The following is a 121,896-nucleotide window of genomic DNA, read 5'->3' on the forward strand; positions in this document are numbered from 1 at the left end:
TTTACCTGAGACAAAAACATACTGAAATAAGAAGCTAAATATGGGCCAGTTTTAAGACCTGCAAAAAGTAACGTGCTGTTTTCCATGGAACGTGAACAATAACATGTTCCACGGTACTTTTACAGATACTGTAGGAACCGGATTTTTAAGCTTTGGTTAAAAGAAGCAACACACAGTTTTAAAAGACTGGTATTTTACATAGTATATTTGATTTTCCAACAGTGATAATATCTTATGTGAAATGCTTCTCACCAAAGCACTGAATGGCTTACTCCAGATGTACACTTGAGATGTTCTGAGACTGATTATTTTCTTACTTACATTGGAGTAAAAGAAATCTACCAAGCATATGCTCTAAGGGAAAACCAGATCCTTGGTACTTAGTACCTTGCTCTGTGTATGCAGTCTTTTATACAAGTTCAGTAGTCAAAGCAAGGTATAAGGTCAATATAGTCTGCTACTATGACTACCCTCCATAGTTCTAGTCAGTCTTGTATCAGAAACAAACTAGAAGCATGCTGTGTTACAGTATGTTGCTGGATGCAAGAGCTTCCAGGAACTCCTTCTTGTGTCCTTCTGCATCACTGGGCCAAAGCTGTCTGCCCACCTGTATGGCTTCTTTCTTATTTCCATTTTAGAATACAAGATGTGCACACCAGATAACCTATCTGCTGTTACAGGAAATGAGGCCTAATTTTCTGAAAATAAGGCACAAAAATAAAAGGCAGCCCTTGAGTGGACTGGATAAACAGTCTGTTATCATCTAGTTCAAGCAGGTTTTCAGGACTGCATTTGCATTTCATGTATATATTACATGGAAAAATTAGTAATACTGTGATGTCTATGCATGCCTGTAGCAAGTTATTGCGTAATTTGCCCATCCAGTGGTTTTGTCTGCATATGCAATCATTACAATTATATTTGCAAATTCAGTATGTATTCATGTACACGTGTGGGATAACTGTATACACAATTTTTTTACTATTTGGACTACGAATTTTTTTCAAGTGAACGTTTATCTTATTCATTTATCCACCCAATTTGCATAAGTCTTCCTTCTGGGTGAGAGCTATTGTAGCCTGCAAATTACTTTGTTCTTATCTACACTAGAAAATATGTTTGCTGGCATTTGTACAGCTCTATCTGTACACCAAGTTGTATAATCTGGTAATGTCAAAACACTCACAACTTCTCTTCATTACACTTTCTATTCCTGATGGTTAGAGTGCAAAGCCCTCCACAGCTGAGATATTCCCTCTAGCAGTTTAGCTATGGCAGCATAGTCTAATCAACCAAACATTTCCACACCTTTTGGGGTAGTTTTCTGGTTAACATTGAATTCTGTGTTACTGTAGGTGAATTTACAAAGGTTAACATTACTAGTTCAAAGCTAGCCCATTTTTCCCTGCTCTGTACTAATCATGATCCTGTAGACATACGCAAAGACAGCCAGGGAAGGAAAAAAAAGGGAGAATTTAATGCCACTGGGGGCATTAGGGGACTTGGGGTTTTTTTGGGATGTGGTGTTGTCTGGGTTTTTTTCTTTTCTTCTTTTATGAGAACTTCATTTCTTGGTATAAGATGCTGTGTCAAAGGCAAGGATAGAAGGGTAAAAATGATAGCTGAAGTGAATGTTGAAGTAAAACTAAATTGTTTTCTCTGCTGTGTTAGAATGGAAGAATCTGTTACTTGTAGATCCATTACATAGTGGCAAGTGGTGGCAGGTTGCAACTGCAGGTATGTGGCCTTAAGCCATGGAGTAAACCCCTCTGTACAGGCACCTACTGTTGATGAGTCGTGTGCCACCATAGCTCCCGTTTCCCTTACCAGCTCCTCTTAGTGTCTGTTGCATATACCTAAGCAGTCTCACTACTCAATGTTTTCTGCTCAGCAAGCAGGAGCAGACCAAGACAGGATGAAGTAGTGAGCACAAGCTCAGCAGAAAGGGAAAAGTTATTGAGGTATTTGTGTAGCAAGTAGATGACTGAGGGTTATGAGACACATCCCAGATTGGATGAAGCTAGAAAGGGACAAAAGGTTGGGAGTGTAAGAGGAGAATGACGATGAGTGGGCATGGTATTGGAGTGGGGACACTGAGGTTGCATGAAAAATGCATACGAGAAAAGAAAATTAATGTACATGCCTTTCTGTGCACTTGTGTTAACTAGTGCACTTTCAGGGATTGCAGGGGCATGACCACCACTCATAGCATATAATCAAAGTATGCTGTGGAAGGCCTGGTATAATACTCCTGGAGGTTCTTTAACTGAAAGGAATTTGGTAAAGAGCTTGGGAATTATCTGTTTACAGTAACCAAATTATCAGACAGCAGTAAATACTTCAAAGTCCCCAGCCTTTCAGAATCAGACTTGGGAAACAGGATATGGGATTTAGCGTGCTGAGTAGGGAAAAGCACTACATTTGTTTAGACAACATGAAAAATAACAGGAAAGTAAATTTCTCACAGTGCCGAGAATCCCTAAGGATTTAAAACGGGGATCATCTTTCCGCAATAACATATCTGCAGGTGCAGGTGGAAAGGTCTTTGAGTAGGAGTCACAGAGTAGATTTTTCTTAACTATGGACAATGCAAGAATATATGTTTTAAAAATCAGAGGGGCTCCCATGTGATTTTAGGGTAGTCCTGATTTGGATTAGATTGGATAGCCGGCTACCATCAATTCCTATTTTAGCAGGGTTCATTTAACTGTTTATTCCTGAAAGGTTAGACTCCAAAACTACTGCTTATGTCTCATACGGGGCTGAGGGGCTATGTGGAACACAAAATCAGCTTAACTTACCTTTGTAGATGTGTACTGATAGGTTGCAGGTCGGTGTGCTAATGATGTTTGAGCAGCGAAGGTGGCTGCTGCAAGCTGCACTTCAAGCCTAAAACTGCACAGGGCGATTATGGGAATTGGTGCTCCCCAGAGAGGAGATGCATACAGTTCACCATCTTCCCTTTTGCTGTGGAAAGAGGGGGTGCCATAGAAACTACTCTGTTGTTTCTGCTACTTTCTGTTGGTTCTTTATCTGAGCTTCAGAACAGTATTGTTCGAAGAAAAAGGTAGGGTTTAGCCCAATGTAATTCCAAAAATTTACTACGTATAGTGCCTCTCAAAAATCTTGAATATTGAGGATGTCCCTGCTCAGACTGGACTTCACAGATTTCAGAGGACTTTTCTGAAGAGGGAGATTTCCTTTTGAACCTTTGCCGTAATATTGCCTCCTATGCATTACTGCTGCCAATTCCCAAAGTAGCTGCGTTACAGTGGTCCTGTTTGCAAAATTTTAAAACTCTTTTGGGATAAAATAGCTACACCAATATTAAAATATATCTATTACAAAAAATCTGGAAATCCTACAGCTTTGTAATGGTAATAGACCCATTAAACCGGACTTTGCCTGCAGCTTCCACTGAGGAAGCAAACTAAGAAGTGTGCAGGCAGGGTGATTCAGAGAGCGGTAGTCTTTTCTGGAAGGCAGAATGGAGTTGTTACATTTGGCGAGGTTGGAGGTTCTTTGTTTTCTGACTGAAGAGTTAATCCTTGGACGACCAGAGGAGCTGGATTTAGGCTATGCATTCCTATGACAGCCTGTCTGCCAGCTTGTTTTGGAACATAGTCTCACCTTTTTTTAATTAACAAGGATTAATGAGAAAAAACAAAACTAGAGTAACAGTATCTGAGAACTCAGACATTAAAGGATCTGAAAGAAGAGAATTTATCTGGTGAGGAGATAGTGATGCTGTGGATTTCTGATGTTGTTGCATTTTTTCATCAGGCAGCTCTTCCTTCTCTTTCACCTTCATGAAGTCACATATTGTGGCTGTCTTGGAAATACAGTCCTCGTTCTGTAATGGTTGGGTTGCTTTCATGTCTTGCTTCTCTTTCATTACTCTTCTCTTTCGTGAATCACTATTACTGTAACTTTGTTCTGAGCATAACTGTGTGGGGAAAAAAAGTATTGAGGTCTAAAAATCAGGAGAATGTGGAGCTTTATATTGCCAGGTTTACTCTCTTTTATTTTAAGAGGAGAATCTGTATTTGAAATTAGATGAATGAGAGAAAATCAGGGATCTTACATTTTTAGAACTTGCTGAGGTCCCTTCATGGACAGCAAGTTAGTTTCTAGGAGACACAACTATTATTTTATTTTCAAGTTGTTATCAAGTGTATTGCAACTAATCATCCAATTTATTGTGTTTACTACAGGAAATAAATAGCCCTTCATTTGTAGCTTCAAGCTTTCCTGAAAAAGTATTGTTTGGATGAACTATAGATCAATGCAGAACCACTGTGAGCTGTTTGATGAAACATTTTAATTGGTTTCAGTGGAAGTTTAAGTGAGGCACTAAGGACAACTCCTGAAAAGTTCTTAGCATGAGTTCTATCTGATTTTCTTTCAATTTCAGAGTGCTTGCTGAATGTTCAGAACCTAAACTGATTTGGACTGTAACTCATGGTCCTGGTCATAAGAGGAGTAACATATACTCTTGCCTCTCAGTTTGCAACATTATGTTTTGAGGCATTTTTAGAAAAATAATATAGCTACATATGTCTCTCTACTTGTAGTCTAATCTGGCAGAGGAGAGTCTTTAAACCAGTGTGTAGCCTCTTTAAGCCTCTTGTAGCATCAAATTTTGAAAGAGCAAGAGCTAGCAAAGAAACATGTATTTCTAAACAGATTAACTTCAATGAGGCCAAGAAATTTAATGTGTCTTAACATATTTCATATATCCAACAAGACAATATTATAAAACCATTAAATGCCATCCTAACTGTGGAAATAGTAGTGATTATAAATGTTTTCCTTTAGCTTTTCATTTTAAAAGTTTGCTTTCACAAATCAGCACTCTACATTTTTTTTTTTTCTTTCAGAGAGAACTGCATGAATCAGGAAGTTGTATTTTAGCTTTCTAGCAGTTTGATGCCATAGGAGTACTGCTATCAGAACTTTGTCTCTGAAAGTTCACTTTCATATTTTAATTCTCTTGTAAGCCATATCTGATTTTTTTTTTTAATAACATCAGGTAATATGTTGTTACCTTGTAGTTACCTTAGTATATTTTCTATTAAAATCAAAGATAAATAGAAATATGTGAGTTAAATATTTTTATGAAAATATTTTCTGCTATTTGCTTTAGTGCAGACAATATAATTTTTCAGCATTGTGCTGAAGAATAAGAACACAAATTGAAATTGTCTGTTTTCGTTGGTCAAGATGAAAGGAAAATCGAATTACATAAATAAGAACAGTAGTTTTGTTTAAAAAAACCATCAAACTATAGAAATAACTGTTCAATTTGTCATATATGTTTTCTTTTTAATTATTAATTGTGGAAGACATTATAGCTTTTTTAGGGCTTATGAAAAAGGTATTCTTCTGCAGGCAGTCTTCTGAACATACTTGCTAAAATTAAGGGATTAAGTCATTGCTGAAATCGGTAAATCCTTTACTGAGTAACTTTAGAAGCTTCACTTACACTTTCAATTGATTTAATTATTTTTACTATTATTTAATTAACTAACCAATCCAAACAATGTCAGGTGCTGTGCAGTCACAGAGCTCAACATGATTCCAGTCCTTCAGAACTCGCAGTTTTACAGAAATACAAATTCAACAGCTGAGCCAAAATATGATGCATCTGGATCCAAATCTCACCTGGTGAGCTGAGGGGTAGTATTTAGTTTAGTAAGAATAAAGTCTGTTGGTACTGAGAAGGGAGACATTGTTTTCTTCACAGAGAGCACAAGGCAGTTTAGAAGCTCACAGAAGTTGTTGAAAGTCATTCTGCTATACTCAGGCATTGCAGCTGATCTAAAATTTCTATCATCGGATCTCTGGCTAGTGGAGTAATGTACATAAGATATAGTGCTACAATGTTGGATGCCGTGAGGGACATATTAAAGATACTAGAAGTCTTGGAGCTTGGAATTTTCATGTTTGGGGTTTTTTTTTATTTGTGTAGTTGGTAGGCCTGCTATTTTAATGTACTGTAATTCTTTAATTGTTCCTCTGCATTACTGTGCATCTGTGCAACAGCAACAAAATGCAGTTATGAATTGTGTAACATGTAAAAAATTATTCAAATATGTGCACTGATTCATAATACACAACTGTCTTTTACACATAGAAGATAAAAAAGAATATTAAAAAAAGCCAAAAATCCTCATGCATGTTCCATTACTTCTCTTTCCTGTAGAAAGTTTTATATGGATCTATTCAGACTGAGGCATTCTAAGGAACTGGGTTGTTTTGCTTTTATAGGTAAGCAGAAAGAAGTGTATTAACAACTACATTTATGATTAGAATGTTAGTGCACTTTGGTGAGTTACCCATATATCCAAATAGCATACAGATAAAGGGTTCACAATGTGATGAGCAGAAAAAACATAATGCCTTCAGTGACAAGAAATTTTGCGCTATGGAAATGAATCATTTTATCAAAAGGAACCAGCAGGAATACTAGACCTCTAAGGCTAGTCTTATTTTTAAGAGATGAAGTGTGTATATCAGTAATTTACCTCAGAGTTGCCTACAGTGATGAAATTTTGAAAGTGTTTATTATAAATTTGATGTGGAGAGACTGCAGAGGTTAAGCATGAATTAATCTAGAAGAAATGCAAATGACCTCTGTGAGCACCCTAAATTGCCTTATTGAGCAAGCTGTGATGAGGGACTGAACACTTGCTTAACACTGTTGGCGACCTAAATGAAACAGCACATATTGCTTTATCATCAACAGCAGACATGCAAGGTTTTTTCACATACTGCTGTATTTCTCTAGTACAATATGCTGTAGCAAGTTACCTACTTTCAAATCCAGTACATGCAGTAATACCTGCAGAAAAACACTGATGTGGCTCCACTGCAAAAGGAAAAAAGGCTAAAGCAGTGGAAGCAAGACTGCTTAAGTGTTTGAGTAGTGTGGATGCTAGTTTTTCAAGTTTCTTGGCAGTGTACAAGGCAAGCTACTGAGAAATATAGAGCCCAGCAGTAGTGACTACATGGTCTCATCAACGAGGACTCATTTTAAACACTGGGCGGAAATATTTTTCATAGTGCTTAATCTGCAGCTTTTACTGCTTGATGTGTTACAAGGAAGGATTCCTACCTTATATTATTGCCATCTTCTTCTGAAGAATATCCAGACTGACAGTATTAGAGAACAAATAATGTTTCTATAATATCCATGAAGAGCAAGATACCAAAACCGACACAGCATCAAGAAGAGAATTTCTTATATTGCCCTTTAATTTGGACTCTAAACTCTTTTTGCTCATGTTTGCACAGCAATATCCTCATTGAAAATTTATTTCATATCTTGGAGCTCCCAGTAGCTATAATAATGCAAGTAACAATATTATGAAGAAATATCCACAGTAATAATTCTCTAATTTGCCTTAAAAAAGGGGGAAAGGGCTCAGAGGCTATTAGACAGCTTTAGCAGACAAAATGACTTTTCTGTATGCGACTGAAAGATTTTCTCTCTTTTTCATGCTAAGTAGTACTTGTTTGTTAGTGTCATAGTTTAACCCCAGCCGGCAACCAAGCACCACACAGCCGCTTGCTCACAGCCCCCCGGTGGGATGGGGGAAAGAATCAGAAGAGTAAAAGTGAGAAAACTCATGGGTTGAGATAAAGATAGTTTAATAAGTAAAGCAAAAGTCGTGCACACAAGCAAAGCAAAATCAGGAATTCATTCACTACTTCCCATCGGCAGGCAGCCATCTCCAGGAAAGCAGGGCTCCATCACGCGTAACCGTTACTTGGGAAGACAAACACCATCACTCCAAACATCGCCCCCTTCCTTCTTCTTCCCCCAGCTTTACGTGCTGAGCATGACGTCATACGGTATGGAATATCCCTTTGGCCAGTTGGGGTCAGCTGTCCCAGCTGTGTCCCTTCCCAGCTTCTGGTGCATCCCCAGCCTACTTGCTGGTAGGGCAGTGTGAGAAGCAGAAAAGGCCTTGGCTCTGCGTAAGCACTGCTCAGCAGTAGCTAACACATCACTGTGTTATCAACACTGTTTTCAGCACAAATCCAAAACATAGCCCCATACTAGCTACTGTAAAGAAAATTAACTCTATCCCAGCCAAAACCAGCACAGTTAGTGATCATATTCAGATTTCTCTTAATAGGGAGGGTTATCCATATTAAAGAACAATATGGGATGTCAAAGACACTCAAGATATAGGAAGACTTGAGGATACTGATAGATGAAAAATTGGACATGAGTCAGCAATGTGCGCTCGCAGCCCAGAAAGCCAACTGTATCCTGGGCTACATAAAAAAGAAGCGTGGCCAGTAGGTCAAAGGGGGTGATTCTGCCCCTCTACTCCACTCTGGCGAGACCCCACTGAGAGCACTGCATCCAGCTCTGGGGTCCCCAGTACAAGAAAGACATGGACCTGTTAGAGCAGTTCCAGAGGAGTGCCACAAAAGTGATCAGCGAGATGGAACACCTCTCCTTTGAAGAAAGGCTGAAAGAGTTGGTGTTGTTCAGCCTGGAGAAGAGAAGGCTCCGGGGAGACGTTATTGCAGCCTTTCAATATATAAAGGGGGCTTATAAGAAAGGTGGAGAAAGACTTTTTACCAAGGCCTGTAGTGACAGGACAAGGGGCAATGGTTTTAAACTGAAAGAGGGTAGACTTAGACTGGATATAAGGAAGCAATTTTTTATGATAAGAGTGGTAAGACATTGGAACAGGTTGCCCAGAGAAGTTGTGGATGCCCCGTCATTGGATGTGTTCAATGTCAGGTTGGAGGGGCCTTTGAGCAACCTGATCTAGTGAAAGATATCCCTGCCCATGGCGAGGGGGTTGGACTAGATGATCTCTAATGGTCCCTTCTAACCCAAGATATTCAATAGTTCTATTCTATGATAGTTGTCTGCTTCTCAATTCACAATATTACAACCTCCTTCAGTTTTGGTTTCCTGTTTGTTCCCCCATAACTTTGGCCTGGGAAATTGATTTGACCTGAAAAGTGTCAGATGAATTACTGCTGCTGAGTAACAAGATGACTTGCCAGACCACGCTGCATAAAGGTGCTTTCCTTATTTAATTCATTGGTTGTCTGAATAATGAGAAGGCTGAAACAATCAAGTCTTTACTGAGCAGCACTGAACAATATGACCATTGAGTACATGCTTTCAATGTAAAGTATCACCTGAAGATTTCTTGCCTTTTAACAAAACTGATCACAAATCTCAAAACAAAAGAAAATGCTTATTGACCTTTTTTCTTGACCTCAGAGAATGTTGAATTGCATAGTTGAAATAAAACATGGATTTGGCTTTGTGTTTGAGATTGTACTGAAACATGACACTGCTCCAACCTTCTGCTTTTACACTTGCTGCTTACATGAGAAATGGCAGGCAAAGAAAAAATTTCCAGAAGAGTTTATTACTACATATGTAGACATGAAATGTTTGCCACATAGAGGCACTGGTATGTTTACCATAAAGGTTCATTGCATACAGTGGGAAGGACATGGATTTGCAACATGGAGAAAGCCAGCTCGCTCTGGCAGGGCCTGGAGCTTTCTAGGTGGAGAGTTTATATCATTGACCTTTATTTATGGAAAGTTTGTTATCTCGTATACTGTGTGGTGAAATGTTCAGCATTTCTTATATGAAGCCCTGCTTCAAATACTGTGTTAGAAAGAATACTTCACATAAACAGATAAATTGCACAAGCAATGTGGATTTTATTAAGCTTGAGTTTCCCACTGAAGTTGATTTCAAGTATAATTGTAGAGTTTTTTTCAGTTGGTATTAACAAAAACAAAGCATTACTAACCACCTTGTTAAATGATAAACTGAAGATTACCATAATTGAATTGTAGAGGTAATTGCATGTAGAAATAGAAGAGGAAAATATCTGGTACACTGAGGAAAACTGTATTTCTGTAGAATATCCTTGAAGATATTGTCCCGTATTTCCATGTGACTATCCCAGTAGCCTGTGAATTCAGAAAGGAGTAGTAATATGGATTATGTTTTCTTGTTGCTGTTGGGATTTCCTGGTTTTAGCCTCCTCGAGCATTTGCATTTCTGCTATAGCTGAGTGAAAGCTGTGACTAGACCAAAAGTATTAACAGTCTTGTGGATTGCCCAGTCCTGTTCTGGCTAACATAAACTGTAATTTCACATTTATTTGGGGGGTTCATAGGACACGTAAATGTAGCACTAAGTAGTTCCACCAGCTTCACAGCATTCTTGTGCCCAGACACCAGCATGAGGCTGCTCTAAAGAGCCACAGAATCAGAACTGGTTTCTTCACTTTTCTTCAGGTAAGGAATAAAATCAAGTTGTTTTAAAATAAGCAGGGAGGTACAAACTTTAGAAATCCCAAGTCCCAACCAATAAAAAACCTCACAAAACTTGCTATGATAAGCTAAGGGGCCATTTTTCAAGGTGATTCAGATGTTTCAGGGCAGGAGGGGCAGACAAAAAATTGTGTTACTCCCATTGGTTTAGGTGTGTAAATACCTTTAAAAATCTGGCCTTCAGTCATGTGTACTGTACTTAGCTATCAGAACACTTGCAGCCATTATTTTTCAATCTACATTTTTTCCTAAAGTTCTTTAGGATATATCATTGCTGTGAATCCTGTACTTACCACATTTCATATGCTTTCCTTCCCGCTGTCTTCTCCTTTTTGTTCTACATCATTTTCAGGAACTGGAGAAAGGAGTGATTTTCAACAGTATGGAAAAAAGTTGGATACTGGATTTGAAGATCTTAGCATTTGTCATTGTTTAAGAAGCTAATAAATCATCAGATATTCAAACTCATTCTACAGTAAGCCCCAGAGATTCTTCAAGCTCTATTCCAAATTCCTCTCTGTCATAGTTGTTAGCTGTTTGCAGTAGCGATAGCAATCTGTCTTCACATACTTGGTATCAAAATATTCAGTGGTAAAAAATTCAGATAAAAGGGAATTAGAACTCTTCAGATACAGCTGGTGTAAGTTTAACTTCAGAAGTTTTCTAGCAGGAACCTACTAGCATCGGTTGCAACTCCTTAACCTGATTTTTTACTTTTCTAAGAATATGAGTAACAAAGTGACTAGAGGAAAAGGGAATTTTTCACTTATGCCAAGTGAAATTAAAATCGAACAGACCTTTTTTTAAAGTTTATTTTAAAGGAAAGCATGACAGAAGATCTCTGTAGAGATCTCGGACCAGTGGGGGAGAGAGACACTAGGCTTTGTTTGATTCTGGTATCGTCTACTCAAGTTTCACTGTAGCATGAGAAGATAAAGCAACTGGAACAAACTTCAGAGTAAAGTGAAAAGAAGATGCAGCAGCTGGTAGCAGATTTTAAGTCCAAGGCTATTCTGGTTGCTAAAATCTCTTAAAAGTATTTATCAAATCTACCAAATGGCAATAACGTCAGGATAAATCTCATGGAAACTTCTGAGAACTGGAACTTTCTTAATTGAAATTACTGAGTTTACAATGTGATGTCAAATCAGCTAACGTCCACACAGTTCTCAGAAGCAAAAGGTACAATAGTATGTTTCCCAGCAATAAATAGAACTTCTTCCTGCTTTGTTATATCATTTAGAAATAGAAAACCAACAAATTTCAAACCCAAATCGGAAAATGGAGCCTTAATGATAAGTTTAATCATATAATTATCAAGGTATGAATAACCTTGGATGAGGGAGACACAGTATCGGTTAAACTGGGAAAAAAGTGGCAGTCACACTCATTAGAGAAAGCGCTGAAAAATAAACAGAAATACTAGAGTTCAAAGTTACTAAGCAACTGCATTTAAAGGAAGAAATGTCAAACTATACGTTTCTCTCTGGGAGTCCTAGTTATTGAACTGACTGCAAAATTATTGCCAAGCAATAAATAAGCCTGGGAAGTTTCTTTAGATATTATCTCAATTTTGTTGATACTGCTTTTTATTTTTGTCTGGAACACATTTCATTAACACTTAGTAAATGCTTATAACACTAAAAAAGACAATCTAGGCAAACTGTGGTGGGATAATTTCAGTCAAGTGGGTGAATTCCCTAAGGATATTAAGATTACAAAACTACATGAGAAAGCAGAAGATCCATACTTTCTGTCATGTCTGTAGTTGAAAAAGGAAATGGAAATACCAATTAATGTTCCACCTTGCTCAGACAGCATGGTGGGAGTAATCCTTGGGGAGAGAAGATTTTTTAAAAGGGAAAGAGAAATTTCAGTAGATCTGGAACCACACTGTGTCTGACCCCTGTACAGAATGCCGATGAGCTGACCAACAACAGCCTTACGAATGTTATGGGTTGGTTAGAGTTGCAGTCTAAGCACTTTCCTTCTTCTTCCTCAGATGATGATTAAATCCCACAGGCTGGGCAGAGGTATGGTCCTGACCACAGTTCATCAGCAGCTCAAGGCGGAGGAAAGGGGAGACATGTTACTCCTTGCAAAGCAAGGTCTTTTTGTATATGCCAGTGGGCTCAGGGAAGACCTTTGATTCTTATACAATCTACTGTTTAGTGGCACAGTATAAAACACACTAAAATATGAAATCATATTCATACTCTGCAATCTGTACGGATAGCTTGTATCTTCACAGATAGCAATCCTTTTTCACAACAGTTTAAATGTAGTCTTTCTGCTATCAAGATTCCAGAGGATGTCGAGTCTCTCCTACAGACTCTACAGTCTCTCCTACAGTCTCTCCTAGAGACTGATGTACAGTCTCTCCTAACTGCCACTCATGATTATATTTAAGTCTTTTTTCCAGGTCTATAGCTTCTTTAAGAACTGTAACTTATTTCATTTAATGAACCATTTAATCACAGTATGATGAAGAATGTTTAGGTCAACTTTGTATCGTTTTAGGGCATAGGAAGTGAGCTATATGAAGAAGGACATTAAGAGATATCAAACCACTGAATGGATCCTATTCATGTGACAGTTTAATTTTGTCACATGCCATGAGATGATATATCCATAATGCCCATTGGCCCCTCTGGACTTTGTGGCTGCTGATACTGTATAGAATCAAACTCGGGGTTGGTAGAAAAAATATGTAATCAATTTTCCACTAGAGAAACCTGCTGTGACAGAAACTTCTTTGTTAAACAAATCATAGCAGTTTTGATCTAATATTTTCTGTAAAAATAAAAATTGGAAAATGTTTAAAAAAATTCAAAGGCCCATTTTCATATTTTAAATGTAAGTTTTATTGATAATTTCAAAATAATTATTTGCTTTTGAAATGTCTTACAGTGTTTCAAAGTGATTTGAACTCCAAATGAAATATTTCACATTTATTAAAGTAAAATACTTATGTTGATCCAGTTTGGTCTTTCCAGACATGTGAAATTATTCATGAGCTTGAAAACGAACTTTCTGACAAGCCATAACTAAGCTTGTGATAGAAAATATGAATTCATAAACTATTATAATTAGCAAGATTTGTAATCTTGTATAAAACAGTGAGTAACTTCAGTTAGTCACAGAACAAACACCCTGTAGTCATGTAAGAATTTAGTAAATGCACAGGAAAGTAAAAGCTATTACAGAGTCAGCAAGTCTCCTTCTGGAGTGATAAAGCCTTATTTTCAAAGCCACTGTCATCAAGTTATATGCACATACTCATACTAATGAAAGACTACAAACTGCAACTTCATTTGATGGATCTTGTATTGATTTCACTGGGAGTCTTGAATAATTATGACCCAAAGTAAGTGAAATGTACAAAGCAAACAGATCTTTACATTTCTATGTACTTTACAAAGACAAGCAAGTATTAAGATTCTTATTTGGCAGATACAGCAGATTATGACTTGAGTAAGGTTACACAGGCAGACAGGCAGTTATGAAGCTGGGGAAAGAGCCTCGTTCTGACAAGCTCTGAAAGCCTTGTCTTCCATGTTTCTCAGCAGAAATTATCTAGCTGTAGGAGAGCTGAGGAACTGTGCAGAACAGCCTCTGTCTGCTTTTTGTACAGCATACCTATAAAAATCCCAAAGTGCAATATTTTAAATTTTTAGAATGACTGGATTATTGCTAGTTATCACCTAGGTCCTAAAGCAAAGAGCTTAACCATCATTGTTAAACCCTTTGACTTCAATGAGCTTTGAGTCATTTGCTTTTTTGTGTGCATACCCTTTATTGTAAGTGTTTTCTGATGCAAAACAGAGTCTAAGCTGGTTGCATTGCCTACTTGCATACAAATTCTGTAGTTGTTTTTTCTTTATGGTTAGTTACCAAATCCAGAAGCATGGGACTTGTTCAAAGTATCCAGAGCAGCATCATATCACACTACTTATTAGCTAGCATCCCATGTACACAATATAATATATGTAATGATGTGATCCTGTGAGGAATTTGGTACCCTTAAATATAACTCCTCCTTTGGAGCTAAAGACATTGAAATCTCTTTGGACCAGTTATATGAAAGAAACATCCTACTTAAATGCAAAAATGTTTATTCTGTTAAGTTCTTCCTGTGATTTAGAAACAAAATGTACGAGTTTGTGACTGTAATTGCTTCTGCAATAGAGTCTAGTGTAATATTTGCTTTATTTAAGAAAATTTCAGCAGGGTAAGCTGAAAGTTTAGTTAACATATACAGTTAAAAAACCCCACAAAATAACCCCCTCCATTTGTACAGTTCCTATAGAAAACACAAACTTCAACCAAGAAGGACATTTAGAAAGTAACTTTCAAAAGTATTTACAAGGAACTCGGCTTAAAAGTTAAGCTGAGCACTTCTGCAGGTCTACCACTATTTTATTTCACAAGCATAAATAGCTGAACACATGATATGAGGTTTTCTCTATTTAGGATAAGCAATCGTTCTGATTGCACTTGACTCTTAATCATTTAGTTCCTGTTTTATATCTCTTTGCCTCAGAAATGTTTATTGTGAGATGAGATCATCCCATATGTACAGACATGCTAATGACTGGTTTCAACACTTGAAGAAAGAAAATCTCAAATGAAAACATTGCACAAACAGAAAAGGCTTTGGCAGTAGGTCTTAACTACAGCAATGTAGCTATGAATATATTTTTGGGGAAAAAACTGCTTTTCATCAGTACTTGGCTTATGATTGGAATGTTTTTCACATTAATTTCACTCCAAGTTTTTTACAAGGGAGTGAGAGCGAGAGTGAGAATGACACTGTTTTATCAGTGACCTGGGAAATAAACTAGAGTACTCATGACAACTATTTCTCTTGAATTAAACATAATAAAAAAGCACAATTTCCCAAGATATAACCAAATAAATGGTATGCAGAGGGGATATATGGGAAAGGTAGTTGAGACTCACAAGCAAGTAAAAGAAATAGGTATGGTCTATGACTCCCCGAAACTTAGAAGCTGTTGTCTGAGTTGAAAAATGAGCATTGTCATTAATATTAAAGTTGTAAAACAGGTTGTCAGATATGTGCGAGGACTATGGAGAAAGTAAATGATTAAGCTTTTCCTAAGCCTTGAATAAAAAAATTGTTCATTTTTAGAGAATGTCACTGAAAGGATATATTTGTATAATGATGCAAATAACTTTGCACTTTACTATGCTTTGGTTCCTTCTAAAGAAAAGTATAAGTATATATCAGCTGTGAGAAAACAGAACAAAAGCAACGTAGGAAGGAAGAAGAGACCTAATAATTGCTTTGAGGTGTGTAAAATGAAGTGTTTGTATACAAAATACCAGATTCATGTTGGTGGATTTCTGCTCACCACTGATGGTATGGATTATTTTACCACATTATTTATTCATATTTATGTATTTATATTAAAGGAAATGGGGCCTGATCCTAGAACTTTTGAAACTGATGCAAAGTTTTCCCTTTTTATTTTGCATTCACTGGATCCACCTCATGGAGGACAGAAGAGCAAATACTTGTATACACGGGATATGGTAACAGTTATTGGGAGGGAGTTTTATCTGTCTTTTTTTGGTGGTGGTGGTGGTGGTCTTCAGTGTGCTGCACAGAGGACATGGGGCTTCAGAAGCAGTTCTCATAAACCTGTCTAGAACAGGGAAGGGCCCTGAAGCCTTAATTGCCCTGACCAGCCTCACCAGGCATCCAGCCTCCAAACTCTGCATCCATTGGCCCAGGAGCTCCATTTAAGCTCAGGCCCAGGTGCCCTGCTCCTTACCCGACTGGTGCTCAGGTCTTTCCTGGACTTGCCGACTGGACTTGCCAGGTTGACGTTGCCTTGCAGTTGTCTGATGATTGCTAGATTCTTGGCAGTCCCTGTTGCTGTCACTAGCTCGCCCTGCTCACCTTGCTCAGCTATGGTCAGACTGCAGCTTTTTTTGGGTGGGCACCTGTGACTCCCATCTCACTTTCTGTTGTGGAGCAGCCCCACTCTTGCTGTTCCCTGACAGGAAAGTCAGTCTGTAAATCTAGGGTGCAGGACAGTTGACTATAGATCTTTACAGCATACCTTACAGACAAACAAATAGTTATGAACATAGTAACAGTATCACCTATTTGGCAGCTGTTGTTACGTAACTTATACTGCTTTATCCATGTGCCGTTAGAAGGCTATGACAGTGAAAAGGAGACTGCAATCAGAAGTCTTCTTCACCAGAAGAAGTGGGATGAAACGTCAGGAGTCAGTCTTTGTGTCCATGTATGCCTGTTATAGCATGTGGCATACTCATGGTACGCCACACACCATGTGCTCACTCAGAAGAAAGAAGGCAGCAAAGTCTCAATGGAGATGACAATCATCTAGCTTGGAAATGGCATGGAAAAAGGGACATATTTTTGAGATGGTTTTGGTTAATTTTCTTTGGTTAAGGGAGGTGGATCTTAAATCTTTAGCCTTCATTTGAAGTTACGGGTCATGAGAGGACTACAGAAGGAGGTAGTAGCCATCTTAGATAATGGAAACAAGATAGACTTCATCTCAAAGGAGGGAAATTTCAGCTTAGTCTAAGGAAAAGATACAGAAACTGAGGTGCTAAACAGAGAAAGAACTGCAAAACAGCATTTTTAAAGGAGCGTATTGTTTTCTTCAGATCTTGCCTATCATTAAAGCTCACTGAGAAGTCTGACACAAGAGCTAGCATCTCATTTCCACGGGCATGCTGGAAATGAAAAACAGCAATAGTGGGACCTCTAATACAAACTGCCTCAGTGTATCTGAAATATAGAAAAGCAGACCTTCATATGAATTGCAGGGACAGCTGGAGAGAAAATGGGCCTTGAATACAGGCTCTCTCCCAGACCATTTCCAACTTGTTTTAGGGGCTTGCATGCTCTTCTGGATGTAAGTGTTTGCAATAATTTTCTGTGAGTGTAGTCTCCTCACTGTTGCATATACAAAAGTAGGCACCTCTTGTGGAACTGCCAATGGAATAGCCAATGCAGTAGCTTAAACCATCCATACTTTAGCCAGCTTTATTGCTGATTTTCCTTCAAGGCAATTGAAGGATGTTACAGTTTTGTTTTTAAGTCGCTGAAATAACTCAAGATGTGGATAGAAGCCTCAGTGGGACTTTCCAAAGCCGACATTTATCTCTAAATGAATTAGATGTGCAGAATTTTTTGCATGTTCTGCATAGGCATGTAATCGTTAGATACCCTAATACCTTTAAATACCAGCACCTTGATAAATATCAATATAGGCTTTCAGGGACATCCTTCCAGTAAGTAAAGCCCTCTTTATAGAACAAAACTAATTTCTTTCTGCTGTTTCTTTTATTGCACATGCTTACTATTTTAAACAACAAATAGGTCATTTCAAGCTATAGAGTGGGGAAAACAAAGAAGTTGGTATGAATGCTACAACCTCTGGCAGATTATGTAGAAAATAAAAAGTGTATGTTTCAGAGGTGGTTTAATATCTAAGTACTTAAGCATTGCTATCAAATACAAGGGATTGAAATGTGTACAGTATCATTTCTTCAAATTAAAACAATGTGGCAATATATGGAGAATATATAGAACAATATTTAAGTTTTCTTTTTTAACTCTTGCAAGAAGAAAAGCTCAGACTGACATTTTTGCCCAATATTTTTTATAACTGTAGGATGGAATGCTAACTAAATAAACAGCTCCCACAAAGTGAGAACTTTATTCCTGATTGTCGTCTTCGTGGGTCTGCAATAATCTTGCAATTCGCAGGACATCTTGTCTCTCTATAAACTTCTCCCCACACGAAGTTCAAAAAGTTACGGTTTTGCTATATTTTCTGTTTTAAACCTGCAAGTGCTAATGGAATATTAACAGCACTTGGAATGAATGGTCATTTCCCAGTTTACCCCTAATACACTTGAAATTATTTTCACTTCAGTCACTAGTGGCACGCAGTTCAATTGCACACAGCAGTCAGTAAAGACACTCCCCTTTTGGCTACATGTCTTACAAGGCAATAGGTCCCACTTCCTTCTTTTCCTTCTTTGCCCAAAACATGGGAATTTCCATGCAGCTTCCATTCTCAAGAGACCACCCACCCCCAAGTGCTGACAACAGTTACTACATACTCACTGTGCATTTCCCGATAAGGAATGAAGCCAAATTCTCTGACCTTTCATTTAGCTTTCACAGTAGTTTTGTTCCACTGACAATGCGTAGTCCTGCCTAGCTAGGTTCTGCAAGACTGGCTGTAAAACCAGTTTTAAGGGCGAACGTTTACAAGTGGCATTACTTACTCACTCACTCATTAACCTCTCAAACAGTCAGAATCCAGGAATTGAGTATCGTAGCTATGAATTTAAAAATCAACAATTGGGATTATTAGCCTGCTCCCCTCACCCCTCTCCCCTACCCCCCCGCTTTCACCAAAAGCATTGTGGTGGCACGGTGTGAAGCCAGCAGCTGCCACATGCTGAATTCTGTACATAGCTCTGAGTGCTCTGTATTGAAAAGCAGTAGGACAAGAAAAGGTTCACATAATTGAAGCAAAGCAGATGATCCACGAGCAGGAGTGGCGTGGAGGCGGGCACACGTACACTGGAGCTCCTCACTTTGGAAAAGGCTGAAAGGGACCCAGACAGTGGTCCATAAAAATCACTAGGGACAGGGAAAAGGCAAGTAAGCAATGACTGTTGATTGCCTCTTCAAATACAAGAATTAGGAAACATCTAACAAAACTATGGTCTGGCAGGTTCAGCTAAAACAAAAGGGAGGTAGGTTAGGTAACTTCTTGCCACAGGAAGCAGGGAAAGATGAAAATTTTCATGTATTCGAAAAGTGACCATACAAACTTCATGGAAGAAAAATCCAGCAAGGGCTATTAAATATACTGGAGGAGTCCTTGGAGTGGCAGTTACTGGAGGTTGTGACTTTTCTGGGAAAGTGTTATTACTAAGTGATGTTAGTGTCCTCTGTTCTTATTTTAGGCATCTGATGTTGGCGGCCATTTCCTGCATACTCTTCACTACTCCAGTTGTTTTTGTGCTTCTCTGCAGATTTTGAAAGGACAACACTGACTCTGCTTGTTGCTGTCATATTTGTTACTTTCTGCAAGTATCACCGCATCTGTCATGGTGACGGCAGCGCTCTGTCACTGAAAGTATACTAAATATCAAAGTCTTTTCCAAACAGAAGGGATTCTCAACAGGTTTGATTCAGTCTAGCCTTTTCGCAATAGCCATCCTTGTCCCTCAGGATAATTGGGAAGTCCCCATTTTTCTCCTCCATTTTGCTACACTGCAGTGATACTCTAAATTTGATTGCTTTATGCTTACCTAGCAAAATCAGCGAGGCAAGCCTTGCAGGCAAGAACTGTCAGTTACGTAATAGCTTCCCTTCACAATAAATCAAGCTGAGTTTCTTTAGCACATTTATTCTTACACATTTTAGGGACTATTTAAAAGATTCCATGCAAGTAGCCATTTCTTTGTACATATTACATAGTAGGTTTTCTCCTGTTTGCAGGTAGAGTGCACCCAGAACTTGGCTCCTTGCTTCTTGCTGGCAGCTTCCCCTCCTCATGGGCTGGAGGACTGCAGCGTGAGAGACTACCATGGAATTCAGTCCAATTAAAGTTGGTATTTATTGTGACCCTACTAATTTATTCTGCCAAGAAGGTTAAGTGAGAAGCTTTACAATGAGCTAGGAGGAGGGCTGTGTGACAGAGCAACTGTAAGCAGAAGATTCTGCATATTGCTGGTACTGACTTCAGCTGAGTGCTTACTTGGAGCCCTGGATCCAATGGAAAGAGGAAGGCCCCAAGAGTTGGATTAAATAGGGCGTCCGCTGCCAAAATAAGCAAGTCAGGTAGCTTACATGGTGGAGCCTCGAGCACTTTCCATACACACACATCAAAAACTAAAACTAGTGAGTGTAAAGCCACAGAGGAGACACACGTATTCCTTCTGAGCTTCCCTGCAAAAGGCTAAGGGGATGTTTCTGAAACTGTGTCCAAGGTGACTGGAGAGGGTCTAGGTATTTCAAGTACAATACACGCTTACCAGCATCTGTGCTATACCTGTAGTATATGCAGCATTGTAGCCTAACTATATATTGACCTGAAAATTTTCTTGCTTGAAGATCAGTGCTTTGATCTTTTGGAACAGCACTGAATCCTACATTTAACATTATGTAACTTTTGTGCAAATCCCCAGTTGCTGTTTTCCCATTTTTCAAATTTTCTTCACCATGTATGAACATGGTAATCAAACCGACCACATCGTATTTGTGCTTTTTGCATCTCCTGAGGATATGAGGAAAAAATGCACCAGCTAACTGACTTAAAAGAATGAGCCATTTACTTTACCTACCAGGGGCAAAGTCAGAAAAGCCTCCTCAAACTTTTTGTTTTTGAAAGGGATGAATTATTTTTGCCACGTTCCTGTAAGCAGAGAGTAGTAGCACTCCTCTTGCACATTTAATGAGAGGGGCACAGAGAAATTTCCAAAAGTCAGACTGAGAACAAGCTCCAGAGTTTTGACTTTGACTTGACAACCCTGCTTAAACTAACAGGAAACACTGAAAAACCTTCTCACATACACATTCTTCTGTTCCTTTGGTAAATATAAATATAAATAAATACAAATATAAAAATACAGTAAAACATCACCACCATTTATAGGTGCAGTTTTATGATTCCAAAAGTAGCTGCAAGCAGAGCCTCTAGAGCAGGAATATTCCCTACAGGACTGACGCAAAATTCCTATGGTGTGATCACAAATTATCCTGTGCCTCAGAATAACCTCCTTTACTGCAGAACTCTTTTTTTCAGCCTTGCTCCGTTGTTGAGACACCGAGTCATGGGAAATGGCGATTAAAACCCTCCTCCTAACACATTGTGGGAAGAGTCCTTTCAGTTGCTACCATGGCTACGAGATATAAGCCAAGGTCATTGTTTGTTATGATTGTAGCTGTGCTGAGCCTGTTTTTTTTACATCCACAGCTGTTGCATGTCAGTGAAATTAAATCATGTTTGAGGCAGATATAAAGGGTAGGATTTTTGTAATTCAGGTGAGTCATCCTGATATTTCTATCTTCTCTGTGGTCCAACCTCTGATCTTCATTATCACCATACTTCAAATACAGAGTAACACCTCTAATTGTCCTGCATCATTAAAAAGGATATCAGAATGTGTAACTTCATATGGATAATTTGAAATAAACTGGTAGTTATAGAAGCGAGTTAAGTCTGCATGCTTGCAAACTTTGCCGTGTTTTAGAGGTGCATTTTCTAAAACTAATGACATTGCTGGCAATCTGTACTTGTGCTTTATTTAAGTCGTATTATCCTCTGAATTAATCAGATTTATCAGATTTATTCTGGGTGGATTTGGTATCAGTCATTCACAAGCAATTTCCAAAATAAGATCAACGAAGAGACGTGGTGTAAAAAATAAGGACCCTTTTCTTTTTAACTGTAAGGTTGACTTGGCTATTTTTGTTGATATTTCTAATTTAAAGAAGTTAGTTACTTTTAACTATCTGGACTGTAAGAAAATCTGTCATGTATTTTAACTGAGGCCTCTATACTAAGAACCACTTCCATATATCTGGTTAAACCATAGCATAGGATGCAAGAAGCTGGTCCAATGCTTCCTTCTTGTTTTTCAGCACCATTCAGGCAACAACAGAGGTAAACCAAATTCCTAGGGTAAATGAAAGCAGATCCAGCATTGCTTTATTGTATATGAACTGGGATTATTTCCTCAAGTAGCTCTCAAGTGACTTAATGCTTATATTGGTTAATATTGCTGTAGCAGTCTAGCAAGGGTTTTGATACAGGACAGAAACCAAGGCAGTAAATGTGATATGGTGTGATACTGGATAAGACACTAACTTCTTTGGGGTAGTTTTCCTAAACATAACACAGAGAACTACAATATAAAAAGCACAATCAGGTAATATGTCGCATTTTATTTACTTTCTCTTTCTAAAAGCTGCTCTTCATGTGTAACTTTCCAGAATACATGCTGATAGTTCTGACAGGTATTCATCGTGAAACGAAATATTGCCAACATGTTTATTCCTCTGCAGAGAAGTTTCCATACTTCTGCATTCTCCTTTAAAAATGGTGTAAAGCAACGTACTTGGCATCTCTAGATCAAAGATGATTAGTCTCTAAACATTCACTTCCTTAAAAAAAAATTATATATATATACAGCCATATAATGAAAACTGTGCTTATCTTCCATTTCATGTGGACAGTCATGTAATACACGTTCTTAAATGCATCCATGACCTTAGTTAAACCTTACAGTGCAGGCTCTTATTTTCCATTGTTTCCTTTCTCACCATGTTGACAGTAAGCCAAGTGAGCAGAGAGAATCCCTATCTTGATATATACTGAAAGGTTCATTAAGTACATCACTTTTCCAGGACTGAATTATTCAGTTTCAGAAAAGCATATGGAATAGAATACTTCAGAAAGAATCTCTAAATATTAATTATCTTTTTACTCGCAAGCCTTAGCATATTGCAATATTTCTGAATGTAAACAGACTGAAGATTTGTTAGTAGGAAGAATACTGGATGACGAATTCTTGGGTAAAATTATTTACAGGAAGATAGGAAATGAGTCAGGAATCTCAGGAAAAAATAGCTATCTTACAGACATCTGAAAAAATGTCCAAAACTTGGGTTGGGTTTTTTTTTTTTTTCAGATGGATAAAGGAAGGGGAAATGTATCAACAGGAGTTACAAATCACAAATTCTTAACTTCCTTCTTAGCTGCATACCAGCTTTGTCTTAAACTTTTAGTGCTAGGCACCAATGGGTAAAACAGGCAAACGAGAGAAATTACTTGGCTTTATTCTGTATATTAAAGACTCCTTGATGCAGACTTGAATAGAACTTGAATAAGTAATTTGCTCTGCTTCTGAAATTCTTTGGAAATATCAATAGTACTGCACAGAAAAGGTTTCTGAAAACTGCTTCCGGAGCTTTTCATATGCTATGCAGAATGCATTTTCGTATGCTAAACAGAATAACAGAATAGTTGGTATGTAGTGACTACAGTTTTACATGCTAGGAGGAATCCAAAAGGTTCATTAAAAGAATATCTACTTATTTCTAGGTTTTATCTTGCTAAATAAAATGCAGAAAATAAGGAGAGTGAAAAGTGTAGCAGTAAGTTTGAAGACTAGAAAAAAGGCAACTTCATACTCTTCCATTTGCTCTAAGGAAGGTATCAGGGCACACAATCACTAAGTAACATATTGTTTAAACTTAGATATTTCAAAGAAATGGCTTTCTAGTTGAGGGAAAGAAGATTTCAATAGCATCATCTGGTGCATTCTTTCAGGATGACTTGCCATTCACATGTGGCAGTACATGAGATGGATGTCTTCCTGCGTTCTCAACTCTCTCTCTCTCCTCGGTATCCAAGAGATACTAAAGAGTCTGTGAGACTCTTCCTAAGATCAAGTGGGAGAAGTTGCTTTCTAGTCCGAAATTTCAGGTGGATGAAGGACAGGGGAATACTGAGGATACCTTTGATGATGCATTTTTTGTTTTGCTAAAAAAAAGTGAGAGGAACTCTCACTTGTAAGATGTAAGTTTGCAGATGACACCAAGTTGGGCAGGAGTGTTGATGTGCTTGAGGGTAGAAAGGCTCTTCAGAGGGATCTAGACAGGCCGGATCAATGGGCCCAGGCCAATTGTATGAGATTGAACAAGGCTAAGTGCTGAGTCCTGCACTTGGGCCACAACAACCTTATGCAACGCTACAGGCTTGGGGAAGAGTGGCTGGAAAGCCACCTGGTGGAAAAGGACCTGGGAGTGTTGGTCGACAGCTGGCTGAATATGAGCTGGCAGTGTGCCTGGGTGGCCAAGAAGACCAATATCATCCTGGCTTGTATCAGAAATAGTGTGGCCAGCAGGACTAGGGAAGTGATCGTCCCTCTGTACTTGGCCCTGGTGAGGCCACATCTTGAATACTGTGTTCAGTTTTGGGCCCCTCACTACAAGAAAGACATTGAGGTGCTGGAGCACATCCAAAGAAGGGCAACAAAGCTGGTGAAGGGTCTAGAGAACAAGACTTAAGAGGAGCGGCTGAGGGAGCTGGGGTTGTTTAGTCTGGAGAAGAGGAGGCTGAGGGGAGACCTTATCGCTCTCTACAACTACCTGAAAGGAGGCTGTAGGGAGGTGGGTGTCGGTCTCCTTTCCCAGGTAACAAGTGATAGGACAGGAGGAAACGGCCTCAAGTTGCGCCAGGGGAGGTTTAGATTGGATATTAGGAAAAATTTCTTCACTGAAAGGGTTGTCAAGCACTGGAACAGGCTGCCCAGGGAAGTGGTTGAGTCACCATACCTGGAGGTCTTTAAAAGACATGTAGACGTGGCACTTAGGGACATGGTTTAGTGGTGAACTTGGTAGCGTTATGTTGGACTCAATGATCTTAAGGGTCTTTTCCAACCTAGATGATTCTATGATTCTATCAATATGAACACAGAGAGAAAGGGCTTGTTTTTCCAGATAGTATAATTAAGTAAAAAAAAAAACAAAACACATCTGTTCACATGGGCAAGTTTTACTGGCATAGTGGCAGTAGAGTTGTTACTGCCCTACAGAAAAGTTGGTCAGTTCCTCCATGTAAAGGAGCTTCCATGCTGCAAAGAGCAGCTGCTTTTAAGGCCTTTTCCCAGATTTGGAAGATAGAAGGGGCATGGATCTTTTTCAATTAAACTATTGTAATTCACTTTAAAAATCAGCCCTTTAACTGTAATTAGACCCAGTCTGACATCTTTATTTCCATTTTAGCAGGTCAGCTTATAGCTCCACAGTCCACAAATCCATTCAATTAAATCAGTTGGGGAACATCTCTTTCTCTTAGCACCAAGAGAGCACTTACATCCACAGCTCTAAACCATTATTCTTGACAAAGCAAGCTCTTCGAAAAGGTGGTGATTCCCTGACCACTCCATTATCAGGAGAAATGGAGGAAGACAACCTGACTGTAATTTAATTCACACAGATTGAGAATAGATTGAGATATATTTGGAAAAAGAAGTACATGTCAATCATATATCACTTATAGAGGCCTTTTTCCCCAGAGTACCTATAACTTATTTTCATTGTAATCCTCAGGTACACTTATGTCAGCGGTAAAAAAGCCATCCCAAATGGCAGTCCAGGCTTTAAAGAACAATACATGCCTATATACTATGAAAAAGCATACACAGATAAGTAATAAAGTTTGGGGTTTTTTTTAACACGGGCCTGCTTAGGTTAAATTACTGAGATTATATTTGCTGCTGCTCCCCAAAAGCAGCATCAATAATTGAGTTACATGCATATTTAAATCCAGAGCTGCTCTTGCCTAAAAATATCTCCAACTTTGACTGTGACAGAATAACTATCTTCCACTGTGTGATGGTCCCAGATTGTGATTTGGCAAAACAAGCAGAAAATTACCTAATTGATTGTCTGTACTCTTCTTACTTTATTTCAGTCTTTCCAAAACTGCAGAAAAGTATTTTAGGTGTGTAACCTATACTTTAGATAGTCTGTGTTCCCTTAGAAATATTATTCATTGAAAATCAGTACTTAGAGTATTTTCCTATCAGAACAGCTCAATCCCTACTTTTATAGTTCCCAGAATGGGTGATGATCACAAAATAAACAGCCAGCCAGTATTGTTATGCTATCATTTGGTGTGAGACCTTGTGCATTATTTACTGCCCATCACTGAAATTATATTGTACATACAGAAAGATTAATTTCCTCCTAGATTTTCCTGTAGTAGTCTCATGATTTTAGGACTTCTTTTAACGTGATTTAATCACCTCCCAAGGTCCTGTGTCTATTTGCTTTTGCAAGTTTTTAGTATGACCATTTCATCTTTGGGTACTTAATAATGACCTGCCTCTTGGTTGTTTATAAATGTTGCTTAGTAACATCCTGTGAAGTTAGTTGGTAGTTTTCCTAATTGGGGAGGGGGAGGAGGGTAGGAAAACATGAAACTTAAGATTAATTCAAAATTGACAGCTTTATAATACTTAACAGGTAATTTTTTTCAGAATGTTTAGCATGTAATAGATCATTGAAAAGTCAAACTCTTGACTTCAACTGCAACAGTCATTGCTCAAGTCTACTGCAGATCAGACGCTACGTGTTTTAAGTTTAGCTCCCAGAATGCAAGAAATGCATAACATCTGGGAAAATGTGACTTGGCCAGCATTGCATACCATCTTATTATTCAAGGTAACATTCAAGTACCATGAATATGAAACTGTGGGTTTTTTTCCCAGAATTTTTTTTGCTTGATTTGTTACCCACCTTTGATTACATGCAGTAAGTTATACAGCAAGACTCTAGATTTCTTATAGCTTGAAAGACTAAAACACAAGTATATGATACTAGCAATGTAGTGTATGCATTATGTATTCTGGTACAGATTTACTATTTGTTGAATAAACATTTCAGATGTTGGACTTTTTAGCTTTGGATAAAATTTATAAATTAGTTCTGCTATTATGCTAGTTATTCATTATTGGAATGCATTTGAAAACTTTGACAATCCAATGACTGCCTATGGATTACTAGCAATGCATATTATTTTGATAACTGATGCTGGCATACTTACTTAAGCTGGCATCTCTAATTCTGTGATGTATGATTCCTAAATACTGAAAATGATTTAATGTATATTTGTATGTACATCGGGATGCAAATGCAATTGTATGGAGCCAAAGTCCTGCTCTCTGAAATACCTGTTTAAGCCAAGTATTTCACCAACTCTTCTCCTAAAACTCATGTAATGGATTATGCTGTTCTTTAAGCCTTGTAGCTGAAACAACAGTAGGTCTCATTAATTAATTAATGAGAAGGAAAAGAAAGAAAAGAATCAGCTTATCAACAAATACATTCAAGAGTTTAGTCATAATAAGGTGCTCTTACCACCATATGAACTTTCAGGATACAAGATTGAGCAAAACGGGTACAACTTTGATTTTAAAGGTCAGGTACTGTTGAAATTTCTCTTCCGCAGAGAAGATAATTTATTTTACCCTCTGAATTCTCACCAGGCTGAAACTTGTCAGCCAAATCCAGTTCAAATCTCTGATTTTCAGGTCCTGTTGGCCCAATATGTATGCCTTTTTAGCTGTTGATTGGTGAAAACCTACAGAGTTTCAGAATAATTTCTCTAAAGCTCCTTTGAAATTGGATAATTTCCATGTATAATCCTATTTCAGTCTTAATTGCTATAGGTGCCAGGCTTCTCATTCCAACTTTGAATCAAGAGCATGTTCTGTTTTACCAGTTTAATTCAAAAGCCAGAAAGCCGTTTAAGACAGCTGATCATCCCAACAACTGTAGACAACTTAAAGGTGGTGGTGAGGAGGGAGGGGGGAAGAGAGCTATATTGTATTTTTAATTATATAAGTAAGCACTAGTACAGTTTCTTGATTCATCTTTGATTACAGTGGTGGTTTTTTTAGTATTATAGCAGTATTTGAGGACTTCAAGCAGGACTGACTTCTTACTCTGTTATACATTCTGCAAACATAATAAGAAACATCCATTCACTGAAAAACCTCTGGTCTAACCTGAGACAATAGTAGAATCATGAAGAGAAGATAAAAAGCCATAGCAAAAATGTGATATCTAAATGTTACATAGCAGCTGTTGATTATCTTAATGTGTTTACATACTTCTGACTAGCTTAATTTTTATTTATTGCACCTTTCTGTCACTATATAATAACCATGTCTGCATGGACTTTGCCAATACGATAACACACACAGAAGCCCGGACTGCATCATCTATATTACAGAGCTGTTACAGACCTTCTCTTGTCAGCAACGACTATCAAAGAAACTAAGCTGTTTTACAGATAACTAATTAAAAGATGCTTATCCATGCTTGTTACAAAAAAGCCTGAAAATATTAAGGGCAGGTTTAAAAGCTTATCTTAATAAGAGTAGTACTGTACGAGTTCTGCAACATGTGTTAGCAGTTAACTGTCACATTACTGCAGCAGGTTGACTAGAGCATGACGGTTTCATTTCTCATATAAAGTAAACCAGGCAAATCTGTGCAGCTGGTAAAAATTATAAAAAATAGAAGAAGTGAAAATCCCTTAGGTTCTCTTTGGCCTTCTGTCCATTTAAGGAGAAAGTAAGTCTGGCAACATGAATTTTCCACAAAATTAAGACAGCAAAATAAAGAGAACCCATGATTCACAAAAGATGTAGCTTCATGTTTTATTATGCTTTCATTTTCTCTCAGGACTACAAGGCATTGTGCTTCTGGAATTAAGAGACTCTTGACTCAGAAAAGAAAATGTAATATTCTTCTTGACTCTCTGCACAGGAAGTTATCAGAATGGTATTTGTTTTCAGCGACTAAGCACTGGGTTAACCATGCCCCAGATTAGCAGAGCAAATCATCTGTTCTGGTGGAAAGTGTTTGGCTTTAGCCTGTAAATAACCATGCACATTTTCAACACACAAAAATCTTGAATTGCATTAATTAATTCATGAGACATCACAGTTGAAGAAAATGTGTCCTGTTGATTAAGTTCTTGGATGGGAATCAATGGCTTCATTGCTTGGACATATTAACTTTCTAAATATCATCACTGGGGGTTTCATTACAGAGAACACAATAGATTGCACATGGCTGAGTGAGATATACCCAGGAAGCCAGTCACTTAAGATTAATATAAGTCCTCCATAAATCAAGCTGTCCTGATGGTGTTCTGCAGAAAGGGAGAGAAGGACATACTTGAAGGCCCTGATTCACAGCCGACGTTCAATCTGACCTCTCTTTCATGTAACATGAAATGAATATGACAGGCTGGGTGTTTGTTTGGTTTTAGAATATGTGTTACTGTGATAAATTGACAGGCAAGATGATCAAACCCAGGGGAGGAAATAAGGAGGTGTGGGTTTGGTAGTTTTAGGGAAATCAGATGGTTTGACAAAAACTTTTTTCACTGACAAATGGCAGATTTTTGAAACTTAACTAGAAATGAGTTATCAGATATATTTTCCTTTTCTCTTTTCTTCTTTTTGTCTCATCCCATTATTCTTTTTCCCCACTGAAGGCAATGTAATGTAGTATTTAGGCCTTTTTTTTTTCCTGTTTCCATTTGAATCTTTTTCAAAGTGAGGAAAGTTTGGCAAAAGAAAAGCAGATCACTTGTATTTTTTCTTCCAGTTTTCATATTTTTATAGCTTGGGAGTTACCTATTCTGCCACACTCAGATGCAAAAGAGAAAGAAAAAAGGAGAAAACAAAATTTGCATTAAAATAATCATAGCGTTCAGGAATGAAAATCAGAAAATGTTTTTACAAAAAACCCTTCTCTTTCTTTTTTTTTAACCACTCCAGTTACAGGAGGTGTGGAGTTTGTAGACTATAATGTAAGTATGAACTGTGCAAAGTCTTGAGACACGCGACTCGAACTAAATGTTGCCTTCATTTACAAAGAGGAGGGCTCTTCGGTGATGTCCCTAAACATTATGATAACACTGATAGGAGTGCCTGTCAAGTGGGCTGTTGTTGTGGAATTGCAGTGTGTTTGGGATGCTCGAAAGCTACAGTCTGTTAGCATACCACGCTATCTTGTTTTGTTTTAATGAGTTTCTTTGTTTTGCTTTTCTTTTCCTACCTCTTCTGTATCAAAAACTTAATTGCCTCATGTTTTTATTCCTGTTTTAAGTGCTTTTCTTCTAAATTTTTGTTCTGTAAGGGGAAAAAAAAAATCTTTCTGAAATAAAGATGAAATTGGTCGATAGTTACCATTCAGGAAATATGCCTGACTCACTGTATAAATCACCTAAGTAGCAGCTACTGCTGTCCTATTTGGTATAAACTCGGCAACAGAAATGCTATATGTAGTTTATTCTGCCAATGGCTTCAAATGACCATGCAGAGGCCTGCAGACTTCTGAACTATTCTCCAGAATGTCCTCTCTTGGTGCACCAGTGGGTTAAAGTACAGGCTCCCCTGGAGCTGAGCAACAGCCTACCTCCTTCAGATCTTCCTTCACCCCTTGGTGGGTACAGTATGCAGTGGACCCCAAGCACTAGTACCACCTTAAAAATGTAAGCATTGCAGGCAGATTCTTTCCTCAGACACTCTGCAAGTCTAGTGTACATTTTTTACTAGTTTTTGTGTCAAGAGTAAAAATTAGAAGAGCAAAGATAACATTATATTTTTCCTTAAGTATTTAAAATTCCTCTCCAAAGACTGCCATTTCGATAGCATCCTACACAGCTTTCCATTTCCAGAGTTAGAAACAGTTCTTTTACTTGACATTATTTGGTAGCTTGAATGGACACATGGTTAAAAATATTTTTTCTGTAACTAATGGGGAGCTGGATTCCTGATGTTCAGAATATGCAGAGTGTTGAAAAGATAAATAGCACTGCTCTATTAACATCTTAATGAACTTACTGAAAAGTCCATCTGATGTCTTAAATTCACATTTCACATGTGCTGAACAGTTTTATGTTTTTTTTACATTCCTTTGAAGTTCTTACATGCAAAAGATCATCACAGAATTTTTTTTTTATCTCATATATTAAGAGCAGTTGCATGTTTGACTCAAGGCATGTTACTGACTGCTGATATATGGCATACCAGAGAAAAAACAAAGTACCAGGCATTTATCATAAATGCCACCTGTTTCAAAAACTGTCAGTCACTAGCTTTTTGAACTTCTCATTTCGTTATAGACATGACATTGAGAAAGAGGAAAGGGAACTGGGGAAGGACAGAAAGATTTCAAGGCAAAAGCTCCAAAAACAAACAGCAGTTTCCTTCCAGCCCAGGGAGTACACCAGAAACGTCCCTGCCTGAAACAAAGCGGAGGGAGGAAGGGTGAATTTTGTGTTTTAAAGCCTATCTCAATTCCACATGAGCATTTATTATAGATCAGGCCTGAAACATAGTCATGAAGCACAGATGAGACCAACTTGTTTCAACATTTGCTTCATAAAATAGTTTTGCAGTTTCAGATGGACCATTTCCACGGTCCACTTAATCTGTGAGACTTATGACAATTATGAAGGAACCCAATTTTCAATGTAAGCCCCTTTGACAGGGATTTTGGTAATACTTGAAAAGACTGAGTGGGAACTAAGTACTTACTTAACTCAAATTTTTGAAAATTCTGTCCTTACCTTGTAATTTCAGGAACTGAATTGCAAACTCCGTAACTCCATCAACTCACTGTTTAATAAAGTGAGATGAAGGCATTTAATTTTTCATGGTCATTGTTCACATAGGGTAATTATCTGTAAGATGATGTTAAAGAAATAGCTCTTCCGTGATGTCAGTGTTTGTATCACAGTGTAGAAGGCTAAGAACATTTTATGGAAATTCTATCTCATAACACCCAGTTATGGATCCTGGAAATAGTAATACTGTGGATTGACATTTTTGTTCACAGAACTTCCCATGGGTCAAGCTTGAGAGCCATAAGCAATATCATTACTTTTGATTTTTTCTGGAGCAACTTAAGTGGTGTATGTGGGTTGGAATACTTCTCAGATGGTTTTTTGCCCTCTCATTCTGGTTATATGGATGGAGAGGCATTTACTGAAAAGTTTTTTAAAAAAGGTCCTTATGAGCTGAGAGCAATCTATGCACCTTCAGAAAGCTCAATGAACTGGGGTGCTAGGATTCTGGGACAAGAAATAGGATTGATTTAATTGCTCACATTGCTGTTGTCAATGTGCAAAGAAGCTTTCTGACTGAAGACCCTCATATCAGTAAGCTGTTTAATAAAATAAGAAATAGCATCTTAAGGACACTTACGCTGCTTAAGGGAAAGTAAGTGTTGTAAGGTACATTGGAGACCTTAAAAAGCAGCATTGGCTTGTTATGATTGTAATTCATATTTACGTCACTTTGGTTGATACAGACTCAGAAAAGCCAGACAAACTGAGTCATCCTGGATAATATCCAAAGCCTCCCACATACAACCTGGAAAAAACTATCCTTTATAAATATGTATTTATATCTTAAATATCCTACCCATTTTCTGGAGTTACTGTTTGATATCCTGTTGTCTTCATGTTGTAAGAGCCTAATTATGCATGGCAAATAATATACCATTTTCTACTTTTTCTAGTAAGAGCTTAAAATCCTTAAAACAGGTAGGAGGCACCTTCCTAATAACATATACATTACTGAGAAAACTAAGAAATTCATAGGAAAGCACTGCTATTCTGGTACCTGGTGCATTACTCACATGTTTCTGTAGACTGGAATTCAACTTCTAATATAAGCCCTAAGTGAATATGAATCAAATATTCTCAAAGTACTTACTACATCCCAGAACTGCCACTGAGCTACAACTGGACCTGCTTGGCAATTTCCCATCAGTAACTCCCCGTGAAAAGTGGGGACAGTTACACAGAATCAAGCCGAACTCTGAGAACCCTACGGACATTCAGTATAAATGACTTAAAGCTGTAGCAGATGTTGAATCATACTAAAAAAGCATCATTTAGTTTTTTGGATCAAAGCTGGAGAGCCCTATGCTCTGCTACGTATTTACTGTTCTTGGGAAAGTCGCTTTAGTCGATTTTTGTAGAATCAGAAATAGATGCTTTATTTGTATGTTTCCCCTGTGCATACCATGGATGATAAACCCTTCACGAAATCACCTGATAGTTAGCTGATTTGTATAGTACCTAAGAGGGCGAGCTTTATAACTATACCACTTATTGCTCCCTCATTGAGTACTACTGACTGCTAGTCCAGCTTGTCACTAAAGGAATTTGAGTTGTTTAAATGTCATGATGTTTGGATTTGGTTTGTTGATAATCAGAGGGTATCGTGCGTTCAAATGAAATATTGGGACCTTGGTAAAATTGTCACATCTAACCTTATCACTACTGTACCAATTTTCACATGTTGTTTCTGGTCCTGAACTCTGAATAAAATGTGCTTTTATGGTATCTAACAGACAATGGAGCCTCACAGCATCTTATGAACTGCTGGATTCTTTTAAAAATTATGCTGGCAAATATTTAAGTGTGAAAAGTGCACTTTTTAGAAACTTGTTTGCCCGCCTACTAAATTCTCATAATCTCTCTTTTAATTGCTGTATATTTATTGGATTCTGACAGAAAGTTGCAAAACATGCCTCTGATGATTGCATACATTCAAACACATTTAGATAGCACTTGCCTTAAGCAATCGGTGCTGTGAAAGCAATCCTTATGTAAAAGAGGCGAAAAAAACCCTGTAAACTAAAAAAGAGGCAATGTTCTGTCATCTTCAGAAACCCACAGTCAGTCAAACACTAATGCCAAGCATGGTAAAACAGTGGAAAAAACCCAAGCATTGTACGTCAGCATTCCAGTATCTTTCACAAATGGTTCTTGCAGCTTTGGACTCATGCGACAAGAAGACACAAGACATCAGTCTTCTCCCTAACTGTAACAATAAAATCATACGCCACTTGGAACATGTAACGTATTTTCTCTGTTTTATATGCAAGATAAGTGTTTCCTCATGCATTAAAATGCTCCGAAGTATTTGTGGAGCAGTGCTGTGTCAGTGAAAAACATTATTGGAATAGTATCATAATCGTGCTGGTCTAAAGATAAGTGAGAAGTAAGGTATGTAAGGGTAGGTTTCTCTCTTATATTTTATTTAGCCAGCTGGAAAAAGAGGTGCACAGAATGTTCTATCATCTAAACAGTTGACTTGATTGGCTTAACAGGTCATCATTTCCTTTTTTCTACAAGATCATCAGCATTCACATATCACCTTGCTGTAATAATTAGTATTGGCACCTGGTTCCCCCTTACTCTCACAGTAGAAGGCATGAATGAGGTGCCAGTTATTGCCAAGAAGAAAAGATAGAGGGGAAGGAGTATAACATAAATTATAATTTTAGGGAAAAGTGGGTGGAAGTCACTGATATGATTAAAACAAGGAATTTCTTAACAAAAGAAAGTTCAGTGACCTATTTCTATTATAAGTATTAATTATGACACTGGTGTGTCTCAAACAGAGCACGTCCAGTGCACGGCAGATTCTGCTTGCAAAATCCATTAAATAACAACATGAGAAAGTGTGTGACTGGCTACCCAGTAATTTGAACATGTGTGCCTTCTCTCCGCATGCCGGCACTGCCTCTTGCTCGAATTTAGTAATGCAGAAGATTAAAGCTGTCAGTTACATACAAGGGTTAAGAACTCCAAAAGGATTTATGATCTCTGTGCAGTCTCCAGGGAGAATAAGCAGACTGTTCCCTGCCAAAACAATCCTAAGCTGCCCTGCAGTGAGGAGCGTTACAGGAAAAGTACCAGAGTTAGACAGGGGGAGGGGGAATAGCGAAGGAATAGGGAAATGCAGCTGTCAGCATCTTACCTGCTATGTCTATCCTCCATTCTTACTTCAGTGTACTTCCTCTTTTCTTTCAAGAAATGTATTGCAAAATTGACTTCAATTTAATGTAAAGTTGACTTAATTCAAGTTAGAAAGTATCAGTATCTTCTGCAGCATATAGAAACTTCCTTAGAATAATGAACTTAAAGAACTTAGAAATAATGAACTACTCAGAACAGTGAACTACTAATGAAGATTGCTCGTCTCTCAGTTTGCGTGTTCATTGCCAGGAATCTAGCCTGAGCTAATATTCATAGTTTACAAGTCCACTGATGGCTGAGACAAATTTTTGTCACTCTAGTGCTCTCCTGGAGAACAGTGCTTATCAGACTGTAATTAAAGATTACAGTCTTTCAGTGTCTGAAAATCTGGGAATACAATCTGGTTTCAGCTCCTATCATTTAGGTATTAACTAAAAGAAAAGCTTCTGGAATTATCACAGTCCAGTCTCTCATCAAAACATAATCACATCATCTGCCTCCCCCTCCACCCCAGTAACTTTTGCACAAATTTACCAGTCAGCAGAGGTCTTTCAATCACTAATTTCTCAAAGACTTTGCGAATGGGTTGTTGAGAGGACAGAAACCCCAGCTGAGGAAAAAAACCTGTGATTTGACTACAGATCTGCAGTTGAGACAGACTGCTTATGTGCCCCAGCTGTGTGAAGCCTCCAGCTGGAAGAATACATATCTTTTTAAACATCAAAATCAAGCATCAACCATAGTTCATTCATCCTATTTCTTGCTGAGCAGTTTGCTTTTCTACAGCTGCATTCAGATTGCGGCAAAGGTGAGGGTGATGACAAAGGTTTACAAGAGCTTAAGCTAACCCATACGCTTACTTGTGCGATTCACGTCATTTGGGTTAGCTCTTTAAAAACTGTCCAGTCGGCATCAAATCTGCTGCATAAGAGTATGTTCAGTAGGGGTCAACCCAACCTTGAAAGTGAAGGGGGTGTTGTTTTTCATTGCACGGCTCTTCCCCATTAGTGATGAAGAAGCAGTGTTTTGTCAGTCCCAGAAAGAAAGGAAAACAAGCCAAAGGGAGGGTTTCAATATCTGGCGCAGGGAAGGGCCATGACGACTTCACCTGAATAGCCTTTTCAAGCATAATGTTGCGTGTCCTCACTTGTGTAGCAATTTATATCTTGTTTGCATAAGGTGTGTGAATGAGATGCATCTTTCCTGTGAAACGGGAGCATTTCTGAACAGTTATGTAATAAAGGTATTAGTGTGCCTGTCTGCATGCATAATGCCGAAGGAAAAGGAGAATGGTGTCTGAAACTGCAGGAAACATGGAAAAGCTTAAAACTCCTCCATAATTCCATATTAAATTTCTGTACATCTTTGGTCAATACTGTTCCACATTATAAAACACTGGCAATAGGAAATGCAGTCTGATGCAAGTTATGCACAAACAACCTGACTGTGACTTTGAGTATGCTATACAGCCGTGAGTACTGCTAAAACTGGGTAAGCAGGGAAAGAATTCAATACCTCTGTATATTAGATTGGCTCCAAAACACACCTTTGTATATCTCTGAAGTAATTTTCTTATAATTTCTTCGGGTGTTTTAAGCAAATGAGCATCCATGTGTAACAATTCATAAACAGGGAAAAAAAAAACTGACCACAGATTACCTAGAGATTCAGTTCTACCTGAACTCTGTAATTTGGCACAGTTTGGGTTAAAGTGGCTGTCCAAATGACTCATTGAACCTGGATCATTACATTGGAAAAGAACTGTTCTGGAAGGAAATTAATGAGTTGAAGGTACAATCTAGCAAGACCCAGGATGCCAACATCGGTTCCAAGCAAAAAGGCGGTTTCTTTATGGAACACATGTATTTTTGGATAGCACTAAGACAGTGCCATAAGGAACTGTAGGAGGATAGCAGATTACAAGCCAGGATCTCAGAGAAAGTCAGAGGCAGGAAACAAGCAGAAGAAGTCGTGGGGAGTCTGTCTAGATCCAAAATCCTCTTTGGAATGCCTCTAAAGTTAGGAACTGAGAAGATACAGAAGAAGAGAGACAAGCTAATATATTTTCAAATGGTATGATACTTTTATTGTTATCCCTATCCCTTCCATGCCAGAGGTAACAGCTTCATTCTGGCTGTTTTTATCAGGAAATTAACTGAAGCAGTACTGCAGCAGCTCCTTTTTCTTTTAGTTCCAGTGCTGAGCCCAGGTGTCAGTCCTGTTGCCCTTCGACACCTGACTTGGCTCCTCTTCCAGGCAATGCAGGATTTTTAGCCTTGTCTGAATCGCTTTCCAGTATGGTTCCTTCTCCATGTGGGCCAGAAGTCCAAGGCAGATGGCTGATAGCAGTTGACTGCATTGTGTCTCTAGCCACTGACTGAATATGCATAAAATTCAAACTAAGAATAAATAGATGAAATACAGTAAAGCAATCACAAAATTATGATGAATACAGTTCCTTCCAGCACTTCACTGTTAGACACTGAAATCAGGGTATTTATTAAAGAAAGCTGGAAAAGAATCTTAATATTTCTTCTTCCCTCAAGGGTAGTCTCAGGATTTATTTTTTAATTTATTGCTTTAGTTTTCTAGTCTCATTGTCAGGTGACAGTAATTTCCCTGTATTCCCTGCCAAATTCTTGTATGGTTTTCCTGTTCTGGAGTAATGTTGTTTCTTGGGATTTCTTTCAACTAATTTTAACTGTTTGAAAGTTAGATGTCTTGTATAAATTCAGCATCTAGGTTATTTCTCTAATTCAAAGACAGGCACTTCCCATCTATCTTAGATTTCTATCTTAAAGTGGCATGAATCATCCACTGGAGGTGCTTATCTCTCTCCATTAGCGTAGTGTGAGAAGAGACAAGTAATTTAAACTTGATGTTTAAATTTCAATGGCTAAAGTTAGGGGTGCTAAATCCCACCCTTAGAGACTTTAACAGCAGCTCAAGTTACACTTCTCTCTCTCTTATTTCAAAATAAGAACAGTTTAGGAGTATTTCTAATTGCTGATGCCATACACTTCTTGCAGATGATCCCAAAGTAATCAGATGTGAAACTAGTTTATAAATATTTTTTGAGACTAGAAAAAGCAAGCCAAATTTTTTTGTTCCCTGGAAGATTTTAATGGCATTCAAAGACAGAAGGGAAATTTGTTACTGATTTGGGACAACTTCTTGTAACAGAGGAAGATACTTTAATCTTCATCAGCATTGTTTTGTAGACTGAATCTCTTAACAAAATTTAGCACACCTGCTTGCTGTGTTACAGAAGAGGCCATGTTTTCAAGCTGCAGATACTAAATCTATAGTAGCTTAGTGTTGGAGAACTATGTGTTTAGAGCTTTGGTTAGAACTCAGTTTTGCTGAAGGTAATTAAGGGACGGTGAGCTTAATTTATAAATATATTATAATATTGTATTATCAGCAATTCAAATAAATCAGTCTGTAAGTGAATAGCTTTTGTGACCTCTCAAAAAGACATTGTGGCCAAACACTGTTTCTTAAAGGTATTTATCAGTAATGACATTAATATCCAGAAGACGTTCAGAACACACTAACTGACTTGACAATTTTTTTTCTGGTCAATATTAGGACCATTCTGTCTATATCAGCAAGAGTTAGAAAGGGGAATATAACAGTTTTTTAATCAAAGCTCTGTTTAATGGTCGTGCTTAGTTTGAGATGCATGCCATTTAATTTTCCTGTGTTGAGTTCTGATACTCCTATTGAAGTGCACAGGAGCCTTGATTATCACAGGAAAAACAGTTCCTAGATATCTTTAATTGACTTTGCAGGATCACAGGATGCTTTTGAAAGCTCTGATATGAATGATTATTCAAAGTTACCCTCAAAGACAGCAGCAAATCTAGGAACAAACCCCACTTATTCTCAATCTGCTGTTTCAAATATTTTTTTTCTGGTTTCTAGGATTAGCTTTCTACCACAAAACTGAAGCAATTATAATTACAAAATATCAACATCTTGTGCCTTAGATGTAGAGTGTATTCAAGAGAGTCCTGGATGCATAGATGAGATTCCCAGAGGCATCCACAAATCAGTGTAATACTTGCTTTTGTTTACCTCCATAGTTCACACATTTTCGGTTTTTGTAAATCATTAAACTGAAAGAATTAATTTCTTACCAATAATGAAAAAAAGCAAACATTATTTGATCATGACTGACTCATGACCTTGCTCAGGCAAAAAGCAAAAGCTGAGGGCTGCATAACTAAAACATGTACATAGAAAAGAAAGCTTCACAGAGCTATCATGTCTCTTCAGAATGTGGCTGGCAGATAAAATGAATAAGGAAGAACCTCAGCAGTGAGTTCTGCAGTATGGCCTTTCAGTCCATCAAAAAGCATGTGCTTGACACAGGTTTCCCCACTTTTTATAAGGCAAGAGCAAGAGAAAGGCTGATTCCGTGAGCTTAGCTGATCCAGAGAGTGCAGCAATGTTTTTCTTGTTGCAGTTGGGAGAACGCTACCATCACTGGATCCCTAAAAGTGTACTTAGTGAGAAGCACTATAACAGTTAGGAAATGTCTTTCTTTATGAGTTTTGATTATTTGTATTACTTAGGAGCTATCTGCCATCTTGCTAAAAAGTGACTTCATGTGAGAAACTTGCAACAAGTTACAGCCAAGTGTCAAAGAATGCAAACAATAAGACAGAGAGTGTAGAAGTTTAATATTTACTTAGTGTTTTAAAATAGAACATCTATTCCAACATACGTAGGGTTTAAATGCCACAGAAAAGGGAGACCACTCGTCTGAGAATCAGTCCACTATGCAGATATTCTTACCCTGCAGCTTTCCCCCTTCTGCTTTTCAGCTTTAATGAGATTTCACAAGCAGTTGTGTTTTCAGGTTAATTTACACATTGCCTTATACTTGTCAGAGTCATTTTTTTGTCTGGAATGTTATTGAGAGGAGAGATAACTGGAGGATGTGTGTAACATCAAACACTCGCAGATTTGTATAAAGTTAAATAGTTTAAGTTTCCCATGACTGACTTACAGAATTTGGAAACGGGCCCAAATCAATACAGTTAAATATATGCATTATGTAAATATGGCCACATCCCAAAGAGAAGCATTAAGTGGGAGGGCATTGGACACTCGATGGGTTTTGCTGATGTTTTGTACAGCAGTACATCCTGTAAAAAGGAAAGATAATTATGTAAGTGGGCACTTTTATGGCTTGTTTTTCAGAAATTAGACTACTAACAGCTAGTAGGTTTCTAGTTAATCTACTTGAGTGCAGGTTTAGACCTTTGGTTTAGTCTTTTATTATTCAAAATCTTGGTCACAGATATTCAGACACTGTTTTCTAAATCCATGCCTTTATGTTCCAGGCTGCAGTTCAGAATAAGGATAGTCCAAGCCTGCACCACAAACTCCAGGCAGTCCTGCCAGCACTGGCACTTCGGCATTTCACTGGGAGTTGAGGTTCCTACACACTACTTGGGAGAGCTGGTTCTCAAAGGAATGGCCTTTCAGAAGATAAAGTGAGCACGAGCTTGAAAGAAAAGCTTAGGAGGGGAGCTTATGACTAATCTGATTCAGCCAGCTGATAGGCATGTCTCTTTCCCAAGATAATCAGCCTTCAATCCTTTCCTGGTGGTAGTAATCATTTAAGAAGCTTAGTTTGGACCTGCTAAACCCCAATACCTATCATTCGCTCATGCTGGCTTCCTCCCATGTATTCCTTAAGTTTCAAGTGTTTTCTGCATGAGTCCTCTGCTGTTTCTCACCTATTAGGGACCTATCTTCTCTCACGACACTGTTAAGTAACAGTTATTAGGCATGTTGTAAGAGTGCCAATGATAAGGAAAGGCTACCTGAGGCTCATGTTGTGAATAGTTCAACTGTGGCACCCACAGTAGTCTTTCTCACATGGCCATATATGCTAGACTGAAAGCTCCTGGGTAGTCCTAATCCTCAGCTGTGCCAGGAACTAGGTTATCGTGAGACCCAGCTGCACAGTCAGCCACATCCAGTCCAGCCAACATCCAAACTAAATCCATTGGAAGCTCCTGTCATATGCCTTTAAATTCCCAGAGCTCTTTCCTTTTGGCTCCTCCATGTGTTTTCTGGGGTCCAACCTTTGTGAACATTTTGACGGATGGTTCATAACATCAGGAAGATTGGCTTAAGGAATTGTACATTTTCAGCCTAACTAAATAATCCACTTCAGGGGCCTTGGGACTTTTTGAAGTTGGTTTCTGCATAATGATTTAGCCCTGGCGAGGCACACAGTGGTTTCTAAATATGAAAAGGCAGAAAAACAAATGGTAGCAGACAGTCATCTGAGTAATTCTGAGGTTTTGTGCTGGATCAAGATGGGAATGAAACCTGAAATTGCTATCATAACTTGCATGTCAGCCTCTCTTCATCTTTTTATTAATTGTGTTTATTCCAGAAATGACTAAAGAGTAAACACGAACAGGGCCTCACTTACCATTGTACAAAGTTAAATGTGTAGAAATGTATATTGTTGTTTTTTAGTGCTTTATATCTAAAGTACATTTGGAGGCTCTCTGAGGTACGTGTTGTCCTGCTTGCAGCCAGCCATTCAGTAAGACAAACAAGCATTCTGTGCTACGCAAAACTGCTATTCTGGTAACATTGCACCTCCAAAACATTAGGCTGAAAGCAATTTAGCAGTGTACAAACCTGCATATCCTCAAATAAGAAAGATCTTGTTAATGTGGAAGTAAAATTATATGAAGATTGGGACAAACTCTAAATTACTAGAATCATTCTCTTCAACACAGGTCAGCATAATCCAAGTAAACTTAAAGTTTAAAAATGCTCAGCAACACCTTGTGTGATGTGATTCTCCAGATCCACCTTGTTCATACTAACACTTGATTGATCCTCCTGGGAAGGGTCCCTGCAACAGGAATAAAAAACCCACTCACTTCTACTCAGGCAAATTTTCAGAATACTTGCTTCTACTTCTGCTTCATCTACTAGTTTGTGGGGCTGTCGTAAGCATTTGGGTGGCCCTGTCCATGCGCATGTAGTGAGAAGGGACTCATGGTGCTTGAAAAGCAGGCAGTTGCATAGGTACAGAAATGCTGATACTGGCAACTGGCTGCAAGGGAACCATCTGTCCAAGGGTGCAAGGCTCTAAGACCATTTCATTGTCAATATCACTATCAAAATATGAGTGTTGTTTCCAACTCCCCCACTATTGGACGTCTTCTGAATAGTTTAGTACCCTCAATATTACTACACATACAACTTCAAAAGATCTCAGCCTAAGGTACATTCTTTTGTCTCCCTCTGTAAATGTTTAATTACTGGCTTACAGCATAACATCCAGTTGACACAAGCGTGCACACATCCTGGTGTCTACATTTCCACTACCTTATAGTCACACAGTATTTTATTAATGCTGTGTTAGAAGACATTTAAACATTTTGTATCACAGGAAAATCACTGTGCAGCATACTGGGTATTTTCAAAAAGATATCAAAAATCCACAGAATTATCACAATCTCTTAGTGTCTGATAATTAAAATGTAATTTAATAAAACTATAAATATATTGATATGCATAAGAAAAATCTAAAAAATTAAACTGTCAAAATTCAGTGATCCACTTTATAGAAGTTGGACATACAGAAAATATATTCCTGCATTATAAAATATAACAGTGCATGGAAATATTTATACTGCATTTACCTTAGACAATGTAACTCTAAGCTCTGCTGAGGTACATAAGATTTTATCAAGTTATATCAAATAAATTGTTCATATTTGGATCACAGCAATACAGCAAATCTAACCCAATATTCAAAACCCAGCAGAATGCATATAAAATCTTAACAATTCTGCCTGACAGATATTTGTAAGTGGTTTGTTTGGATGTGTGATAGTTTGTTCCATTTTTAGCATTTTTAGCAGAAGACAAGTTAACTCAGCACTCCAAAGGTGAAAAGAAATGTGAAAATGCTTATCAGTTCATGAACGTGTGGAAAAGATGGCACTGTCTCTGGCTTTGTTATTATTAAAATCAGTGTTTCCATAGAGCCACTTAGCCTCCTGTGCAACAAAGTGCTTTAGCATATGCCAACATTTTAGCACCAACTAATTCTATTCCTGCTCACCAAAACATCTAGTCAGTTTTAACAGAATTTAAATATGTATAAAAATTATGTTAAATGTTTTGCTCAAAGCAACTCTTCTTCTGACACAGAATTTTACGTCAGCTGAATGGAAATGCCATAAATTAAACAGAAGCAGACTTCTTTCACTCTAGGGGTTTTTTTGATAGATCACTTTTAAATTAACTTTACTCATATAGCACTTTGTTTGATGTTGCTCTACTGAAATTAATCAGTTTTGCTATCAGTTACTCATGAGGGTTAGATTTATATTTTAAATTAAAAAAAGAATAAAAATCATATTTCAGTCCACAGTGAGTGCTACACTAAAAAACCAGGTTCTGTCTGATGCAGATTTCTAACTTTTAACAATGTAGATGATAATGTTTTAATCTAATTTCCACCAAAATTTAATAAGCAGCACATTTCAAATTCCAAGGAAAATCTTGTATTCCCCAAAGTGCAAGTTATCGAAGTACTTCATAGCCCTAACAATAGCCTTCTGGCATTAGCAACCTAAACCACAAATGACATCCGCTGGCTATTTTTTAATTACGTTTTTGAATTGCTCATGGCTACACTAGAGGATATATTCCAGGCTCTGACTTCTATTAATAGATGCCTGCTTTGGAAAGCATAAAACCCCCTCTGTCCTATCCAGCCTCTTTATACCTAAGACAGCAAGTCCCTTTCTTTTAGATCCTCTGCTCTCAATAAAATACAGCAAACTGCTGCTCTCCCATAATATATATGGAATATCCATGTGAATGCACAACGTGTAGTCCTCAAAATTTTGTGAAACCATTCGTGAGCACTCAAGAAATGTGGAAGCCTAATTAATTTGAGACAGCAGTTGTATTTAATGCTTTCATAGACTTCCATGTTCTGTAATCCTTCAGGAACAGGTTAGGTTCAGTTCAAAGAGATGTTTATCATAGCTATCTAAATGTCTTGAGATTAGACTAGACTGTAAATAACATAAAGTGAGCTTTCTTACTAGGCATCTATTAATTTCTCTTTTGATCACTCGGAAACAATTCAAGTGCAATCAGAGTCCGAGCCAAAACCTGGAACTGTGGAGCTATAACGTTTACACAATGTTTTGATAAGGAGTATTGAATTTCAGAAAGTTCTGACAAAAGCTCAGGTCTGCTTTTGTTTTACCTCTTCAGCTTTACTGAATTGACTGAATCAAAAGAAGGGCCATAGGTATGTAAGTTTTCTCCCCAGTTTTAGGACCACTAAGAATGTAACAGCTAGTTCATATTACAGGAGCTCAAATATTCTGTCCCACCATCACTGTTAAGTCTCCATCTCTTTCTATATCCGGGAGGAGGAAGAGAGACGATGAAGTACCTACTTCACCATGAGTGTTTCGAATAGAAAATGTAAGAGATATTTTGAAATGTAAGAAGATGTAAATGAGAGCAACAATGATTTAATCCTGAAAATGTTGTGGAATGATCTCTTCAGGAGATGGAATATTGTTACAATAAAACCAGATATTTTAAAAATTACAGTACTTATTCATAAACTATTATAATTATGCTGTAAGTAATACTATTAAATTAATTGCTCTTTTTGCGTAACCAGGAGATAGCGTCTTAAGAAGTCTTATCCTATTTTTCCAAAAATGTCCTTGAAAAGTATATACTCACTGCAGACACAAACATTTACATGTTGCAACTCGTGGTACAGATAAAAAAAAATTCCATAAAAACATATTACGTACGTATTGACAAGTTGGATAAGTATGTAAAGACTGATCCAGGAACATGTATCTGCTACTTTTGGCACGGAATAAGCCCGACATTACACCTGCCCTGGCTAGGTGAAAGATTGTCTAGATATGAAAAGGCAGAACAAACACTAACAATGAAGCTTTCATATGAGGAGCTGGAGAACTATGTGGTGTGAGGGTAGGGCAGATAGAAATGTCTGCTCAAATGAGCTCTCCAAGGGCAGAGCATCAAAGCTAGTTAAACACCAGAGGAGCGAGAGCCAGTGGGAAATTTACCATTGCAGGTTTTATTAGCAGGTTAGACAAACATATATCATCAACGTCATTGGTGCAGTTGATTTGTCTTACTCCAAAGCAACAATTACACACCTTCTCCAAATCTATTTTCCTTCCTCCCCACCCTGCCCATTATTGTTCTCCTGATCTTAGTCCATCGCATTTTCTTCTTGGTCAAATTTGCCTCTCTAGGTCGTCTTCAGCCATTGGAACTCAGGGCTGTAATAACTCTACTGCTTCCTTTCAAGAGAGAGAAAGAATCAAGAAGAAACCTGGACACACTGAATCCAGAAGCAAAGGTTGTATTCTCCAGTAGTAGAATCCTGTGTAAAACAGCTTTCTTCTCCCAAACCGGGTGACAAAAACCTGCCCTCTCCTATCCTTGCCTGACAGTCTCTGCAGTCCTGAGTCTTGATGCAAGCACCAACGCACCTCCTGGGTTTGTATGCCAGCTACCTAATTTTACAAACTTTAAGAACTGCGCTGGCCTATCTGCTCTCCACAGCTAGTAGGAGTTAGGACCCTCTGGGGGGTGATTAGACCTTGGCTAGGCCACTTGCCATCTAGAAGTGCTCTCCCCACCAACTTCACACTGACTCTGGGAAGAAAAGGCACCTCAGCTGAATGGATTCATTCACTTCATGTGAATTGAGGCTTCTGTGCAGTAAAATAAACGAACTTCCTCAGAGAACGGGATTGCAAAACTAAAGGGCTTTTGGAGTTAAAGGTTAACTTGAATGGCTAATCCACTGTTTTGTATACCAAGGATAGGCAAGTTCCTAGTGTTCCCATAAGAAGAGGAGGAGAAGGTGCTTTGGCAGTCAGGATGTAGGATGTTGGCACTGGGAGGCAGTTCAGAGGGGAGCTCTGGAAGAGGCTGTTCTATTGCTGTCTTTGGGCAATTCCCACTCGGACTAGTCCTGCAATGCAGACTACCCACAAGGAGAAATGAGGAAAAAAAGCAGTAAATTTATACACAGAGAATGGCTCTTTGCCTGCTAAAAGTTATGTTTATGCTGGTGGCTTTGTAAGCCTGGTGGTGGGGAGCAAAAGAAAGACCTGGCTCTTACTGACTGTGGGGAGGGAGAGAGAGGCAGCAAAGGAAGAAAAGGAACAGCCTTATCCCGGCAGGAAAAGAGTGGGGAGAGGGATGGGAAAGAATTTTCCCTGCGTCTTTTCCCCAGTCAGAACACCACTGAGGAAGCGTCTGTTTGATTTAGTTCTCTGAAGGTCATTTGCACCCTGGAATCTTTGGCAATAATTTGACATACAAGGTAGTTACACCTGTATTTACCAGGCTTGAAAAATCAAAGTACAGCTTTTCTTTTGTGAAATTAAGAAGATAACAAGTGATTGAGACCAAATTAGCCACATAGCCTATAACATTTTGGGCAAATATGTATGTATACATATGTAATTTTCTAATACTGTACTGCCTAAATCAGAGTAACTGTCATAATTTACTCATATTTAACTAAAGAATCCCTACCTTCCTGCATAATAAGTAAATAATCTTTTTTTTCAGTTTGCATTTCCAGCAAAGTTTTAATGCAAAAGTGCTGATGTTTCATCTTCCTTATTTATCCACCATACCTGGGAATTACTGGGATACGTTTCGGTTAGTGTATTGTTATGATGAACCTCTACGGCTATTTCTGAAAAATCACTATTTTGAAGAAATGCTAGTTCATATTTAGAAAATAAATCTTAGGAAAATAAAGCTGGCATAAAGATACCAACTTACAGACCCACTAACCAGAGTCAGAACAAGGCAAAAGGGTAACTACTGCCAAACCAGTCTCCAAACCTGACAAGAATTTGAATAGAGGTTATAATATTTCACAGAGAGGGCAGGACTAAAATAAACAGGTTGATAATAAATTTTGACCTTGGGTTTTGGGTTTTTTTAAATAATAAATTAGCCAAGGATTTCAGTGTTATTCAATTTTTATCAATTAGATTAAAAAAAGCAGTACAACGTAAATGTAAGTTAGAACTGAAACAATCTCACTACAGAATAATGGAAAAATTAGCCAGCAGAATCTATGTTCTATCTCAGTACTGTGTTTTTCCCAATATCTGCAGAATGACTCCACTGGTAAAAAATAGTTCTGAAATTTGACCCATGTCCAAGTCAGAATGCAGGTGAAGAAATCAAGAGTGCCTTCAATTGTGTGTGTGAGATGTTTAATGTTCAATATGACATTAGCCAGATTAAAACCATGAATTTTGGTACATCTGGATAGTACAGAAAGAGGGACGGCAACAGCTGCAAAAATTTAAAACATATTATGTACTGTAACTTTTTGTCCTGGATTTCTAAACTTTCTGCTTTTGGCCCTGACCTTTCCTTCCTGTGCATATTGGATAAACAAAAAACAAAATTTGTACTGTAGAACTCTCAGTGAATCATATTTGTATTTATAAGTCAGTTATCTTAAAGGAATCTTCATTCATCCACCAAAAGAATATGATTTATCAAAAGCGCAATTTTTTTCCAGAAATGTAAGCATTACATTATGCAAAGTATTCATAGCTAACACAACAGTTTTAATGTAAAGTTGTTTTCTAATTTCATTGTCCTCAGTGGCAAAATCATTACATTATCTAACGTTTTAAAGTCACCCTGGTTTCTTTTGGAAAAGTCATCCCTTTTCTTTGGGAACAAATTGATATATTGGGGTTTTTTAATTGAAAAAAATTTAATGAAATATCATGAGAAATCTGGTTGAAGAGAAGATGTGAATGCATGCAAAATGATTAGATTATCAAATCAAAGTTTCAGTTTTCAAAGAGCACTGCTAAGTATAAGTTTTCAGATAATCTTATTAGGGAAGGCCTTTCTAGTGTCTTCTAGATATTTAATAATGCCTACACTTTAGTATGAAGACACCATGGTAGTCTTTCAGAAATTGACAAGATCATTTATTTGTATATAGTTGCCAAATGCCTGAGATGTCTACACTTCATCAACCTTTTGACAGGGTACCAAGGAATGAGTGGAGTGACAAGCACTGCCTTCGAAAATGCCATATTCAGCATTTACCTATTTGATTTGGTAAAACAAGAGAACACCTGCTCTCCTGTTGGAACATGAAAATCGGTACATTAATATTCTACCTAAATAGAAATAATTGTCAAATAATTAGCAAAGAACGGTGGCATCCATGTTCTAACAGAAGTAGCAATTTTGGGGAAAAAAAAAATTATCTAATGTTATATTTCTGAAGTGTATATTCCCCTTCACACAAAATACGGTGTGTTATTTCCTGCGATAGCTGTAATTAGAAATTAAAGTTTACCAAGAGTTTCTCCCAAATAATATGCAGAATATTTCCTTACATTTAATACAGGAACAAGCTACAATGCCTATGGATGGACAGTTCTGTTGCACATGACAGTGTATGTTCATCTGAGGAGTAGGAGTTGTAGGGTCAAATAGAAAAACACTGTATGAATCTTAAAAGAATCTTGTATGGAATTCACTGTCTGTGGCTCACAACTAGGCTCAGTTGCCAGAAAAATAAACCCAGGGAAATTCAATGTAAGTCATTACTCAATTCTATTTCCAGTTTCTATTAAATACATTTCCGTACAGAAAAGAACAACTAAATAAATAACCTCAGTGAAAACATTTAAACATGTCCGGTGAGAGGTGAAATATTTCAATCCGGAACTCTAAACCTCCTCCTTAGCTTCCATTTTTTTCACCTTTTTTTCCATGTACCAAACTGCAAAATAATGTTTAATGAGGGATTTCTTTTAGCAATCTACCTCTGTTTGGCACGGCTCTTCAACAAACTGCTTGACCTTAGTGGACCTGGACAAGTTTAATGCTAAATACACTCTTCAGTGCCTTGCTGAATAGCAAAGGAGACAAACACATGCATACACAATTTGCTAAGCTGGGTGTCTAGCTATGTGTATAATACAGCTATTCAATTGAATAGCTATATTATACATCCATTTATTTCAATACAGTACAGGTCATTAAGCAGTTTTTTAAAACTCAGTGGCCTAGAGGAGTACTGAAAACTATAATCTGGGATCTGATACCTTTCAGCCTGCTAAGACCCAAGCTGTATTACTGGACAAAGGCCAAGAAGAAAGACAGAAGCAAAACAAGATAAGAAATATAAAACAGAATACTAGCAATAGCTTTAGAAGAAACAATCAGATAGGGATTCAAAATTTCACTTGTAAATGAGACAAGACAGTGACAGAATGGAGGCAAATTCTCTTCTGAGGTGTGTCTTTGCTATGGGAGGTAGCTGGTCACACAAAGAACAGCTTTGTGAGGTCTGTCATTACAGGGCCAACCAGGAGGACAAAAGTAATGAAGAATTACTTATAATTTCCATGACAAAACAAAACAAAACAAAAATATTATTTTAAGAGATCATACCATACAGGGATAGGAGGAAAAACTACTGTTTACTGACAGAGTAGAGACATAACAAGAAATACTGAGCAATGCAAAAAGACAAATTTAGGTATTTTTGCATTTTAACGTTCTAGTTGAGAAGGATAACCAGATCTCACAATTAGAGGATGTGCAGAGACAGCTGCAGGAAAGTATTTCTACTGCATTTCCTTCCAGCCCATTCTGAAAGATTAAGGAGTGCCTATGATATTAATTCCCTTTGACATAAACGGATGATGACAATAGACTGCAATGTGTGGGGGTGATGCTTGCCATATGTTTTTTGACACAGTTGAAGTAGCTATTTTTGAAACTGGATAAAACAAATGTTACAATATGACATGTGGGATAGAAGTGAGCTATAGTTACAGCAGAAGTTCTCCCTCTTGGTCTAAATGAACTGTTTACAGGATGTTTTGAAAATCTGAACCAGTTAACTGATCAAAGCAGGAGCAAGTTGGTATCTGTTTTGCTGGAGTTTTATGTACCTTTCATCAAGGGGGAAGAAAATCAAAAGAGTAGATTCTCTTTTGAATATTCCTACCAGAATTTGCATCACATTTTGCGCTGTCAGTTTAGTTTTCCAGAATATGTGAAGGTACCTGATGACCACTTCAGCCACCAGTTGCCCCTGAATAGGGGTGTTCTCCTAGGAGCAAAAGCATTATAAAAAGTGAGATAATGCAAACATCATCTGGAAACCTAGTCTCTAACAGTGACCAGTGCCAGGAGCGAGCATGAGGAAATTCAGAGATTCACTGATTTGGGGAGAAATTATTTCTAATCCTTGTTAGAGTTCACTTACACTTTAACAGAAACAGGTTAAGATCTTTAAAATTTTCTTCTGCCTGAAAACTGCTGATGTTTTTATTGGTCATTTGAACGGCTAGTCCTTTCTTCCCACCTACCTAAGTCTATGGCATCTGCATCAACAAATTAATTATGCTGTGTGTCATTACTTTTTAACTTAATTGATTGTCCCATTCTAGTAGGTAGACTGTAGCTCCCTATTTTCTCTCTTCCATTGCCTTCCAGCATTTTGCACATCTACTAAGCCCCTTTCTATTTGACCTCTCCAAAGAACCACAGCCTTTTCAGTCTCTCATTTCCCTACTTCTAAGTACTTTTATTCCTCTAAAACTGGAATCCTTTGTCTATTGCTGGTTTTTTTTATGCAGACTAATCAATCAGAACTGTCTGTATGATTTCAAATGGAGATGAGTGACTGACTGAATATTATTATAACAATTTACTGTGTTTTTATCCCTTTTTTAACTGCTACTGCACAATGATAGGGGTTTCTGTTAAGCTATGTTAACATCATTTAGATTTTTTTTCCTTTGAATCATTCATGTTTACTTAGAAGTACCATGTACATGCTATATTTTCCAGTGAATTTTCATCAACATTAAATTTCTTTAGCTCTACCAGGGACCATTCATTCAGGTCACCCTGAGCTTAACCTAGAAAAAAAGTTCAAAAATATTTTTAAGGATAAGAAGAAAAATGTTGGGATTCTACACTATATAAAAACGTGGGGCTACATTTTTTTATAAAACTTTGGTGTAATGATTTTCAGAGGTTAGTGATAAACTCTTTGAAAGGATGCAGGTGAGTCACTGCCTAAGCATTTAAAGACTTCAAGAGCACATACTAAAATACCCCAAGAAAAAAGAACACTTGACCGCAATATTTAGCATTGTTCAGGAATACAATAAATTATACAGCAACTTATCCTGCCAACATATCTTAAAAAGCTACACAAAGGACCTACAACTAATATCTGTAATGCAATCTGTAGTTCTAAGATAAGTTCTAAGACTGAAAGCAAGGGAAAAACAAGCGCATTACTACAAAGCTGTGTTTTCAGCTCCCACTACTTATAAGATTATAATGGATTTGACTGCCTTTGGTATTAGTAGTTTCCCCAATGAATCTGTGGGTGGAACAAAAATGTGGAAGTGAAAACTAAGAGGGTATTGTATGTTCAAAATATCCACCTCTACTCACACACAGTAGATTTGATTCAAGCTGCCATCTTTCCATGCCTCAGTTTTCCCACTTGTAAAATGGTTCAAGTCAGAATACACTCTTTTACCACTGTTAAACTTCTTCTCCCACCTTAGTTCCCTTGTGTTCCCACATTCATTTCCTCTTCTGAAGACGAAAGGAGAGAAATTGTTATTAAAACTGCTTATGAGCAAGCTTACTTGACTCCCTCCCAAGGGCTGCGCTCCTAGGTGCTATCACTCCGAAGGCTGTACACGTGCTGCGACATGAGTCCCCTATGCAGCCATTCTCAGCGATGCGGTAAAGGTCTATCTTCCCTGACCGGTCACCCAGGATCTTATCCTCTGATGCCTACCAAACACCATAAGCATCACAATTACATACCATACATCCCCAAGTATTTGACTATGAATTAATGTTAAATGAGTAAGAGGATATTGGTGACATATGATAGAAGTAGTATAATCTTCCTTTCCCATAACCTTACTTCCTGAACATGTAAACTCTTTACACTCATAAAAGAACATGAAAAAATGTATAATGAGAGAATAAATAATATTTTATGCTGCTGGCATATGGGAGATGTTTAGTTTGTCATATCCGAGGAGGGTATAAAGATTTCCATTCAAACAATTAGACTTCTCCCTCCAGTCTGAACTACTCAGTTTTAAGCGGTTATTTTACTCTACTTTGTCAAATACCTTTATTGCACCTACCAGCAAGAGCCTGGAGCAAAATTCTGCTTAGATTTCTAACCGTCTTAAATAGCATCCTAGAATTAATTAGTATCCATCTTCCTGGCATAAATTCGGCAGCAGAAAGGAATGAAAGATTCTTGCATTGCAGGAACACGTAGCACACATGAATCTCTTTGGCAGTGCCTACTCAGGTTTCCACTCTTGTTAAAATGCATGTTAGAACTTCTGTTGATGAGTGGTAGATCTCAAATCTAACTCAATTTGACTTAACTTCTACAAGGTCGGTAAAAAAGCCTTGGCATGTTTAAGCTGCTGGAGTGCTACATATAAGGAGTCCCCTGATTCCACATGAATCTAATGCAAAGAAAGAATCATTGAGATATGACTGGGGTCAAGTAACATCAGGCAGTGACCATGAAAGACTCCTTAAGAAACACTCAAGCTAGTAGTTACATTTTACAGGCAAATCATGACAGTTTGGAACATGAGAGGCAGTAAAATCGTTTGAACAGCTATGGTCAAAAACCAGTAAAATAAGTCTATGCAAACCTGTCAGCATAACTTGGACTACAGAGGCTGTGAATGCAAAATGTCATCCTGTTAATTTCTGTACTTCCCATTAGTTCTGGATTATTGTTTACAAGTATAACCTTACTTTGGTATACTAGGATTTTCTTGTTTTCCTTTTTTTGAGAAAACTGTGTTATAATCATCCAGATGTACAACAGTTGATCAATATTTAAATCATGTATTTGACTCATTTTTGATCTGACAAAATCAAAATCAAATTACTTCAGACTGAGGGGGGTTGCTGCCCAGGGCTGCGGAACACATTGTGGGTGCAGGGGAAGAGTAGCTTGGGATCCCATAGGATTTATTATGGGATGTTTGGGGAGGAACCAAAGGTGGAAAAAGGGGGTTGAGGTGATCTAAGGAGGACCAGGAGTGGCAAAATGAGGGGCAAGGCAGCAAAAAGGGCCAGTAGCAGTTGGCTGGCGGGTGCGCTTGTCAGCCATGCCCTGCGCCCAGCCAGTGCAGCCTGTCCTGGCTGCTTGCTACAGTCCTTCCTCACGCTGTCCTGGGTGATGGCTCTGTGTGTGGCTGTGCACATGTGTGCGTGCACCCGTGTAATGGTCTGTCCCAGCAGCTGGCATGGGGCTGCAGCCTCAGGGGCTGTATGTCCTGGTGCCAGCAACTGGGGAGACTGGGATCCAGGGGCAGCTGATGGGCAGGCTGAGGGTCTGAGCTGGCTGCCAGAGGGACCCACCTCGTTCACTCATGTGTGCATGTTGTCACTTGCAGACCTCCATCCTGCTCTGCCGGAGAGAGGAGCAGGATGAGGCCCTTGGTGCTGCCTGTGTCTGTATGAGTACTCTGGGTGTCTCTCTGATCCATGTGTCCGGACATGTGTATAGGTACGTACGTGGTGTGCACGTGTGCTCTGTGTGTGTCTGCCTGCTGAGAACGCGTCTCCAGCCTCGCTGCTGGTTGGACCAGGGGACGTGGAGCTGAGCAGCCTCACCTCTCCCAGGCTCTTGGATCCGGCAGGATATATTTGCTCACATACTTTGTTTCCTACACTTTCTTTCAACTTCTGTCACTTCACCAACCAGTTGCTAAACAGTAAGTACAAACAGTGCCGGGATATGTTGTGGAAATGTTAGGTGGTTTCCCATGAGAAAAACTCGGGGGGGGGGGGGGGGGGGGGGGGGGGGGGGGGGGGGGGGGGGGGGGGGGGGGGGGGCAAAAAGATCTAAAATAGTATATTATAATAAGGCAGAACAAAACCTAAGACTTTTCCAAACACTGAATGAAGTGGGCAAGGTGAAAAAAACAAAAGGATGACTGCAGCCTAAATGATTGGTAACTTCCACTCAATTTTGATAATGAGGGTTTATAGAACATGAAAGAAAAAAACCTGAAAAATAATTTAATGGACTGACTGTCATAATACAAGAAGAATTAAAATAAAAGGACTGAAAATTAACTGTATGAGTAGAATGTGGTTAGCTGGCTTGAGCTTCTGGAAATATAGACATCTTGTCTGTGGGCACTGGTGGGCTGCTGGCCAACCCACTTCCTTAGGCTTCTTTATATAGTGGATGTCTACTCCAAAGGACATCTATTTCAGAAGCTAATGAATGTGATCCAAAGATGTGGAAGTTATTTTATCTTCAAGAAACATGATTAAGTAACCAAACAAAAAAATATCACTTTGAAAAGGAAAAATGAGAAACAGAAATCACTTAGGTATGTCCCTGAAGGGTAAAGCAGTTCCTCATCCCTGTATTGTGGCTATCTCATGTTTATATATAGAGAATGATCTCCAGAAGTTCAATGTTTGAGACGACTTCTTGCACATAGTTCTAGAGAGCAAAGAGATGAACTGAAGAAGGAACTGAATCATGCAAAATGGACTTAGTTCATGCAGAAGTGTCAGGAAGGAAGTATCAGAACAGGTTCCTAGCTCACGGAGAAATGAAATTGGAGCATGTCTGGTGAAAGAGACTGTGTGAGCTCTGTCCTGAGCTACTTGGCTGCAATCTGCATGCAAGGTTTGGAACCAAAATGAGTACTCTGTGGTCTGGACTGAACAGTTACTGAGCATTCAGGCTGTCCACTTTACATTTCAGCAGCACCTCAGTGCTACCCTGCAGCTTCATCTACTATAAAATTCCTTAGAGACTGAGACACATAGAAATGACTAGAAGGAGAAACATAACAAAAAAAATTCATGAAGAGTATAATTTTGCTTTGAAGACACATTGGACTGCACAAAAAGCCCATTGTTTGTTTGCTTATTTATTTACATTTCCAGAATTGGTGCAATATGTTCACCTATATTCTCAAGTTATTCTTGATGTAACTGCCTATAACCACAGCAGTTTAAGATAACAAACTCCATCTCCCCTTTGAATAATTTCTTCTTCCTAACACGTGCACTGCAATTTTCAAATGCTGGGCAAAAAAAGGCATGAGTCAGACATTAAGTGCTCTGGATGATATGTGATAATTAAAGTCCATAATTATAAGGTCTTCACATTTAATTTCACTTTGTCACATGTAGACCTTGGCAATGGTTTCTAGAGCCCGTGGGGCTTCGCTGGTCTCAACTGGACTGATACGGGCACAGGATGAAAGGCAGTCTTTTGGATACAAGGAAAACCAGAACTTTAAAGATAAACTAGCACCCTAAAACTAGACATGGAAACTCACAAACTCAGGGCAGGGAGCAGGTGCTGAATGTCCTTCCTTCAGCTGCCAAAAAAGCACAGCATCTTGCAAAAAATTTCCATTTCTGGATGGACATGAGATATACCCTCCATCTCACTCCTAAGTAAATACATTACTAATAGAGTATTAAAAATTGAAGTCCTTTGAAGAAGCTATCCAAAACCTATCTTGCATGTCAGTTTTCAAACTGAGAATGTTAGAAATACCCAAATATTAGAAATAACTAGAGTCATTACAGAGGTACTCTCGTTACCACCGGGCCAATAAAAACAAGGCAGTGTTGTGTTAGGGCAGTGGAATATTGAAGACACACACGGACACATCAAAAGCATGGTCAGAACAAGAAAGGCCCCTGAAACAGATTGTTCCACCACCACAAATGGCTGCCAGCAAACGAGTTTCATTTCTGAGTCTCTTAATCATAGGATTTATCTGGCAGCCTTTCAGAAGTGTTGCTGCAATTATCTTTTTTCCTTGTAAGCTAGGATTAGTATAATACAAATACAGGTAAGTTGCCACATGACAATACAGTATTTGTTAGGACTTAATCCAGATTTCTGGGAAAAGAAAGACAGTATTACTTAAACACTGATTTGGATGAACACCTGTAATAATTATAAAGGACACAATAAACAGCACAGCAGTAGATTACAAATATTAAATGTCCCTAGATGCTAACAGTGACTGTATCAAGGCGCAACTAGGTAGGTGGTATACAAGAGGGGAAATAACCTTCATTATGGTTCAAGCAGCACACACACAGGACCTGTTCCAAAATTGTAGCACTGAAGAACTGCATTGCAACAGTGAATATAGCTTTCCTTGCAGAAACAAAAAGTATGCAAAACCCCCAAATCCACCAGACCTATGCTCAACAGAAAAAAAACACAAAATGAGGAAGCAGATCAAAGACAAAGGTGGAGAGGAGACCAAAAAGAGTTAGGTTCTTAAAGGTGCTGATTGCTGAAAAATCTCATTTTGGAGAGACAGAGCAAATTTATACCACCAATCAAGAATGACTTGAGAAATGTTGAGAGGAAACTGGCACAACTGAACAGCAGGAATAAGGCAAGTTACTAGAAGAAAGAAGTAATCTTTTGAAAAGCTGAAGTTGTGTCCACATATATTAAACCCAAACCAAAACAGATCATAAGCCTGAGATGACTGCCTGAATAGAATATGCAGAAAAAATTAAAAAATGAGTAAGACATCATCCATTACATGTATCTGGAATAGCAAACCTATCAAGAGTCTAAGGCCAATGGATGATGAAGATATAAAAAGAGCACTCAGAGAAGACAAGGCCCTCTCAGGCAGGCAAAATGAGTTCTTGTCATCTGCCTGCACTGTGGAAGAGGCAGGAGATGTTCCTCTGTTGGAGCCCTTCTTTGCAAGGCATGAATAGGAGGGATCTGCCTGAACAGTAACAAGGCAATAGGTCCAAATGGCACTCAGCCCTAAGCTCTAGAGGAACTCAAGGATGAAACTGCTGAATTATTAACTCTGATGCACAGCATCTTAAAACCAGCTTTGTGCCTGAGGACATGAACTTTGGAAATGAGATACCTATTTTTAACGATTTCAGGGGAGATCTGCGGATCTACAGGCTTGTAAGTCTGGTGCCTGTCATCAGACAAATCATGAGAAACTGTAACAAAGCATAGAATCAGTGGACACATGGGCAAATGATTTTTGGAGTGTCAGCACAGCTCTTGTACGTTGGGAGTATACCAGAGTTTTCTGAAGGCATTCATAAGCAAGTAGATAAGACTTAGTTGAAACTATTTACGTGGTTTTCTGAAACACTTTTGACAAGATCTCTTGACAAAGGCTTTTAAGGAAACCAAGGTTCAATGAAATAAGAGGGAAGGTCTGAATTTTGATAAATAGCTGATTTAAACACAGGAAAGAGAATAGGACTAAGTGGTCTGTTCACACACTAAAAGGAGATCCACAGTGCACTCACAAGCTGAACACTGTGTGCACATCTGAAAAAGGATCTGGGAGAACCACAGAGGAGCAAGGATGTGTGGAACAATGTCCACAGGTGCAAGGACTTAACCAGAGTTGTTCTGCTTGGAAAAGAGGCAAATGGGAGAGAGATCTAGTCAAGGTCTAAGTGGCCACGATAGTCATAATGTCATAAAGTGGCTGCATTTTCCAGTGTTTCGTATTAAATATCAAATGAGCACTACAGAGTACCCGGTGAAGCTGGCAAATGGCAAGTTCAAAGTAGAAAAAGGAGGCAGTTCCTCACACCACATCTACGTGCGGAAGTCCCTGCCACAGGACACTGGGGAAGCTGTATAATGTCAGGGGGAAAACAGACAAGTTAATGGAAGAGAAAGCCCCTCTGGCTCGCTTAGCCATGCCCTAGCTGCAAAGTGTTGGAGGCTGGGAAAGTACCTGTGAGACCTGTGCTTGCCCTGCTCTTAGGCAGTCTTTCCTTGGTGGCCACTGCTGCAGGCTGGTTACTGGACTAAACAAACTCTTCGTCTGACCCAGAACAGCTGTTCTGTTCTGATCTTCTTACGTGGAGGTTCGTACTGATGTTAAACTTCTTTTACCAATGCTGACAGCCACTCTCACAGACCCTTCTGATGCCCTCCAGTGCCAAAAGGATATGTCTGGTGACAAAAGATACCTCTGATAATGGTAAGCCCTCGAGCCAACTGCATCTGATACTTTCTCCAGTAAGTGTGTGTATTATACACGTATAAATAAATATTAATCCAATGTTCCCAAGTTTTTAAACTACCAAAAGCAAATTTGGAATTTTCAGTAGTGCTTTTGCGTCTTTGACAGGACACTGAAACTCTCCACAGCTCCTCCCTCCACATTTTGTAAAGAAAAAAAAAAATTGTTAACGTTCTGTGGTAAATAATCTTAGCTAGAATTAGAGTAATTTATTGCTTACTTTTATTTAATGTGTTAGGTTTTCATTTTGTTCACCAATGACACCCAGATTCTACTGTGTTCATGTTTTAAATAGTGGTATGTCAGAAACCATTTAATGAAGAGCTTAAAGTGAATGAATATTCTTCTTTTTTTTTCTTCAAAGTGTATTTTTTAGTATCAATGGCATTTTACTTGGCAGTTAATGGGAGTTTGTGCGCCTTTTATTCTCCTTTACTGTTACAGATTCTTTCACCCTCCTCACAGGCCACGTGAAGTCCCAGGAGCTCTATGAAGACTTGGTCCATTTTCCTCTTACTCTTGTCAGTTTCCCATACAGTGATATTTCTTATCCTCCTTGATCCTTTTGGTTCTGAGAGGCCTGCATTTTCCTCATCCATCTGCTTCTTATTCTTGGGTCCTCTATTTCCTTGTCTTTCATGGGGAGTGTGGTAGCATCCTCAACTCTTTGTTTTCTTCAAAGCCAGTATTTAGCATTATGGATGCACATCACAAAATTTATTTGCTATGAACGCTATACCTCGTCTTTTTCTTTCATTTCCCTAAGCTTGTCCCTCATGTGTAATCATGTGCCCCTGCTGTCTTTCCACCAGGATGATGTACTCTTCTCTCTTAGGGCTCTTCTGTGCCCCATTTTCTTCCCATTAGCATACTCTTCCCACCCAGTTCCCTCTTCCTTCTTCTAAGAAGGAACCTCTTCTTGAAGCCTGAAGTGCAAGGGCTCCATCTGCCACCTGTTTCGCTCAGACTCGTCCTTTGGCCTCTCTCGGTATGAGCGAGGCCAACCTGATCACTGATTCTGGGGATGTAGAATTGCGGGACAGGTTAAACGTTTGAGCATTGCATTGCAGTAATATAAACAAAGACGAAACAGGAACTGACATCAGGCAGGCTGCAGGCCTTGCAGATGTAGCCAATACATATCTAGCCATACATATAGAATGCTGTTTCATTTAAAATAGCTAAACATCATAATACAATCCCATCATCACCAACTGTATCATGAGTATGGGATTTCACAAGCTGCTTCCCTCCTCTTTCTTGTTATTACTTATTTATACAGGAAACTGACAGAAATAACAATTTCCAAATCTAAATTGCTTCCAAACACCTTACCGTATGACAGGTGTTATCATGTAGTGTTTATGTCTGCTCGTGCAAAATGTACAGTGGAGGATTTTCTTTGTACATCATCTGCTGTTCTAGTGCTGTTTGCTTTCAATTTTGAACCAAAATCCTGTATTCTGACTTGTTCTCTTTATCATCTACTGTTTTTCAAGTCCTTGCTCCCTGACAAAAGTAAAAATTTCACCATGGTTTAATCTTTTATTTTCCAGTTCACTCACAGACTTTTGCTTATTCTTTACACTCTGAAAATTTGCTGAATCCTGTCTTTTTTAATCTGTTATTCTTGGGAGTTTTGGAGTCCATCAAGGAATTTCTCAAACAATTTTGAAGTATATGGTTTTTGTTCTTTTTTTAGAACAGTGTTCGAACAGGAAGGGATCAGTGTACCCATCTTTTCAATCTACTGAAGTGTCCTCAGGTCTTTTATGCATGTATCGTGGTTCAATCCCAGCCAGCAACTAAGCACCAGGCAGCCGCTTCCCCCTCCCCCCTCCCAGTGGGATGGGGAGGACAGAAAAAAAAAAGGAAAAACTCGTGGTTTGAGATAAGAACAGTTTAGTAACTAAAGTAAAATAAAATATACTACTAATGAAGAATAAGAAAATAATAATTGTAATGAAAAGGAATATAACGCAAAAAAAGAGAAATAAAACCCAAGAAAAGACAAGCGATGCACAATGCAATTGCTCACCACCCGCTGACCGATGCCCGAGCAGTGATCCACCTTTCCTGGCCAACTTCCCTCAGTTTATATACTGAGCATGATGTTCTAGGGTATGGAATACGCCTTTGGCTAGTTCAGGTCAGCTGCCCCGGCTATGCTCCCTCCCAGCTTCTTGTGCACCTGCTTGCTGGCAGAGCATGGGAAACTGAAAAGTCCTTGGCTTAAGATAAGTGCTACTTAGCAACAACTAAAACATCAGTGTGTTATTAACATTATTCTCACCCTAAATCCAAACCACAACATTATACCAGCTACTAAGAAGAAAATTAACTCTATCCCAGCCGAAACCAGGACAGCACGTACACATCCCTAAAATTGAAATAATTCTTCCTCTAAGTAACTGTTAAGAAAGAGCAAGCTTTGTTTTATAACTCCAGTCCATTTCTGTTGGATTATGCCACCAAGTTTGTTGTTAATTTAAATAAAACAGTGGAGATGTGGTGAGCTAGAAAACAGATGTTGGCACTCAGGGTTTGCTAGACAGAGGGGAAAAATATAGAAAACTGTGTATCATTAGGAAAAAAGACTTGGAACGAAGACATATCAACTAAAATGTTTTTGAAATAAAGAGGTGTCATTGCTTGAGAGGACTAACTTAAGTGAATGTTTGCTTGATGATTTTTAGCAACTAAAAAAGGTAAAATTGTTTTGGCAACTGTAGCCCAACTCTCCTGCTATTCTGTGAGCTACTACGTTCAAGTATAAAGACAATAAAAATACATGATGAAAAATTGTTGGTGGATCCCTTTCTAATTTCTTACTACGGAGACAGAAGGATTTTTCTTACATCTGAGGCTTCTTTTTCACAGCCTCAGAGCTAACCTCCCATGCTTTAATGGATTATCCAGATACTTACAATCCACTGAGAGGGGAGGCAGAACGCTGCATTTTTTAAAGAACTAACCGTGCATACTTTTGGAGACAGAATACAATTGAAGAGAATAGGGGCAAAGAGTTGCAACACAGGACACAGAAAAAGACTTATTCCTGACATTAGATCTATTAAGCGAGGAGAAAATGTTTTTTACAGCACAATCGGAAGAGATCTGGCGACTGGAAAGAAAACAGCGCTCAAATGACCACCTACTTTTGCTCTCCTCATTTGTTTCTCCTTCAGGGTACCCGTGGGCACACATTCCTGTGCATCCCCGGCATTTACTGGTCCACGCTTACCCGCAGGCGGGCATCTCATCTTTGCACTTACTCCTCCAAGCCGTACATCCGGACGCTTTACACCCGGACAACGTTAAGGATCAGCTAGGTGGCGTACGGCAAAGACCAAGATGAGGCGGCTCAAAGCGGGGCTGGGGGTTTTGCAGGGTTGTGGGCAGGAGAGGGGCCCCCGGGCGGGACACAGCCAGCACCAGCACCAGCGGCCCCCGGGCGGCCCCAGGGCCTCGGAGCCCCGCGGACCGCCCCCCGCCCAACGAAGCGCTTCGGGCAGCGACCGGGGGCGAGGAGGAGAGCGGGCAGCCGCCTCGCCCGCCGTGTGCGGCGGGCCGCTCCTCCGGCCGCGACGCCGCGAGCCGCCGGGGGCTGCTGGGCTCCCGCCGCAGGGCGGGGGCCGAGCAGGGCAGGGGGGCGCGCAAGCATCCTCGCCGCCCGCGGAGCCGGCGCGGCCCGCGCATCCCCCGCCGCCGGCGCTCTTCTCGCGAGATGTGGCGGCGGCCGGCGGGCTAACAGAGTTTGACAGGCGGGCGACCGGCGGGGCGCCGCGGCCCCCCGCCCCGGGCCAGGCGCTGCCCCCCCCCCCCTCCCGGCGGATGCGGCGGCGGCCATAGTTTGGGCCGGGAGGAGCCGCCGCCGCCCTCCCCGCGAGCGCCGCCGGCGGGCCGGGGAGCCGCTCCCGCCGCCGCAGCCGAGAGCGGGCGGAGCTTGCGGAGCAGGCGGCGCCGGCGGCCCCCCGCATCTCGCCGCCGCCCGAGCGGGGAAGCGAGCGGGCGCGGCGAGGCGGCGCCGGCCGGTTCGCGTCCGACTTCCTGCCTCCGCCGAGCGGGGATCAGGTGGAGGGGCCGGAGGGCGGGGGCGGGGGGCACCGGGGGCCGTTTCTTTCCCGGCTCCGCCGCCCCACGCCGGCCGCGGGTCCCGCGCCGCTCCCTCCTGCTGAAGCCCCGGTGGGCTCGCCCGGCGCGGCCGCTCCTCCCCGCGTGGCGCTGTCAGAGCGGCGGGCGGCGCCTTCGCCTAGCGGGCGCGCTCGGGGGAAGGCGAGCGGAGGCAGGAAGGAGGCGGCGGCGGAGGGAGAGAGCGGCCGGTGCGGGGCGAGAGGGCGGCGGCGGGGGCCGGGTCCCGCTGAGGGGGCGCGCGGCGGGGGCCGGGGGGCGGGGGGGCTGTGGCCGCACCGGCGGCATCGTCACCTGGCGCTGCGGCGGGGGGGCGGGGCGGGGCGCGCGCGGCGCCTGGCGTTGTCTGCGGCGCGCTGCAGCCCCGGGCGGTGGTTGGCGGTTTAAAGCAGGGGAGCCGCCGCCGCGAGGGGCGTTCAGAGCAGACGGGGCCGCCGCGCGCAGTGCTCGATCGGCGAGGGGCAGGCATGGAGGGCAAGCAGCAGCAGCTGCCGCCGCCCGGCTCCGCCGGGCCGGGGGCTGGGGGCGAGGAGCGGCGCTCGGAAGAGGGCAAGGATGCGGCGGGCGGCGGTGCGCTGGGCAGACCGCTGGGTCCCACGCCGAGCCAGAGCCGCTTCCAGGTGGACCTGGTGGCCGAGGCCGCCGGCCGCCCGGCTGAGGAGCCCCGCAAGGGGAGCGGGGAAGGCGGCGCGGCGGGGAAGGGCAGCGAGGAAGCCAAGGGCAGGTTTCGGGTGAACTTCGTGGACCCGTCGGCCGGCGACGAGAGCCCCGGCGAGCCGGGGGGCGGCAGCTCGGAGGGCGGCAATGTCAGCTTCCAGAACGGCGGCGACACGGTGCTGAGCGAGGGTAGCCTCCACTCCGGCGGGCACCACCACTACTACTACGACACCCACACCAACACCTACTACTTGCGCACCTTCGGCCACAACACCATGGACGCCGTGCCCCGCATCGACCACTACCGCCACACGGCCGCCGACCTGGGCGAGAAGCTCATCCGGCCCAGCCTGGCCGAGCTGCACGATGAGCTGGACAAGGTGAGCGGCCGCCGCGTACCCCCCCCCCCCCCCCGCCAGCTCCCCGACCGTCCCCGGGCCGCCTCCGCGCCTGGCGGGGAGCGGCCCGCGCCTCCGCGTTGTGCCCCCCCCGGGGCCGCACTCGGCGCTTATGCGCCTCGGGGCGTGCGGATGGCTCGGTGCGAGTCGGCAGTGGTGGGAGGAAAAAGCTAAAAGCTCGCTGAGCCTCGAGGAGGCGCAAGCAGTGCGAATGCATGGGGTCGCTTGCGTCTTTTTTTGGTTTTTTTTTTCATGACGCAGTGGGGTTCCCCCCCCCCCGCCCAATATTTTTGGGAGATGGTCTGCATTGTGAGAGGTAGTTACAGCTGTAGGTCTGCGGGGCAAACGTCATCTTCATAACCGAGGGAGGATCTGTTACAGCCGTAGCGGTTTTCCACTTCTGGTCTATGTCGCCTTCAACAGATAGGGAATTCGGGGTCTGCGAGAGGGATTAGTCTGGGAAGGGGAACGAAAATGTTTGGAAGCGATGCTAAAAAAAAAAAGGCAAAAAAAGAAGGATGCGCTCGCTTTTAGTAGTGACAAGAGGTTTGCCTCCTGACCAGCTGAAAACGCAATGCCTCTCCCTGCGCGCGCAGTGCCGAAGCAAACCGCCTTCAGGCGTGATGCAGAAGATTGCATATATACAGCCGAGGCTCCTTCTCCTTAAGGAGCCTTTTCAGTCGTGCTGAGTAGCCTTGCATGTGAGGGCGTCATGATCAAGGCTTCAAAAATTTTGAAGCTGTGCGTGTTGAGCTTTTTCTATTTTGGACTAGTCAGTATGTTATTGGAGATGCGTTACAGTGAAAGCTTATTTGCATTGTAGGCTGACTTATTAAAAGGCAAGCTTTAGCTGAACCTGGAATTAATTTGATGTATTTTTTAGATCATGATGAAACTATCATGACTAAACTAAAGCCAGATCAAACTATTGCGATGCTGTTGTCTTGCAATCTGAAAATTGCCTTTTGGTATTTGACTGTGCTGTAAGAAGTCCATGTTCTAGTAGGTCTTCCTGCTGGGTTTAGGGAAATAAAGAAGCATGTGGGCCACATCCTAATGAAATGAAGAATATTCTGTTTCCAGAACTTTTTTTATCCCACCTTTCAATCTTTATAGGTGGAGTTCCATGAGAAAATGTATGTTCTTTTGAGACTGTCCTGTTTCACACTATTGTTAGGCAGCTTAGTGTGTCTGCACTGATCTGTGGGCTTTTCTGGGGGGTGTGATGCTTCTTTAAGTGTGTTTTTTTGAAACTGACTCTTCATCTGCTCTGATAGAAGTAATTGTTTGGTGTGCTATAGAGATGTTTCCTTGCAGCATGTAAGGTTAGATATCAAAATAATTGCTACCTGTAACAGCAAATTACTCTTGCCTTTCAGGTCCCCTCCTGATGGAGTTAAATGATGTTCTGTAGTTTGATTCTAAGTTAGTATGGAATGGAAGTTGGCGATTACTGTCTTGTGCATGGAGTTAGATACACTATAAATAAACCACATAATATATGTGAAAACACACGGGTTGGGGTTTGTTTTTTTTTTAACCCCCCCCCCCCTCCCTCCCGCCCCCCCGGTTTCTGACTCCTGGTCCGTGATGGGATAACCAGATCATTAGATACCCTGTTCTGTAAGCAGAACATTACTTGAATTTCTACGACTGGCAGATAGGTTTCCGGTGTGTTTATATTGCAGCAGTTAAGAAAGCTCTTTATGACACCATTAAGACATTTCAGTGCGGAACTATAGTTTCTAGAAGTGTAATTTATTCATAAAGAAGAAGTGCATGGCAAGCAATTTTCTTGGAAGGTTGTGGCATAGAGGAGCGGTAGACAACCTAATTACAGGATCATTATCAGAACAGTTTCATTGTGAGCATTAATTAACTCAAATTATTAATTTCTCAAATGTGAATTTGTTTTGCAGTGTGGACAGGTGTCTGTGTGAAGATTTTTTTTTTTTTTTTTAAATGTCATGTCATGTGTGCTGTGCCTCTCTCTCCCCCCCCCCCCCCCAAAAAAAGATGGGGGATGGAATATACAATTTCATTTACATTTGATATTATACTTAAGTATTAATTTTGAAAACTATCATGGTATAAACTTCAGAAGTTAAGTTAAGTTCTGCATAGTAACTCGGCTGTTCTGTCACAGGATGTTTCATTTCCAAAGCAATTAACGTGTTAGCAAGCATTTAGGCTTATATGAAGAAGGGAAGCAATTATTTTCACTTCAGACTTAGCAAAACATTTTGCAAGATAACATTGAGAACACAAAAGCTTTTAATAAGGGTGTGTCATGCTTATTAATAGCATTGGATACCTACATTTTTCCCAGTCTCTGGAATATAAAATATACCACATCTGTGATTATGTACTTGATTTATGGCCACAGAGTGCTGATAACTTTTAAATCATGATGGTGCTGTACTTTTATATGAAGGATGTTCACAAACATTGTGCTTTTTTGACTGCGTTTCAGCGGGCTTATTGTCTCCATTCCCAAAGTGACTTCAGTTCCTGCTGACTAACAGTAATGGTCTCTAGTGTTGAATAATAGTATGCATTAAAGAAGATATTTCACTAACTTTTAAGAACTTGAAAAATTAAGCTCGCTCTTTAGCTGTGGTTTTTGTAGTAACTTAATTTGTACAGCATGTATGTCAAAGACTTAGTAGGGCAGCTGGTATAAACATCCTAGTACCGTTACATAAAATTTGCAGTATGTAAAGACCTGTTGTTATGCTCCTGCTTCTTGACCCGGTGCATCAAGGTTGGCAGTTATTTTGTGTTAAGACCGATCAAAAAATGTGTTCACCAGCAGTGTGGTTCACTGCTTTGAATGTAGCAGTTTCATCTTGCAGTTAAAGTTTGTGCTATTCCTTTTTTCCTTTTAAAAAGTAAATAAATGTTGTGAGGCAGTGTTACAGTAATGTTGATGCTAGTGCCGATTATAGAACAGATTTTTTTTCCTTAGTTTTGTTTACCGGCTTTGTATGTCTAACTCTTCTACTGATTTTGTTCTCACAGAAAAACACTGTTGGAGGCAGATGCACTGTTTGAGGAAGATGCACATACACATACAGAAGGGGTACCTTTTGACAAGGGTTTGTTTTGCTGTCCTGGTAGGATAGGTGTCTAACCACCTCAGGTTTCATGTGGTCATGCCAACAGCGGCTTTGCTAGTAGAAAAGAAAGGGATTGTTCTTGAAACTGATTGTGGAAACACAGCTGGGTGATGCTGCAGTACTCTGAAGTGGATGAAGGATATACTACTGATCTTGGTCTATCATGTTAAATTTCAAGTGAGGGGTCTTGTCTTCATATATTGTTGGCTGCAGATAGCCAGGGTGATCAGTCTGTTCCTTCCCCAAGTGCTGTGCATTAATCTTACTGTGCTTTAGAGAGATGATAGAGGGAATTTGGTGATGCTGTTACAGTTGCTGATCTCATAGATAAGGTGATGCTTTGCAGGAGCATTAGTCTCTGGAGATGTAGAGGTGAGAGGATGGTTATTAACAAAGAAGTGGGAGGGAAACAGCATACCATGATACACAGGTTTTTGTTGCAGTTGCAGTGATGTCCCCTGCCCTCTTGAGGGGATCTGCCTTCAGACAGCAGGAAGATTAAAAGTGTCCTAGCTTTTCTTAATTTTTTTTTTTTCCCTATTGTACAGTTTAGGAATATGTGTTTTGCCTAGGTCAGCTACATCTGTAAGTAAAGCTATAGCCTGTAGAAGACATTCCATCTACCTTTACGTCTTCCTCAATGTAAAAATTACCACGCCATAATGTCATAGACGTTATGGTTCTGGAAGGTGAATATTTTTAAAGTATTCAGAATTGGACTGTGTTTTAGTAATCCACTACTATGCATCAGTTTGTGATTTTTCTATAGAGCATTGCCTTAATTGGGGAGCTGTGGGGGTTTTTTTTGAAGAATGAACTTCACAGTACGTGAGTGATTCTGATTTGATAGGTCTTTTGTGCAGTCATTTACAGCTGTGCTAAGTAGATGTTATGTGAACTAAGCCCTCTACTGGTAGCTTTGTTCTGTTGTTTTGTTAAATACTCATTGAGAGTACTAGTTGGTTGCCTTGACAGGCTAGAAGGTAGTGGTCTCAGAGGAAGATCTTTACACCACCTCCACCTAGCCAGCCCAAACTGAAAAATGAAATAAGCCAAAGGTGTTTAAAAACACAAGTGTGCTTTGCTTCCTCCCACACAGAAATCCATGCACCTGTCCTCTGAATTTGGAGACAGAAGTAAGAAAGAAGACACTACTGATAGTCTTGATGCAGAATTGAGGTTTTTTTGTTTGTTTTTACTCAAGTTGGATGACTATAATTTTTTTAAACTATCTTTACGGCTTTGATTTGTATTTTCTTGAACATTGCAGTTTTGTGATAACTTAAAATGTTTAACTTAAGCACAGTGAAAAGGCTGTGTATGGCACAGCTTTTCAACAAAGAACATATTTTCACTTGAAAATGTTAAATGACTGCTGCACCTCTAACATTTGGGGTTTTTTTTCCAGTTCTTTGTTTGTGTCTGCTTAGTGTGTAAGGAAAACAGAGCTCAGGTAAAGATGCATAAAAGGCTAAAAGATGATTCTAGGCTATCAAGTTAGCTGACCATGTTATGTAAGTTCTATCTTTAAAAACTCCTTCCTCCCCTCTCCCTCTGCCGGAAGACTGAGACCCTCTTGCAGATAGTTTTTATTGTACTACCTTGCTGAATCTTGCCTACAATCAGTAGGTGTCTTAGTTCTGGAGTCAGTGTGATTTAATTCGGACAGCTTCTTTTCCTTCTTGATCTCCTTTATATTTGTAAGCAGAACTCAAATTTTCTTTCTGAACTTCACTGTACTAAAACCAAGAGAAACTCTTTTAGTCTTGGTCTCTGTGCTCTTGGACATCCTGGAAGCCTTTAATTTGTAACTGTTCTCGTTCATCACTTTGAAAAACAGTGAGCTCAGTGCACCTGTACTCAGATAAGGCTTTACTAGCATCATGCAAAGTGGTGGTATTATGGTTTTTCAGTCTATGTGGAGAATTCTCACTTTGCTTATCCTAATACCCCACTTAATTACCACCATCTTCATCAAGAGAAAAAAATTAATGTACTGCTCTGTTTGCAGCAGTAAATCATATTAGTCCTCCAGGGTTTGTATTTTATAAGGACCATGTGTGTTTTGTAGTTTTACATTGCTTGATGCTTCAATCTCTCTTATCTGATCTTTGTGATAAGTCTTTAGTCCAAAACACCTATGGAATACTGAAACCCTTTAACTGTCTTCAGCAAACTGCTAATACTGTTGTTACTACTTTGTTTTTGTTTTGTTCCAGAGAAGCTAGAAATAACTGTGTGCTGTTAACAGGTTATAGTTTGACAGCACAAGTGTGGGCTACTGCTGAAAGGGGTAAAGTTTTGTGCTCTCTCTTGTGGTGATGTTTGTATTTTTGAGTTGGATCTGGGAACTGATCTGGTTTACAGAAAGAAAACACCTCCCCAGCTGCAAAATCTTGCACTGGATGTGGTGAGTCAGCTCCCTGATCCAGTACACCAGTGGTCTCCAGAATCTTTTGACTGCACACTTGTATCAATAAAAAAAAACTTTTGAGCATGCACCCCTAATGTACGTATATTTATTTACTTATAAATGATGTACTGTACTAATATTGTGTATTGTACAAAAATTAAAGGATGAGATATAGACGAAATAAACACTTTCAGAAATCTTTTTGTACTTTATTAACATTACGAAAAATTTTCTTCCCACGCTCTCAATGGACTGTTTTGTGCACCCCTTGGAGACTCGTGCAATGCACTATGAGCCCCTTGAGTGCTCATGTCAGAAGAAAAGGCATTGTAATTTGCCAGAAGAGTGCAGCTAGGGAAGGAAGGAAGGAGGGAGTACCTGTTTGGAGGAGCTTGGTTTTTTTAATAAACTAATCTTAGCTGACACATTGTCAGTATCAATGACTAGTTGAAGACCAGAACGTGGAAAAATAGCAATAACTTCTCTCTAGCTGGGCAGCTTTTCTTTCAGCATAAGCTATTTCGAAACTGGTTAAAGAAGAAGGTGCTGCAGAATTTTCATCTTTAGATTAACTTTTTCCCTTTTGGTACTGCATTTGATTAGACCTCAGATGATTTTCATTCTTGAAGAACATTCTTGCAGAGGAGGAGGTTGGCAAGATCAGTATCTTGGAGTAATTCAAGCCAGTGTATTATGTTTTCTGTTGCATCCTTCAGATTTTTTCCTAAAGCCCCATATAATATTCATACATGAGCAACCACAAACAGCCCCCCCCCCCCCCTTTTTTTTTTGGTATAGGTAATAGCAATCACAGTATGGTCATTTGCTCACTACTAAGAATTTTATTAAGTAGTTGGCTTAGAATTGTTTGCCTTTCAGTATTTTGGAATCTATCCAGTTCTTGCAGCTTGAGCGCATGGAACGTCTTTGATTTATTTCTACACTTAAGCATGTCGATTGGGCCTGAAACTTACTGAAATTTCTTTTTATGCATAAAAACCAACTTAAGATGCATTATCTGTGCCTGATAAACTTAAATGACTTAGGGATGCAGTGACTAAAAAAAAAGTAAAAAATCCCTAAAATTCCATTTTAACAAGGAAGCTCATCTTTTGCATCTTCATTTTGCTAGTTAATTTTCCTTCGTCAAATGAACTGCTTCTATTTCAGATTATTCGGGGTTTTTGTATTTCAAAGAAAATAGCAACATCTGTTTCAGCTGTAAAGAAACCGTGATGCTAGGTTAATGTTTCAACTTACTCAGAGGGTTTACGTGGTAGAGAGACTCCTAAGACTATTCCGAGTAATATTGCTCTTGAGCTGCAAGCAATTTGGCAGCTTTGGCTTGAATGTAGTGTACAGAATGTAGGCAGTGCAAGTGTGTACTGTGCTGCATGAGTGTACCAGCTCTGCTCAGTGCTGGCTCAGGGACTGTACCTGTAGCTGCATCCACCACTTCATGGCCTGACGTTTAAAAATTCAGGCAGTACTAGGGAAACTAGTAGTTTGGTTCTGGAGAGGGCAGGAAAGGAGTGATCCATCAAAACCGGAACTGAGGTGTATTCTTGAGGTGTGAACTAGTCTACATGTATTTCTTCCTCTTAAGCTGGATGGGTTGGTTGTGCCTACACTTGTGCAGGAAGCCATGCCTCCTTTTTTGTGACTACATGTTAATGGTGCAATTTCCTGTTAACTAGAAGAAGTGGAGAGACTGGCAAAGGAAGTTTGTGGTTTTTTTATGGTGGCAGACCATGTTGAGTATTCCTTGACAGTAAGGCCTGACTTTGCCTACAGTATTTCAGGGAGCGCGGAACATAAGCATTGTGGGTCTACCATGGGGTAGCCACACTGCATAGCTGCTTAACAGAGGTCTTTTCTCATTTGTCTCTAATTGTCATGATCAACTTGCCCAGAGTATTCATATCTTCCTGTGCTTATGGAGGGATGTATGAAGCAATGTGAAGATGCAGAGAGTTTTCTTTATCTTGATGCTTTTGCAAAATGCTCTTATTCTTTAAATAATGTTTTTGGTATGGAGGGAAAAAAATTACCTTTCAGATAGGATACCACTCTTGCATACCTGCAGATGTCAACAAAACTTTGCTGCCATGTCACGTGTAAAAACTACTTGAAAGGATTCCATCTGGTCACACCATACTGGCTGCAGGCTTTCAAATCTCAGCCTTTGCATGGCTATCTAGACTTCAGTGCTTTCCTCTGGAAGTTTTTTTCTGTAAATATAGCTAGTCCTTTTCTGTTAGGAATGTGAAGATTTGAATCTGAACTTCCTATGCTGGTGTTATGACAACTAGATCAAATGGTGTTGACACTGTTTCCAGAGGCACTGATGAGTAATCTACCTTGAGAGAGACTTTATTTTGATGTGATGCTTAGGAAAGCATTGAAACTTTTTTTTGCTTATAAAGGGCTGAAAACTCAAAATTCTTGGTGATGCAGTAGAGGAAGGGATGACATCACCCTTGGAATATTATGCAATGTTCTAATGCCTGGATTACTTAAGTGACGTGACATATTAGTGGCTGTGGAATACTGCTATGACAATCAAGTTCATCAAGATCAGCCAAAGACCAGATTCTGTCTATTTTCACCAATTAAAGTACTCTTAAGTATGGGCAGTTTTGCTGTTGCTTCATTTCTGAATTGATTCCAGACCTTTTCCTTCAAGCAAAAGTCTACCAGATTGCAATTTTTATCCATCCCATATTAGGAGGGGAGGATCATAATCACCTCCTTAAAAAGAAGAGTCCATAGCCTTTGTGTGGTTAGTAAACTTAGAGATCAGTCAAAAAAATTATATGCGTGTAAGACATTAAGTGGTGAAGAGCTTTATAAATAAGACTCCTATCTAGCCTTTGTAAGTATACCACCTTGCAAGAACAATAATTTACTCCTAAGCTGAAATCAATTGCTTGAGTAAGTTTCTTGATTAACAGTCTTGTTAGCCTGGCTAATACATAATACTACTTGTAAGAGTTGAGAGGAAGAATGGATGTTTCTCTGTCCCTTTAAAAGAGTTAAAGTAAAAATGACTTTTAAAATCAGAATGTATATACACACAGAAAAAAACCTGCTTAATGTTTCTCTCTTAAAAGTAGTATTGAGTTGCAAGACACTGAAATACAAGCTGATGGCAGAGACATGTAGCTGGCTAATTCTTCAGTTGACACATTAATTGTAACTATAAATTTCTTCTGTTTAAAATTGTTCCACTGTAATCAAAGTACAACAGACTCTGATTTCAGCTTAAGGTAACATTAACATTCTGTGTTTGATGCAATCTCTTTTAAAATCTCTGGAAGTGGATGCCAAAAGCATTTGCTGCTATAGTTTAAATTTGTAATTGTAGAGAAGGTACTACAGGCAAAGCACTTAAGTTTTGGTCTCTTGGCTGCAAACCTGAAAAGGATTTCCTTTGATTGAGGCAAGTAACCAATGGTTGAAGCTGTACATGTTTGATTCCAAGGAATCCCGAGTTTTAAGAACAGATCGTGTTTTATCTGGGTAATTTATTTCCTGTTGCTGTAGGTAACTGCTGGGTGCCATTTAGTGGGTTAGTAGGCTTTTTTAGGTTATGACTGTAAAGGTGCTGGAACAACAGTATGGTAGCAGCATTTTACATGCTTCAAACAAGGAGTGGGAATTATAAATTCTATTCGCAAATTTGCTATAATTCATTCCTGGATTAAAACCAAGCAGTAAAGTACCTAATATTTTACTGCTGAATTTTTTGAACTGCCGGCAACAGCTAGTCATTGCACAATGACTAGCAGTGTTCCCTGAAAGTGTGTGGTTTTTGAGTTTGTTTTTTAAAGAAAATGCTAAGAAGGTGTTTAGGCAGACTGAGATGTCTTGAACATGTCTTCTGTCATGTTTTCTTTTGCAAGAGTTTTTCAAACTTAGTATTAAAAACTTGCTGTGATTTGTTGTTAGTCTACAGAAACAAGAGTTTCTCAGCCATTTTGAACAGTGGTTGGTTGAAAAAATGCTTACAAACAGTAGTCAGTGTCACCAGATCAAGTCGAAGACTGGTGAGAACTTATTTTTCCTCTCGCGTATTTAAGTACTGAAATACTTCCTATTCTCAGTTAGACAATCAAATTTGAGACTTTTCTTGATAAAGTGTTAATCACAGGGCTCTCTTGTGTCCTTGGACAACAGTATGCTTAAGTAGAGATTTAGACATTTTGGAAAGGAAACTCAGTTCCCTTTGGTTTTTCACCACTGGTTAGATAAAAGCATTAAAACACAAAAACAGCTTATCAAAGACCCTTAGGCACAAACTGGGAATTTTATGACTGCAAACGTTAGCATGCTGCAAAAGCAGTGTTTAAAGAACAGATGTGTTTGACACAGTTTAGTGTCCTACAGTCAACATTTAATAGCTGGCTTATTCTTTGGTAGTACAGTATCACACTTAAATATATTTGTACCAGTACAAACTGTTTGCTGAAGTTGTCACTGTTGCATCAGAGGTTAACGCCTACATCAGCAGGATTATTCTATGCGGTTATTCTATGCATACAGTACATCTAGCACTTTCTAAACCTTTTATTCAGATCATTAGAAATCTCAGAGGTGAGGTGGGAGGAAGAAGCCAAAAGTTCATTCCAGAAGGGAAAGTGGAAGGCTTGCTCATCCAGGAAGAGATTTGTAGTCTTTAAAAATCATGGGAAGTGTTAGCATCTTCTGGGGCAAAACGTTTAGTAATTCTGCTGCTGTTCGATAACTTTCTTTCATCTGTCATTTTTATTTTATCCACACTCTGGCTAAAGTATGTTTGAATTAGAAAAGCAAGAACAAATGCTCATAAGCTTTTCTTCTGTGTGTGTTTGGAGCTGTGTTAACTCTGAAAATCTTTTACACTGTCAAGTTTTATACTTGACTAACCATAGTGTGTAGCTAGAGTTGGGCTATTTAGGTGTTCACACAGCTTGGCAGTAACACTGGAAGCCGCAGTGAAGGAGTGCAGATGTGTGCAAGTCTCTCGCTCTTGTGAAGAAAGGTTCCACTGTCCGTGATGATTGCTGCAAACATCTCTAACCACAAAGCTGCTAGCAGGTAAAAGCATGATCCTGTTGTTGAGGCTTCAACTGTAGCTGGTGAGGACAGAGACCCATTGCTGTACAGAATTGTTGTGTTGGTACCTCTGTTGGTGAAAGACGGTTCTCAGGCAGCTTCCCTTATATCCTGTCCTCAGTAAGTGTGTTAAATGAGGAGAGCAGCATGCTCAGTATCAGAATATTTAAGTACAAAGCAGTTTTAATTGTAAGCAGCTGTTCTCTTGATTAAATGTAGTAGAATACCATTTCTGTATTTCTCTGCAGAAATTGGAGCTTGAAAAGACGAGGCTTTTGATTCTCTTTAACATTTCAATAGTATTAGCTATTTAAACGAGCTTCAGTACTGTATCCTACTAAGACAATGTGTTGGATTTGTGTAGCGGGGGAGGGGCTACAGGGGTGGTGTCTGCGAGAAGCTGCTAGAAGCTTCCCTGGTTCCAACCCGGACCCGCCTCTGGCCAAGGCCGAGACCATCAGCGATGGTGGTTGTGCCTATGTGAGAGCATATTTAAGAAGGCAGGGGGGAGCTTCCTGTGGTGTGAGCGTAAGACGGAGGAGGAAGAAGAAGAAGAAGAAGGAGGAGGAGAAGGAGCAGCAGCAGCTACGGTAAAGAGAGCAGGAGAGGAAGAAGAAGATGGCAGAAGCAGAGGAGCTCCAGTGAGGAGAGTAGTGGGATGTGAGAGAAACAACCATACAGACACCGAGGTCAGTGAAGAAGGAGAGGGAGGAGGTGTGCCGGAGCAGAGATTCCCCTGCAGCCCATGGTGAGACGGCAGGCTGTCTCCCTGCAGCCCATGGAGGTTAACGGTGGAGCAGAGATTATTCCCCTGCAGCCCGTGGAGGACCCCACGCCGGAGCAGGTGGCTGGGTCCAGAAAAGGCTGCGACTCCGTGGTAAAGCCCATGCTGGAGCAGTTTATGGAGGACTGCAGCGCGTTGAAAAGGACTTGAGTTGGAGAAACGGAGGGCTGACCCCCGTGAGAGGGACCCCACACTGGAGCAGAGGAAGAGTGTGAGGAGCCCTCTCCTCAAGGAGGAAGGAGCGGCAGAGACAATGTGGGACGAACTGACTGCAACCCCCATTCCCGCCCCCCTGCACCGCTGCAGGGGAGGAAGTAGCGGTATCGGGAGTAAAGCTGAGCCCGGGAAGTAAGGAAGGGCAGGGGGAAGCTGTGTTTCTAAGATATGGTTCTGTTTGTCATCATTCGACTCTGATTTGATTGTTAAGAAATTAAACTGGTTTGTTTTTCCCCAAAATCGAGTCTGTTTTGCCTGTGACTGTAAGTGGTGAGTGAGCCCTCCCTGTCCTTGTCTTGACCCACGAGCTTTTTTGCTGTACTTTCTCCTCCCCATCCCACCGGGGGGGAGGAGTGAGCGAGGAGCTGCGTGGTTCTTTGTTGCCGGCTGGGCTTCAACCAAGACAGACAAGAAAAAGCTACTTTTGTGAAGCTTTTCTAAGGAATTTGTATGAGGAGAAGCCCATACTATATGGCATGTGCTAAACCCGTAACTGGTCAAACTTGAGAGATGGAGAAAGAGCAGTTAAATGCTCTAGTCTCAGGTGCTTCTTTGGCCGCCTCTTTTTGCACAAGAGTAATGGCAATAGGAAGGACTAGCTAAAGAAGTTAGTTACTACTTGGGACATGCCAAATCAGGCAGACCGCAAACAAGAAGGTCTGCCTGAAGAAGAACCACATAGTCTTAGATACAAACTTGCTGGTTGTCATGTCCTTTACTTGGGGCTTCCATGTTGTGATACTTGAAAAGAAGCAAGAGCAGAAGAGTTAATGTGCGTTTACTCTGGTACCACCTCATACAGTTCAACATAGCCTAAGTATGTCACCTTTAAGACGGGATCTAGATAAGTTCACTCCAAATAAATGTGCTGCATGACATACACCACTATCAAGAAGTCTCAGTAAAACTAAATAGCAGTTTTTACTGATGAGAAACTTGTCCATGCCCCAGTGTATTTCAAGCTGTGTGTGAAAAATCTCAGATCTCTTCTGGCTAACGAGTCTTTCCTCATTACTAATCCATTTCTAATAAATGTGGAGGCTATTCATAATTGGCACAAATAACTTACTGTTATGATCCAGTACTGGAGATGAAATAGTAGATTAGCTGTACTTTTCAGTGCACTGTGATACAGCAATGGAAATTTCTGTGTGGGAACAGAATTTTAACTGTTTCTTGGCTAAATTCCTATCAGTGTATGATAGAATTGTCAACATTTAAATGTATCTTATTTTTCCTTTAAAAGTGCAAGTGAGCACCATAGCTCTCAGTGTTCTTTGGACTGATTAGATAAGGACTATTTTGATTAAAAAGTTATGTTAATAAGAACATTTCTGATCTGAAATGCTAAAACCTCTTTTCTTTCCCCTTTTGTTACACCCCCTCCAAATCCACAGTGTGTTAGTGTTTTTTACTGTTTATGAAGATCTTATCATACATGTATTGCTGTTCTAAAATAGTGCTAGTGCATTTTTTTTCCATTCAGTATGTGACTTGAGTAGGAGCATTGTTTCCTCATGAGCACAAGCATGAAAAATACTACGCCTGCTTTATTTACAGCTGAGACCACAGTGGTGCTTTCTTAATTTCGCATTAGAAGGCTGAACTTGGAGCCTTGTGTAGTGGAATTCTTTCATGCCCACACCCGTAATATCTGTTCTCACTGGTGCTTTATCATGCACCCACTAGCACTGATAACCAGCAATAACCTTTCAGTTATTACATTTTGTGTGTGCTTCAAAATATTTTCCTAAGAAATATTGCATAGTGTGGAGAGACAAGACATACAGAACAAAACTTTCTTGTGTTCACGGTGTGCGTATCTTGGAGCTGATCTGACAACTCATAACTCAAAATATCAGTTGTGAGCCATTATCTCCTTCCCAGAATACAACAGGCTGAGCTGTGGGCTTGTTTGAGCACTATAGTAAAATGCATAGTTATCACATGATGGTTGAGGTTGGAAGTGACCTCTGGAGGTCATGTTGTCGATGTGTCCAGGTTCTACCAATACCTGGCCAGCCATGGTCATATGCTGAAGTATATAATGGTCTCTTACACTACATACTAGGATATTCTCCACCTTCTCTTAAAACGTAAATGTGCAGTAAACGAAAACTTCTAGCTTGTTAAAAAAAAAAAAAAAGTTGTGACTCAGTTATTACAGCATTAACTACTTTAGTCACCTATAATGTTTCAATATTTTTAGGACGTGAAGATAAAGATTTCTTCTAGCCCTTCCTTGATCGTCCCTGACCAGTCTTTTCAAAGAACAATTTTATTGTTTCTTATTACAGACATGACATGCCTTTTTGTAATACCAGAAGATGTTATCAAATGTTGGCAGTTTTCTTGGCCAAAGTATAAAATCTGCTTAGATAATATAAATGTGACTCCCTTTATGCAACGCTTTGAGTTTGTTGCAAGTATAATGTGATGCTTTTCTATGAGAAATAAGAGTGGATTTTATATGAAGGAATAATAATACACAGTTACACTGTTGCATGCTTGATTGGAGGTTTTGTTATTATGGTTGTGAACAAGTTCATTAATCTGTCCTTTGTTTTAATGTACCTTTTTTCTTTTTGCCTCCCCACTTCTGACGGTGGGTGGGAGAGAAGCGGGGAGAAACTTCTGGTAAGTGCTGCTGGAAACAGCAGAATCAGATGAGGGAGACGTTAATACCTAGAAAGAGTTTTGAGGTTTGTTCCTGCATTTCTAGGAGAGTCATCTGAAGGACGAGTACTCAAGGGTATTGGAGCAGGGCAGTATGTAGGCTCATTCTTTTCTGTCGTGAGCTTCAGGTGTGTCTGAGTTGGGTGAGGAACCTGATTAGAGGGCTTTCCATTTCCTCAGTTCTGGTTTAGGGAGGTCAGCATAGGCTCAGCAAATGAGTGGCTTGTAGCTGTATGTATTAAATTTAAACTAGTTAATTATTCTGCTTCTTGACATAGAGATGCTAGAGTTAATTCTTTGCAAAATCTTAAATGTAGCAGCATGGTAATTCTCTTTTTTGGTCCTCACTGTTCTTCTTATCACTCTAAATGGATCACACACCACTTCTTGCTTGATTTGGTTTGAGTGCCTGAATACAAATAATGAGCAAATCAATAAATTTATCTGGTCAAAGGCTGTGCAAATCTCCCAAGAAGTTACAGCCATTAGTTCTCTTCTATCCAGAAGAGCTGCAGTTCAGCAAACGAGGTAATTCCCAGTTATGTTTCTTTTTGTCCTCTATTGAATGTATATGACACATTATATACGTATGTATACACACATACGTATTAAAAAAATCTATCTGTACATAACACATAGATATCTTTTTTAATCTCTTCTGGCAAGAAAACGTACTATTTTAGAAAGCTATCTGTTAAACGGAATGATCTGTAAACTGATCGTGATTCTGCCTACTGGTGGAAAGCTTACGCCATACAAGATCTCCAGATGTGTTGCAGGTGCACCTGTTTTTATGAGAATTTCATAATGCTGAGTCAGTGAGACAAGCACTGACATGAATCTGTGCTAATGACCTTTGGATAAGGTTGACATAATCTGATTTTTTTTTTAATGTGTTTTGTATGTTCACTGCTGATTGTAAGGGGATATGAATGACACCCTTCATAAGTGACAGTTCTATAAATATTTCTTCTGGAGTCTGCTGATGGTATATTTGGTATTAATGTATCAGGAGGAGGAGGAATTTAATGAAGTATCTCACATTAAAGTTTCTTACTGTGTCCCTTCAGCACAGAACATACTTCTTGAAAGCATAATTTGGGTCCAGTCTATTTTGTGTCTTATTTAGCGAATGGGAGTTTTGCCCTTTACCTCATTGGGATTGAACCTCTAATTGCTTAAATGTTTTCTAAGCCCTCTGGGATGCAGGCTGCTTCACAAATACTGCTTGAGCTGGTTTGTTGAATAGTATTCTCTGAATGGTATTCAGGGTCTTTCTAGTATATTCATTCTTTATACTTGTTGCCTTGGATAACTAACATACTTTGCTTAGAGTGCTTCCTGCAGATGTCTTACAGCAAGTGTAGGAAATATTTAAGTTGAGTTTAAATGTTTACGTGTTTGCCTGACTTGGCAAAACAAAACTGCCTCTTGAAAAGCAAGCATGTAACAAGTACGTGTATATACACATGTATTTTTGATATATATATCAAACAGTTAAGATCTCTGAATTGTAAAGAAAAGCCACAAGTTGGTCTTTGTCCATGGGACGGATGTCTTCTGCGTCTGTCATCCTTCCCTTTTAAACAGGGAAGAGTGTTTGGGAAGAGACTTCTCCCTGAAATGCCACTCTCCCACCATCCTTTCTAGCAGTGTCACCTTACAATGAATAGTAGAATAGTTTGCAGGGAAGTGAATAATTTATCTCCTGAAAAATTTATCAAATGACAGCGAAGTCTCAACTACAGGAAATGCTATAGCTGAGACCAGTAACTTGTGGTAGAACAGTATACACTTTCAGACTAAGAAGTAAAACTTCCTGTGCTGTAGAAGTCATTGCATTTGAAGTCTTGTAGCTCTTTTTCTAAAAGACCAGATGTTTGTTCTTAGGGCTGTAGAATTACTCTGACTGCTAACAGTTTGCTCTAACTGAAGCAGAATACCTAAGTCATCTGTGTTTGTTTTATATTCCTTGAAATCTGAGATGTGCCTTATGCAAGGATCGTAAAGGAAAAGCTTAAAACTTCTGCTGTGTCATTCTTTAATTTTTCTGTTTGCACAAGTAGACGGGGGTTTTTTACAACATGAGTATCAAATGCCCTCTCTACTCTGTTAATCATATAAAAGAGAAACTTTTTTTTTCCCCAAGGAGCCCTTTGAAGATGGCTATGCAAATGGTGAGGAAGGCACACCAGCTGGGGAAGCAGCTGCCACTTACACACCTGATAGCAAAGGGGTGGTCAAGTTTGGCTGGATAAAAGGTGTATTGGTAAGTTTGATGTATTGTACTTCAGTTTCTTACAGTTATGATCTTTCTAATAACCTTCTTCTTTGAGAGGGATTGTGATAGTGCTATATAAAGAAAAGATTACATGTATGAGATGTGAAAAATGCCATAATTTTTGGAAGGGTTGCTCTTGTACTGAATTTTAAGGAAGTAAATACTTCAGGACTTCACGTTTTGAAGGGATCATGGTTTTACAGTTTTGAAGTTGCGTGATTTCCAAGAAGGAAAAAGATTATGTAAGTATTCATATGTAGTAGAAAAACTATGTATGAATCTTAAGTGACAAAGACAGATGCAAAGGGAGAGAATACACTTAATGTGTGTTCACTTTGGATCTGTAAAGTTTTGAACTGATGTGTTAGAAAACTTGATTTTTATTTATTTATTTTTAGAGAAGCAAAAAATAATGTGTTGAGGAGAGTAGCTACCTGTATATGGCAAAACTTGACCAGGATTAAGTATTTAAATTTTGTTGAACCTGTTAAAAAAGTAATCTGCTCCTAAGCTGTGGAAGTCTTTACACTAAATACAGTATAGTCATGGTGGAAAAAACTGAGTCTGTCCCCATTTGGAGCAGTGAAAAATTAAGAGTGACGTGGGGGATTTTATTACAAGTACATACTAATTTATTTTTAATATTTTGGCAGAGAGTAACCATGATGAATATGTACTCTCCAAAGCTGTAAGAATTTATAGTGGTAGCTGCAAATGCAACAATTGGTTAAAACATGCTGAACTTGAGCATTCAGAATACCTAACTTCAGTTCATCAAGCTTCCACTGTGTATTAGCAACTTCCTTACTAAAATTTTGTAGGATTGATATCTTACTCTTTAGGTAAGAGAGAGAGCTAAGACCTGCTGTTAGTCTTCTGTCTAAATTCTGTAGAGTGCAAATTCTATTTTATTGAGGACTAAGTGTTTAAAATACTAGGGTAAAAAAATAAACACACAGCCCACCTCCTGTTAGTGTGCAGCTGTGTTGGAAGATACAAAAGTTCTAGAACTGGGAAGTTGTGGGGGTTGTTTGTTTTTTAAAAAAGAATAAATTACTTAGTTATTGCTTTAGTGCATTTTTTTGGGGAGATTTGTGGGAGACTTGAATGGGGTTGTAGACCTCACAATCATGGTAGACCTCACAATCTTATTTTTATTCATGTATTCTGTAGTATGAATTTTGGATTCTACAGGTTGGGGTCTAAATTATTTTTGCTGTTTGGTCAAGACATACTACAAGTGTCAGATATTGAAGTACTGTAACTTTATCTATGTTCAAGGTAGTAACTTTTTAATCATATTTAGGTTCCCTTCCATTTTTTTAATCAAACGTAAACTTGTTTAATTAAAAAAAATCTATTCTTGTGAAATAATTTGAAAAGTGGTGAGGAAAGAGTACAAGATAATCACAACAACATTAAAAATTGAAATGAATTAATGGAAATGACTGCAGCTGTAAAACCTAACCTATGTAAAATTTTTGTTTTATGTTAGGTACGATGTATGTTGAATATTTGGGGTGTGATGCTCTTCATCAGACTATCATGGATTGTCGGACAAGCTGGGATAGGTATGTGTACTAATGCTCTAATTATATTTCAGTGACTTTTAAATGTGATCCAAAAGAGGTGTTGATCCTGAGCTTACGCTTTAAACAGCGGTAGAAAATTACCTTAATATTGCCAGTTTTTAAGGTAATTTATCCTTATCAAAATTCAAAGCAGGATGAAGTTACTTAGACTTGTTCGTTTAGCTATAAGGTATGTAATTAAAATTGACGTTTGTAAGTCTTCAGTGAACTGTAGAGATAAACTTTTGATCTCTGGTTATTAAAATCTACATATAGACTGTGTAGTACATCAACAATTTTCTTCAAAGGCTTGACTTAGTATTGGACTGCAGAAAATCTCTCATCTGCAAAAGGCATATGTTTCCTTGAAGCTCTAAGATACAGCTTTTACTTTGCTGATTAAAGAGAACGTTTATCCAGTTTTGTTTGTATCCTGGAAACTTCTCTGTACAAAGGGGGAGTGAAGAAGCCTTTTGCTTGAATGTGCAGGACCACACACAATAAATTTGTGTTGTATTTGCAAGATTAATTCTTTAAACCAAGTTGAAGATTTGTACATTTTAATACTTCTGGACTTATACCTTTTATCCCCTCTTTTTCCAAAAGGTCTGTCTGTCTTAGTTATTGGAATGGCCACTGTTGTGACAACGATTACAGGACTGTCTACTTCAGCAATAGCCACAAATGGGTTTGTAAGAGGAGGTAAACCTGCTTTCATAAAGCTTTTAAAGCTTTCATCACTCTGAAGCATACATCTTAAGGATGGCACCTCTAATTTATTTTCCATTTTTTTAGCATCAGGGAAAAAAAAAACAGTATGGATGACATGTAGGGAAGAGTTAGTTTTCTGAGGAGCAGAGTCTTCCGTGTGTTCTGCATTTGACTAATCAGTCATATAATTAGTGAAAAGTCAGTAATTAGCCTACTAATTTGATTTGACTAGTGGCTTGTTTTTCCACTGTAGAAGAAACATCTATTCTTAATTTTTGGAATACAAACATTTTTAGAGACGCATATCCAGGAATGAATAGGATCTTAATTATTCTCTTCCATCTGCACTGGTTTGTTAAGAGTGTGCATGTGTGCTTGTATGTGTTCGTGTCCTGAAATAAAATTTCCTAATGAAAAAAATAGCTTATATATGTATGAGACCATACGAAAGGACATGTTCTTTTTCTATTGTGATTTTTTTTTTTTAATACACAAAATAAATTCTCCAAACTCTTGATTATCTCCAGCTTTCCTGAGGGTGATGGTTTTCATTCTCTTTCATGGTTTATGTGGTGTTGTCAGCAATTCCTACAAAATAGTTTTGTGAGTGGTTGGTGCCTTTGATATGCTCAAACTGCTTCATGACGTTACAAGACTACTAGTAGAAAATGTGGTGGAATTAAAATAGAAGCTTATAAAATTCTCTTGGTTAAGAATGAAGAGAAAAACCTCACTATCACAAAGTAAACAGACCCAACGAGAAGGATCAGCCATGAATCTTAGCATTATGTCAAGCTTAGTTTCTAAGTGCCCTTTCTTTTTTTAAATTGCATTATACATACCAGATTTTCCTGTTAAGAGCCGTTTTTTTAGTCACTCTTGCAAAATAATACTTCATTAGAAAATTTGAAGTGCTGAATGGGAGGAACTGTAGAATAAAATCACAGTTGCTCCTATGAAAATCTTACATTACAGTAATATTTTTCTTAAGTTAACATTCTCATTTGCAAAGTATGTCAAAGCTGGATACATATGTATGTTTTGCACAAGAACTGTAATGCAGTGAAATTAAGGATTTCCTGTTGCAAATTTTTAATGTTCACTCAGTTACTTCAGGCTGGAGCTGGAGGATTTTGTTGCTTCTAGAAAGCTTAGCCTTAAATTGGAGGAATGTGCCATTGCTACATTTTTTAAATTTTACTCTATTGCTGTAGTTACTCAGTTTTCCATTTGTCACGTGGGATTTGAGATGTTGTATTTGTCAAGCTCAAAAATACGAAGAATAGGTTCTGAAAAATAGAGCGGCCGTGTGGTTGTTTTGGGAGTCGCGTTGGAGGGCAGAAAATTCCTGTAACAGCAGAGCTTTAAGAAACAGGTCGTGGAGGTTTGGAACTTGAGTGGGTTTATTACAGTCTACTTTGCCACTTTCTTGAGCTATAGCTAATGAAAATGTGTAATAGTAGAACTATGCACAAATGCTTTGAGTAGTTTGAAGTAAAAAGCTGAGTAATACTGCTGCTTGTGTTTTACAATTTGTTTTTTAACCATAGAACTGGTTGCATGGCTGAATAATATGATGTGGTGCATGAGTCAGGTGATTATTTCCAACTGGTGTCTTTTCTTAAAAACATGAAATGTATTCCTGAAACTTCAGCGTGCTTGTCCCTAAAATACTGAGTTTTGGGTTATTTTCTAATACATCAGGGAATATGCAAGAATAAATAGCATCTTGTTCAAGCAAACTTTAAGTAGCTGATGACTGTCTATTCTTAGGCTCTTTCATGTAGTGATTTTTTTTGTCTTGTCTTTTTCTTTCAGGAGGAGCATATTACTTAATTTCCAGAAGTCTGGGGCCAGAGTTTGGTGGCGCCATAGGTCTGATTTTTGCATTTGCCAATGCTGTTGCAGTAGCAATGTATGTTGTTGGCTTTGCAGAGACAGTTGTGGAGCTGCTCAAGGTATATGGATGATAGTGGTTATATTGATTACACTGTCCTTTATGCAAGTTTGAGCTGCCATCTAATCATAGAATGGTTTGGGTTGGAAGGGACCTTTAAAGGTCATCTAGTCCAACCCCCCTGCAATGAGCAGGGACATCTTCAACTGGGTCAGGTTGCTCAAAGCCCCATCCAACCTGACCTTGAATGTTTCCATGGATGGGGGATCTGCAGCCTCCCTGGGCAACCTGTTCCAGTGTTTCACCACCCTCACCGTAAAAAAATTTCTTCCTTATATCTAGTCTGAATCTACCCTCTTTTAGTTTAAAACCATTACCCCTTGTCCTGTCACTACAAGCCCTATTAAAAAGCCTGTCCCCATCTGTCTTATAAGCCCCCTTTAAGTATTGAAATGCCGCAATAAGGTCTTCCTGGAGCCTTCTCTTCTCCAGGTTGAACAATCCCAACTCTCTCAGCCTTTCCTCATAGGAGACGTGTTCCATCCCTCCGATCATTTTTGTGGCCCTCCTCTGGACCCACTCCAACAGGCCCATGTCTTTCCTGTACTGAGGACTCCAGAGCTGGATGCGGTGCTCGAGGTGGGGTCTCACCAGAGCGGAGTAGAGGGGCAGAATCGTCTCCCTCGACCTGCTGGCCACACTTCTTGTTATGTAGCCCAGGATACGGTTGGCCGCCTGGGCTGTGAGTGCACATTGCTGACTCTTGTCCAGTTTTTCATCCACCAGTACCCCCAAGTCCTTCTCCGCAGGGCTGCTCTCAATCCTTTCATCCCCCAGCCTGTATTGATGCCAGGGGTTGCCCTGACCAGTTCAAAGACATGGTATGAGGTACAAGGTTACTACTGATATATCTGTAAACTACTGCTGTAATTCAGTAGCTTTTTGGTAAAAAACATTATCATTGGTGTCAAATGGAAACTTCCCACACTGTTTATCTCTCTGAAAAAATAAATTGTATAATTTGTGGTCAATTCCAAGCTGACTGTTGAGAAGAGTGGCAGTACAGATACATGATGCAGAATTGTAAGTTGTTAATGCTGGGATTCTTATCAGTGAACTGTTTCTTGTAAGTGGTAGTCGTTTATATTAAGCTCATTTTCAAAGGAGTTCTGCTTATTAAAACCAATTCCTTGAGTTAAACGCAACCAAGTATTATTTGTCTGTTGGATTTTTTGATTAAATGTAATACTGAGAAGAACTCAGCCATACTTGTAGATGGGGAGAAGTTTGGAATATGTTAAAAGAATTAAGAGCAGTAGTGAACAACAAGTAAAATACATGCATAGGTGCAAGATGGTAGCATTTGCCTTGCTGATTAATCTAATTCTCTGGCAGCTGAAGACAGGCCGTTCTCTCTGGAGATGGGCTATGAATAGGAATGATCATTTCCATTTAGAAGATTCAGTGATTCAAAACAAGACAAAAAGCAAATTACTTGTGTCCATACAGGGAATTTAAAATGAGTAAATTTGTGGTATAGAGGTTAACTCTATTAATAAATTACAGTCAATAAAATGCTATTCTGCAGTAGCGAAGATAAGTACTGGATAAAGTATATGACTGTGTATTTTTGTTGTTTATTTTGTTAGGAAAATGGAACGTTGATGATTGATGAAATGAATGATATCAGAATCATAGGGGCTATCACAGTGGTTATATTGCTGGGTATTTCCGTTGCTGGAATGGAATGGGAAGCAAAAGTAAGGAACTATTACCTTTTCATTTATTCTCTGCTTCATAATTTTGATTCCATTCTCTACCTCAGCTGTTTGATTTATTTTTAATATATTTAGTGCACTCAGTATTGCATGCATGGTATGTTAGAACTCAGTCAATGGGCAGTTTTTATGTAATAGCTCTCTGTCTAGCACTAGCATGTGCAGATCTGGACAGCATTTCAGACCTTAGACCACTTTGTTCCACTGGAAGCTTAAGCATCTATGAGAACCTGAAAACCAGCATAATCTACTCTTAATGACACTGTCAAGTAGGTTAACGGTATTACCCTCTTCTGGGCAACTACAGCACAACAAGAAAAGGTAAGAGCATTAGCATGGGAATTTTCCCTCACTGGGAACTTCAAATGAGCTCTGTGGATGGAAAATAGAGGGCTGGAGGTGAAGCCAATCTAAAGTTGTGTAGTTTCTGCTAACTCAAAACCAGTATTCTTACCTTCCATTCCACTCTCTTCTGGTTTTGTTTTCACTTGGAAACAGCCAGACGGTGTGATGCGGTCACTAGGCCCAGCGTTGAGAAGGGTTGTGAACATTGGTGGTGATGAATGTGTAGGAGGGGGAACCTACTTTCCTCATCTTGTTGTGGCTGCATGGTCTTAGGTCAACTCTGATTGTGGAAACAAACACGTACAGATCCTAGGATACCTTAATATCGAGGTTGCCTTATTAGTTTTCTGCTCTGCATTACTAGGCAGCATAGCTTGCTCACTGTTTCCTGCACCTGGTAGGCTTTTTCTGAATATCCATCCACAGTGTGCTCAAAACCAATTGAGAAGAGCCTCACTTGGTCTCCCTTCCTATTTGATATTTGGTTCACAATAGCACCTGTTTTCTGCAGTGAGAGGCAACTGAAGGAGCTTCTTCATGTAAGTGTTACAACCGTTTCTTATGCTCCTGCATCAAGATGATGATGATGATGCTCGTAATCAAAATGGGAGAGGGTTTTTTCTCATTGTTGCTCCCAGCCGTAGAAAAAGGAAGTGAAGATCAAGTGCATTACTTGGATCTACCACAGGGAGAAAAGAATCTACAGAAATTGACTTTGGCATGTACTTTTAAATTGAACAGCACACTTCTGTAAAAATTGTTTACCTTTCTCAGGTGGTCCTTCACTGTCTGTAACTTCAATTTGTAATGGTATCTTTATTCACCTGACTTCAAACAATACTGTCCTCCTTAATCTCGACTGTTTAGTTTTTCCTTTGAATGAAATAGTTGTTACTAACCCTCTGGCCACTGTCACTTAAAGTCACAAGAAATATCTTGCTTTTGCTCCGTAGCATGAGCAATTCTGTAACAATAGCTTGCATAGAAATAGCCCTGTTGTTTAATGTTTCTATATCAAACCTGAACAGTGGTATCACTGTAGCATCATCCTTATTAGGAATTAGGTAGCTTTCAAAAATCCTGTGCTCAATGCAAAAACCAAGGCTTGTTGGCTTGCTTTCCGCATCATGGACGAAGGCAGGTAGGAGCGATGGTAAGCAACTGAACCTGTCAAACAAGCACTTCATGTGGGTTAACATACGGCTTAGCATAGCAAAACACTAATACTTCCCTCTTGATTAAAGTATCTATGATGTTCTGCTGTGCCTTCCCCATGACTTAGAGAATGCATTGGAAAAGGGGACAAGGTGAATCTATAATAATGCCTTTGAAGTAGATCTAAAAGCTAAGAGAGATTGGGATTCCAGAGAAGCCTGCTTAAAAATGACTTTCAGAGTTTGTGATCTCTTACCACTCAGGTCCTTGTGTTGAAGTCTTAGAAGTCCATTCTCTGTCTGAGACTTTTGAATGTAAGGAAGATATTCAGAAAATGCTCTTAGCTTCAGGGAGAAGCTTAGGTTTATTACTGGATAAATCCACTTGTGGCAAGTGCTCTGTGGTAACTTCATGTTGAATTCTCTGGGCTTATTGAAGACTTCTGTAAGCAGCCAGCTGCATCCTTACACCTCTCGCCTATTCTCTAGGCATGGCAAAGGAGAGATCTAAATATGATGCACAAACTGGTTTCTGCAGGTGGTCTTCTAACTGCTCTTGGCTGTCACGCTCTGTTTATCGCTGTACTGCCCTGTTTTCTTGTGAGGCTCTGTGAGCTGAAAACTTTGTTTTGTAACGATCAGCAATGCCACAGTGCTATTGCATATTAAGTTCTGATCTTAGGCCTGAAAAAAAGTCAAACTACAAATAGCTTCCCCCCAAGCCACTGGCATATGCCTTTATAAGGAATCAGATAACACAAAAGATAACAGGGCAGTGTGATTGCTTATTTAAATGTAAAACCTGAACCATCTCTTCAATGCCTAGATTTATCTTTACTCACACTTCTGAGGCGTTGGATGGTTTAAAGTACTTCTTGTTCCAAGTGTAGGGTTTATAATGGTTTTATTGAATGGTGGCTAAAAATCTAGGTTGTAATGAAAAAAGTCTCAAGAAAACTAGAAATTAATAAGTAATTGTGGTAGTCTGCAATTTAATATCATAAATAAGGGTTGAGAACATGAGAATGGAACAAAATAATCTAGTCCATTGCATAAAATAGCAAAAAAAAGCTTTTTGATTCCTGATGTAATAAAATTCTTAGTAAAGTGAATATCGCATACTAAAGTATAAGGCAAAGTATTATGATCACGGTTAATAAGGCAATACTCTTAGCATTTGTGTGCGTTTAGCTGCTCTTGTGAATTTCTTCAATCTACTCAAATCCATTCCTTCTGGAAGGCTTATAGAGAAAGTAATTCTTTTAAGTATTTTGTCTTTAGAAGCATAACTGTGAGGGGTATGGTAATAACAAATTCTCTTTTGAATGGACGTTAAACTTACAAATTATTCCTATTTCTTTATTAAAAATCCTGGTACATTTCTCTCCAGCTTGCCTTATTTGTGGAAAACAAACTGAGAAGACCAAGCTGAATTTGGAATCAAGTAAATATTTACATTTTAGAACACAGCATGGAAGCTTGAAACTGTGAAAAAGAGCAAGTTCTTCTGTCTGACTGCAATCATTGTATTTTCAGGCACAGATAGTCTTACTGGTGATCCTCATACTTGCTATTGGAGACTTTGTCATAGGAACATTTATTCCTTTGGATAGCAAGAAGCCTAAAGGTTTCTTTGGTTATAAAGGTATGTTGGAACAGTCAGTATTGTAAACAGTATCTTTGCAAAGAGGAGACATGGCTGTCATAATTAAGTTAAACATCTAAAATAGCTTATAGTCCTCTTTAAGTATAGAGATTTTTTTTCCTGACTCTTTCAAACTTCTGCAGTTTTGTTCCTTAAAGCTGTTGGGCCAAAACTTGGTCCTGCCTGCTTAATATCAAATACATTAAATTTAAAAAAGCTGGATGATACTGTAAGTACTTTTTCTGGTTTTAAAGGCTATTTAAGTTTACTGTGTTGACTGTTATTTTGAGTCGGAGTGATGAATTAGGACTTAAATATTCTACGCTTAATTTTAAGAAGGTCATACAGCTGTGACTTTCAGATTTTTCACAGAGCTAATAATGGCTGGAATGGGCTAACACTGTAGCTTGTATATGAATATTGATAGACTTAAATCTTTTTCTACAGCTGAAATATTTATGGAGAATTTTGGACCAGATTTCCGACATGAGGAAACTTTCTTTTCTGTATTTGCTATTTTCTTCCCTGCTGCAACTGGCATACTTGCTGGTGCGAATATCTCAGGTGATCTTGCGGTGAGTAGTGAATTAGCAAATGCTGTTCACAAGCACTGAGTGTACATTTATCTCTGTCATCACTGTCCACTGACATCTTTTCTTTCAGGATCCCCAGTCAGCCATACCTAAAGGAACGCTGTTGGCCATCTTAATTACTACATCGGTTTACATAGGAATTGCAGTATCTGTAGGTAAATAGAGCATGTTTTTAACTTTATCCTTTCACATTCATTCTGAGGGTGTGTTTTGATATGGTTTATGTAATTCTTTATGTAAAGTCATTATGTAATTGACTTTCAGGCATGGGAGAGTAATACCCAGAGGTTTCTAATTTTTATTGTTGGATGTTCAATTTTCAGATGGCTTTATAATTTCCTATAATGAGTGATATTTTTCTAAGACTAGTGACTGCTTCAGACTAAAGATGACAAAAGACTTCATATGGATGTGTCCTCATTTGTTGCAGTTATTTATATTAAAAGATTTACAATTTAGCAGTGGGGTAATCCCTGGATTAGAAGAGTGCATTTTCAGAAAATACTCACTGAACAGACACATGTATTGGTTTGAAAATGATGGTAGTCAACTACTTATCTGAAGTGAATTGTGGTATGATCAAACAGCTCTTCAGTGAGGATGCATGAGCAGTAATTCCCCAGTAGAGGGAGGAGAATGAGTGGTACATTCATCTGGCCAGCCCACTTTCAGAAGTGTTGTCATGTTCAGAAACGTTGTCTGTAGTTTTATTTTCACGTGGAAAGAGCAGAAACAATCATAGACTGATCGGAATCTTGTGTAACCTCTCTTCCCAGTCTTCCCCACCCCATAGTGGTTTGAAATTCTCTGTAGAAGTTGCCTTGGGGTTTCACGGTTTCTATATCAGTTTTGCTCTAGAGCACCGATGGTTAACCAGGTTTTTCCCCTCTCATAAAATAATTCTATTTTAGTAACCTTAAGACCATGAGATTGTAATCATACGTCACATATTTCTTGCCTGTGATTGGAAATGTTTTTATTTGTATCACATAAATTAGTTTCTGGCAGTAGTAATCAGTTTTCTTGTATGAAAGACCTTGCCTTATCTTAGCTGTCCTGCCTTTTGAATGAAATTCTCATTTATAAAAGTACCATTGATCTTACCACTAATGATACTTCCTTTCCAAAGATACCAGTCTTGCTAGTCTGCCTCTGTTGGCTAACATTGTATTGTAGCTCTGCCAAATACTTTCTCTGTAGTGATTGTACTTTATGCAGCATAATGACCTACACTTATCTCCTAATTAGATAGACCACATAGACCTCTGTTACCAAATTTGAATACTTTAGAACTTGAATCCACATGAGAGCAAAATGCTCATTAATATTCATTTGTTAATGGAATACTTTGATCATCTTTCAAACATTAAAAACCTCATTTTTCATATTGTGAAAGGAACAGTTTGAAAAACTAGCTGAATATGAAATTGTTTGATGCATCAGAGATGTCCTGCCTTAGTTGCCTCCTGTAACTTACACTTAGAATTCTGCTAGTTAGAAAAGGCCAGTGCTATTGCAGAAATCAGAGATTATGACATGAGTGAAATTTAGCTTTTTTTGAGGCATTGGATCAGGAATCAGACAAATACAAATACTTTTATTCCTTTCCCCGCACACTATTCCCCACTCTAAGTTTCCAGAGTAGTGATAAGCAAGTCATTAAAACTTTGAAGGGGCTAGTAAATGTCACTGAGTAGTTATGTCTGAAGAGGAAGATGATGTTCTGAATTTAGCTCAGTATTTGCATGCTCTGTAGTAAGAAAGAGGGTTAAGAAACTATAAAATCAAGTGATGGTGCATAACACTACCTTCAGTTAAAGAGCGATGCGGAAACTCATGATTCACAGAAATAATACGTTGAGCTAAAATTGTGCTGGTAAACTTTTGCAAGTCTGTTGACATTGTTTTTCTCTGTGCTAAAACTTACCTTTTCTTATTAGACTCAGATTTATTCAAAAACTGAATATCATCTCAGGCAAGAGAGCAATTAGTTTGTTCTTCATAGCGAAGATGTGCTTAATATTGAAATGTATTAAAAGCGTAAATGCCATATTTTAATGTTGCTCTGTGAGAATAAGCTTACATAAAAAGGGAATTGAGCTTGACACATGTCCTTAAGTTCAGGTTCAGTTTTTTAATGCCTTTTTTTGTGATTGTGTCCACTCTAGGTTCTTGTGTTGTTCGAGATGCCACAGGGAACGTTAATAACACCATTGTCACCGAGCTGACAAATTGCACTACTGCAGCTTGCAAATTAAACTATGATTTCTCATCCTGCCAGACAGGGTGTCAGTATGGGCTGATGAACAATTTCCAGGTATGAAACTTTCTCCTAAATCTGTTTATTGGCTTTTGTGTTTGTTCTTCTTTTGAATTGCCTATTAAGAAAAATCATAGGCTAAAAACGCTTGTCTCCATAAATATAAGGTTTATCTCGAATAGTTAAGTGGTACACTCTAGCTAGTATGTGGAAGAATAATGTAACTATGTTAAAAACTTTAGGGTATTTATAGACAGGTGGTATAAATATTTGCTCTTCTGAGTAAACTGCTTAGGTGGTGGGACTGCAACTTTCTTTAGATGTCTGAGTGTCATCTTTCAGTGATGTGGATAGAAGTACTCATTGTTCAATAGTGATGCATAGTAATCATAGGTAGTCTCTGTCAATAACTTCTTCCTTAATTTTTAAAATTTCTTAGAAAATATGCTGACTTTTTAAGAATCTTTTACATATTTGTCATAGTATCCTCTTTAATGGTAAGAGCACTGTGAATTTTCATAAAACCTGATGTTACTGTATTTAAAAATCCTCTAGAAGTCATAGGGTAATTCATAGTCTTCAGCTTGCACTTCACAGGTAATTGGGATGTCCATGACCTATTGGTAAGGGTTTGAAAGAAACCAAGGAAAACATACTTATTGCCGATTGACTTAACCTTGCTTTGTGGTAGTCCCATCTTTGCCCTAAATTTTTCTAATAGGCGTACAAAAAGTTGGCTAGAGATTAAGCTGAAATCCACTAATGAAAAAGGTGTCTGGCTTGTGGGTTTTCATCAGAAGTATGTGTGGTGCTTGTACTCCTTACATGTCCTGCTTACATGTTAGTTAGGCTGACAGCCTTACCTGCAAAGCTGGGTTGAAAACCTATTTTGTACATGATGAAATAATGTTGCAGTGCAGACCATTCTATTAGAGTAAAGTACATTTTTGTAGTGGAATAATTCCACTATCTGTGTGGTGTTACTTTGTTCTGGTTTAGAAAAAGTCTGTGTTTAGAAACACGTCAGAATTGCTCTTGTGGGAATAATTTTTCTGCAAAATCTGATTACTTTCCTCATTTGTTTAAGCTCAAAAGAACCCAGTATATCATCAAATGTACAGCTGAGAATAGTGTAGAATGGTTTCCTCTGATTGTATCTTTTTCTTTAAGTCATAACTTCAGTAAGGTTGCTTACCATAAATGTTGTTTGTACTTCTAATAAGTCATTAATGTTCTAGTTTCTTACCATTTGGTCTAAAGAGTATGTCTGTCTCCCAGATTATTCTTGCTTCCCTCTGTGGAAAAGTAGTGGGTTCCATATAGGAAAAGTCACTTTCAAGGCCAGGGGCTGCACAGAGAATGCAGTGCCCTTTATGCCCCCCTTTATGTTGGGATTTGGAAAACTTCGTCATGGAGACTGCACAGCATCTCTGGGCAACCTGCTGCAGTGCTCAGCCACCTTCTCTGTGGAATTTTGTTTTTCTAATACCCAGTTGGATTTTCCCTTTTGTTTTTTCCCAGTTTGTTTTTTCTCTCATCCTCGTGGCTTTGCTGTGCATCTCTGAGAAAAGTCTGATTATGTCTTCTCAGATGTCAGAAGGAAATCGTTTGCATGAGAGGCTGTCTACCTACAGATAAACTGTTTTCCATTTTCTAACTGATCTACCCTCAACTTAGTAGCTCTGAATGGTAGCTGTAAGGAGATATTTTTTTTTTAATATGTGAGTCACGGGGGCGGGGTGCTCCAAGCTTGTGTACCTCTCAAGCTCTTCATACAAACATAACTTCTTTCTGTAGGTTAAATAACTGAGAACAAATACTTCACAGACATAAATTAATCCCTAAAGTGAGCAAAGATTGTTGTATTTGTCTTACGGCTTGTAAGCATGCAGGTTCTGAGGTTGAAAGTGCCAGCTTACTCGTCTGCACAGCCTGGTGACTTTATCGCTTTGGTACACTTTGTGCTGCATTCAGTTCTTCTGACAAAGAATTGATTTCAAGCTAGTGCTTAGACAGCTCAGGTTTTGAATGTGTTGGGGCAGCAAATGGATGACTTGTAGTATGATTTACCTGTGGAAAGCTTAGATGAAACTAAGAAACTTAAAATGAGAACAGTTGGTGAGACAGACTTAGTCAGACTTGCATAGAAAGACCATCTTTAGTTTCTGTTGTAGTCAATGCAAATGAATTACAGGTCCTCACAGGCTTCAGACGTTTCTCTGCTCAGTGTCAGTGACATTTTTGTGCCTAGGCTGTCACCTGGTAGAAGAGCAACTTCAGAAACTTGCTTTGGGCTCTGTAGCCTCAGCCTGGAACTTCCCTAGAATAAGTTACAGCTTTGGGTAATTTAAATGCAAAATTTGGTCAACTTTGGATGAAAGTTGAAAGTAGCATGAAACTCCATTCCAGAAACAGTGTAAAAGCTCTGCTAAAACATTCCTCCTATGAAGGAAGGCAGCTGTAAAAATTTGAAAAAAGTTAGGGGAAGGAGGAGTTGAACAATGCTTTGTCCATATTCATTATAAAAATCTGATTTTAAAGAACCTGCTGCTTGTTTTCATGTGGCATTTTTTTCTGCTCCACAATGGGTGGACCAAAGAACTGAAACTGTAGTCAAAATATGATATTTCATTATCCCAAATGTTTGAAATTTAAGAAACTGTCTGAACAGTAAATGCCGAGCAAACATGAGTCCCTTATCAGCAGTAACTGTGTATCTATCTCACCACACCAGTGGTAACAGGGCAATTCTTACTAGGTATCTGGCCTTCCAATTCTGTGTGTTAAGGATGAAAATTTCAGTCCTATAGCTAACTGCATATGTGGGCTCCTTGGTTTTGTGGTCATGAGGTTTGGATTATGGTGCGTATGTTGGGGGGGAGAGGGAGGGGTGTTTAACACCATGGCATACTGGTTCTGCTGGAACTGGTTTCCCTTTTGTTCCCCTAGCTTAGAAGAAGCTTCCTAATGTCTCTTACGTTAGTAACCTAAGTTGTAACTTACTAGCTTTTAAAATGGACAAACTTTATCTGCATACATCTTACTCGGATTTCTCTCAAATTTATGAAACAGATGTAATATTTACACTATTTTTGAATAAATGGAGGCAATGAACAGAACCTAGAAAGAGAATGTGAAATCTGAGTAGATTGTAAGAACTAAATTGCAAGAAGTTGATGCAAGTGTAGTAAAGTGAAGGCCTTGAAATAACTGTTTTAAATCAGACGGGAAGAAAAGTGATGGAGTCTTGTACACAGATTCTGTCCATAAGAAGTCCTTCCAGGGAAGATTGATCAAGCTGTCCTTGCAGGAAAGAAAATTTTTATACTGCTTCTACAAAGATTATTCAATGCTTCTTTATTATGTTGCTATAGCAAAGGTTTCATTCTAAAATATTTGTCAGTAAAGCGTTTACACCCTTAACTTCTCTTCTAGAATGATAGTGTAGGGTTATTACAAACTGGCATTTACAACTGTAACTTTTTCTGTTGATTATAAAACTAACTTAAACCTGGGCATAGGAGGGATAGCTTAATATATGTGTCATTAGTTTGATTCATCTATGAATAAAGGCCTGTCCTACTGTTTTTGTTGTCAACTACAAATATGCTTCAGGAGATTCTCTCCTTCATTCATTACGCTACTATGAGAGCTACTTCACTCTCATTTTGTACACCTGCAGTTATTTAATTTCTCTTTTTAGGCAAGGTATGCCTTGAACTGGGCAGTGAAACCTGATGTAGCGAAGAGATTCAGTTGACTGAGAGACCCAGAAGTCTTTGTCAGTCTGATCTGGAGAAAAATGCTTAATTTTATCATGAGTTTAGCCCTAGAAATATGACTAAAACTTCATCAGTCACCTGTATGTTGTTTCTGAGAGCATGTCCTGCCTAGTAAGATTGCTTTAGACAGCTAGGTTTTACAACTTCAGGTGACAGTAACTTGAAAACTGGACACTTCTGCATGATCTTTCTTGCCTGCCTTCAGTCCCTCTCCTGATACTCTAGGTGAGGTTGCCAGGATGAAAGAGCCAAGTAATCAGTGCAAATGATGCAGAACCTCATTCTGACACATTGTGCTTGAAAGGCACTGTGCTGGGTTTGGTACATTGACTAAAAACATAAGCTTTTTCAAGATGGTATCAAATTCTTAAACACTGTCTGTCTTCAAGCAGCTTAGGCTTTTGTTTCATAAAGAAAAGTGCTCTGTTAAACCATGATTGTTTTTTAAATACATAGTTCTGAATCTTAATTCACTTGACACATGTAAAGCTGGATGCAGCTATGGTAAGGAAGTAGTCACTAGAATGGTAGAAGAGGGTCTTCAGGCTATATGGCAGTTAGACAGAAACTGCTTTGGTTCTAATTTGGGATTTTTTTTTAGTGTCTTATCAACATTGTTCTTTTACACTCAGCTTACTGAGCATTTATCATTTTATTAGTCGTCCAGTCTACCAAGAATTGCATATTGTATTTCACTCGCTGGGGTTATAAAGATGTCCTAGGATGTGATCTTGGGGAGATAGGAAGCAAGTTTGTCCTGTCCTTGTGGTTTTGAATGGGAAACGAGCCTAACTTAGAGTGATGGGGATCTTGAGAAAGACAACCGGCTTTCCTGAGATCCAATTTCAGTTGTTTTGTCACTTGGGCTTTCTGAGACCATGTTATTCAGTGGTAGGCTAGTCAAAATATGTAACAAATTCCAATGTATTTTTCTTCCATGACTTATTTTTAATGCTCTTATGAACCCATGGAGACTTCCGCCATTGATTGTTTTGACCTGAGAATTACATGTTTGGACTATATGTTCTGTGAAAAGCCACCTTCTCTTGTTTTGAAATTAGGATTGATTTATATCCCCTGATGTATCCCTAGTTCATTCATAGATATGAATGCATGATATTCAAACAGCTTTTAAGTGGAGGGTACATAGTATTTTATTTTTCTGTTTGTGTAGTTAATGTTGCCATCCATTTGCATAGTATACTTTTTCATACCCTTTTAAAAAAAATAATTATTTTGCTTTCAGGTGATGAGCATGGTATCGGGATTTGCACCACTGATTTCTGCAGGTATTTTTTCAGCCACTCTGTCTTCTGCATTAGCGTCTCTTGTGAGTGCACCTAAGATCTTCCAGGTAAGCATGGAAGCAAAACCATAACCTTTTAAAGAATATTTTCAATTAACTTTTGAATCAGAATTTTTGGAAGCGGACTCTGACATACTGCCATCATGATTCATACCAGTTGAGATCAGTAGATTGATCTAGTATTTACCTGTTGGTTAGAATGGGAAAACAGTGTGTTACTGTTACTAAACGTAGCTAGACTATAGTTTGTTCCAGATCTCATGTGTTTCTGGTTAGTTTAGAGATTAGTTGTGGTGTAACTAACATTACAGGAATCTACAAACTCCTTTAGATGTTTTTTGTTATAAGTAACAGTGGAGCACATACATACAAAGATAACAGATTAGTTCATTTCTCAGAGTAATCACAGAAGGAGACAGCATGTCAGAGAGTCAGGACAGCATGTCATTCAGAGAATACATTATCAAAATAATTGTGTACCAGTTCTTGCGTAAATCATTTACGTTGATTTTGTTGGTGTATTTTGGATGTATTTTGCTTTACCTTCTTTTTAACCATTTAATCTCATTCTTTGTCTTAGAAGTTCTCTTTAATTGGGTAAAACTTTAGTGTCCTCTAATGACCTTCTTTCCCAAAAGTTCCGTAGGGAGTCAAACATAGAAGGGATTTTGTTGCAGAATAGAAGCACAAGTATTGATGCAGAGAACTAGTGTATACATTGGGCAAACTTTCCACTTTCTGAGAAAGCATCGTCTCTAAAGAAAGACTCTGTGATTTTAAGACACCAGTTAAGTAAAATAGTCAATTACTTACAGAAGAGCAAAGCTTGTTGTTATAGATAGAAATTACTGAAGGATCGAATACTCGAAATGCAAAATGTCAAGATGCAAAGACAATTGAAAATAGAATTAGTACATGGTGGCTATAAACGTCCTTCTTCCAGGAAGATAATATGCAGTGGAAGACAGCGTTAGTAAGCATTAGTAAGGATACATTTTGAACAAAATGCATGCTGACTCTTGAATTTTATTTTTTCTTAGGCTTTGTGCAAGGACAACATTTATCCAGGATTTCAGATGTTTGCTAAAGGCTATGGGAAGAACAATGAACCACTGAGAGGATACCTTCTAACATTTTTAATTGCTCTTGGATTCATACTAATTGGTTAGTCTGAAATTATAATAAACCTCAATATCCTTTTGTCCTTTACAAAGCATTCTATTCCATATCATGACTTGATGACAGTGTCCTAGAGGTCTAAGGCACAGCTTAATTCTAAGCCAGCATTCTAAATCTGTTTATTTTGAGGGTTATTTTCTCCTATCTTCTAGACGTAACTCTGTCTAGAACTGCAATAAATTTGAATTGAACTGTAGCAATACTGCTCTTTTCTTAATAACCACGTTATCTGTCTTCAGATACTATCAATCAATAAAAATACACCTTTCGCTTGAGATGGAGATGTTATATCTTGTAAATACGAAAGTTTATTTCAGGTTTTTACTAATTACAAACAGCTTCAGTACATGGCAAACTTGCATGAAAAATACTTTTTAAAGTGTGTTTTTCTGTTAAGTTACAAACAGTAGAGATGAGTGCTGATGCTGCTGTTGCTAAAGGTGAAGATAGTCTAGGTAGAATTACATGTGTTCTATGTAGATGGCAAACTAATTGTGCTGTGTCCATCCGTAAGTCCTGTACCAGTGCTTTTAAACTTCCTTTCCCAGTTTGCTCTTTCATCCTTCCCCCAAGTCTGCTTAAGGCACAGGTATACCCATGATGTCCCTACTGCAGCATGCTGACTGGAAGCTTGATTGCAACAAGTAGAAACTTGCAGACTAACTTGGCACATTCTGCATTTTGATCACTTTTTTTTGATAGTGAGAGTACACATATGAATGTTTTGTACCATGCTGCCTCAAGGAAAGGAGAGCATCAGGTTCTTCCATCTCTTTCACTAAAGAGGGTGTACTCATCACTGTTGTGATGGTATTGGTCTGTAATAATGCACTATACTATACTAGTACCATTGATGCAACTTTTCATTTAAAATGCAGGCAGATGAACATGTTTGTCACATTGGTCACACTAACTTTGTCTGCTGTTGCCATTCACTGTAGTTGATTGTCTCTTAAACTTATTAGTGTCTTGTTCTTTGCTGTTTGAGAATTGCGCTAGAGACGTGCTGCATACGTATTAACGCTCTGTCTGCTGTTTCTGACATTCTTCAGAACCCAGTGTGTTGGTGCACTGTTTGATCAAGCCATGGTAGGAAAGACATTTTCTCAAGTATTTTGAGAAAGTATGTAGTCCTTCAGAAGTGGCAGTCCTGGAACACTTGGTAGTGTGGAAAAATTTTTATATTTTTAAAACTGAAAGTTACACTTCCTGACTATTAGAAGATAACTGAGTAAATAAGAGACCATTAAGATAATAGGTCTGTCTGTTGAACAGAAAGGACAAACTGCTGCTTCTTAGAGTACATCAGAAAATAAGGTTGTTTGTAGCAGATTTTTTACTTCAGAATCTACAAAGCCACTGGATGATATCTTTCATAACAGCCTGCTTTGTTTTTGGTTTTACAGCTGAACTGAACGTCATTGCTCCAATTATTTCTAACTTCTTCTTGGCCTCATATGCCTTGATTAACTTCTCTGTATTCCATGCTTCTCTTGCAAAATCTCCAGGTAGGAACTACATTTTGGGGGTGAGAGTTTAGCCTGCAATTTCTTTATGCATAAGTACAATTCAAAAGTTATCAATATAAATGAATGTTTAGTATAATTTAGTGACTAAATATCTATTTGACTCTCATGGTGCATCTGAATTACAAGCATAATATGGTATGTACTTGGGTCTTCTGAAATTTTGAGGACTGAGTGATCCTGTAGAGCTTGGGAGCTACTAATTTTGTCACCTTTGCTGAGGGAGCACAAGATTATTCAGTGTTTATTCAGAAACTCTTGGAAGAAAGCTTTCTTGCTAATTCAGTATCTGGCATTCAAGAACTACCCTCTTGTCTTCTTTGGATTTCTCTGTTAATGTGTTTCATCTTCCAATCCAGAAGAAATGGGAATTGCAGGTGGTATTGCCACATTTTTACAGCTTTTGTTGTGGGAGGCTAGTTAGATAATAGCAATAAGCCAAAACCCAGTACTTGCAGAATAGGTATGTATCATACCTAGTTCACTATGCATTTGTACGGAAATAATGCCCTTAAAAGCTTCTTAAGTTGCTGAACTGGTAGATACCATTATTTTGCCAGAGCATGTGCACAACTGTTTACACAACAGTTCTATGCCTAATATACTTGTTAATCTTGGGTGTGTTAGTGGGGGTGTCCGTGTGTATTTACCTGATTTTGGATAAACTTGTGACAAATAAGGATGTAAAACAGTCACAGTCCAGTATTTTGACATATTCAAGTTCTACTTGGATATATCTGTCGTTTTCCTTTTCATGTGGTGAAAATTTCTGGCCATGTGAAAATAGTAAAAACAGACAACTGGAAACAGTTAGTAGTATGTGAGAGAGCGAGTCACGAGCTGATGATTCATGTTGTACTACCTTTGAAAGCAAAAATCAGTTGTCGGGTAAGCTATTGCCAAAGGTTCCTGTAGCCTGATTCAGTAGATATACTGGCACAAGCATCTTCAAACTTTCCTTTTGAGATAGGCTTTTAGGGAGCAAAATTGGGAACATTTACGTATCTGTGTAAGAAAGATTCAACTTCATTTGAAAGGTGTTGGAATATTGAAAGCATAAAGGTACCACAGTCTTTTTTTTTTGTTACTGAAACTGTAACACATTTGCATGAAATGCGGTGCAGAACTCTAGGGAGGGAAAAGACGGATAGCTCCTTCCTTATCTTGGAGTAGTGATTAAATTAATTTCCCCCCTCTTTTCTCTTCTGTCCTCCAAATTATATTTTGACTAGGTTGGCGCCCTGCTTTCAAATACTACAATATGTGGATTTCTCTTGTTGGAGCTATTCTGTGCTGCATTGTGATGTTTGTCATTAATTGGTGGGCAGCACTTCTAACATATGTCATAGTCCTTGGACTCTACATTTATGTCACTTACAAGAAACCAGGTATGTATAGGGTCTTCTTTTGGTTACGGTGGAAGGAAGAGGCATGTAGAAAAGGGAAAAAGGGATGGCCTTTAGGGAAAGAAAAAAAAAGAGAACTTCAGTTTGGCCAACTAGTTAAACTTCTGTTCCAGGCTTTTTAGTTGTAATGAAATGTAATTATGCCTGTATAGTCACTGCTGGTTTTCCCCCTCCTCCAAAATCATCAAGATGCGCGCCTTGCATTTAGACACAAACATTTGAATGAAAACTGGAGGAAAAGGTGCCTATGGAAAAAGCTTGGGTTGCAGCAAAAAAGGCACTAGGAAAGCATGTTATGTTTAGGTAGGGAGTGAAAGAGGATGCTCTCTTACCTTGCCAAATTGAAAAGGGATTTGAGTGGTGGTTGTTTTTTCAGTAAACCGTTCCTATAGCTATGAACAACAACTTACACACTTTCTTCCTTCCTCGAAGAGCACTGTATGATCATAAGTGTAAGATGGAGCAGAACTGAACCAAAAAGTGCTCCTGAAGTTGAAAATAAGGAAAACCCTACATCCTGGGCTATGAAGATTATGAAGTACTTAGGTGATAAATTCATTGTAGCTATCAAAAGATGTATATGGGAACAAATAGAGAGGATACTGGGATCTTTCATTTCCTTATAAAAATAATCTAAAAGGAACTGTTTAATGTAGCAGTTTTTCACTGAAAGTATTTGACTTTGTTTAGGCAATGTTTTGAGATTACTTTTTCCGTTGCTATGATATAAAATAACTAAGCACGGCATTTTTTCCTGAAGTGTTATTCTTTTGAGTCTGAAGTTGTCACAGTCTTTGAAGTGTTGGGGGAAAAACCCTCAATTCTTTCTTCCTCTAATTGTAAACTATCAGGCTGTCACTTGTTTGCTAAAACTTCTACAGAAATGTTACCTTTAAATACAATTGCCTATTTAGCTGTAGGGTTTGTTGACTAGTATTGTGTGTGTACCAAGATGTAGCTTAAATCTCCTGTGTTTTCAGTTGGTATTCGACATGCATTTTGTGATCATGTAGTTTTACAATGAACAGCTTTAAATAAAATATCGGAACTTCAAATCTTCCAACAGATGTGAACTGGGGATCCTCAACACAAGCTTTGACTTACTTGAATGCACTACAGCATTCTATTCGGCTCTCAGGAGTGGAAGATCACGTGAAAAACTTTAGGTAACAGTTAATATTAAAGACATAGGAAGTTACTTCTATGTATTTAGTAGGATACTGTCACGTTTGCTATCTTGGTTTCCATTAAATGCCTATTCATCTCTTGTGAGATGAAGTTTCACAACGTTGAATTTCACCACCACGGACATTCTCTGGACATATTTACATTAGTATTTTGTTTCTGATTAAGAGTGCACTTCAGAAGCAAGTCTGTGGATGATGCCTGCTTATTGTTAGATGCTTCATGGTTTGCATCATGAACTGTGAATTGCCTTCCTCTCTGAAACGGAATTGGAAGATATGCTCCGAACTGCTAATGAGCATTCAGTACACATGCTTGGGATAAAACTGATCTAACCTAAAATCCCCAGGATGTGTATACCGTGGATGTTGTCCTCAACACCAGCTATTTCACATTAGATGTATTCTCTCATTGCACTTCAGTATTGGCAAACAGGCTATGTGAGTGTTTTTCACACAGCTGAAGAACTGATTTGTTGTTTGCCAGCATGGTTACCCAGGAAGGTCCTACTCAAGGAGGCAGTATTCTATCCTATAGTATTTATGCCAGTTTTCTGGAGTAAGCTATTGTAGAAGAAAGATGCTTCAAAAAATTTTAACAAAAAGTATTGACTTAAACTAATTCCTCCAACTAAATAGAATCATAGATTGAACATGACTCCACCATGTGGTCTTGTCCAATCCCCGACTCAACTGACTCACCATAGATCTTGCTGCAGAGTTAGATACAACTTTGTTGTTACATGAGATTGCTCAGGGCCATATCCAGTCAAGTTTTGAGTATTTCCAAGGATGGAGGTTCTGTCGACCTGTGTCTTTTTAAATAGAGCAGTTGCCTCCTACACGCTGCCGGTGCTCAGCACAGGATTTATAGTGTTGACACTTAGTCTAGCAAATCTCTGTCATCCCTTGAGCTGCAGCTGTAAGAAGTGTATTCTGTTATGCTCAGTGTATTAGCAAGAGAATCTAGCTACTAAAATCTCCTGTTGTGTACGAAGGGAGACTTTGCGTACTTAGGGCAGAATTTACTAAGGGGTGAATTCAGGGAGAGATTCTTGATACAGGTGTCATTCTCTGCGGTTATGTCCAGAATGTAGAAGCTAGCAGCGACAGTTTTTCAAAGAAAAGATTTATGGTATTTCCTGTCAGTTGGGAAAATACTCCAGTTCTGACCCCTAGCCTCTCTTGGAACTGACTACATTTTGTTGAAGAAGTACAGGAGAGGTACTTACAATGTCTATGTTGCATACATGCAGACAGCTGAAATTAGATGTGTCAGCCAATCGTGATAGGTACCAGCACAATGTCAAAGAATATGACAGTAAAACTAAATTACAAATGTATTAATATGAGTATTAATGGGCTTTCCACTTACAAACTGAAAAGTGTTGGTTGTTGTAGGTATAAACCATGGAACTTGAAGTTGGTTATGAAACAGCACTTCTTTCTGAAGTCCTAAGTCGTCATGTGACATTAAAATCCCTGATTTATTTACAAACATTGTATTACCTAATTACACCAAGCTGCGTTGTTAACAGGAAAAAACAGTCTACATTCAGAAACTTGTTTGTTGCTTAGGTATCAAGAGCAGCAATTTTCAAACTTCCCCTAATGCAAATCTAAAGGCTGGCATTAAATAATTTGCAATACCTAACTGTAATTAGTGTTGCAACCTCACTTCTGTCTGCTGTGAGTCTATTTTTGGTTGCAAACTTCAATGTAGAAACAAGCTTTATAGGAAAATTCTTACCAAGTGTAACTTTCTGCTTGTGCTGATACAGTAAATGAATGCTCTGCTGATCAGTATGTATTTAGGATTGCATTGGAAGTACTTCAGCTCTTTTGTTTGGGAAGCTAGAATATAGCTTTCTGAGTTTTAAATTTCTTTAATTATGATCCTAAGGAGATATAGATCTTAATGTAAGCTAGTTTTAAGCACAGTGGCTTTAGGAGAACTATTTTTGTCCTGATACTGGTTTATAACCTATGGCAAAAAATGTTTTGAGTTCTAGAGATACATTCTAAACCAGAGCAGTTCAATATTTATTTATTTATAAGATAAGTTTGCAGATGACACCAAGTTCAGTGAGAGTGTTAATGTGCTTGAGGGTAGGAAGACTCTAGAGAGGGATCTAGACAGGCTGGATCAATGGGCCGAGGCCAATTGTATGAGATTCAACAAGGCTAAGTGCCAGGTCCTGCACTTGGGTCACAACAACCCCATGCAATGCCACAGGCATGGGGAAGAGTGGCTGGAAAGCTGCCTGGTGGAAAAGGACCTGGGAGAGTTGGTTGACAGTTGGCTGAATATGAGCCGGCAGTGTGCCCAGGTGGCCAAGAAGGCCAATGGCATCCTGGCTTGTATCAGAAATAGTGTGGCCAGCAGGACTAGGGAAGTGATCGTCCCTCTGTACTTGGCCCTGGTGAGGCCACATCTTGAATACTGTGTTCAGTTTTGTGCCCCTCACTACAAGAAAGACATTGAGGTGCTGGAGCACATCCAAAGAAGGGCAACGAAGCTGGTGAAGGGTCTAGAGAACAAGACTTAAGAGGAGCGGCTGAGGGAGCTGGGGTTGTTTAGTGTGGAGAAGAGGAGGCTGAGGGGAGACCTTATCGCTCTCTACAACTACCTGAAAGGAGGCTGTAGGGAGGCGGGTGTCAGTCTCTTTTCCCAGGTAACAAGTGAAAGGACAGGAGGAAACGGCCTCAAGTTGCGCCAGGGGAGGTTTAGATTGGATATTAGGAAAAATTTCTTCACTGAAAGGGTTGTCAAGCACTGGAACGGGCTGCCCAGGGAAGTGGTTGAGTCACCATACCTGGAGGTCTTTAAAAGACATGTAGCCGTGGCACTTAGGGACATGGTTTAGTGGTGGACTTGGTAGTGTTATGTTTATGGTTGGACTCGATGATCTTAAGGGTCTTTTCCAACCTAAATGATTCTGTGATTCTATTCTGTAAGTCTAATGTGGAAAATGAACTGGAGCTGCTATAGAGATCGAGACAGATGACTTTAGGTGATCCTTATGATATGAAAAACTATCTCCTGAAATGAATTCTGAAGTCTGGACACTTCATCTTTTAAAATTGATGAGAAAGTTGTCTAGAATAACTTACTTGCAGCTGTTTGGCTCTGCCTTCTGAATGACAGTAATTTGGAAAAAAGCATATGATTCCAATTTTTCTGTTGGGCACAGAAGAATCTCAGCTAGAAAATGCAAAGGGATGTGACTTACAAATGGGGGAAGAAATTCATCCCTCTGACCTAGTCTTCTCTGAAATCTGTTTCTGATTTTTTTTTTTAAATGTGTAAATTTTCAGATTTAGTGGGATTACTAAGTTTGGAACCAGTTAATCATAGGTCTGCTGACAGTTGTGGAAAAATTGATCTTTACTTAATTTAACGTAGTCTTCTAAAAGTAGATGAGGTTACTGCCTCTCCAGTGACGATTATGTTCTTACGGCCAATATTTGGAAGAAACTTCTTTCTGTTAATAAAAAACCCCCCACAACTCCAGATGAAATGAATTCCAACCTTTTTTTTCTCCTCATCTATTCACAATTCTAGACCTCAGTGCTTAATTATGACAGGTGCTCCAAATGCACGTCCAGCGTTGCTTCACCTTGTCCATGCTTTCACCAAGAATGTGGGCTTGATGATCTGTGGCCATGTACATATGGTAAGTGTTTCTATCTTTGCTTTAAAGTTCCCTTGGTTTTTTGGTTGTTTTTTTTAACCTATTTGCTTTTTGTTTGTGGTTCTTGTTTGTGTGCGGGTTTTTTTGGTTTTGGTTTTTGGTTTTGGTTTTTTGTTTTTTGTTTTTTTTTGAAGCGAAAGCATTATTAGACATTGACAGGTGCAAAAAGAGAGATTTACTAGTAGGATCCACTCATCTGTGGGTCATCACTATTCCAGTTAGGTAAACCACAGGGGAAACTTTGCAAAATTAGTATCTTTGATCATTTGATGCTTAAATGCTGAGGAAGCTTTGTAGGAGTAAAGTGGAACATTGGATTACAGCCTGGGTCTCTTTCTGTCCTTGTGTCATACAATTGGATAGCAGTTGGTCAAAATGATGCACAGTATACAGCTAGATTTCCACTCAGTGTTACTGTTTCAGGGAGATTGATTCCTGTGTAGATTTCTTACAAAGCCTGGTCTAAAATAAACCTTCTTGAGCAGTAAATTCAGTATCAGTTTAGCCAATAGTTAAAAATTGCTCTTAACCTTTCAAGTAGTTTTTTATTCCTTCAGTTATCAGATTCATTTCATTGGCAGGTGAAACAGTAATGTGAACAGGTTATTTCCTTTCCTGTTCCCTTTCTGCTCAGACCCTAGTATTTCACTAACTTTCCATGGTTTTTGTCAGGATATGAGGTGTGGGTTTTTTGGGGGGTTGGGGGTGTGTGAGGGCTGTTCTGCAAGGACATAATTTCAGCAGTTCTTACTTTTTTTTTTTTTTTTTTTTTTTTTTTTTAATAGTAGTATCTTCTACAGCAGACCCGTAGAGGTTTTGGGGTGGGGAGGAGGAAGCAAGCTTCAAGTAACTGTTCTTCATAGTCATGCTTGTCATGAGTTATCTTAACTGCGATATAAGGTGGCTGTCATACTATGATCTGTACCAAAACTTAGTTAGCTACAGAGAGGCTGTTGCATCTCTGATAAACATTGGTAAATACTTTAGCCTATTGGGATTGTGTAGTTTAGCTTCATATTTTAAGGCCAGACCTTTTCTGTCACATCACTAAGAACATTTAAGCAAGTGTAACTTTAAATACAAAGATTGATTATTCTTAAATGTGTTTAAATTTACCACACTTACTAAGTATGACTTGCTTCTGATCTAATGAACAGATAGGAGCAAATGAAGTTAATGCAGTCCACAGAACATACATTTTGTTACGCAAAAATTGTCCAGTTTTGTCTTCATAAAATTTAATTCTTTTAATTCCTGTCTATACAAACTTAAAACTTCAAAGAGTGCAAAGGACAGAAACTGAGTAATACTAGAGAGGTAAGATATCACAGATGGAATTACTGTCTTCCAAAATAGGGCTATACTGAAAAGAATAAAGTAGTGTCATCCTTCTTGTAGGAAAGCAATTCTGATCAGAGATTTTCTCGGAGCATATCCTATGTCTAAAACTGCTTTCCTACAAGAAGGATGACACTACCTTGTTCTTCACTAACTGACCATTTGGTCAGAGTCTGCATCCTTTTGCAAACTGTATCCTTTTGCAAAAACTGGGCTGCTGTGTTCTTGATTATACCTCGTCCTGTATTCTGCATTTTGATGTATAGGAGGAACACAGTGATCCATCCTGATGGAAGTAATAAAAAGAAGGTATTTAAAGAGAAGATGACTTTGACTGCAACATAAAACTGCAGAAGTGACACTACTGTGAGAAAGGCTTTCTGATTAGGCTTGTGTACACACGGAGGCACACTTGTACAGCTTGAAACAAATATTCCCATAAAGCCTAATACTAAGTCATCCTATATCTGTGTACGCTTCATTACAAAGCCCTTTCCTTTTAAAACTACATTATGCTTTGGAGGACAAGCTTGTGCCACCTGCTGGGGAAGTGGGTTGTGCTGTGCAGGAACAAGATTGCTGAAGCTTGAGCAACCCTCTTCCTAAAAATGAGACTCTGGTCCACTCTTTGTTGCTGATAATGCCTGGTATTTTGTTGTTTTGGGTTTTTTTGGTAGTGTGGAAGCCTGTTTTGAGGTTATTCAAGTTTAAATTGGATTCTAGCAGTGAAATTAAAAAAAAAGGGGAGGGAGGCACTTTATTACTATTCATACTCATAATTCTTGTTCCCTCTCCTGTTTTTATTTCCTTATTTTGAAAGGGTCCTCGGAGGCAAGCCATGAAGGAACTGTCAACAGATTTGGCTAAATATCAGCGATGGTTAATTAAAAACAAGATGAAGGCTTTCTATGCACCAGTGCACGCAGAGGACTTGAGGGATGGAGGACAATACTTAATGCAGGTACACCTCTGTCTTAAATTTTTTTTTTTAATGAAAGTGGTGAAGATGAACATCAAAATTGGAAGTGTTTTTGTACTTTGAAGTATTTTCATTTTGCAAAGTTATCTTAAAACTCTGATGAAAAATACTTTGTTTTCTGCTTAAGAAAATAATAGAAACTTTAGTTGTTTCAATAACATGGTTTTTAAAAAATGTTTTTTGTTCTTAGGCTGCTGGTCTGGGTAGAATGAGACCTAACACCCTTGTTGTTGGATTTAAGAAAAATTGGAGACAAGGTGACATGAGAGATGTTGAAACGTACATCAATTTATTCCAGTAAGTAGAAAATGCAGAGGTGTATCTCTTCTGTTCCATTTCAGTACATTTGGTAATAAGTCAAGAAGATCTTAGTTGCATGAAGTCTCTTTCAGGTAGACTCAGATTTTTCCATATTGCTGATCCAGCAGTCTTCAATACCTTGTTTTTTTTCTGATACAGAAATTAATAAGCAAGTCTTTATAGTTTAAACAGATTAGATTTCTATATAGTAACTCTTTCTGCATCTAGAAAGAGTTGTGGCAGTGGTCTGAGGTTTAAGAGTAACTGTCTTTAGAGATGGAACTAGTGGCTTTTGTGCCAGTCTGCTGAATTCTTTAAAGCATAGTTTCTATTGAAAGCAGAGTTTTTCCTACACTTCTTCTGTACAGATTAAGTGTAGTAGAGAATGAATCAACTCTTACGCTGAAGTTCTATCTTCATTAAACTTTGCTCTCATATTCAAGAAAATATTTACTTACAAGATACATAGCACTGACACCCAAAGTAATACAGTAGCCAAAAAGCAGATGGGAAAGGAAAACCCAGTGTAATTTGACAGTACTGAAAAGCAGACCAGTTCTGGCTGAAAAATTTAATAGAATAACTTGTGCTGCAAACACTTCAGAAAACCAAAACTTGCTTCTTGCACTTACACAAAGAGTTTTTTGTTTTCCTTATGTGCTGCTTAACCCACTTCATTTGTGCTTTACACTTCTCATTTACTGTGCATTTAAAAGAAAGAGAGGATGAGGGATTACAGGCAGAGATTAGAAAAGGAAAAAAATCATACCCTCCCACTCTCTCAGTTCCTTAAGAGAAAAGCAGGAGCACCAAATGCAGTGAAAATAAGGAAACAGGTTGGTTAGTTCTTGGTTTTAATTTTATTCCTATTTTATTTTGGAATGGCTTGTGCTGGAAGATCTGTCAAGACCAACAAGTGATGTGGTTCTCCACATCCCAAAAGAGAAACCTCAGGAGGTAGTAACTGTAGGTCAAGCGTGTTTCTGGAAAATCTCTGGAAAATTGAAAGTTTCTGAAGCACACAATAGGAACACATCTAATCTGTACAGATTTAACAAATTAAATAATGAATTTAAAATGTTCACTAATGGACAAAACATTTTCGTCTTAAATCAATCTCAATTTTTCTTGCGTTTATTATAGAATATGTTGATACTTTGAACATTTCTAATCAAGTCTTACTGCTTCTAAAGAGAAGTGTTTAATGAGTGAAATCTTCAGAAATTTCTGTCTGTGGAAATGAAATTTATGGTTGGTTGTAATGAGGTATTTATGTTTAAAGGACTGATGATTAATGGCTAATGAAAACTGTATGGTATGTTCATGTTTTTCTCTCTTAAATCTGGGAGTGTGTGTGTCCTTCATTTTACTCCACTTTTACTCAGCCATTTATTCAGGCTTTTTGCTTGTTTCTACAATAACAAAGTTTTCCCTCTTTATTTTTTAAAGGAGTGAGTTCCTTCTCCATCAGATATAATGGGAATAGGCACATTATAGCTAACTTACAGCTAATTTGATTCTACATTACAACTTCATAGGTGTTTTTAATACCCAAATGTTTTGGAAAGACATCAGAAATTTTTAGTTCTCAGATCAAGGAGATCTACTCAAAATAAATCCCTTTATTGATAGGGGGAGATAAAACTTTAGATTTCTCAGTGTATCTTGTCATCATCTGTGCAGAATTTGACTGACCTGTTCATGTTGCTTTTATTTAATTGCTGTTTGCATAGGGGAGAGAGGGAGGAGAGGAAATAGGTATCCTTTCTATGTGTTGCTTTTCAGGATATGGCATTCAGTTCACTGATGCAGTTGATAGTTTGGAATTGAAACTGAAATTGTAACACAAATTTGCGATTTGGGAGTTTAAATGGCAGTGTTTAATCACTGGAATTTGCTCAAAGAGAGTAAAGTAGGTCCTTTGGGAAAGAAAAAGTCTTAAAATATTTTATTTTTGTTCCTTTTGTTTAGTGATGCCTTTGATGTTCAGTATGGTGTAGTTGTCATCCGCCTAAAGGAGGGCCTGGACATTTCTCACCTTCAGGGCCAAGGTAAGATTTATTTTGTTTCATCTGGTGAATAGCTGTTCTAATTCTTTTTTAATACTGCTTTCTGAAAATATTAAATTAAGATAAGTTATTAAAAAAACAACAAACCAAAACACCACTCTTCTTACAGAATAAAAATCACTGAAATTAGCAAGTCTGAAATGTAAGATAAGAATAACCCATGTTCAGCAACAGAACTTGGTTTTCTGTGTGTTTCAACTTTCTGTATTTGTAAGCTGTATATAGTTGCTTCCCAAGGATTTACTATTTTACTGAAACAAATTAAAGAGGCTGCCACATTGGTATCAAGTATTTGAGACTCAAGTCTAGAAATCACAAAAATCACAACAAATGTTGCATGATCCAAGAATGCTATGGGTCTGGTGTGGGTTGCCAGCTCCTACGCACACTAGTTTACAGACCTCAGCAGTAGTCTGTCTCAAGTTTGGAAAGGTTTTCTATTTTCAATGTAGAAGACTTGGTTATGCTTTGTAGGTAGTGGTCTTAAGCTGAATGGTATAATTTTAGTTAAATTTCAAGCAGAATAATGAAGAAAGCCTTAGAGCTTTGGCAACAACTGTCTACTGAGTTGATACTGTGTAATTTGTTTGTAGCTTGCTCCATACAATGTTGCTACAATGAGGAAGAATGCTTGTGACACAAGCTCTGTAGGGGGGCATCCTCCTGAAAGAGGGGACGGTTGTTCCATTACTGGTAACATACCAATGTCTTAGGATTTGGAGAGAGGTAGCAGAGAGCCTGTCACTGTGTGCAAGAGGGCAGAGGAGTATCAGAAACAGCAAGGAGTGAACCTGCAGTGTGAAAATAACACTGCTGAGACGACTGGGAAATACAAAGGTGTCAGAAGAGTCTTAATATCCACTGGGGACTGTGAGTTTGCTTTAACTCGGACAGCTACTGAGTATCTCCCCTGAAGCCAAACGTGGAAAAAAAACTTTGCTGTGAGAGATAGTTGGTCTGGGCCTTGTCTAAGGCTGATGTTCCTCTTGGAGTTAGAGTGGAAGTGGAAAATGTTTCATCAAGTAACCTTCTTCCCTCCTGGTTGTACTTCCTCAGTATTAACTTAGCTCTGTTTTATGTTTAGCCTGTGGTAATGCAATCAACACCCAAAATCTGGGAAGAGAAGTAGCAGGAAATTACAGCTCTGCTCAGAGGAGGAGCCTCTTTGTACTCTGAAGCTGTTCATATAAGATTTTGTTGTTGTTTTCTGCCTTTTTTTTCCTCTCTTTGCCATAGCATAACAGTTGCATAGAGTTTAACCAACTGTGAACCATCTCAGTACAGTCACATACCTCTATTGATACCATTTGGAACAATTAAGTGGTTTATAATGTGTTTCTTTGCTTTCTCGAAGAAGAGTTACTGTCATCCCAAGAAAAATCTCCATGTACCAAGGATGTCATAGTAAAAGTGGATTATAGCAAGAAGGCTGAGACAGACACTTCTATAGCTTTTGCTCCATCATCTAGTGAAAGAACTCCCACTCTACATAAAGGTAACTTGCTAGTTAGCAATGAAATTTGAGTTCTTACTCTTTCTCTCTCATTCCCTCTTCAGCTCCTCTGTCCCCTCACCAAGGAATTACTTAAGGGATTTTTGTCTCTGTGGAACAGAAGTGTGTCATGCTTTTCTAGCCGTTGATGTCTAATCACTTAAGTACTTTGGTTTAGAGCTTAGCAGTATGTAAAATAAATCTTTCACGTCTAGTCCCCTAAATAAAACAGGTGGTAGACAATGAGCTACAATGGATTTACTTTGTTAATGAGTTTGACAGGCATTAAAAATTGCTTGAGAATTGTGCCACACATCTATATATTAAGTGTGATTTGAAAGCTGCTAAATTTATGAAGCTTTTTTCACCTCAGACTAGAATATTATATGTATGTTAACATGCACAAGTCATTCAGGATACTTTGACATGACAATAACCAACTTTTCTCTTATTTTTAAAGTAAAAGCTTGGAGTGACTTACTAGTTAAGTGACCAATGTGATTCATTGGGTTTTTTTAAAGTACAAATAAATCTCAGGATCTGGTAGACTGCATTTGTGTGCTTTTCTTTGTATGAAAATCCATTTCATTCTACATCTTTATTTTCTAATTTTTTTTATATACACTAGTAGTGTTTTCATTAACAGCACAAAGGAAATTAACCTTTTTATTTTGTATCTTTAAAAATCTTCCAGAGGAGGACGAGGATGGAAAGACTCCAACACAACCACTGTTGAAAAAAGGCAGGCATTTTCCACCTTTTTGTGTTAAATCATTCTTTCGCATTGTTAATTTCAGTTTTCCTTTTGTACTCCTTTCTACACATATATATGAGAGAGAGGAAAATATCAACCATGCAATGTTATTGTGTTTCTTCATATCTGCTTTGGAATGTGCTTCATCTTTAGGGATTGGGCTATGGAAAAATGCAACTTTGTGTTGGATTATTATTTTTTTTTTTTTAAAAAACTTTTGTTCTCAAGTAACATTTGAAATGTGTTCAGGAGCTTGCGTAGTTCTCTGTCTCAGATATCTGTCTGGGTCCTTACTTGATTTAGGAGTAAGGGGAATATTACCTAATGGTATAGTGGAAGTGCACCATCAGTCTATTCAGTAGATCTTCTGAAGCCATAGTTGTTGCTCTGTTATTTGGAATTGTTCAATAGCTTGCAAATTAAGGCATAATACAGCCACTCAGTGAGATTAATATCTGAAACAACGTGAAGTGGTCATTCAAATAAACAGCATTTTGAGAGATGAATTGAGCAGTTTTCATTTCCTGGTTTATTTCAGACTTTTTTTTGAGTTAAGCAAATAATTTTGCCTTAACTAAGATTCATCTAACTTTTTTGACAGTTTCTTCATAATTTCAACAGCTAGAAGCTGTTGTGTTTTAATAATGGAGAGTGAGATTACATCTTGAAGCACAAGATGGCAGTTTGGAAGAAGTCCCAGTATGCAGTGAAGTAGTATATTAATGTAAATCAGTCACAGATGTGCTCTAAATTTAAAAATTCTTAATAAAATAAGGACTGAGATTAATATCAAACTCCTGGCTCGTGTTCAAACAGAGGTTTTAATTAAGGGAAAGGGGTTAGTTTTTTCTATAGTTTTTAAAAAAATGTATTTACCTGTATTAATCTAATTGAAAATGCCATTGTTGTCTTGTTCTTGGCAAATCCAGTACCATTGTTATGCAAAATAGTCTATATTGTGCTTCAGAGCCTTGCACGTGAAAAACAGTCCTTGTTGCAAAAGATAGAATTCCAGTACACAGAACTAGCTTTTATTTTCACCACATGCTTCAAGAAAAATGGATTTAAGGAAAGAAGAAAAGTGCTTAGGACATGGTATTTACTTGTAAATTAGTATCTACATGTTTTTAGGCAAGTTTTGTCATATGCAAGAGGTAGCAACAGTGCATGACCTAATGCTCTGAAGTATGTATGCAAGGTTAGTTAAATTATCCTGGCAAATGACTGGATAAAGATCATACAGATCCTTTATTTGTTAAATGACTTCAAGATTTAAATCTTTAACTGCTGAAGTTAGGAGTTTGCAGATTCCCTAAATATAGCTCAGTTTATATCCATTCAGTCAAAATCTGGAGTTGGGTTGGGGGGAAGAAACAATTTTTATTTAAACTTAGAGATACCACAAAATATTAAGTTGCATTTGATGAATTTCAGGATGATAAAGCAAAATGCTTCAAAAATAAAATTTCATCCTACTTTTTTCCAGGTTCAAAGAGCCCATCTTCTCCTTTAAACTTGGCTGACCAAAGACTTCTTGATGCTAGTACTCAGTTTCAGAAGAAACAAGGCAAAAGCAATATTGATGTCTGGTGGCTCTTTGATGATGGAGGTAATATGCTTTACACTTTAAAAACAAATGTTGAAAAAAAAAAAATACTGAAGTGATTCTGAATTAATTGTTAACAGATATCTTTCAGTCGGTTCATATATAGATTACAAATGTGTACTATTAAACTCTAACATGATGCTATGTTTTCTAAATCATTCCCAAATTCTGGTGAAAATGTAGGTTTGACACTGTTGATTCCTTATCTTCTTACAACCAAGAAGAAATGGAAGGACTGTAAGATCAGAGTGTTCATTGGTGGAAAAATAAACAGGATTGATCATGACAGAAGAGCGTAAGTTTACCTTTAAAAATTTCATTTCAAATGTTAATAGAGCATGTTACACAGTAGCTTACTTTCTCATTGTAGTAGCCTTCTTTCAGTTGTTCTTTGGTTGAGGTATAATCGTATTCTGTTGGCTTTCTCCAAAAAAAGTTCCATTTCCCCTAGATTGTTATCAGGATGAGATACCTCAAGTTAAACTAATTTTTCTGCAGCAGTGTCTGACGCCAACATTTTCTTTTTCAAATATTTTCTGACGTTATCTTTAAGGGAGAGCTCTTTTCTTAGTTTTGTGGTTTAAAAAAAAATTTTTTTTTTTTCCAAAGCATGGTGTTGATTTATAGCCCTATGCCAGGTCAATTTGATTTCTCCCCCCCCCCCCCCCCCCCCCCCCCCCCCCCCCCCCCCCCCATCACATTTAAGTTGCCTTTTTTCCTTAAACTAGTGTTTTTATTACCAAACACCTATCTGTTTACCCTGTGAAATAATTAAAAATCTGGTCTGCATAAAGGCTTGTTTCTCTGATACAGGATGGCTACTTTGCTCAGCAAATTTCGGATAGACTTCTCGGACATTATGGTTCTTGGGGATATTAATACTAAGCCAAAGAAAGAAAAGTAAGTCTCAGAAAAACCCAGCTTGTTTGTTAGTTGAATTCTTGATGTCTTTCGTTAATTTAGAATACTTCATTCTTTACTACATAACAGTTTTGATAGAGTAGTTCCTATGACATCCAGTGTTTCATGAAAATGCAGGAAATAAATTAAGCAATAACTCCTACATCCAAGAACACAGAATTTAGACTGTAATATTAAATTTAGAAAATACAGTTTAAAAAGATCCGATTTGTCTGGAGCAATCTTATTTAAAAAGAGAAATGCTCACAAAAACGTACATGGTCTTCATCTTACTTGGAGTCTTAGTTTAATGTCGCAAAGCTTGGTCTTCAAATAGCCTGATCTATTTTTTCTGTTTTTTTTTTTTTAAATTGCTTGGACTTCTAATTTGCACAGGAATGTTCATACATGTGATATTTCTGATTTTCAAGTTTAAAAAATTTAATTGTAGATGGCTTTCAGTACAAATTTGTAACAGAATGTATAAGATCTAAAAATACTATCCTCCTTTCCCTTCAAGTTGTCTTTAGTATGTTGAAGTTGTTAAAAATGTCTTTTACATGGATATGCATGGATCTGAATAATTCAACATGTCATGCAAATTAGGAAATACTGTTTTACAACTTGTGGAAATGGTAAACGCTAATATGCATTCTTCTATACCCTGCTTTTTAATCAACTTTTCTTAAATGTGTAGAATATATCAAGCAACTAAAATGTTAGAATACTTCTGGCACTATGATGCTTTTGGATGTCTTGCTCCTGGGAGCCTGCTACTGTAAAACGTGTAAACTTAGAGGTAGCACGCTTTTATGCATAGAAAGTTGAGATTGTAGAATTACATGAAATTATTTTTATTTCATAGAAGTGATCCATGAGTTACTGCTTCTGAGAGCATTTTTTCTATCTCCGTGGATACATTCCCCACAATATATCCAAAACCTTTCTAAGATACCAGTTGGCATTAACAATAGCTGTAAACTAAGTGGAGGAGGATGATTTATTTTTACCAGTTGCTGTGCTGTATAATAAAATACTGTTAATACTTCTCCATTTTGTTCAGCCAAAACATAGCAAACCAAAACGTAACATTTGGTTTTTCCCTTTTGATGAAGGTGAAGTCATTGTATCAACTAACTTCAGTAAAGACCACCAAGGGTAGAAAAAAAGATGGGTTTTTTTAGTAGTGTGGGGGTTTCCTGGAGGAACAGGAACACCTCAGTTAGAAAGTGGGCATGGGGGGAGTGTTTAACTCGATGAAAGCTAGCACGTTACACATACTGGTATTACAATATATCCTAAGAGGTATTCTTTAATGTTTTTTAGACTTTCCACACTGTAATTTGCAACCACAGAAGATTGGCAATACCTTGTCATCTTTATAAAAAAACATTCAAATAGCATCAAAATGTAGTTATTTCATTGCATGTAAGGCATACATTTCAGTATGTTCCGCTAAAAATCTTGTTGATTTTTCTCACATCTCACATGCTGGAGCTATTCAAAGACAAGTTACTTCCATAATTTGTTTGCTGTTCAAGTATCCTAATGTGGGTAGAGAAAGTAGGGTAATGTACGTTGTTCTTTCTAGTAGAAATGAATGCCTCTTTGGTCTTCAGAAGGTTTTCTTTCAAAGTTCTCGCTAAAGTTCAAGTAGATTCAAAGTAACACCTCCTATTTTAACAAGTGCAACAGGAAGACTAAACAAGATGGCTGTGGTTATTTGCATTTGAACGTGGCTCTCGGACTGTATTGGAAAGATTAAAAAGAAGCAAAATAAAAATATCAAAGCCAGAATCCTAATGGCACTAGGATGAGACTTGATAGCTATTTTTAGTGTGACATGTAAACTCCTTCTCTTTCAAACTTAATTGTGAAGAAGCTACTCTTAGTTACTATACGTTTTCTAAGGTAGTACTCTTCAACTTTCAAACAATTACAGTAAACTCTAGCAAAGGTTGTTTGGGTTTTTTTTTTTAAACTGGCTAAAACTTTATATTTAGTTGCATGATGAACAGTGAAAGCTCCTACAGATGTCCCTAATTGTTTGTTGAATTATAATGCCTCCATATACAAATAGCTGATTTGATGTTCTAACTGCAATTGGCAGTGAAAAAATTTCAGTTCACTTTATTTTTGCATTGTAATAAAACTTTCTGATACCATGAAAGTCATTGCTGACATATAGACTAATACCTTTTTTAATATGGCTGTTCACTTAATCGTTCCAGTATTGCAGCTTTTGAAGAAATGATAGAGCCCTACCGCCTTCATGAAGATGATAAAGAACAAGAAGTTGCAGATAAAATGAAGGAGGATGAACCATGGAGGATAACAGATAATGAACTTGAGCTTTACAAAACAAAGGTTCTGTATTCTTTAGAGTGTTATGTTAAATGTTGTTAAACTTTTTTCTCCTACTGCATTTGTGGATGTGATATCAATGAGTTCATTCTTGTTATGCTCTCTCTTCCATAGCTGTTTTTATGAATGGCTGATGGAAAGCAGCATCTGAAACCATTTAGATGGTTCACCAGAAAAAAAAAGAAAGAAATGTTTCTGCATTCGGGGGGGGGGGCCTAAACTGCTTTCCTACAGTATTTCAGCAGTTAATTCAGAATAATATAGTCTATATTCAGCTGTTTGACTTTTTTTTGACCAAACTAACATTTTTTGCTTTGTTATTTAAAAAAACCAAAAAACCACACCACATCTAATTGTGGTGTTAAGGAGCAAATGAAGCTTCGACATTTTTCGCAAGCAGTGGTGCACTATAGACTTCAGAGGTACTCCTTCTCAAGTGCTGCTATGGAGGAGACCCAGGTAGCATCCTGTAACAGGATGCAGATACAGACAGGTATCTAAAGAAAGACTGGTTAAAGTTCGTGATCTGAAGTTCTTCAAGATGGTCCTGAGTATATTCCACCCTTATCTTTTTCCTGTCTGGGTTTTTACAACTTCTGTGAGGATTTGCAGTAGAGAAGAAATGGGAATGGTAGGTCATTCTGCATTGTAAGTGTAAAAAAAATCAGGAGTCTGTTTAACAGGTAGGTACAGATTGACTGGCAGCTGCTGCTGAGATCTCTTAACTGCATATTACTGAGGGGCTGAGGGGGAAGATTTTATAAAGTACAGTTACTTTATAGTTAATGAACTGCTTGATGCCTTGCTGTTCCTCATGTCTACAAACACCGCCAAAACTCATTTCAGTGAGAGAACTGAAGTGATTTATTCTTATGTCTGCTGATAGCTCAATTGTTTCTGCAGACACTAGCCTGCAGGCTGACTAGACTTCAGCTCATCTGAGAACAACAGAACTATAAGAAATACTTAACTCGGAATGTTTGCTGGAAAGTTAGTTGACATAGAAGAGAACTGAAAATTACTGAGGAAGCTACCTCAGATGTTAAGACAGGATAGGGTAGTAAAAAAGGGGGGGCCATTATGGAGATAGGCTTACCAAACGAAGATGGGCCTTCACTTCTGTAAGACCTGCTCACTATGAGCTTATTAGGATATAGTTAAAAGAACTTTGAAGAGAGTATAAGGGGCTCTTGCTTCCAGGAGCTATGGAGGATGGTATCATTATTAGAGGAACTATCTTAAATTTAGCTTCCATAGTACTTGGTGTATTTGCACATTTTAAGCTTACTGCTTTCTTCTCTCCCAGCCTTGCAGCTGTAGGTATTTTGGAAAAGTGAACAAGATGCCAAACTGAGATGGAAGTACATACTTTCTATAAATGACTCATACCAGTTGATCATAAGTGTTTTTCATTTTTCTTGAATAAATGAACTTTTTGTAGTTTTAAATAAAATATCTCCCTAACAAGTTTCATTTTAATTACAGACTTACCGCCAGATTAGGCTAAATGAGTTGCTGAAAGAACATTCAAGTACAGCTAACATAATTGTCATGTAAGTAAATGATTTGTACTGTTATCCTAATTGATATGGAACTGTAATTTGAAATATATGTAAATCAGGTTAGGAAGAAGACTGTGCCTTGGCATTAAAATACAGAAATACTCAAGGAGGTTTCAGTGCTGAAAGCACTTATTAGAAGTATGGAGCTACTATACTGGTGAACAAAAAATGGCCTGTGTAGTTTCATGTTTCTGATACTGTGCTTTAGGTGATTAGCTCCACATTAGTAGTGCAGCTGAGAATTCTCACATTCCTTCCACTCCCGCATGCCAACTATTCCCCTCTCTTTCAGGTCCTTCCTTTCCATTCTTTTTCTAGGAAATCTCTCATCCTGCTGATGGATTTCCATGGAATTACTTTTGGTGTCAACAAGCAGAATGCAGATCGTAGGTTTCTTCACTGTGTTTTTCTTTAGGAGCCTGCTTCAGAGCTCCATGAAGTAGTACTGCAGGTGAAGTTTGAGTAGGGCAAATAGAGTAGTTTTTTTCAAAAGAAAAGAGTATGGCATGTTTTGGAAGGATTGTGAGAAGGAATATTAGACTGCACCAACCTGGCATTGTAGGAAAAAGCTGTATTTTAAAATCTTTAAGAGTCTTTCAAGAAACTGTCTTCAACTGAGGAGAATTCTCCATGAAGCTACCTGAATATAAAATGGTGGTAAGAGGCCAAAACTGAGGAGTAAATAGATGTAAAGGCCTGTGCTGCTTAAGATACAAACTCTCAACTCAACTGAATTCTGAGGGAAAAAAACCCCAAAAACTAAAAAGGTTAGGAAATCTGACTTAATATCTACCTCTTTGCAGAATCATACTTCCATATTTATATGATACAACTTGTACTCCACCAGGTTTTTCTAATTGTTGAATGCTTTTTTCCCTTGTGAATTGTAGGAGTTTGCCAGTTGCACGAAAAGGTGCAGTTTCTAGTGCACTATACATGGCCTGGTTAGAAGCTCTTTCTAAAGATCTGCCACCAATTCTCCTTGTTCGTGGGAATCATCAGAGTGTTCTTACCTTCTATTCCTAAGAGAACTGCACATGGGACAGCTATGATGAAATGGTACTTCAGTGCCCAGGGGAGAGTGACTGACATGGTCTATAGTTTATTAACATCACAAAGGCAAAAAGTGACTCTTCTTTCACTATTTCACTGACTTGAAAGCACACAAGGAAAGTCACTGTATTTCTAAAGTTGTGACATCTTCAGTTTTATTCTATATTTTCTGTAATTTAATCTTGCTTAATGGGGGAGGATTCCTTGTTAGACTGAAGACCAAGACAAGCTTTTTGTTTGCTATTTGAATAGCAGCAATAAAATGTTTTATTTTTGATCAATGAAAGGATTATAGATTTATAAAAGCCTTTTAGCCTTGAGGTGCCTTCTGAAATTAACCAAATCTCATCCGTACATCCTATTTTGTAAATTTATATAGAATGTAAAAATCTGCCTTCAACTAAGAGTTTAGATCAGACTTCCTTTAGTTTCTAGTCTCTTCCATATTACAATAAAAATGAATGCTGCTTTTCAGTCTTCCATTGAGCTATTAGTTCTTAGTACTGTATGTTTTCTATTGTCAGAAAGTTTTTGGTTTTTTATTATCTGTTAGATTTAAAGGTGAGAATTGGGGCAGGTCAGTTGAACTAAAACAAATTCCTGATGTTATTGTCAAGACTTTGTGCTACTAAATTTTGTAACAGTTAAAATAAAACTAATTCTACTAGCAGAGAGGATCCTTTTCTCAAATTTGACAATGTGTACTACTTTGGCACTAGTCTGAGATACACAGCTAACATTAGCTACCTTGGTGAAGGATACTGGTCAATCTTTGCTCTGTAGCTCTAATGTGAAACCAAATTCATCTTAACTGGCTGAGGCTTTTTATCTTAGTACAAATTAGAAGAACCTGTCCTAGTTCTTGGCCTATTATGTTTTGGTGTCACTTTCAACTTATTTTGAAACAAAACTCAACTTAAGGCTTGAATGGGGATAATATAAGCAATGTGATGCTATCTAACAGAAAACAGTAAACACTATGTGGAATCTTGCTATCCAATATGAAATGTAAAAGCTATAGTTCTCTTGCATTTTTCAACAAATGGTTAAAAGGACCACTAGTTACTAGGGGAGATGTTTTTAGGTCAATTCATTCAGTTGTCAGAAAATACATTTAATAATACTCAGGTTTGATCGTCTAGTAATGTAGATCTATTCCACACATCCTACTTTATACATTTTCTATGTTCAATAAAGAAACTGCCAATCTTGTGTGCCCTTTCATTGTATATTTTGAAAACTTCATAATTTAGTCTACTATGAACACCTACACAAGAAATTTCACTTGAGCCTTTGTATAAAGGTTAGTAATGTGAACTGTTTTTTAAATTCCTAATATATTTTCGGTAGAAAGGATTGCCTAAAAACATTTCACAAGCTTTTGATATTAGCATTGGACATGCTACTGGATCAGCTTACTGGTGATTGAGTGACTTTCGTTTAAGGATGCACAGAAAAGGTGTATTTTTATGTTAAATACAAGATCAAATTGAAATGTAACTGTTCCTTTTGAAGGACAAAGCATAATCATTGTGTGGCAAGGTAGAGCTTCAAGTTGTTGTGATTAAAGATAAAAATATTCTACACAGTGCAGTATACACTGTTGTCAAGTTCTTGGTAAACTGCAGAAAATCTTTTTTTGCTGTTTCTGTCAATTGGATTTGAGACTGTTGAATCATTTCACTTAAAAATAAGAAAAACAAACATGCATGTTTTGCTGCTACGTGTGAGATAACTGATGTCA

At 38.7% G+C, this 121,896-nt stretch overlaps 1 protein-coding gene across 1 annotated transcript; it reads left to right on the forward strand.

The window, feature by feature from the left end:
- Positions 1–62,529: 62,529 nt before the first annotated feature.
- Positions 62,530–121,364, forward strand: SLC12A2 (solute carrier family 12 member 2). Its single transcript, XM_050912703.1, has 27 exons — positions 62,530–63,099; positions 79,572–79,691; positions 81,199–81,274; positions 81,881–81,976; positions 83,804–83,943; positions 85,532–85,642; positions 88,696–88,804; positions 89,252–89,379; positions 89,468–89,552; positions 91,566–91,714; positions 96,686–96,793; positions 97,786–97,909; positions 99,331–99,432; positions 100,683–100,838; positions 101,923–102,022; positions 105,606–105,717; positions 107,894–108,034; positions 108,243–108,349; positions 110,324–110,403; positions 111,776–111,916; positions 112,608–112,655; positions 114,154–114,276; positions 114,457–114,568; positions 115,087–115,173; positions 117,405–117,540; positions 119,023–119,090; positions 119,990–121,364. Exons 1-27 carry the CDS (start codon positions 62,530–62,532, stop codon positions 120,123–120,125), a joined length of 3,465 nt encoding a protein of 1,154 aa, XP_050768660.1. The 3' UTR covers positions 120,126–121,364.
- Positions 121,365–121,896: the final 532 nt, after the last annotated feature.

Source organism: Gymnogyps californianus, chromosome Z (assembly GCF_018139145.2).
Source record: "Gymnogyps californianus isolate 813 chromosome Z, ASM1813914v2, whole genome shotgun sequence".
Lineage (NCBI taxonomy): Eukaryota > Metazoa > Chordata > Aves > Accipitriformes > Cathartidae > Gymnogyps > Gymnogyps californianus.

Bases quoted from the DNA above. Each gene is read 5' to 3' on its own strand.
- SLC12A2 (XM_050912703.1), top strand. From the start codon at position 62,530: ATGGAGGGCAAGCAGCAGCAGCTGCCGCCGCCCGGCTCCGCCGGGCCG. The intron at 79,692-81,198 runs GTAAGTTTGATG...GTTTTATGTTAG, and splicing joins GCTGGATAAAAGGTGTATTG to GTACGATGTATGTTGAATAT. The intron at 102,023-105,605 runs GTAACAGTTAAT...TCACAATTCTAG, and splicing joins GATCACGTGAAAAACTTTAG to ACCTCAGTGCTTAATTATGA.